This window comes from Orbicella faveolata, unplaced genomic scaffold, assembly GCF_042242905.1.
Source record: "Orbicella faveolata isolate gen_17 unplaced genomic scaffold, um_ofav_v1 contig_4, whole genome shotgun sequence".
NCBI classification, from domain to species: domain Eukaryota; kingdom Metazoa; phylum Cnidaria; class Anthozoa; order Scleractinia; family Merulinidae; genus Orbicella; species Orbicella faveolata.
The window spans coordinates 6,007,989-6,140,000 of NW_028301569.1; the positions used below are offsets into that span (position 1 = coordinate 6,007,989).

Here is a 132,012-nt window from a genome sequence, read left to right on the forward strand (position 1 = left end):
TTCTGTGGCAACCTCTGTCTTCTCCTACTCGATGATTCATGTCAATCTTCGACAACATGAACGTAAAGTGTCCCCATCAACACAAGGACAACCGAACGGAAGGCAAGCCCCTCTGAATATTGCTCGATACAAGAAGTCAGTCTTCAGCGCAATATGGGTGCAGGTGACATAGGCTTATTTGTTATATTCCGTTTTCCGTTGTGGTAATTCTCGCGGAATAAGGCCAAACACCCGGAACCCAAATTGAAGTTGCTCTCTACGTTAAAGTAACTTTGTTCTATGCTAATTCTTCTCTAAACCCGATTCATTACTGTTGGAAGATCAGAAGCAGTGTACAACAAGCAGCCAAGGACACTATCAAACAATTGAACTGCTGTAAATCAGCCTAGATCTTGGGGTGTAGTGAAGAAGATTCGGTGAAGAACGGAACTGGTTATAAGCAGTCTATTTTGTTAAATAGAGTATAGAGCACAGAGATGGCATTTTGCATGTTAACCTTTTTGCTTAAACGTACCTATAGTACAAACCCTACTAAACTTATTCATGAACTTATTTTAATCTGTTGAATTGGTATCGATAAGACTCATCTTCGTCACCACAGTCCTCTTCTTTGCCATTCATCCAAGACTAAACGTGGCTATAAATCTAGAGCTAGAGGTCTTAGCTACACTAAGCTAAGAGAATTAGTTATTGAGGCCTTTAGAGGCATTGTGCCAGATACATCGCGTATCGGAACGCACAGCGTTAGGTGTGGCGGGGGCTATGGCAGCCGCTATTGTCGGTGTTCCGGTTCGTCTTTTTTTGCGTCACGGCCGCTGGTCTAGAGTTTCCGCCAAAGATGGCCATGTTAGAGATTCTCTTTCTTCACGTTTGTCTGTTTCTAAGGCGTCAGACATTTAGTTTTTTCGTTTGATAGTAGGTGTTTTTGTTCTAGCTGGTCTTGCCCGGGAGACCGTCTGATTTGGGGTACAGCTGGCCTGGGGTTTTCCTCCTAAGAGCAAGTGGACGTACGGAGAGGTTTTTCACCCAGCTGTTGTTCCACTACCCCAATTCAGTTAGCTTTTGCTAGTTTTGACGCGTGTACCGTTAGTTCGCATTTGTGGATTTTGCTGGCAGGAGTATTTTTCCTTTTCATAGTGCAATAAACGAACGTAAAAAGCAAATGACCGTTAGAAATTGTTGAAAACTATTTATATCGTTATTATTAGAGGTCTGGAAGCTAAACTGGGAAAAATGATCTGCAGCAGTAATCTAACCTGTTTAGACATCCATGTCCAACATGAGAAGTAACCGTAAAGCAACGGCTTCTCACTATTTACGTTGACATTTGGAGAAGGCTTTAATCTTGAAATATGAACCGAGTCTTCTTAATTCTATAATTAATGAAAGTCAGTTTTGCCAGACGCTTAAGTGTCAAAATGACGGCCATTTTATGTTGTGACCCTTGGTTCTCACATGATCAACAATGGCTGATGGACCTGGTGAATGATCGCTTTTAGCGAGGGCCTTAAAATGTTTTGCTTTTTTGTCATGGAGTCTTAATTCGTTTTGTTTTGCCAACGTAAAATTCATTACATTCCCAGCAACTGGCTTTGTAGGTCTTTATAGATTACTTTGGACCTCTGACAGCGGATCAGACGATCTTTGCTGACGATCTTTGTGACAGCCTCTACTCACCGAGCAAGCACGAACGCATGCTCTGTATGTCTCTACTTGATCCGGGTTACATGGCGAAGAAGTGGCTTGCCCTCCGAGGTCCCCGGGGCAAGGTCGCTCTGTCACCCTAACTCCGACCCTAACTAAAGATTTCCTTTTCATAAACGGTTAACTGCCATCGACAGAGAATTGCATGAAAAACGATAACTTCGCTCACCCTAGAGTGCGAAAAATTTTCTCCATCCGTCGAAACATTTTCATGCCTTTAGCCTGCACGTCAACTCACAGTCACGCGTGCACGTCACGTTATTAACATCGCTCGCATAATTGCACGTTATCTTTCTTGGGTCCCTCACGCAACTATTTCCGCCATCCTAACACAGGACGTTTTGTCAGGGCGTCTCATTTTTACCGTAATTTTAGCTAAATTAATCGTGCAATTGCGACAAAAAAAACAACGTACTTTACGTATTACATGAATTTTATTACCCGTTTTTCCCGATGTCACGCAATGTCAAACATTTTTTCGTATTTTTCAAATAAACCAAAAAATAACCTCCATGGTTCAATTTATCATGACGAATTTATAGAATTCTACGAGGTTTCATTAGAATCCGTTGCAAACTCATAAAAATATATGGGAGCCCAATCTCTTACAAAGAAACGGCCGCCAGTATGGCAAGCGTTGCCCACTGAAGAACATTTCTTTGTCACCTGAAAATTTGCGAGTTAGGGGTACCATATTTTTATGGTTTTGCAACGGATGTTAATGAAACTTCACAATTTGCTAAATTCGGCATGATAAATCGAGCAGTGAGGGTTTTTTTTTTGTCTAAATGAAAAAAAAAAAAAATCAGAAAAGCGTGACTTCAGTAAAACGATATTTAGCAGCACTTCAATCAAGCGATTTTGAGTAAATTCTGGGACACAAGTCACGGATTTGCGCAATTTCGCGAACTGAAACTGGCGCGAACATATTTGCTCAAGATTTACTCTAACAATAGAACCTTTGTTTGATGAAATTCCCAAGAATGATGATCTCTGGAGTCTCTAAAAGATCATTGAAGATGTCAATCATTTACACTCCATCAAGATAAACTTGTGTCCAAAATGTGTAGATAAGAAAGACGACAACGTTCAGCAAAACTCAAATTCGTTCTTGCACTCGGCACCCTGAGCAGACTAAACCTCACTAAATCACAACCAAAACCACGCTTCCTTTTTGAAAGGACCCTTTTAGAAGACCTTTGAGGCCGAGATAAACCTAACTTTAGAATCGTGCTAAGGAACACACCAAAGTTGAGAGTTTATTTTGGTAACTTTTTCTTGACAGGACACTAAAAATATTGCTGGTAAAATGTTTCAAGGTGAGTCTTTGTAGTCCAATAATTACATGCTTTCCGCCGAAGATATTTGCACATGACGATGAACTTTATTGCTGGGAATGTATGATTCATTGTTTAAAAAGTTGAACATCTTTGGTCACGTACAAATTGATTCTTTGAAGATAGCATATCAGAATACCTTGAAAAAGTTTATATTTATTTCAGACTCAAAAAGTGAGAGATCCCGTGCAGGGCCAGTGCTTAACTTGCAAGCTCTCACCCGCGCAAGGCAAACTCGTGAGAGGTCGTGCGAGAGGCCATACATTCGTTTTGACGCATGTTAGGACAGAGTGTTAAAAAAAAAAAAAAAAAAATTGTAAATGGATGCCTTTTTAACATCATTTAATATATAATCCTTTCTCTTTTTATGAAGCCATTTCTTTGTTTCTTAGGATTTATCGCATTGCATGTATTTTTTTTTTAACGCTCTTTTGATTGTAGCTTCAAAAGGGTGTTTTGAATTGTATTTTTTTTGTAATACAAAGAACAATACGACAACAAGAATAATTATAATAATAATATAAACTAAGAACAATCGGCCCCAGTTCTTAAATTATACTTTCGTTTCCGAATAAACAAAAAGAGTGGATATGGACCATCAATCTAAGAATAGGTTTAAACGAAGCAAATGAAACTGCAACTAAGTGTTTTCATCTCAGCTTGCATGTTAAACAACACTGATCAAGCCCATTTTCTCCTAACCCTTGATGACGTATTTCCTTCATTCGAGGCAGGCCGTATACTAACACGCAATGTCAATTGTTTTGAGTACCTACACCTCCTCACGTTAATTTCGCGACGGCAAAATTTAGCCAATCTCAACTTTGGTCCAATGTTATTTAGCAATTTTGGAAAAATCGTCCAATTTGCTACATGAACTTGTCGCCAAATTTTATGCAAAACGTTGTTAAATGATTCAAATTGCTGTACGTGACCAAACTTGTGCATAATTGACAAGTCAGTACTCCAAACGTCAAAATATAATTTAATACGCACGTGCGCTTCAAACAGATTAAATTAAAACACAGACGGTCGCAGGAAAGTTGGTTAGTTCTCGAGCGAGGGGTACGGTAATAAAACGCGATGACGAAGCGATCCCGTCCTGCGAAAAAAGATCGCACTTACGATACCGAAGGATATACCAAGCGAGCGGGTTGTTTATGTTTCAAGACAGACCGCGAAGAGGAGGTGAGTGGCATTTTAAATACAAAGATTCAAAAGACACTTAAACGCGAGTAAAATGCTTACCGTGATGAAACAAGTTATGTAAACATGAACATCAACAGAAGTTAGTCTTTGGGAACTTACACGTAATTGTAGCATAAATAAATCAGGGTTTTAATGCATGAAAGTAAAAACAAGATCCCTATTAAATCGATGCTCCTATCTGCAGCTGTCTAAATGCTCCAAATTGGATTACGTAACTGAACTTTTTGTAACTAGTTGTAATTGTTAGAGCTGTTTATTCAAACTAAGTTGATTACTGGTTAAACTTATGCTTTGCACAAACTGCCTTCTTTTTCACGTACTCAAACTTATTTCATTATTGCAATTTCTACATCGAACCGAGCTATTTCTTTTTAGCTGCCTGCTCATATTGATTGCATGATGCACAACACCGAAGCTGAGCAGGGTTCAGCTCCGTTGTCGAATTATCATCAAGCATTGATTAAGATTCATGCTAAGTTAAAACAAAGTTCTATTTTTTTCTGCTTTTACACAAAAGCTGATCTCGTGCACTGAACGGTGGCAAATATGGGTAACCCTATTTTACTTTTTCGACGACTTTTTAAATAGAAACTTCAACTCCTATTAGCATGGACGAAGTCAACGCGTGTTTCCAAAAGATGAGGGTTTATACCCAGCCTGAAGTAATTGACAAGGGTTGGAAGTATAGCTGTTTTCCTGGTATAATTAACGTTTCCAGAAGGTTGACGGAGGAAGGGTTACCTGTTGCGGTGATTATATTCAGTCCGTATTCATGCAGGATTCATGAGAAGTAACTCCGGGGTTTTGCAATTCAAGAGGCCCTTACCCAATTAGCGATTCTGCATTTAGGTAACACCATCTATATGGGAATACCAATAAATTGTTGTTGTTGTTGTTGTTAATTAGTTGCAGGCATTGAATTCACGTGGCGTGACGGCAGTTTTTATGCATCACGACACAGCTAATTTCTGTTTAGTTTGGCATTATGCCTACTCCAAGGAAATTACTATTACCGATAGCTTTCATTGTATCGTTTCGTAGTATATCGTTTTCTTCCTTTATTTTACCAAAGGAAAAAAAAAAAGAGAATATTTCAACAGATGTATATTATGAAAATTTCAGTGACGCTTGACTAATGGTCGTGAAAGTTAGCTTTTAAGACTAGCAAGAAATAATGTGATATTTCTATATAGTTGTATTGTATTGTTGATAAGACATTTGATAACAAGTTATTGTCATGAAATTTTGTTGCGTAATAATACTAAAATGTTAATCCGTTTAGTTTCGCAATTTCTCGAAGATATATTTATCTAAATAAGTTCTCGGATTCGCTTAATTTTAATTTTCCGGCGCATCGATGCATCTGGAAAAAGGGATGTTGGAATTTCGTCGCGTTTGTCGTTTTATTGGGACAGAACAACTTTACGATGCTGTTTCAAGTTTGCAAAAGATAAAATGCGCTTTTGTATCCGAGGACCGAATTAAATTTAAATTCGGCACCACTCCTAAAACAATTATTTAGAATCATGATCATAGACACTTTTGTGCCTTACGACCTCAACTAAAGCAAGATGTCAAGACCCGCATTTTTCGCTCTCAGAATAAAATGCCAAAGTGTGTAATGTGGAACGGTGATAACTGACCTTGTTGAAAACACTAGCTTCGAATTCATCTTCTCTGCATACTGAGTTCTTGAAATTCTATATTCGCGACAAAAACTTGGACACAACAAGTGGATTTGGCGCTTTCAAAGTTCATCCGAGTCGATAGTTTGATATGACAACAATGATACAATGTGGGTTAGATGACCCTATATATTCATAGTTCACTGAAAGTTGCGAAATCTAATTATGCACGGTATTGCAACATTTTAGCGAACTGCAAAAGATAATACATATGTACAAATTGGTTAAAATGAGAGCACAGCAACATCTCGAAAACGTGATCAATATATTGCAATACTTGGACATTGTACTCTCGTCACATTTCGAAAAAATGCGTGACGATCACAAAGCACGTACACTTTTTTATATAAAGGACCTTTTTTGAAAGAACGTCGAGGATGGAATTAGTGCAGGCAATCCAAATTTTAAGAACATCTAAGATAACATCTGCAACAATTTAAAAGAACAGTATGAGCTCTGGTAAAATGTAAAACTTGAGTTTACTTGTCCAATAACCAAAAGCATTGGAGGCCATCTTTGAACATAAACGGTAATTGCATTGGCTGAATAGGCCCTTTGCAGCTGGGGTCACGTGACCAAATTTTTCCTAAAAAATTTTTGTATTATGGGCTATAACTTAAAGAATGCCAGAAATGGAAAGAGCGCATCGAAAATACCAAAGAGGCCAAGTTTGAGGCCCCAGGAAAAAACGAGTAAGTTTATACCATAGTTTGAATTTTCGGAAAATTTAGAGGATTCGTATGGAAAATGTTGCTGGAGAGCAAGGCCTTGCTCTCCAGCAACATTTTCCCATACAAATCTTCTTATTCTTTCAAAAATTCAGACCATCATAAAATCTCATTCTCTGATGATGGGGGCCTCAAACTTGGCCATTTTGATATTTTCGACATGCTTTTTCCATTTCTGGCATTCGTTAAGTTATAGCCCATAATTTTATGAAAAGTAGGTCACGTGATGGCTTAGCTGCAAAGGGCCTATTGGATTGGAGAACACTTTCGGTAAAAATTATGATAACTCTATGGGGGGGGGGGGGATGTGAAATGGTTAGGGATGTACGTCGTCTTTTTAGGGATGTAAATTACTGATTTTGGTCTCCCTTAGGGTGTTCTGGAAGAAACATATATATTCGAATTCTTAGCCGTCAAGACATCTTTCTTTTTTTCTTTCAGTGTTGAACTCGAGGTAGTGTGAAGTGGGTCAAACAAGGTTCGAACCACGCCCAAATAAGTCTCCCTTAAGGGTTTAACTCAAATTTCAGAAGACCATCTCAACCTTTTCACATGGGAGTTAACCCCCCCCTCCCCCCCATCCCCTGCGCACGGTAATCAAATCGTTGAGCACAGTTCAGACAACGAAACAGTGCTCGGCAGTAGTCGGAAGCTGGGAGGAGCCGCTGGACATTTGATTGACGGTAGCAAAAAACGCATTTGTCGGTTGAGCTTTGAATTTTAGATTCCGCATGTCATTGAAAGGCGCAGTAAAAAGGTTAAATAACAGCTGTATGTTCTTCATTCATGAATCGCCGCATTACTGAGCCAATTTTCTTTTCTTTTCTTTTGTAATTGAAACAGGTTTTGTTGATAACAAGCAACCGCTCTCCTGATCAATGGATTGTCCCAGCTGGCGGAGTAGAGGTTGGAGAAGACAACCAGGATGCAGCTAACAGGGAGATATTAGAGGAAGTAAGTGACTTGCCCACCAATACTTGGCCATTAAGTAAAATTAACGTTTCGCATGGTAACCAGTTTTCTCTTGATTCTAAGATTACTTCAAAAGCTAGACATAAATCTTTGGATTTGTGAGAGGCGCATAGCTTCGAAAAAGCATTAGATGTAGAAAACTCTGCATGAGGTAATTGATGAGGTCCTTTGATGTACAAAGCGCAAGTACACAGACAAGTTTGTGCGCAAGTTTGCGTACAAGTATCGCGCAAGTACGCGCGCGAGTACGCGCCCAAGTGTGCGCACAAATGCGCGCGCAAATACGCACGCAAGTACGCGCGAGAGTACGCGCCCAAGAACGCACATAAATATGCGCGCACGTATGCGCGCACGTATGCGTGCAAGTACGACTCAAGTACGCGTCTCGAGCTTGCGAGGAAGTTACCTTACACCAGGAGATGGGAAATCCATGTCCGAAAACTGGAAGTGACGTACGCAGTACACAAATGTTTTAAAAAGGACTATTTGATTAAATTCCCAGAGGCTTCGGTAGTCGTGCCAGTACTACCTCCAGATACCTGCTGCATGAGATGAGCTCAGTCACCTGTTCAGAGACCTGCACAAAACTCTGTTCTTGACTGATATCATTTTCTCTCCATTCTCTTGCAGGCTGGGGTGTGTGGAAACATTGTTCGTTCTCTTGGAATGTTTCAGGTATGTATAAACCTACGCCGATACTTTTTAATTTGTTTTAATCTGTTTGGTGATTGTACTGAATATTAGTCAATGCAGCAGCACTCTACTGTCTAAACTGAATCACAAGGAAGCGAATTGTCGAACTCATTTGATATACCAGTAACTGTTGAGATATGCTAAGATTATCACAATTATATGCGAAAAGGAAATTAAAGAAATTTGTTCGCGGAAGGAAGGACTGATGATACATGTATCCAGATTTAGTTAAAACAATTTGTAGGCAAAATGTTGGATAGCGAATTTACCATAACTACACATGCGTTAGATGTTTTCTTAAGTACAAGATGATTTATTAAGTCGAACAGTTTTGCACTTGAAGATTTTTCAAGATTTTTCAAGACATTTTTCTTTGATCTTTTAGAACGACTCAAGTAATACAAGAACAATGATGTACGTTTTACATGTTAACAAAGTCCATGAAATGTGGCAAGATGCAGCCAGAGGTAACTTAACGAACACTTATTTATTTATTTATTTGTTTGTTTGTTACAATTTAATGACATCTAGCAATACAGAAATGCCATAAGGGTGGTCCGTAAAAGAGTCAAAGACCCCATACTCAGACAGGCCACGTAAAAAATATATTATAGACAGGTTAAAATAACGAGAATTTAAGGAGCCAAAGCAAAGGATAACTCTGAAATCGAATTGTGCATTATAAAGTTATATGGTAAAAATTAAAATAAAGATAAACTTTTTATAAGCCAACCAGTTCAGTTAGTATTCGCTAAGCCGGTTCCTTACATCACGCTTAAAACTTGAAATACTAGACGCTGATCTAACTAGAAATGGAAGCGAATTCCGCATGTCTACAATACGATTAAAAACATGTAAAGTTAAAAGTGTTTGTTCGAGCAAAGTTCTTCTTAAAGGAGAAGGTCACTCCTAAAAGCTTACCTTTTTGTTTTCACTTATAGCAAGGAAACATTCAGCTTTTCCACTCACCGAAGTTTCAGTCGCTAAAGTTCCTGCTATTCTGAAGAAATTCGTCTCGAAAAAGAAGCCCAGAATTCGACTGCAAAATGGCGGCAACTATGTCGAGTTGTTGGCCTTCTTTATAGACGAATTTCATAAGGAAAAGCTGCACTTTAGAGGCTAAAACGTCGGTGAGTGGCTAAACTTAGTGCGACGTTTTTATCAGTGTTGGCAAAAAAATATACATTTTTTGCAGTGGCCTTTAAAGTAAGTCTACATTTTTGTCTCAAAGGGTAATTAGCAGTATTAGAGTGAAAATTGAACACTGGAATTAAATAAAAGGTCTTATGAATGCCAACATCGATTGCCTTTCTTTCTTTCAGGTCGAAGAAGAAGATGGTTTTCAATCGATGAAGCCTGGGCCCGACTCTCTCACAGGCCTCACCAACAATCCTACTTGTGTGACGTCATGCAGTCAAAGTGGAGAACAAACCCCAGTTTTGTAGTGTGTATCGACTCACAAAGCAAAATAACAAAAGGTCCTGAAGAGATTTCCCTATAAATCTTTCTGATATGAATTCTAATATATATGCATGATTTAGATTTTTTTAAAATTGATTTACAAATACAATATACATAGGAAAAAAACTAAACAAATAAAAAGAGGAAATACTGTGCAAAATTTTTTATGTAGGTTTTGTTTTATATTTTTTGCTCAACTGTAGATAGTCTATATATTATACGTGTTACTTAGCTCTTACAAATTACTAATAAACAGAATAAATTGTTCAGCCAAATTTGTCTCGTTGTTGCGTCTCGTATTCACGAAATTAAAACCTTCATTTCATTATTCAAGACAATAATAATGATGATGATGATTAAGACAAAGGTTACCTTTATAACGCGCAGACTTCCATTTGATGCTTATAACGCGTAGAAAAATCACGTACAATTATAATACATTAAAAATTGCAATGTGAAGGATAAAATGACGCGCTGAAGAAATTATAGTAAGTGGGGAGAGGTGGGTGAGGGCCTGAGGGGGGGAGGGGAAGGATTAGGTCTGTCCCGATATTTTTATTTTGTACTTCACAATAATTGCCAACATTGGTCAAGAAGAATAGAAAATATGGGCGAAATGTAAGGATACTCTGAAGTCTAACGGAACAAAACGCATGGTTCATTTGACGTCTTGCCGAACGATGTCAAGTGACAGGTTATGCGTTCAAACTTCACAAAGTTTATTTATGCAAAGAAATTTGCATAGTTTGAAGTTTTCTATGAAATTGTTGACTTTTTCATGTTTGATATGCGCTATGAAACTATATTTTGCTCAAAAAGTTGCTCAGAATTTTAAGGCAAAAAGTTGCTTCAAAAGCCAACAGTTGCTCTAAGGTTGCCAAGCACAATCGGGACAGGCTTAACATCATTTCCCCCTTTCCCCCCTTTTTTTTCGTTTTCCCCCTTTTCCAGCGTTAATTCGGATTCAGTGGAACACCAAATCGAAAGACGACAGAAACCCATATACTATACTGAAAGGTAAAACAACGTTTTCCTCTAGGACAAGGACAGTGGGATACATGTGCAAAATGCCCTGGAGGTGATTTTCCTCGTGCAAGATTCCCGTGCAAGTTTATCACACTGTGCAGCGATTTCATGACACTTACGGCTTGGAATAAATTGGTATCTGAAATAATTGGGTAGGGGGGTTACTCCCAGAAAAATTGGGCGGAGATGTGCAAAACCCTTGCCCTCTATAGCACCAAAATCTGCCATTTCGCCCACGTTAGGTCCTATTGATGACCTGACCAAAACTTCGATACCTAAGCTAGTTCAGACCAATTTTTATATGCTTTACTAGCTTCTTCAATAGAACAGACCCAGTTCATCAGATTAGAGCGCAAAAACCATACCCTATATTTGAGACCAAATTAAAATGGCCAAAATTGACACCATATTTCTGACCAGAACGGCTAAAAAACCATATCTTTTGGGGGCGCACATACCCTTAAACATACATAAGGGAGTTACTAACCCAACTGCCCCCGGCTCGGGAGAATGGAAAGTACTTTCATCATCGGGCTTTCCATCAGTCGGACCAAAAATTCGTTCAATAATAGAGATGCTTACTGCTTAAAGATACCCAAATTATGGACTGAGGTCTGCAAACATGTGCACGAATGACACGAATCACGAAGTTTTGGCCCAAAATAGGGCCAAGATTTCGAGAACTGCCGCCAACATGTGCCTGTTGGCCTTATCAGAGTGAGTGCGCGTGACTTTAGGCATAATAGACCTGGTACCAAGTCACGTATACATGCGGTATAATCTGATAAATGGAGTCGTCCACGTGGATGAAACAGTCCGTGTTGTCTACAATGTAGATCACAGAAGCTGATCACAGACACTTGTTTATTTCGTGCAATGCAATGAAGGAGCGAAAACGTAAAGCGAAGAAGGATCGGACTTACGATTCCGAAGGCTATACAAGGAGAGCGGGTTGTTTATGTTTTAGGACAGACCGCGAAGAGGAGGTAAGAAAACTAGTGTGAGAGGATCAAAGGGTCTTTCAGTTTCACGATCCTCAGCTCAGAAGAGAGGGATATTGTACGAATTCAATACTACTTAATTATCTAATCTGTAATGTTATTGAAACCAACTGCAGCATAACTACATCAGGATTTCAAATTATCGAAGTGATACAACATGAAAGTTTCATTTGGATAACGCGACGTGACAGTAAGCACATGTATACACATTTCGTTTTTCCCGCCGCTTGATTTTCAAACACAATGCTTTATCAAAATAAAACCGGGTTATTAAAATTGTTTTGGCGCGAAGAACTGCGAAGAATTTTCGGTAGAAATAGCCTTCATTTTATGGTCTCCCAGTGCAGCACGCCAGGGAAGGCAATTAGAAAAAGAGAGAATTGAAGTATTCAACACAAAGCTGGTATTTACATTGAAAAATGTTGGCGACGTGAGGCAGAAACTTCACTAAGTTAGGCAGATTAAAAAAGTTTTCAAAAACTAGTGGATCGTGCTGTGAAAGAAGGTCACTATTCAATTAGGAGTAACAATATTTAGTAGACATCCTGTTGGTTTCGTTAAAAATAACTCGAAGGTCTGTTTACATTTTTGTTGGTTTACCTTTCGTTTTACACGTGATCTTTTCATTGAAACGTGACGACCGACAGAACGCGTGAGGGTCCTACAGAAACGAAACACAACAGCAGCTACTAGCTACAGAAATGCTACTAGGGAAAATTCTAGTGCAAAACAATTGCTGGTATAGGGGGTTAGAGCTATAATTTAACCTCAAAGTAATGGCTATACGTTTCTAATTAAAACTGATTATGCGTAACTGAACCAATTTGTTTAGACACCAGTATTTGCCTTTTGGCCAAGGGGTTTAGGGGTTCCAAAAGTCAATTTCTTACTTGAGTAACCAAAACGCATAATTGAGCCGATTTCTTTTTACTTTCTTTTGCAATTAAAAAACAGGTTTTATTGGTAACGAGTAACAACTCTCCCGATGAATGGATTGTACCAGCTGGTGGGGTAGAGGCTGGTGAAGAATTCCAAGATGCGGCTGTCCGAGAGGTTTTAGAGGAAGTAAGTGACTATTGCCCTGACTCTTTCCCCACCCCCACCTCAGCTTGATTTTTGCTTTAGTTTACAATGTAAATGTTGCTGAAGTGGTTAAAGACTTGAACATAATGGCAACAGTATGGAATTCTGGGGTGGATCTAGGGAAAGGGTGCAGGGGGTGCACACCCGCCCCCCCCCCCCACCCCTCTCAGATGAAGCCTTCTTCTTCATATTCGTTTTTAAAATTTGTTTACCTCACCAGTCAGTTATGCCATTTCTTAGTGGTGCACCCCCTCCTAAGAAAATCCTGGATCCTCCCCTGGAATTTCTCTAAATGTCAGTGAGTTATCTCTCCCAAGGATCTAAAGCTTCAGGTTGTAACAGCCTTCTAGCTTCTACCAATAAAACACTAGGTGGCCAGTTGTTATAAAGTTTTACTGCATGTTCTGATTGTAAAACTCTACCAAAGGTTAATCTAACAAGTCATTATCATTTTGCTGTCATCAAGCTAGCAAGCATGGCAGCACTCAAGAAAATGTGCTTGCACAGGTGAGGGGAAGCTCTTATCAGAAAACTGAAGAACAAAACTTCAATTCATTCCCAGAGAAGAAGTCATGTTGTGGTACTCCAGTGGCAGATCTAGGGGAGGGGCCCGGGGAGCCTGGGCCCCCCTTATTTTGGGTAAAAAAGATGAAATGACAGAAAGAAGAAAAGCCGGCAGGGCAAGTAAAACAAAACTGGCCCCACCCCCCCACCCCCTGCTTAGCTCAAGGTCTGGATCTGCCACTGTTCTCCCAGATACAATAAGATGTAGTGCAGTCTGTATTAATGAACTAATGGTCTTTTTTCTTCATTAACTTGCAGGCTGGGGTGTGTGGAAATGTTGTTCGTTCTCTTGGAATGTTTCAGGTATCAAATGTTGCTTCTTTTCTTGCTCAGTGTTTTACAAACTGCACTAAACCCCCCGTGGGGGTGGGGAACTCCCCTATAGAAAGGATGGGGATGCTTTGTTGTATCTTTTAGGGGTTAAAAAAAGCAGTTGTGGTACCTCTTAGGGTGTATAGCCTCAAAAGTGCCTTTTAGATATTGAGCGGAAAAAAAAAATGACGGGATATAAATTGTTACATATAAGAATTGGTACCTCTTTTGGGGGGGGGGGGGAATAAATTTCCAGCCACGCCCACAGTTTAACAGGATCTTGATACCTCTTAAGGGTTCTTTTCAATATTTTCGATGAACATCCCTGTCCTTTTTGTATAGGACTGCCCCTGCCCCCCTCTCTGGATATTGAACATCCTGCTCTCTCTCTGTCGAGAAATTCCCCAGTATTGTGGCTATTCAATTGAAACAGTATTGTTCTCACATACCAGTACTGTAAAACAGTACACTAGTTATTAAATGGAAACCAAAAGATGACAGATCAGATTGTGAAGATGGAAACAAAAAGTTACCAGTTGCAGGAGAAAGGTTGGAGTATTTACTTGGTCAGAGTTAAAACTCCAAATGGAACCTGGCAAGACTGGCAATATCGTCAATCTCATGTGATAGACTTTTTTTTCATTGTTACAGATTTTTAGATACAAAAGATTGTGATTAAACTTTTATTTATCTTTGTATTTAGAATGATTCCAGTAATTCAAGAACCATGGTGTATGTTCTCCTGGTAAACCAAGAGAATGAAACATGGCCAGATGCAGCTAAAGGTAACTTAAGACTTACATGTATCACTCGTCCATAGAATATTTTTAGAGTCAACAAAAGGGTTTTATGAATGTCTGCTTAACTGTCTTGTTTGCTTGCAGGTCGAAGAAGAAGATGGTTTTCAATCGATGAAGCCTGGGTGCGACTCTCTCACAGGCCTTCCCAGCAATCTTACCTGTGTGATGTCATGAAGTCAAAATGGAAAACGGAGCGATTTAACACAAGTTTTGCAGTGTTTGTTGACTCACAGAGCAAAATAACAAAAGATCTTGGAAAAAATTCCTACAAATCCTTTTAAGTTGAGGAATTATGAACAATTTAAATATATGATTTTGTACAAATGTAAATAATATGATTGTGGTATTGTATAATTTTTTCCACGAAATGACGTGAACTTTTAAGCCACATACTTTCACGGATTCCGGGAAAATATAGACAAATGTATGGAAAATTAAAAACGTGACTGGATGCTTCTTAGCACAGCTACGTTCTTCAAATTTGGTCAATACAATGTCTGCAAGTCTCTTAGCTTTGTTTGCTGTTGATAAATTTATCATAATTAGATTTTTAAGAAAATTATTTGCCATCCACGGTTCTCAGGATACAGATACTGTAATTTCTGATGCTTGTTGCATTTTATTGTATTTATATTGTATTGTTCACTGAAAAACCCATTTTTCAGGGAGTGTACAATAAAGTTTCATTCAATTTTTTTTTTAATTTTAAACTGTCAACTCATTCTGATTGCTTCCAAAACCATGAAAAGGTCTATTAAATAAGGATTTTTATAATTTTTTGTTCTGATGTAAATATTACACATACCCAATCAAATAAAGAACAGATAAACAAAGCTCAGATATCAAAATTATAAAAAACAAAATATAAGTTGAAATGTTCTTAATTTACGAACACTTCAGTCAGTAACCAAGGTATATTTGAAACCGGTAAAAAACATTCATTGTTATATCTAAAATTTTATACTTTATTGAGTATTATTTATCAATTTAAGGGGCTGATTGTAACATTTGTTTCTCGTAAACCAGAATTGCCCTGTTGGAAAATACAAATTAAAAATTAATTAACGAAACTGTAACATGCAGAAGAAAATTTGGACAGGAAGGATATGGTAAAAAGATGCATAATAATTGTAATTTTGTATTCTTAATGTCGTGTGCAAAAATGTTTCGTTAAACAGCACAATGAACTCACATGAACAAGGGAAAAACAACTCGAGTTCTTAAAGAATAACACTGGGTTGTTAGGAAATGTGCCTATTTTTCACATGAGCGAAGAAAAATTGCATTAGGGCCCATCAATAATGCAAGGCGATTTAACTGTGCAAATTTCAGAAGTGTTACAGTTATTCATTTGCCCCACACCAGCCCTACTCTCTTCGCCACCGATTTCGGTCAGCTTTGCCACGTAGGGCAGAAGTATCTCAGTACCTCTGATCTTTCATGACCTCAATCAATCATTTAAAGAGTGTTTGGGTAAGGGTGCTGAATTCTCGGTTCATTTTTGGTGAGCTAGCAGTTAAAATTTCAACTATTTACCAATCAATGCATCACTTGTATTTTTTGCCCTTATCACGTGCCACACAATAAACTTCGCTACCAGTCAATTCTCTGGCAACCAGCCTCTATTTTGTCTGGTAACAAGACAACCAAGACAACATAAACTGTTGTTCTGGCACCAACGGCCACATATTTTATACCACAGATTGTACACACGCTTATAACTGAGCTGGCCAGCAATTGTTTGTTACAACTCCTGGTCACCTGGATTGCCTCATGGTGTCGCCCACCCTGGCCATGAGGTAACCGGCCCCAGTGTGCACGGGACTTCCAGTCCCGTGGTCCAGACTGAAAGTCCAAAGAAAGATGTGCTAACTTTTCTTTCTTTACACTGTCAACTAAATGAGCGATAAGACAGACGAACTTGGGGTATAATGAAACAAAATTATACAGAAATATTTCTCGTTCTTTAATCAAATGACCATGGAGCTAACAGTCCGGGTGAACTGACTTACAATCCGGGCAAACTGGATTCAGGCGAAATGACTGCAATTCGGCCACCAGAGCAGCTCACCAGCCAATCTGACAGAGACTCGGCACCGGAAGCACATACATGTAGACCGCAAATAGGGATTATGAAGGCCACTAGAAACTTCTATCTGATGCAAGGTTCCATGGTCTCTGTGGCCTATTTCAACAATCTTGCAATAAGAGAAATTTTTCCCCCTTCCTCATTTCAACTGGTCAATGCTTATTTAAGGGTATTCCAATTTGACAGTTGACAGAAATCTGCCTCAGTTAAATGGTACATGATTTACCCTTTAATCCACAAAAACTGGATTCAATTTTAACTTGTTTATTTTGTCATACTGAATTTCCCTCCTAAATATACAAATACTGATTTTGTTTACTTCTACTTTTCACTTGTTACAACCATAAAATCCTATACAGCTTGGAAGTCAGTGGTCTTAAAGTAACACAAACACAACCTTTAAATATTAGTGCAGTACGTAAGTCAGTGCAGAGAACGAAAAGTACTCAGTTTCTACTTCCCCAATTTTTGTGGCTTGTAACTAAATGCCACTTGAGTTCACAACTTATTGCTTTGTTCTTGTGCTATAAAATTGCCAGAGTCTGCGAAAGAAGCAGTACATTATTGTGCTCTTTCCACCTCACAACTCCAGTACGCAATTTCGTCCCCAGAGCCTGCATGGTGTACATGTAGGTCAGCAACCAGGAAATCCTGGCTTGGGTTTGATTGGGCATACATGTTCAAGTTTAATAACTGTTTCTGAACTGCACAGAAACAGTAAACTGCTGTAGCTAATGCTGGCTCACAAAATTTATCCCAGAGGCAATTTCTTGGTGCAACCAAAAGGATTGCAACCTCCAGGAACAAAATTGCTCCAGTATGTCAATAATTTACCAATGGCTTTGGGCCTAAGAAAACCTGGGTTAATATCAAAATCAAATTTCTCCTTACAACATCAATATATTGCCAAGTAGACAGGTGGTGAGAAAAAGGAAAATCATCGACACATTGCCTTGATGTACTGCCAAATTCTTAGAACAGACATTAATTAAAGGATATCTAACAACTGGTAGAGAGAATTGAGGTTTTGAGCTCACCAAATGAAAGGGGATAAACGATGATTTAACAATTATTCTTTTCTCTATGTTCTCGAAATCAAAATCTTAGGTCGGTTTTTATGAGTCTAATACCAGTAACCAGTCTTAAATAATTATACATGCAAGTTTTAACTATTTCCGTTTGCAGCCATTGTTTAGGTTGTCACACAATGTTCTCTTCCACCAAGAAAACACATTGCATGGCAGCCAAAATAATGGTTGTAAAAGAGTCACACTACAAGAACCCAGAAGCTAGGCATTTTCAAATTAGTTCTTTTTCATTGAATTGAGGATTCTGAGGATTTCAATGAACAGGTTGATCATGTCCAGGTACAGGTTGATGGAAGCCAGGATGTACTCCTCGGGGGAGAGTTTGTGCATCAGCATGTGAGTGTCAAAGACAATGAAGGCCGAGAACAGCAGGGCACCGGCAATTGCATACAACAGCTCAAATGTCTCACTGTGGAAGAAAAACTGAAAGACAACAACAGAAAATAGTGTACTGAAAATTAATTTTCCCATTTTGCTCTTTATGCTACTAACAGTGGATAAAGCTGGATTTAACACCTTGAAACTCTTGTTCAGTGGCACAATAAAGCAATTTTTTCAATAATAAATTGTCAATTAATTAATTTTATTAAAAAAAATAATTACTTGATTAATGAAATTTTCACATAATCTACCACATAATTCTTGAGGAATAAAATTAATTAGCCCCAGGCTACAACGTCAGGACTAACTAAGATGCACATACCCACAGTTAAACCCTGCTATTTCAAACTCTCAGGGGAAACAAAAAATAGTTCCAAATAGCGGGAGTTCAAAATAGCCGATAGTAAAATCACTAAGAGGCAAATTCAAGAGAAATTGTTTGGAGTTCTAAATAACTGGGAATTCAAAATAACCAAGTTCAAATTAGCTGGGTCAAACTGTATGTAGCTGAGTATGGTGGCCAAAACAAAAACTTCCATTAATCAACTTTGTCAATATTCTATGCTTAAAAAATTAATTACAAATAGATTAGTTACTGGATGATACTGAAACAACTATCTTGTTTACTCTTGGCTTCTCAGTGAACTAAACAGAACTTGCAAAATTTTAGATTTTAATTAACACATGTAGTGTTGTTGACTCATGGACTAATACCCTTCACGAAATATCACGGGATAGTTCTATAAATTGTAGAAACTCAAACCAAGAGAAAATATTTTTGGTTTAATCAGTGTTTACCTGGAGAAACCCAGCTAAGATGAGGATCCACAGAAGGCTAAACAAGCTGTCAGAAAACAACACAAACACTGGTTACTCTTTGAATTCTCAAGAGATATCAACAATTTAATGACATCTACTGCATTGAAGGATGTGGAGGCGCAATGGCCTCATGTTTAGCGTGCTTATGTCCGGATCAAGCAGTCCAGGTTCGAGCCCTGGCCAGGGAAATTGTGTTGTGTTCTTGTGCGCACAAGGCACTGCACTCTCACAGTGCCTCTTTCCAGCCAGGTGTATAAATGGGTACCAGTGAATTTAATGCTGGGGGTAACCATGCAATTGACTAGCAACCCATCCAGGGGGGAGTAGAAATATTCCTAGTCACCTCATGCTACAGAAATCGGAGATAAGCACTGGCCTAATGGGCCATATGGCTTGTATGCAGACTTAACCTTTAACCTGTATAGCAAGGATACTATTGAAAAGACAATATGTATTGCTAAAGCCTTAAATCTGTACACCAAAATGACCTCAAAGTTCTATATGGAATAGCTCTAAATGTGATCTACATGTAGTTTAGTAGATACTTCAAGTCTAATTAATGAGCTTCATGGTTCATACAGTTTAATTATACTGAAGCAGTACTACATACTGTACACCTGAGTTCTGAACACTGGAGAGAGTAAACTTGCTGCGAGTCTACTTCTTCTTACTGTAGTGCACAAAATGAGTGAAGAAGTCTTCTCAAACTCATTAACAATTCATCAAGTTTAAACAAAGTAAGTCATGACCATTACGATGTTTGCAAATCTGATCTTTATTAGCATAGATTTTTATGCTCTTATTTCTCTGTTTTCTCTTTAATTTTAGTTTTGATTGAGAAGATATATCAAACACTCAAGACAGTGTTTGACCACATTTCCAAGCACCTTGAAGTTCGTCAAAAATACTCCACTGTGCGTCATATTTTCAACCCTCTTCTCAGTGTTTGGAAATGTGGTCAAACATTGTCTTTCATGTTCGATATATTACATGAAAGTGCATGACTGATTTCTGAGCAACAATGGAAAAATGAACTTTGAGTCCTCAAGACTATCATTAGACAGAGTGAGAGAAGCACCCTTTTGCAAATGGCATTTTAGGAACAACACATACCCAGCTCCCCATGAACTGTAGTCCTTTTTGCTTTGCAGTGTGTACATTGTCAGCGCCATGGTGGTTGCCACAGTCAGCACAAATGCTTCCAACACAAGTGCTTGGTCATAGAATGTCACTTTAACATAAAAAATCAAATCAAATCCACAGTTCAACCCCTCCAAAATGGCCACCCCTAGGAAAATGGATAGCGGCTGCCTAAAAGGAACTGACTGCTTAATACAGCTGTAGCTCTACAGCTAAAAACAACAGAAAAGCCCTCATCAAGACTTTGATTACTGGCTGCCTAATAGGGGTGGCTGTTTAATAGGTGGCCGCTTAATAGGGGTTGGACTGTGTATGCATTATTGATAAAATTACATTGTGCAGTGGAACCCAGTCTTATGGCACTTTACTAGTCTTGACTTTACCAGTTTTACCGCATAGAGATTAATTTATACACTAGTAACAGCAATGTACCAGGATTTACGGGACCAACCCTGCTCTGCATTGACAGTCCTTACATCCTCCTTCAGTTTGGCAGTACAGTATTTTGTACCAGTTAATGGGTAAACTAGTTTTTATGACGTGAAGAACCAGTACTTACCCAATGTACCCACAGTGTATGCTTCTGCTAATGTCTGAAATGAGACATACACTGAATTTATTTCATGTATTAAAATACAGTACCATGCAGTAGTTATGAAAGGGATCAACCCCAAGGCACATTACATAGAATATAGCAGGTAGGAAACCCAAACAACCTTCATTTTACTAGCTTGGTTAGTGGTGCCGAGAATTATTAACTGTTAGAAAAAAAATTGAAACATAACTGGGTTAAAAACCCCAACTGAACTAGGGAGCAAAGCACTTTGACAGTGTGGTGGTGAATGCATCTTGTATGTCCACTAAATACAAAGGCAAACATGACTAAAAGACTTTTTCTTTCGCTACGTACTGTAAATTATCAAGATTTCTGACATAAAAGTCACAGTTTTGTAACAGAACAAAGAGTTGCAGTGGCCTCATGGTTAGTGTGCTCGCCTCTGGAATGAGTGGTCTAGGTTCCAGCCTTGAGCGAAGAGGGAAAGACACTTTACTGTGACAGTGCTCCTCTCCACCCAGGTGTATAAATGGGTGCTTTGCGAACTTAATGTTGAGGGTAACCCTGCGATGGACTAGAATCCCATCCAAGGGGGAGTAGTAAAACTCCTAGTTGCTTCATGCTACTGAAATTGGGAGAAGCATTAGCCTAGTGGGCCACTTATTTCACATGCAAACTTTTATTTCACCTTGTAACTTTTATAACAGAACACAACAAAACTTCCCCAGGCAATAGGCTAGTCAAGTTTTCAAGCCCTGAAGACCCAAAAGAATTAGTCTGGACTAAGGTCTGACCATCAGACCCAGTATAGACTTTGTGCTTGGTTTATAAAATAGTTATACCATGAGAACTAGGTACTTGACTGACAAGATTCTAACTGTGCAGAATTGCTCAGCTGTAAAAGATTGCATATCAAATGCTAATTACCCAGTACTTCATATGATTACCGAAAAATAATGAAACTCACAAAAGCCAACAGCAGGTACATATTTGTTGGGTGTTCCTTGCGTTTAAACATCAGCCCAATCAACAGGCCAATAGAAAGAATGAAGGCCACCATCAAAAACTCTGGTCTACAAGAAAGATAAAGACTGTGTGGTAAACGAGGAAGTCCATGTCAATCCCACAGACTGGAGTTTATATGGAGCTATTTATAACTATTTTTCATTCGCCGAATTCCCATCCCTTGGGTTAGATTGGCCGCAAATACCCAGACTTGGGTGATCAAATGCCCTTATCTCCTGGATATACCTGACAAAAAGGAGAAATGGCAAAGAAAGAGAACTTCACCTTCAATCACCTGTTTTGAACTCCCACTGTGTCCCAACAATAGCAAGGATAAGCATGATGTTTAAAGCAAAAGGTTAGAGCAAAATGAAACTTTTGCTGTCTGTCTTCAGCTGTTTGACTATGTGTGATTTTTTGTGTGATGCGTTTGCGATAAATTTGATGCTTGACCTCTCTAATAATTGTGAACATTTTGATACATCAACAAATATTGACAAGCAAAATATTTTGCCTTTGGATGTCTTCTCACCTCACCACAATCTTGAGGCAGCCCCACCATATTGTCCAAATCTACCTCCCCAATAACAAACAGTGGCTTTTAATTCTCTTTCCCTGTGGCACATCAACTAGTTGAACGCCCATGGTATGTCTGGGATGTATGTGTGTACGTGTGTGTTTGGAGGGGGGGGGGGGGGGGGGAGGTGAAAGTTATGGTATGGTATTTGATCAATATTACCTTGCTTGTACAAAACCTTTGATGCTTTCTGTGTACATAAATATTCCCGCCACAATGATGGTAAGGGCAAGCTGGGCTGTGAGAATGCCATAAACCTTCCTTAGAAAACCTGTAATAGAACAAACAACCAAAACGAAAACAACTTAAATACATGTACCTTCCAAGATACTCTACACAAATATCATCTTTAATTTTAATAAAGTTCTAATGCAAGTCTGGACCTGTTTCTTTAGTTTCCAATTAAGTCTGCTCCATTTTTTCAGAAATTTTTTTAAAATGCTTATTCACAAGCTTCAAAGGCGATGTAGAGAAAGATACATCATTTAATGATGTGCGCCCGGAAATAGAGTTTCCATTATTTATATTCAGGATTCGACATCAGATAATGTAACATTTGCATTTTACACGCTACAAAACATTCGAAGATGTACAAATTCATTCCCTGACAGGACTTTTTAACCAGGTTCATATGGTAGAGGATCTAAAACGAGCTTTTACGAAACAACTCAATGAAAGAAAGCCAATTTCTAAAGTTGCTTTCGATTTAAAACTTCCCTAGCAGAGAGTGACCATATTTCCTGATTAACGTATGTATGGGCTTTTGTGGTTTAGAATACAGAACGAATACTCCAAAATACAAACCAAGCCGAATCTTGATATTAGTCTGGGCAACCGTGACTCCATAAGTGAAATCGTCCTCCAAACTCGACAATTTTGACCCTCCAAACATAGCATTTGAATCCGTTTTGCCAGTCGCCATCTTGAACGTCTGAAAATAAACCTCCGCAGCAAGAATTCACTGCGAAATAACGGAGCTATTGATTGGTTGGTTGAAGAGGAATAACCAATCGCCTCTCGCGTAAGAAATTTCCTCAGTTACCCATTCCAAATATGGTGAGCTAAGTGCTTATCTCCGGCTGGAATTATGACGTCAATTCCAATGGCGCCATTTTTGTTGTCGGCGATTCAGGCAGCGTTTTGAATATTTTAATTTTTTCGCTACATTTCTTGCGGTAATCTCAACCGAAAAGCTGTTTCGATGCTCATTCAAACGATGGAGAATAATGAGGAAATCCTTCAAGCGTTGCATGGTAAGTCTGACACACAAGATACGGCTTGTAAAAATAAAAATCCTGGCCGAATTTTCTAGACGAAGGTTTGTGATATTCGTGTTGCTTTTGTTACAGAATTCGAGAACATGACGAATGCAGACAAAGTCCTTACACAAGAACTAGAGGATATGCTTTCCTACATTGCAAAGACTGGCAGGGTCTTGTAAGTACGGATCTGTCAAATATTCCATCATTTTGCGTGATGTCAAAAGTGTATACGCTTACCTTGGTTTAGATTTTCACTGATTAAGTTTAAAGGTCGGGTTTAAATTGATGGCGATCAAACTAATAAACTGAATTCGTTATCAACCCGGTAAATTTTAGGATATTTAAGCGCGATTATGCAACACAAACAGGGGTGTTTATTTACACGTGGTCAAGTCGCCAGCACTATAATTTTACTAAATCAATTTTGGTCATTTGAGAGTCATTTTCCTTCAATTAAACGCCGGCCAGCGGTTGTCATCGATGGATTGCGCAATAATTGTTACTAATTTTCATTTTGGGGATCAGGTGTCAGTAGGTACAAACATACTGTTGCTGAGACTTGCAGGGCCTTGTGTTTTTGCCATATATCACTAAGCAACATGAAGTGCCATACCTAGACTGTGCCATGTGTATATGATTGCACCATTTTCTCGCAAGTGCTTGCCTGAGAAATCTTTGCATCGCATTGTGTCGCTGGGCTGTCATCAATAAGAGTACAGACGGATAAAATTTTAATTTATGCAAGCTTTCAAGTTCAAATTTCAGCTGTCAAACTGTCAACTTTTTAACCAATGAGATTTTATGGACTTTTGTAAGTAGCCAATCAAAAAGCGAGAAAAGCTATTGACGATATTCGCATCATTTTGAATAAAATTCACTTATCTTTGTTTATGGCAAGTTTATACGTCTTTTCCCCTCATTTATTCCTGGCATTTGACTAGCTTGGGGTCTTGTTATTGTAAAAAGCGAATTGACATCAGTTTTTTATGCGTGTGTCCTCTTGTTGATGATAAATTTCGTCACAACATTGTCAATGTTTACTGCGGAACCACTCGCCTGTGGTTCGTTGTTCCACAGCCACTTTGACAATGTTATGCTGCAATTTATCATCAATAAGAGGACAGACATATACAATTTGTTGACTAGACCACAATCAGATTGATTTCACATTCCTATTCCAGACTAGGCACCAAAAACCCCAATGCTATCCCAGACTAGCTATTTTCCATGCAGAAACTTTTCCCTTGAAAGTAGTTTCTGAATCATATTGTAGGAGAAAAACTAGCAATAAGAAACAATGTTGAAACCTCTCCGAGATCATCTTCAAGTTCAAGAAACTTTATTACTATCGTATTCCAGTAAAATTTAATGTTACATGTAGCTAAACCAACCTCTTACAAAGTCACCTCCAAGTTTCAGTTCCTATTATAGAACCCCAAGTGAAGAGCCCTATTCTAGACTAAGTTAGTTTTATGCTGGCGACTTTTCCAGTCAATTATATCCTATTCTAGTCCAAAACTGTCTGATTTCTATACCCTATATCAGACCATACCACCTGAAAACCATACCCTTCACAGCGGCACATACCTAAATAGCTTATATAAGGGAGTACCTCCCCCCCCCCCCCTCTCCCCCTACCTGCCACTCAGTGCTTGCGCAACAGTGCTGTGTAATCAGATAGTAGAATCAGACACTTTTTAAACATAGATGGTAAAGCTGGGCTGTGAGAGTCACTTAAACAAAGATAATAATCCATTATGGTGCTCTCTCGTGGTGTGAGCAAAGTCAACTTGTCTTAGTCATTTCAACTGGCAATGCTGTTAAAATGGATGGTTGCTCTCATGGATTTTCATGAATCATGGATTTATGATGTACCGGTAATGGGAATTTCAAAGAGCACTCAAGAAGCTGGAGTTGCTCTCAGCCATACTTTTCATTGAACAACTCTTACACTTCTTTCAAGCTCTTCAAATGTCTTGCATGTGTAACGACTTGGTGATGCATGCTAAAGCATTAATTAATAGAATTTGTTAATTTATAATACGTGGTTTAAGGCAAATTTGCCCTAAATGGGACTTGTTCCCTTGACTGATTTATTGTCAGTGGTGTCTTCATGTGTGTGCAAGAGTCTTCTAAAACTGTACAAACCAGAACAGAAGCTATTACTATAAACACTACAGGGCAATTTTTTGTTATTACAAGTTACACAGTCAGGCATTTGATTGATTACTGGGTATTTGATTTTCAATTGATAGAACCCAGTCAAATGAAAGTAAGTCTGGGTTGGATCAAATTTTCTTTATTCCTGTTTCCTTAGGTTTCCTTGGGATTCATTAAAACCTGTGTTTCTGTTCAAACTTGACAAGGTAAGACATGCAGTTATGATCATCAATTTGCAGTACCTTGATTCTCTGGGCTTACATCTCAGTATAGTTACCGGTAGTTAGAGCAGCGTTCGAGTGCTATGTTCTGAGCAGAGTCAACAAAGCATAGCCAATTTGGTTATTGTCGATTATGTCATTGTTTTTGTAGACACTAATACAATTTAGCATTCAATAATAATATTAGAAAGTAAAAAAAAAATATATTTTCCTTTCAAGTGTATTGATTGTTTGTTCATGGGCCATGAGTGAATGTATGCAATGATAAGGGATTTAATCCCATACAACTGCCAGGATGTACATGTACTAGCTGAACAGGCATTTTTCTTAGCACGAAAACCATTTTCCTACTAGTCCAATTGAGTTAATTAAAAATCCAAAATATTTAAAACTTTCTATGATACGATCTCAAATTTTATGCAAAAAAACCTCCACTTTCCCAATTGAGGTTGACCAAACGCAAAACCTATTAGGCCCAGGCCATCAGACCCTACTTTCTCTGCACGCTGCTCACAAATTTGCAATAGACCATTATGAGAGCCTAAATGTAATTAAGATCACAACCTTTGTTAAACTAACATAATCAGTAAAATATTGCTGAACAAACTACAGCTCTTAAGAATTTTCCAGTACATGTATAGCTTTTGTTTCAGGGGCCATGTAGTTGAGTTTTAGCCTCAGCATGTACTGCACAGTGTATTATTAATAGCTTAAATTTATTTCTGTCAATAACAGAAATCACAGACTTTAAAGTTGAATTGTAGAAAATTTGATAAATTATGTGTACCTGTTGCCTACACTGTACATGTAACTCCTCAAGTCAGAGTGGTACATAAGACCTCCACATTTGTTCTCTATCGGCTTTGTCTTGCACTGTGGCATGCACAACCCTTACCCCTGGACTGCCACCAACTCTGGGCCTCTCCCTGTTCACTGTATGTCACCATGTTGTTTTTGGCTGACCTCTCTTTCTCTTTCCCTTGGGAGAGTGGAGCATTTCAGGGCTGTGATACGGCAATTGTCAGTTACTAGTCTGAAGATGTGTTCAAGGAATCTTGATGAGCTGAGGGTAAAAGGTTTTGCACCAAGTAATTTTGCTTGGATTTCCTGTTTCAAAATAACACAGACTTGTTTGCAAACTTCACATCTTTTACCAGGTCATGAGGGAATTTTTTGAGAGTAGCCCATCCAGGAATGCATCGTCCTCTGAGCCAACCGTTACAGCAGATTTTGAGGTCATGAGGCAAAGACTGTTGGACTGTCTGGATTCATTCACAAGGTTTAATGCAAATTTACAACTATGTTTGTTGTGGTTCAATTCTTCCCTTGACACAATTTGGTAAAGTGTTCCTTTGTTTTGGTGTTTGGTAATACATGTACATTGTATACATTGCATGTATTATAATATAAATAAAACAAATGAAAATGCCGAATTTTACTAAGGGTAATATTGAACCACAACATATTTGTATGTGAAGGTGAATTAATCAACATGACACGAGCGTGGGACAAAGAAAAATTCTGAGTCCCCGACAGGAATCGAACCCATGACCTCCCGAACACCGGGTGGGCGCTCTATCCACTGAGCTACAAGAACTCATGGAGAGCAAGGTCATTTAACTGAGTTCATATATGATATGAGTAGTGATAAGTTGATAAGTTATGAGTTATGAGTTCTCGTAGCTCAGTGGATAGAGCGCCCACCCGGTGTTTGGGAGGTCATGGGTTCGATTCCTGTCGGGGACTCCGAATTTTTCTTTGTCCCACGCTCATGTCATGTTGATTAATTCACCTTCACATTTCATTATCGAGCATAAAATTCACCATCTTTATTAACTTATCACAACATATTTGTAAGTGATAATCAAGATGTGTAAATTCTAGAGCTCTGCAGATTTGGATGTCATTGGTTTTTGTGTTGGAAATCTGGACATATGCAGCTGTACATGCACTCAATTTTTTTTTTTTTCATCTAGGCTTACTATTATAATGTTTTCATGACACATGTAACTGGTGATGATGGATCATTAATAAATTATATGTATGTTAACTGTTATATCTTTATTTTATTTTTTTGTTATTATTATTACTTATTTTATGTATTATTTTTGTTCAGTGCACCATTCACCATTCAAAGACTTTGTGAGCTGATGATGGAACCACGAAAAAATTACAGCAACAGTGAAAAGTTTATGAGAGGAGTTGAAAAGGTGAGAGCCAGCTGAAATCCATGTTATTATTAGTGAAGAAATATATGTTATTTGCCAGTTAGGAGGTCTGTATAGTTAAAATCTGTGACCAAGGTCTGGGAAATGCTGCCCAAGGCTGTAGGCTAACGACAGCATTTTCAAGCCAGAGATCACAGATTTTCACGATACGGACTGACCGTAGCCAGCAAATAAGTTTTTCGTACAACTAGTCCCTGCAACTAGTCCTGTGAAGAGTTTACACAAAGGGACTTTGTCCCATGAACAGTTCACAGTTGAGGAACGAGGTACAGGGACTTGTCCTTAAAGCTGAAACAAGTTTGAATTTGTGGGACTAGTTGCAGGGACCAAATTTTAGTCCCTGCGACTAGATTTTGCGGCAAAAATGGCTATTTCACATGATGGGACTTGTCCATCCGACTTGCAGGGACTATTCGCAGGGACTAGCCCAACCTTTAATTTCTCAAACCACTTTAATTTACATAATTAATTGTTGACTTTTTCCACGCACACATCGTGTGTGCATTGCCATGACCATGGGCAGGGATAGGAAAATCCAAACTGCACTAAAAACCAATCAGACTGCAGGATTCATTGCTATACCCTCTTGGAAATAAATAAAATGTATTCTTTCAGCTGTGACACCAGATCTCACAAAATTGAGTTCAGACAAGAGTTCACAGATAAGTGTAAGATGAGAGCATTGAACAACTTTTCTTTGATTTTTAGAATGTTCTTGTGGTTAGTACTGTTGAGCTTGGCAGGGATGACATTACTACGTGAGTATTGTGCTAATCATTTAGCAATTTCTGTTTATTATTTCCATCCAGTGTCTCATGGCTACCTAAAGGGGAAGGGGCCAGGGTGCGACAAAAATGGTGTCCACTTACCCACTTGTCCCTTGGACAAGTAAATCTTCCAAAAATGATGTCAAATAATGTGTGAAACCTTCGGCAGAAAACACTGCTCAGGTGAATGTGAAAAAAAAAAAATGTGGCAACCCAATTATACGAGCTTGGAAGTACAACTTGAATTAACATGTAGGTGTGGACAAGTGGAGCAGCAATATACTGACACATGTAATGTCTTATACTGTGGGGATTACAGTTAGCATGAGAAATTAGGGTAACTTCACTGATCAAAACATTATTTCTCAAGCTGTCTCAGGGTGCAATGAAAACAAATTTTAGGGCTTGCCTTTGGACAAGCTCTCACTATGGTGTTTTTACCTAAAACTCATTCTCACTAGCCCCCAAAAAGTCCATTTGTTGCAGAACAAGCAGATAAGTGGAAGAGCAATACACGCCTGTTCAGGAGGCTAGTTCTTCTCTTGCAGAACTTCTGTACTTTGATTCCTCAAAAATTTTGTCAAGTTAAAATGAAGGTGGTATATGGGGTGACAGGACTTTTAATGCGGGATGCAGAATAAAAACATTTTGGTAGGAGAGGGATTTGCTCATTTTGACAGGCAGGATGCAGGACAGTTTTAAAATTGACGGCGACATGCGGGATGAAAAACAGAAAATCACAGGATACGGATGTTACCTGGAGAACTGCAACTCTATCCAGGCGGGATCAAGATAGACATTCTGACTGGGGTGGGATGGCGGGATTGAGGCAAAAATAGTGGTGTGATGCAGGATTGAAAAAAACCTTATTGTACTTTCCCTTTTCACCAGCTTTAACCTAACAAACAACATTGATGGACAACACATGTTGACAAATGTGCCAAATGGCCCAGTTACAAATGGAGTCATGACTTTAGCAGTGACTTCCGAAGGGGACTCACTCACTGACCATGGCTTTGACAAACGCCTGTCACCTCATGTCACGCCAGATAGTGTGACATCTAGTGTCACGCCAGACACAAATGGACCAACACCTTTAAACGCTTATGAAAATGGCCACGAAACCCAAGAACATTACAACGGTAGCAGTTCAACTGCGACGGGAGCTGCTGCTGAAGAAAAATCCATGGCACCAGAAGAAGCCCCTCCACCAATACAAGAACTAAGTGAAGAAAAAACTGTTACAAATAAGGAAAATGAAACTACTCAAGGAGAGGAAGCACCTGAAAGTGAAAGTGCGGATGGTGTGCCTGTGGATAAGGAGGCAGAGGCTGGCATCCCTGCAGAAGAAAAACAAGCCACAGACTCAAGTCGAGAAGAAGCGAAACAACCGCCAGATTCTGACGAAGGTGAGTGGACACATTTCTTATGCATACATGATGCAGTACAGAGGCCTCCCTTGTAAGTGGACACATGTTTTATTCAAACATGATGCCATGCAAACATGCGAGACATTGTCAGCATTGTGTACTTGACACCTAGACTGCAATACAGTCGTTTTCGGACGTTTTCGGAAGGCGTGAAGCACCGTAAGCGCGATCCTCGCGTGTGAAGCGCGCGAGGATCGCGTCTCTCTCCATTCTCTCTCGCCGTTTTTACACTCGCTCCAGACCTTTCGTTCGAATATTGACCGTCGCTCGCGTTCGCAAAAATACGACTGTTTTGCAGTCTACTTGACACCAAGCAGATGAAGGTTCCTCCTGTGAAACTTGTTCATCATCTGTACATGCATACTGTTTCATGGCATTGCAAATAGAGATTTCTTTGCAAATGCTTTTTTCCCTGATCAGCAACTGGTCGGTTTGAAATTTTTTGTACTACAGTAGAAGGCACCTCAGTGTTTCTATTTGCTGAGATAGAAAAAGCCATCTAACAGGCCTTATCACGGTTTTCGACGCCATCTTGACGGGTAGGCAAAGCAGACAGAAATTATGTTTGTATGGGAACCCGATGGTAAATAACGTTTGTTAAATTGAATTTGCACAACTTACGAATCGCAGCTTAACCAGGCTAGGTTTCAGATTGTATTCACTAAATTTGAAGGACGTAGCTGAGCTAGAAGACGCACAGTTAACTTTAATTTCCCATACATTTGTCTGTAATTTTTTCCCGCGAACCGCGTCTACCCAGCCAAATATACAGACAAATGTATGGAAAATTAGAAAAATTAACTGAGCGTCTTCTAGCCAAACTACATCCTTCAAACTTGGTGAATACAATCTTCTACCTAGTATTTTAACTTTGTGATTCACAAATTGTGTAAAATTGAGTAAAAGTTTTCTGCCATCGGATTCCCATACAAACACTGTAATTTCTGACTGCTTTGCCAACCCGTCAAGATGGCGTCAAAAACCGTGAATAGACCTACTGTTTTAGGACAACCCACAAATTGATCTAACAAACAGCAAAAACACAAAAAGAGTATTATTTCAGAAACTACGATATCTACAGACAAATGTACAGACAAATGCATGGAAAATTAGAAAAATTAACTGAACGTCCTCTAGCCGAACTACATCCTTCAAACTTGGTGAATACAATCTTCTACCTAGTATTTTAACTTTGTGATTCACAAATTGTGTAAAATTCAGTAAAAGTTTTGTGCCATCGGATTCCCATACAACCACTGTAATTTCTGACGGCTTTGCCAACCCGTCAAGATGGCGTCAAAAACCGTGAATAGACCTATTGTTTTAGGACAACCCACTAATTGATCTAACAAACAGCAAAAAAACAAAAAGAGTATTATTTCAGAAACTACGATATCTACAGACAAATGTACAGACAAATGCATGGAAAATTAGAAAAATTAACTGAACGTCCTCTAGCCGAACTACATCCTTCAAACTTGGTGAATACAATCTTCTACCTAGTATTTTAACTTTGTGATTCACAAATTGTGTAAAATTCAGTAAAAGTTTTGTGCCATCGGATTCCCATACAAACACTGTAATTTCTGACCGCTTTGCCAACCCGTCAAGATGGCGTCAAAAACCGTGAATAGACCTACTGTTTTAGGACAACCCACAAATTGATCTAACAAACAGCAAAAACACAAAAAGAGTATTATTTCAGAAACTACGACATCTACAGACAAATGTACAGACAAATGCATGGAAAATTAGAAAAATTAACTGAACGTCCTCTAGCCGAACTACATCCTTCAAACTTGGTGAATACAATCTTCTACCTAGTATTTTAACTTTGTGATTCACAAATTGTGTAAAATTCAGTAAAAGTTTTGTGCCATCGGATTCCCATACAACCACTGTAATTTCTGACGGCTTTGCCAACCCGTCAAGATGGCGTCAAAAACCGTTAATAGACCTATTGTTTTAGGACAACCCACTAATTGATCTAACAAACAGCAAAAAAACAAAAAAGAGGATTATTTCAGAAACTACGACAGCTAGCAACACTCACTCAGAGCTACTTGAGTCAGAGTTATTTACTCCATGTTTGTGTAAGATATCTGTGTGGAGATAATAGATTAAGTATGACATTTCATAGGAAAGAAAAGGGAAGTATGCAAATTTTCTTTTTTATTTCAGCTGCAGAATCTGCTCAGCAGGAGACGACAGAGGAATCTAAGAGCCACGAAACAAGTGAAACAAGCAAAGAGCAAGCAGAAGAACCTATGGATGAAAACTAACGCTATCCTGTTGTAATATTCCAGTTTCTCCATAAACCGTTGGCTCGGCAAGTCGCTACGCTATTTTCATTGGTTTCCATCCGTTCCGAATACAAGAACACACAAGAAGAGATTGCCACTTTTTTTTCAATTTTTCAAATCAAAGTGTTCAGAAAGTACATCGAAAGTGGAGCACTTGAGAATGTTCGGTTATTTATACTGTATTTTTTTGTTTTTCATTTCTTTTACATTTTCATTCGTTGTTTCAGTCGGAAGAGATGTTCTCGTACTCGTAAATCTTCGTAGCAGGCTCGGAAAAGTTACCGATTCTTACTATCCAATCAAAACAGCAAAAACATTGACGAGCTCACCGATAGTTGTTTCGTCATCATTTGCGTCACAAGACTACGTCACTTTGCTTAGCAACTGACAAAAGCTGTGGTCTCTCCATGTAACTCACATGACTACTCAACTGACATTTGATAATCTCACCTGGCTGTTTTTCTTTCCCCTCAAACATTAAAGGGGCTCAGTCACGGTTTGCGCATATTGAAAAGTTTAGTCTCAAGTTTTCAAATTCGTCGTTTGTAATCCGCGTCAATCTTCTCCATCCTTAGCCATCCTTGTTCCTTTATGGTTTATCATTATCTCTTTGGTGTTTTTCTATCTTGTTAAACTGTTATTTTCAGGTTTCCTACCATTTAAAGGTAATTTTGTGTGTGGCCAAAATAACTCAAAATACCGTGACGGAGCCCCTTTAACATCTTTTGTACATTACTTCTTTACTTTACTTTTGGAGTTGAATTCTCCAATAACTCTTCTTTACTCTTCTATGTTCATTATTCTTCTATTGTCAGCCCTCATTTAGTAAGTAGGGAAAAAGTGTAGCCGGCCGCGCGTGTCGCACGCGCGAAGGTCAAACGCACTAGGAAAGATCTACATTAAAAAACGCGCGAGCAAAAAAACCTGCTTTTTGCCTCGCAACTGAAATGTTTATACCCTTGAATTGCTGTTAGTCCTTTTTTACCTTGTCTGCCATTTACAGATGTGACTTTTAGTCCTCTTTACGTTGTATTGTTGCAATTTTTTTTTGCGTTTTCATGTGCTCTCTCATTTCTACTGATTAATTTTAAGAGAAGGTGACATTGGTCACTCATGGGACTAAAAATGTTTAATTGATGCAACCGTGAGCGAGGACGCTAAACTTTGTTTTAAGCCTCTTCAAAAAAATTGTTCAGCAATTTTAGTCGGTAGATAAGTCACAAAAAAGTGGAAATTCTTTCCCCAAGAGTTTATCGACGTATGTATAGAAATCGCAATAAAAGAATTAATCAAGTCGGTCAATTGTCATGACTTGTCTTGTGTGTCAGTGACCTCTCAGGAGTGTCAATTTTGTTCCCAGAGCCCGTGCGTTCCGGCTGTACGAAACGAGAAAACCCCTAGCGGAGTGGGGGGGAACTCCCATATTAAAAAGACAAGGGTGCTCGTAGTGCCTTTTAAGTGTTAAAAAGGGGGTTTTGGTATATCTTGTGTTCAGTTTCAAAAGGTCCACAGCGGGATATTTTGTGATACCTTTTGACAGGAGATAATGTGTTGTTTCAGTATTGGTACCTCTTAGGGGTGAAAAAAAAAAAAAAAAAAAAAAAAAAAAAAAAAAAAAAGAGAGAGAAAGAGAAAGAGAATTAAGCCACGCCCACAAAACAGGATTTTAGTACCTAGCCTCTTGGGCCCGTGGGGGTTCTTCTGGAAATGTCTCACGGGCACCCTCGTCCACGCCGGAACCAGATAATCGTGATTCCGGCCTGGGTGGCTCAATTTGACCGGTCGGAACCCCAGAGGCCGAAATTCGTTGTTTCATTTTGAAAAACTCCTCTGTTCGACAGTATTGAACAAGGATGCGTTGGCCTACTTCTCTTCAGCAGATTTTACTTTAACCTGAGTATCAGGCCTTTGTTAAAGTGCTTCCTCCTCCTACCCCGCGAGTAAGAAAAGCCTGCTACTCAGGCTGTGGGAGAATAGAAGGGAGCCTCGTTGCCGCGTTGGCAAGGCGTGACATTGCTAGAACCCATTCCTACTGGGCAGTTAATGGATGTCGAAGTGAGTGTCGACCAGGGGCGGGGGAGAACACTCTGCGACGCCTGGCACTTCTTGTGTATCTGAATCATCCAACAAAAAATGACGTCACATCCGGTAAAAAAGAACGCTGAACGGCAAAATCAAATTTGAACATGGCATGATCGTTCTCTCAGTAAGTAAAATGGTAATATTTTGCAATCGGCCGGATATTTTTAACGTTTTATTTGGCCACGATAAACAAAATTTTGTCTTCTTCCTCGTCATATCAGTTTGTTTGAAGGACAGGGTAATTATTTATTCAAAATCACGCTGTTTTGAAGGCGTGTTTTTTACGAAATGTCGCCATTTCTTCCTCGCTGAATTCCACAGGAGTCATCGTTTGTGTGGAAATAATGAATTCTAGGTAAGTTGCACTCAATTAAAATATCCTATTCTCTTAGGTAGGCATTACACTAAGAAAAATGCACAATGACAGGTTTCTAGACATGGGGGAACCTTATTAACAGAAGCGCCTTTTTTAAAATTTACTGTTGCCAAACACTCGAGAGTACTTGAGTGCTGTTAATCGTATCACTGCAAGAATAGACCCACACACATAACGCGCTTTGCAGAACTTTCTTGCCGATCGACACTAACACAAACTCGTGTGTTTGCTCATAACTCAAACTGATGCCATAAAATATGTTACGATTGGTTAAGAACCTTAAACAAGATATGTTTTCCCTAAGCAATCCCTTAATTGATAAACGCTTCGTTACAGGCAGGCCGTGAACCCCTTAAAAAAAAGCAAGAGGATTAGTTTTAACGGCGATGAAGTAATTTGGACATGTCGTGTTTTTTTCTCATTTATAATCAAATTTATTTTTCCGTTTCAACAGTGTTTGACGTCAGCAGCGCTAAGTTCCAATACCCCCCCCCCCAACTGAGGTCAAGCATGCACCTTTAATTTCTTCAAACCCTCTCATTTGCCCTGTTTGCAGACCAAGTTCCTCATCTATTAATCCCTGTCATATTGCCAACCCATTTTGAAAGGTTACTAAAAAATTGTGCATTATATTTCAGTGTGCTTTCTCTTTGTAATCTTACGTCAAGATATTTCAATCCCTAAGGAAACGAGAGAACACTAGCAATACTGACAATTTTCAGTAATTCATCACTTTCAATATGCCATCTAAACAAATTGTTCGTAAACAGTAGTGAAATTTCATGCCCCTACACCTAGCCATAAAAGGAAGTCTGGGAACAGGCAATAGCAACAGTGACACTGCCAGGCTGGTGAATTTTACAAGCTAATGAACTCATGTCTAACAATGATGGGTGATGATGAAGCATGGTGCAGTGAAACTGAAGAATCAGACTGTGAGTGACAGTGATAGAGTCAGTGTCGCGAGAGTGATGCTAGTGTCTGTGAACTTGGACCAGATCAGCAAAGAAAAGGTTTTGTACTAGAAATTGACAGAGAGCAACAAGTTTGTGCTAAAAAACTGAAGAAGCTGGCTCAGACCAGTCTTAAAGCCAGCATCTACTTACAGTACTTGTCAAGAGTTCCTGACTTGTGTATGTGGGAAGGCTCTCTGTAATGACCTATATGGGGAGGCTCAGCTCACGATGAGTACCTTTTTCAGGCTTCAGGTATAAACTTAATGATAGGGATTTCACAAGTTGAGGTGTATGAAAGGGTAGGAAAATCTGTCATTTAGGGATTCCATTCTTCTGGTTCTAAAATGTTGTTGAAAAGCTCTCATTTACTCTCCTCAGCCAGAATGAAGAGATTCTATAATATTATTTATTAACTTCTTCCCAAGGGAATAGAAAAGGGATGCAGTATTCTTAAATAGGTTTGTTAAAGGGGTACATTTACCTTTTTGCAATGTAAGGTCGACAAAAGAGGTACCATTTCTATCAAAATGGTACAAATGTATACAAAAGGGTAAGGGGTAATGGACCTTGAGATAAGGCCTTTCCATTTAAAACTTTGTAGAATACCCCTCCCCCCCCCCCCTCCCAGCTTGTGAAACAAAGATGTTCAAATTATTGTTTTGTGAAAAAAGGCAACTATTAAAAAACAAAACAGTGCCAAGAGATTAAGTGATTGTCAATGCAAGTTTCCATTTGTATTTTGAATTAAAATGGGTATAACATGATCCTCAAGTATACTATGCAGCTTCACAGAGAGGCCCAAACTGATGATGAAAACATATGTTTTAACACTTAAAATTCTATTTTTGCTTCATCCCTTGTACCTTGTGATCTTTGTAGGGAAATTCTGAAAAGGTCCCCACCCCCCCCCCCCCCCAAATTCAAATTTTATGTACAAATCACTTTTTTATCCTGAAAATGGTCTCAGAGACAACAAAACATTTTTATGGCTAGCTAAACTACTTATTAGGAAAATAAAAATGTTCAAGGAAAAAATGAACAGGAAGAAACAACAACAAATTAACTTTTTTTTTTTCAGAAGAGCTACTACTTGTATATTTTTTTAACTTACATGTAGGTCAACATAATTTGTTTTCGCAATTTACCACAAAAGAAAACACCACAGAAAGGAGAACTATAGTTGTGGCATCTGAGCTACATTTTTAAATGGAAACATTTCCCATAAAAAATTTCCAAATTATATTCTTACCAGTACAACAAAATACCAACTATATTTTGCAAAGAAGTATTCTTAATTAATAAAATTGATGTAGTGAAATTTTCTATTTAATTTTTGTACACCTGATCTTACAGAGTGCAACCTTTGGTTTAACTGGTTCACTTTACCGTTAAGGAATAATTAAATAAATCACACCAGAGTGGCTTTGTATCTTTATTATAATTCTCATTATCAGTAGAGAAATCACACTTGTACACTGGTCCACTGATCAATACTCTTACGTGTATGTTAAACATGGGAAAGCAGGTTGCATCATCTAATCATAACATTGTATGCCTGTGTGGGGTGTATATGCCAGGAGGTAACCACCTAAGAAAAGACAAACATAAATTATGTCATTGTTTCAATGACTCACCCTAAGTGGGTATTATGCTCATTACCACCTTAATAAACAAGATATATTAAAGTATAATTTTTAACTCCACTTTAAACTTTTCAAACCTACAGTTTGTTTTCACTTTCAGAGAGGTTCTTAAATTCACAAGCACACCACCCACCCCCCTCAGCCCCAATTCCTACTCTCCCATAGCCAGGATCCCATTTCAACCCTCCAATAAATCAGTAATTTTTTTTCTAATTTTGGTCTGACTTAGATTCATCTCCACTCAGCCATGAAAGCAATGGTGGTAGATTTCTGTATATTTGTTGGTCTAGTTCACTATTGTTCTCAGATTCCCACCTCCCTTTTGACAGAATTAAATTCCATTAAAAAATAAATTACAGTAGTTTAATCAAATTAATGCAAAGACAAACATTGAACCAGAAAATACTATAATTTTGGTATGAACGATACCAAAGTATAACTTACATAATTAACATCACATCTTTTCTATTGTAATTTAAGATAGTGCAGCTACTAATAGATTGACCACAAAAACCTAAAAACATGACTTTAGAAACACGGGTAAGTGAGAATATTGCCAGTTTTGCTTTTGCCACCAACCACTCTGCTTTAAAAAAAAATACATGGAAGATAATGACAAAGCAATAACAAAACCAGCCAACCAACCTCTGGCAATTCAATAAACACACCAAATTCCCCTGCAAAATTCTCTTCAACACCTTACAGTACATGTAAATGTCAGCAGCATAAATTCAACTCAATGATTTGGCATGCTACTATCATCAAATGTTTACCCCTTGATTCAGAATTTTTAGGAGTATCAAATAGAATTCCACTATAGATTACAAAAATTTAATGCTGTTTACCTTAACAAATATTTGCATTAATTCTGGAGATATTTAAGTTTAAAATGTGTAAAATATATGCAAATGAGAGGACTGATGATGTCATACACCAAACCCAATATTACATCAAGTGCAGACCATATATACAGCAGAGATCATTGAAACTTGATAGCCTTATAGTTCTACAGGCAACACACTAATATGGCTATAAAAATATGTTCCCAATTGGCAACTCAATCTTTTCCAGTCCGCTCTAAACCAATTTCAATAATGCAGTGATTTTCAGCTTGAAAAGCATTAATCAAGGCCATGAGGTGGCCAGAAAAGCCTAGAATATCAGGGAAGGTCTGAAATGCAGTCTGTTGCCATGGCAACAAAACTGTTAAGCTCATATTATGTAGCACATCTGCAAATTGCATCATAATAGCACTGTCCCAACTGGAGCCCATGGTTCAGTAGTTTACTTGGACAATAAATTTCATAACTTTCCTGGGGGACTGGATGATCTAAATGGTATGTGGGAGACTTCCAGAATATTTGCAAGAATGTATGACTATCTCTTCACAGGTATTCATTAATAAATAAATAAATAAATAAATAAATAGCCACTAACACTACTAACATGATTGAGTTTGGAAAATATATATATTTTTAGTTTATGATATTTTGAAAAATTCCCCTCTCCCATCTAACATGCTGATCTTCTTTAATTTGGTACTTGAAATTGATAACAAGGAAGCTACACCTTGGCAACTCATTGACCAGGACATATTGCACAGTCTTCACATCAGATAATGGGTCTGTACATATTATTTATGTATTTATTAAACAGAGATCTCCCCATCCCATCCCTATGGAAATTCCAATTTTTATTAATACTTTTCTTTAAAAAGTTTGGCTTTTGAGACCCTCCCCATCCCTGGAATTTCCAATAATCTCCTTGGGGTGGGTATGGACATTTTCTAGAACCACACAATAAAACAAATAAACAAACTTTAAGATAAAATGTTGAAGTATAAGTCAGTGGGACATATATACATTGATCAACTTATAAAGACAGGATTGATCATTGCAACATACTATACACAACTTAAGCAAAGGTGAAATTATAGCCTGAAAAAAAAATTAGGTGTGAACTGGATTCTAACCCATGACCTCTGTGACACCGGTGTGATAACTTAATTAATTAAAGTTCTATGCTACAACATACCAAACTGCTAATTTATTATGAAGTGACACAGCTAAAGGAGAGTTGTCAAGAAATCAACTTTTTTGTGAATTCTAAGATCAATATGAGTCTTCTAAATTTAAGATTATTATACCTAACAAAAGACATACAGTAGGGCACTGCACTGTGTGCTCTCTCTACACACTCTTCCAGGCAGGATAGTAATACATATACATGTACCTTTTTTTTGTTTGGAATATACTGTTACTGCATGGTCATACAAGAGGTACTAGTTGCTGCTGAGTAGTCTTAAAATAAGTGAACTAAGTTTGACAAAATATAATGTATATTAAATCTGCACCAGTTCAGTACAATTTAATACCAAATTTTAATCAGCCGCCAAAAAAAATTGTTAGCACCAGATATTACATGTACTTTGTGAAGGCTTCTGGAGGGGTTATACTTTTATAAAGTACCTGGCAGCAAGTACTATTTTGATTTACTAAAGCAAGACTGTAGTAACTGCTAAGAAAATGTGTTTTGTACATCCCAGAAAAATTGGGTGGGGGTCAGTGCAGCCCTCTTCACAAAAGTTAAACTCTTAACCTATTTATGACCAAAATCTGTGATTTTCCCTACCCCATTTATGACTGTTGCAACTGCTACAGTTGCCCTAAACATAAGTTTTGAAGGACTTTTGTTGATGGTCTTATCAATAATGATGAAAATTGAGGTAGCTTATTCTAAAAAACATAACAAATTAAAGACTAGAGGGCAAAAGCCTTACCCTAGAGTATTTCTGACCAAAACGGCTGAATAACCATACCCTTTGGGGCTGCACAGCTGTATATAGCACATGGAGGAGAGTTCCTCCCCCCCCCCCCCCCCCCCTACCGCTGAGGCAGGAATCAAACTATTATTGCCTTGATAACATAATAAAGATAAAATCTCAAAATAATCAAGAGTTACATATATGCATGGGACTTCACTAATAAAATGATGCCTGTTGCTTGCTGTAAATTGTATATAAATTACTCCTACAATGTGCCAGAATTCTGTTAATCTGGTCACCAACAGGTCACAAAAATCTGACTGTATAATTAATAAATAAGAAAATGACCGACTGAGCTTTTGTTTGAGCCAGAATAGAGTGGCCATAATAACTAGGTGGCTGTGTTAACGGGGGTGGCTCTATGGTGAGGTACATTCCACAGTAGTGATAAAGATGACACTCTCAAACACCAGCACCCATAAAGAGTTTGGACAGTATATTTCGCATAATCAGTTGGAAGAGGAAGAGGGAAAATGGAAATAAAATAGAATGGCTCTTGTGTACCAGAGACAACCCTTTCCCTGAGTTACCCTGGTGGAGCTAACTTTTCACTTATTTCTTTGCAAAATTCAACCAACCGTTTACACAAGGATGACGAACCAGACTTGGGGGTGAGACAATTCAGGTGGGCAAGTTGACTCGCCTTGGCAGCTAAAGTAACCAACAACTTTTCTTTGAGTATACATAAACACTTTGGCTTGCCTAACTGGAACGACTCTCGGCATGGCGAGTGTCACGTAATGCCTAGATTTAAGATTTAAAGCAGCAATTTGTATCAAAGAAGAGAAAATTAACTCAGCAAAACCCACTCTGATCAAATGAGTGAGGGAAACTTAAACAAAGAGGGATAGTTGCACATTTGATTATTCAATAAGAGTTACGAATAACCATGCAGGGTCAACTTTTACTCGGCCTACATGTGCTACATTTTCTCATACAAGCACTTGATAAAGTTGCCTCAGGGGGAGGGTTATCCCGGGTAACCGGGACCATACAAATGGGACCTGTGTTGCCTCAAAGAACACCCCCACGATTTTCAAAGGGGAAGGTCCATAAACAGGACCTTAACTTAGGGCAGCTTCAATGGCAGATTCCCTCTGATGGCTTGGATTTGAATAATTGATTTAATTACTTTTAAAGAGGACTAGAACTTAAAAATCTTGCTCGAATTTCGATCCAGCGAGGCATAAGTTTCCATGCCGTGAATCAAGTTTTTACTGGGCGTTTTAAAAGCACTCACCAAAGAGAAAGAGACTGATGACCCCAAACTACCGATACATATGTACTGTATCTTACTGAAAACAACAATCTTCAACGAGAGATGTAGGAATGTGGGATACTGACCTTCAGCATGCGATCCAGCTTGTCTCTTCTACCAATACACGTGAGCTAAGAGCAACAAAAGCTCTGGTGGCAGCGACTTTCGGAGCTAAACGGCTTCTGTTAATTATGTTCCCGTAGTACACAGTGCAAACTAAGGCCAGCAATACTTCATCCAGGTTGTTGTTAACATTATAGGCTATTGCACTTATTGTTATCACTAAATCACGAACAACAAGAACCAAAAGTCGGAACAACACCAGTTTTGCAAATGTGTAAAATTCGCCCGAAGATGACGGAAGGCTCTCCGTTATTTTGCTTCAAAACAATAATAAACTTTTCTCTTTTCCCGAAATTTTTGCTTCAAAAGTCGAAGTAATGTGTCTGCAACATCCTTCCATACTCAATATAAAATGAAACGAAACTGATGGTTTACAAATAGAGGGAAATCATGAGTAATCGAAACGCCATTTTCTCGCTTTGTGAAGCGAGCCGCGAAGCGCAGTTTAAACCGGATGTGACGTCATTTTTTGTTGGATGATACCTATACGAAAATTTCAGGAGTCTTCTGCCCCGCCTATGGCAAGCCGTTTGTAGCAAAATTAAATCCTTGCAATATATGTTTAATCCTTTAAATAACGGTTTTATTTAAAGATAGAAAAAGGCATTCAATCCAATGGTAAATAAAATTTTTGGTTCAATTCAGTCTTTTAATTTTCACGATTCAATCCAATACCTGGAATATTGATTCAATCCAATACCTAAAATATTGATTCAATCCAATACCTAAAATATTGATTCAATCCAATACCTGGAATATTGATTCAATCCAATACCTAAAATATTGATTCAATCCAATACCTGGAATATTGATTCAATCCAATACCTCGAATATTGATGCAATCCAATACCTGAAATATTGATTCAATCCAATACCTCAAATATTGATTCAATCCAATACCTCAAATATTGATGCAATCTTCCTGGGCCGAGTGCGGCCAACAGGAACGAGAGTAACTGAGCACTAGAGAGCACTGAAAACATGGCGGGCGAAGGAGAACTAGATTTAGAAGTTGAGTTTCCTAAGTTTCTTGCAGACATCTTGGATAAAACGGAAATAATTTTTGAGAATTTTGACTCAGAAGTTGGAGTCATGGAAGACCATTTCTTAAAATTCCTGTTGAGGTGCTCGAGGAACTTTGAGGACTAGGATTCATCTGGACAACGATAACAAAGATGATTGGAGTTTGGAGATGGACAATTCACAGAAGATTGACAGAGTATGGCTGAGAAGATATGAGGGGTTTCAACAGCTTACCTGATAAGGAACCGAAATCATTCAAGAGTATGGATATAATTTCATTGCAGGTTTCTTTAAGTCCATTGGGTTACGGGTTCAACGGAGAAGAATAAGAGAAAGGTTAGCAAAATTAGATCCCCAAAATACTGTCTTGAGATGGGGTGCGTAAATTCGCTTTGGCATCTGGATGGACATCACTCTCTGATCCGATGGAAAATACTAATTCGGCTGTATAGACGGATTTTCTCGGAGAATAATGTTTTTGAAATGTAGTGCCAACAATAAAGCAGCAACAGGTCTTGAATTGTTTCTGGATGCCGTTAAGAGAGACGGAGAATTTTGGCCTTCGAGAGTACAAGTAGATCATGGTGTTGAAAACGTTGGTGTGTGCGATACAATGGAGCAGGTTAGAAGAGAGGAGAGGGGCAGCTTCACTGCAGGGCCATCAACACAACCAACGAATTGAAAGATTGTGGAGGGATGTTTCCGTTGTACTTCCCACTTGCACTTTTACACTTTTTGTAGTATGGAATTGTCAGGCATCCTGGACACTGATAATTCAGTGCATCTTTCCACCTCACACTTAGTTTTTCAACCAAGGATAAACCTTGCTCTTTGCCAGTTCACTGAAGCTTTCAACCACCAAAATGTAAGAACAGAAAAAAAACTGGTTGCCATACCAAATGTGGCTTAATCATATGATGCATCCTGAAAACCCCCTTTCAAATGGAAAGTCATATGATTTTGAATACTATGGTGATGATCCTGATGGTCCAACTCCATTGGGCAGTGATAACAATGTTGTAGTTGAAGAAATTGACCTGGTACAACATGATTCAGTGCAGTCATTTGTATTGGAAAGGCTAGATCCCTTAAGATAATCAAGTCAAATGGGAGTAGACATCTTCCAGGAGGCTCTAGAACTAGTGACAGTTAAACGTGGGCAACTGACAATTGCATAATACTACATGTGTGTGGGCTGGGTAAAGGAGATTATGGCCCTTAAAGTATTTTTGCAACTCAATTCACAACAGAAAACCTCACCCTGCATCAAATAAATTATTTTCTCATCTTCCTTTTCATTGATATACAAAACTCAGAAACTGCTTGAATTACAGAATGCCTAACTTCTAGCAACACAACTAAACTGAAGAGAAATCAGGGCATTTGATAACTGCCATGTGCACTACTCTGCCTTGTAGATTTTTCAGGTGCTTATCAAAACAGATGTTAAAATGTTGCAAGGTTAATTTGTTATCTTATTTTCAAAAGTACCCAGGACACAAGACTAACCTCTTGGTGCACTGGCATAATGGCCACTAACAGGACTCATGTCACTAGCCAAAACTAACTTTGCACCAGCCAGCCTTTTTCATACACAGCTTCACTGACTTTTTTATAAGAGTGGTCAATCTTGAACATTTCTTGTTGCATCAAAAATGTTAATAATAATCACTAAGAAAATTTCACTCCCACAAACACGAATCCTGCTTTTCTTGAATATGCTTATGTTCAAACTCTGATGTACTTTTATCAGTGTTGCCATTTTCTTTTGTCTCCCTTTAATAGTTAAATATTTATCATATGCTTATTAAGGCAATTATTTCCATGAAATCCACTCATAGTTTCCCTGTTTTCATTAGTTTCTATTCTCTTCAGTTTTACTTTGTCAGGATAATTCTCACTTTTGTTTTCATCCAGTAGACCAGTACTCCATTCCATCATGATTGTCACAATGGCTAGTGAAAGTGCAAAATCTACTATTCAAAACTTAAATGTGTGGCTAGTTGGCAGTAGTGTTAGCCTTGAGCCCTGGGTACCCGATAATATTCACAACAAATTGGTGCCATGCTTGTCATAGAATATCAAGAAAAACATCGTTTTTAGGAAAGAAGTACCACATGTGGGTTAAATAATGCAAAACATGAGACAACAACATTGAAAAACTTAAAACACATCCCAATGTTCAATGATTGCTGTCTTGTAAAATGTAAAGGTTCTTATTTCAAAAATAACTTAAAGCCAGGTTTTCACAAACAGTTTTTGTGAGAAACATGTTTGACTGTGCACACGGCACAGCAAAAATTTTGTTTACAGTTCAAAGTTTAGTGTGCCAGTAATGATTGGACAGCAGAAATATGCACAATACCAAAGACCAATGTGGTAGCAAAATTTGCCACAGTTTATGTTATTTGCCACAAAAAGCTAGCACACACAGCTTTTAATAAACAAATATGTTTATCACATAAAAATTGGTTAACTTACATCTACAAAAGCGGCAGTAATGGAATCTAAATTTTCCGTGTCCCTTGTGTCTCGGTTGTAGCAATGTCTCATTTACCTAAGCAGACTAATGGTTTGATCAAGAACTTCGGCGTGTGCTTCTGCAAATTGAGTCAAAATTCTCAAAAATTATTTCCGTTTTATCCAAGATGTCTGCAAGAAACTTAGGAAACTCAACTTCTAAATCTAGTTCTCCTTCGCCCGCCATGTTTTCAGTGCGCTCTAGTGCTCAGTTACTCTCATTCCTGTTGGCCGCACTCGGCCCAGGAAGATTGCATCAATATTTGAGGTATTGGATTGAATCAATATTTGAGGTATTGGATTGAATCAATATTTCAGGTATTGGATTGCATCAATATTCGAGGTATTGGATTGAATCAATATTCCAGGTATTGGATTGAATCAATATTTTAGGTATTGGATTGAATCAATATTCCAGGTATTGGATTGAATCAATATTTTAGGTATTGGATTGAATCAATATTTTAGGCATTGGATTGAATCAATATTCCAGGTATTGGATTGAATTGTGAAAATTAAAAGATTGAATTGAACCAAAATTTTATTTACCACTGCATTGAATGCCTTTTTCTATCTTTAAATAAAACCGTTATTTAAAGGATTAAACATATATTGCAAGGACTTAATTTTGCTACAAACGGCTTGCCATAATTGCATCAATATTCGAGGTATTGGATTGAATCAATATTCCAGGTATTGGATTGAATCAATATTTTAGGTATTGGATTGAATCAATATTCCAGGTATTGGATTGAATCAATATTTTAGGTATTGGATTGAATCAATATTTTAGGTATTGGATTGAATCAATATTCCAGGTATTGGATTGAATCGTGAAAATTAAAAGACTGAATTGAACCAAAAATTTTATTTACCATTGGATTGAATGCCTTTTTCTATCTTTAAATAAAACCGTTATTTAAAGGATTAAACATATATTGCAAGGATTTAATTTTGCTACAAACGGCTTGCCATACCCGCCCCTGGTGTCGACAAGTAACGCCATCTTAACTTTGCCAACTTGGGATTGAATTCCTAGCTGTGGGAAGCTTGCAGGTTTGTTTTCTGTCACCGTTAACCTTCGTTTTCCGTCGCTAGTCAAGAAATCGCATCAGCTCAATCATATGCTCTTGAGTCAATCACAGCAGTGCGAATCGAAGAATTTGCATGCATCGCTAGGCTAAGGGGAGTGTTTCAAACTTTTTACGAGTCAGTTTAAATACTTAATTCAGATCTTCATAGAGCTTCAATGTTGCTTTGCGTTGTGTTTACTCTGGAAAATTGAGGAAGATTGCTAGCGTTCATAATTCATTACGTAATAAGTACTTAAGTTCGATACGAAGGGCTATTAGAAATTTTCATGTAAATTAAGGTTACTGGTCAGCATATCAATCAGCATAAAATCAGGTTATACGATATGTAGCTGATCACTAAACATGCGGCTAATATGACCATTTTGTTAACTTAAAAAAACGTTCAAAGTAAACCAGATGTGATTTAGATCAAACTTCATAAGTTACGTGAGCAAAGTGCACTGTCTGTTACAAATTTGATCTTCCTAGCGCCAGTTTATTTGTCAGATCCACTTCAATCCATTTTAGCTCCACGACAACAAAGACAAAACAATTTAAGTTTGGATGATTGCACTTAAGTGCAATACCAGTTACAAATATCAGTGTTGGAAAGAGGGGCTCCTAAGCCATAGAATTAATCAATAAAAATGTTCTAATAATTTATCTTTTATGTTACTTTGGGCAGTTCCAGAAAATAGTATATCCATACTCCCCCCACTACAGAAGGGATTGGAATTTTCTGGGGGTTTGGGTTCTGTAAGACCAAGGAATTTAAAGAAATATATGAAGATTTTATATTATTAGAATTTCCAGAGTGGAAGGGGGGTCTTAAATAAAATCCCTTCTGTGGGAGAGGTATGGATATTTTCTGGAACTACACATTTCTGATACATTGCTAATATATACGTTTGTTCTATCTACAGAAATGGGTGGAAATCAATCAAATTTACCCCCTCGACCGCTGGGTTTTGAATATTTTTGTATAGCCCTCCGTACGACAGATAGGATGCGAGTCGTACTTGGTACAGATCATGAGATTAGCATTATTCGCCAGGCTATCATAGAATCATGGCCTAAGGGTATACAGGAAGAAGAATTCAAAATGAATGGGGTACATCAATTCAAGCTTAAAGGGAATCCATTTTCCGTGGCTTCTTCGTCAACTGATGCGGCAGATTCCAGGAAATTGGGAGGGAACGTCCTGCATAGGCTTTACCGAGATGGATGGAGGCTCCAGGTTGCTGGAGACTTCACGCAGACAACGGATCTTACTACCTGGATCTTCAAGAAAGACCCAAATGCTGTATGTCCATCTGTGCCGTTTCTTATCGTGGGCCTTAGCAGCTGGGACAGTTTGATGGTACTCAATGGACCAATGGAGCTCCATCAGGTCATTAAAGATGCAGTAGAGAAGTCATGGCCAAGTGGAATACAAAAATGGACATATGAAAATGATGTTTTGAAGGTCAAGATGAAAGGCTATCCTTGGCATACGAATGGAGAAGACACAGTGCATGCGAGAGTGATACTGCATACACTTGTGAGTGAGCTACTCATTCGAGGGTGGAAGTTGTATGGAAATTCCAACCTTAGAAGCAGTGCTAACACCCTTTTTTTCGAACGTGACACAAACATCTCACCTGGGATACAGCCCTCTCCAGTGTACTGCACAATAAGCTTCAACAGCGAGGACCTGCTCCGGTTGATTGGCTTTCCAGAGGGCATGGTATCTGCTGTCCGAAACACCATCCAGACCTTCTGGGCGAGAGGTATCCAAGGAGAATCACGCTATGCTGAGAGTTGGCAGTTCAAGCTACGTGGAACCCCATGGTGGGCATCAGGTACCGAGGCAGTGGACTCAAGATTTCTGGTACTGAAGCTGATAGAAGCTATCCAAACATACGGCTGGAGTGTGGTCACTGCTATTGATTGCTCAAGGAAAGATTCTGATAAAAGCAGTCTACTGTTCACACAGTCCCAACCAAGACAGTCTCCATTCTTTTGCATAAGCTTGAATGAGTCTGACAAATTGCGGCTGATAAACGCACCAGACAATATCACACAGGTAAGTGGTAATGATTACATTGAAATTTCCATGTCAGTTCTTAATTCCAAAATTAACAGAAACCTATCTGAGAAGACATAATATTTGTGCTTTGAAAGGAATGCTATTTTGAGATAACTTTTGTTTACTAGCACTTTGAACCTAACTTGTCTCGCGATTACCTTTTTGGCTGTTATCAGTCATAATAAATATATTTATTATGTGCAGCACTTACCAACAAACCTTGAAAAAAAGAAACCAACAAAGGGTCAAAATCTACCAATTGCAACCCACAGGACATGGCTTTTTGAACCCATCAATCAGAAGTTAACTACTCTTTCTTGAGAGGTTGACACTAGTGAAACATGAAAATATCAAAACATTAAATAGCTTAGAAAAACAACATTACATTTATATCATAATACAAATGTATGTGCACTAGGTGGAATTTTTTGCCCAATAGCCCTCCAAAAGTTTCTGAGAGGGAAATTTGACAAAATCTATGACATCAGAGGGTAAGCTTGCATTGTTACCCATGAACATTGGCCAATGACCGCTGTTTTCACACTGATCTAAAAAACTGTCTGTCCATGTGACAGATCATTTCAATCAGTGACCTGGTGCTAAAGGGAAACAGTTGTCAAATGATTTTATTCCATGAGAATTTGTAATGTTTCCCAGTTTCTCTTGGGACCAGTCACTACAGAGTGTGTTCTGTTTCTGTTCTGTTCTGTTTGTTTATTTTGCCTTTTTGCTTAATGTACAGTATTTATAAATATTTTAATGCGAGGTAAGGTGACCTTTAGAAACCATCAGGCTTTTAGTTGAGGCCGCCTCATACGTAACAATACAGTTACATAAATAATGCAACAGTGTGCAGCTTTGCCAGTTCAGTAATTATTTTACTAAAAACTCTAGCAGTTTTTTCTTAAAATTGGGGAAACTTTGTGTAAATGTTCTCCACAATACCATGTACAGTAAGCTTAATATCTGGCTTTCATTCACTCATGAAATCATACAGATTTTGCTACCACTATTTTTGTGTCCAATCCTTCTCCCCCCCCCCCCCCCCCAAAAAAAATGTGGTGTCAGGTGCGAATGCACTTGTAAAATATTTTATGACTCTACTATTTCCGACTTAGTGTACCAATCCCTCTATTACAACATTAAACACTTGATAGCTGGTCCTGAGAGAAACAGCTTAAGCAAAATTGCTGTAAATGTCTTTGTTGCGATATACATGTATGAAACAAATCACTAAAAAAAAGAGTTTGTGTGTAGTGGCAGTTATGGTCAACATTGACAGGTAGCAGACTGCATTGTTATATAGCTGGCGTTTTTCCCGCTACAGCACACCCATTTATTGGCTAGTTCATGGTCACATGACATCTAACAATGATACTGTTACCTGCCAAAATTAATGCCATGAGCGGGCAACATTGTGAAAACTGTGACCTCAAATGGGAAACAGTTGACTGTTACCAGCGAAATGTTGACCACTGTTGCACATCACTTGTCAATAAAGTGCTTATAAAAACTTGTTTTCCACCGGTTTGACCCATTTGTTTTGCTATATAACAAATCAGTTAATGACTGGTCCCTTGGGGAACAGTGAATTTTGTTTCCCGAGAATCTCAATGTTTCCAGAGATGAAGTCGAGGGAGACATTGAGATTCTCAGGAAACAAAATTCACTGTTCCCCTCAGGACAGGTCAAGAAGTGTTAACTGTTAACCTGTGACATCATGGATTTTGCAATGTTGCTTGCTCAGAGACAGCAAAAAAGAGTTTTATTGTACAGTTATGCATGTCATGTTACCTCAAAGTAACAACTGAAAGCACATGCTATTGGAGAAAACATTCCTGCTATCATAACAATTTTAAAAAGATGATTCCCAGTCCATACTGTGCAGTCTCAGCACCCTAATGTTTATAAGTCTCACTCAATGGAATGGAAATCAATGTTACTCATTATGAACCACATACCTCATCTTTGAGGCCTTTCACATTCTTTTCCAACAGCTTCATCGATTTTTACAGCCGCAAAGTTGTTTCATCAAATTATATGAGAAAGAACAAAGCATCAGGCTTTACATCCATAATGGCGGTTGACGTGAAACTTTGAATTTATTTCATGTAAGTAGTGGCAAAATGTTACACTTTGTGATGTCTTGAATGACGCAAAACAAAAACTTAAATATGTAAATGAACTCTCAATAGTGCACAGTACTAACAGGAAATCGTCTTTAATGCGCTATTCAGTAACACGCAGACTCTAAAATTCAAAGCTCGCCGGCTCCTCCCAGTTTCCAACTACTGCCAAGCTCTGTTTCATTGTCTGAACTGTGCTCAAGGATTTGATTACCGTGTGCTTGGCACTAGTCAGAAGCTGGGAGGAGCCGCCAAACATTTGATTGACGGTAACAAAAAACGCATTTGTTGGTTGAGCTTTGAATTTTGGAGTCTGCATGTTCTTGAAAGGTGCAGTAAATATGACTCAGTTCTTTTGTCTTGTGATATTCAGATTTGCCGAGAAGTCATTCAATCCCAGTATGTCCTTGGTGTGCAAAGAGAACAGCTTTACGGCACAAGTTATGAGTTCAAATTTAATGGCTACCCCTGGAGTTGTGGAATTAATGGTCATGATGGACTCCATGGCAGAAACATGGTATGTCATTTGATTGCCACCCTGGCCAGAAATAACTGGAGGCTGGTCATGGCAGCAGATGTATCTGCCAAGTATATTCACCAGGACAAAGGCGAAGACTATCCACTGGACGTGGACAGTATATTCTTCACATATGATCCAATGGCAACTCAAGCGACAGCACCGCCCTATGTCCAGCCTCCATCTTATGGGCTGCTACCACAAGGTCAACCTCCACCACCATTTTCTCCTGCACCATATGCTCCTGCACCATACCATTCAGCACCGTACGCTCCTGCACCCTCCACTGAACCCCCACCATTTGCTCCTCCAGCCTATGCGATGTATCCTCCTCCTCAGTGAAGAGGGCTGAGAACAGCACCTGGCCCAAAAGGGCCTTGTATGTACATGTAGTATTAAAACAAGGTCCCAAGTGTGTACACACCTAACCAAACATGGTCCATAGTATACATATATCTAATAAGAACCTTGTAAATGAAAACTGTATTTATTTAATAATTGAAAATTTTGTATAGGGGAACTGTTTACAATATTATTTGCATCATTATCATATTAGTACTTCAGTCTCTGAACGAGCTAGAAAAGTATCAGTTCTAATAAGGGCATGGTGCAATTGAATGTGCCACAAATTTTGAGCATGTGTGATCCCTAAGGGATCAGGAAATATATAAACTTCAAAATTTCATACAAAATGTTCGGGTACAGCCTTTTTTTGACACCCAGAAATTTTGCAGTTCTCAAAGTCAATCTTGATTTTGCACCCAGAGTTAGGATTTCACCAATTATTAGGCTTCACAAGCACTGTAATTGTTTGGAGTCAATTTGTATCTAGCACGATGCATCAAATTCATATCTATGCATAGGTTTATGCTACTGAGGCAAAGTGTACACGGAATGCAGTCATAGAGATTCCCCTGCACATTGTAGACCAAATATGCAAACGAAACATGGTGTAAGAATGGTATACAATTTTTGCTTTGAATGAACAGATCCTAGATAGGGTAAATGGGCTATATATGAGGTAGTGTTTACATGTCAAAACTCATGCTGGTGTGAGTTCTGTAGCAATATATGACTAGGTGACTTCATAATGTGTACCTGTTTTCTTCATTTCATATCCAACCCTGTTGGGGAGGGGAGTTACTCTACAAAGTTCTACACTGGGAAGCTCAGCCCGAGGTTCAACCCCTCACTCTTTTGTATACTGTTTTGACAGTAAAGGTACATTTGTACCCCTTTCGAATACCTTCAATTGAAAAAAGGTATCCCTTCACATACGTTCATAACTGGCATGTATTTTGAATATATTGTCAAGAAAGGAAGACTGCTTGTTATTTTCATGTGGTGTTTAATAAAGTGAAATGATACAGTCATGGGGTGCGTCTGGTCACAGTATTTTATTTGAAGGCCCTTTAAAATACATGTAACTAAATGAAATATTTTAATTAAAGGCCTTTAATTAAAATACATGTAACTAACTGACAGATTTCCCTACCCTTTCATGTGCCTCAACTTGCAAAATCCCTACCCTTTTACCAAAGCTAGACAAAGGTACCCCTTTTGGTTTAAGCCTCCCCATATAGGTCATTATGAGGAGCACTCCCGTGGGAATCTGACATTGTTTATGTGACAACATCTTGAGGTGAGTAATTCCAGAACCAACACCTGCAAATATTAAAATTTAAAGTCTACCAAAAGACTGACTTTCCCCCAAGGGGGAATTCCCATATGAAAAGGTCAGGGGTGCTTTTGAGAAAATTTGAATTTAACCCCGAAGGGAGATCAATCTGGGTGTGGCTCAAGATTTAATTGATCCCCATAAAATAGCATGTACCACTTCAAAGGGACATGAAGTGTTTTTTTGTTGTTGTTGTTTTTTTGCCTTTTCTTCCAGTGTAACCCTGATACCCTAGTGCATGAACCTTGACACCACTTCGTCCTGAATACCCTAAGTGAAACCAAAACCGTGATTTACACCCCTGAGGGAGGGGACCAGCATCCTCAACCTTTCCAAATGGGAATAGTCTCCCCGCCCCCCCCCCCCCCCCCTTCCCAGGCTGATTTCATCCAGAAAACAAGGGGTCATTTGTTGTTTTGACAAGTTACTGATGCTAGATTTTGTATGGGAATAAAAATTTAAAGCGGGTACTGTGACTGAATGAACATGACTGAGCACGACTCAAAAGGGTGTGACACATGCTGATATCATGTAAACAAAAACAGAGCTATAAGAGGAGGGAGCTCAGGGTGGACTCCCATATAGAGGGGCATGAAGGGGTAAAATGGGAACTGGGATTTGCCTGTTTTTGGGCTGGGAAAATGGGATTTACTTCACTGGGACTGGGATTCAACTACTGGGAATGGGATGAACAGTTTCGAAAATGGGTGAAGGATTTTTAGTTTTAGTGCTCTCTGACCCTAGTTTTTGACACCACTGCTTAATTGAGCCTATTCTTTTATGTAAAAAATTAAAATTCAGCATCATTAGACCTCAGTAGACACATAAAATCATTACATTTTTCGTTTCCGCGTTCTAGCTACCAGGCTCCATATGACACCGCGGAAATACGTTTTTTGGGGTGCGATACAGTATTTTGCTGGTCAGCGGTACACCTTAACAAAACTACAAAATGCCTGCAACTTTTACATTGTTTTCGCAGCGAGTCTTATCGACAGTCAAAAAGGTACAAAACTTAGAGCGCACACTGTAAACTTAGCTTTTAAACTCCGCTCATTTGTTGGATAGTTCTCAGTTAATATTATATATTGTGCCAAAGCCAAACTGAACTTGCACACGGTGTGAAATTGTTGTTGTTTCGTGAGAGTTCGTGCTCGCAAGCGGCGAGCCAGTGGCAATTTACGTTACGATGTGTGCTAAGGCTAAGACTAGGCAGCTTTTGTGTTGCTGTAGCGGTGTTCTGAGGACATCAACTTCTCAAGTTTGTTGAATTGATGGGCTTGAACCGTATGAATCGGTATGTCAACGGCATTTCGATCAAATTCGTCGGGAAGACATGCTCGTGTTCGTCCACTTGTTCGATTGGGGGCACTCACGTAAGTAATCACGGTCATCCTGTCCTCACTCGGTATCACCGAATTATAGACCAAGTTGGCCGAATTCGAAGCAGTGCTTCGTATAAATCTCGGACACGTTGGTGTAACAAGTGTAGGACTGAATCCCCAAAAGGGTTCAAAATCTGGCCTCAACTCGAGGAAGAATTCACCGAGGTATGTTTTCTCATAAAATACCCAATTTTAATTATACTGTACTTCAGGAAGCTTGAGGCTGGCGAAAATAAAATTTTAAATTTTCATGGTTATTATTGTTTCTTTGTTTCTTGTCATAATTTCGAATTGTTGCAGTTCTGTATTTTGCTTTTAGCGCCTCTAAAGTGTGAAAATTATTTTAAACTAGTTGCATAGCTGTTAGAGTTTAGAAAAAAAAGCTATTTAGCTATTAAAAAAACCACAAGAAGTACATGACATCTGATTATCTTTAGATGGCAGAAGACATGGAATACAAAGCTGTTAAAAGGGTAATTAAAAATACATGCATATTAGACAATAAAATTACCATAAAATCTGGGTAATAACAACTTCCAGTTAAAACTCGATAAATGAATTTCATTTTTAGTTATAAAGAGGCTATCCCCCTTTTATTCACACAACAATCTTCTGATTATAAGGCCACACAGATAATTTCTGACCACATTACCTTAGAGCCCGAGACTCTATAATTTGTAACATTAATACTTGTTTACATATTACTATTATCTGGATTTCCCAATAGAAAACTTCTTCTATTGTACATTTTTTTCTATTTTGGCTCAGCAAAAATCCTTTTAGATACTGTCCATGGATGATTTCCACAACATCAATGCTGTAAAAACACCAGCTGAGAGAACACTGACCAATGCTCTCCATATGGCAACTCCTCTCCTGAACATTCAGCCATCTGTTGATGGTGGGGAGAGGCAGGGGGCAGGAGCCCGGGAGAATAGGGTGTAGGAATCTGGGGAGAAATGCAAAATGCTAATTTTTGTCCTTCATTAAGGCTTCAAATACTTTCAAAAACAAGAACTGAAAATGTTACTTGACTTTCATTTAGTGTCTTTAAAGACTTCTAGGCCAACAGGCAAAGAAAAATTCACCCTTGGGCTCAAAATGAGGCTCAAAATGAAACCCTTTGACAGTGGCTATGTCATAGCTCACTCACTTGAAAGACGTGGGTAAGAGTAGCAAGGCTGAAAACAAAGGAAAAAAGGAAAAGGAAATGCCTAAGGACTGTGCAGCTAAATGGCTAGGATGTGTTTTGAGTCTCTTAATTTACAGGGGACAAGAGCAGGATGAACAAGGGTGGGAGTCAAGAGATAGAGGTATGGGAAGTGGGAGATTCTGACTCTGCTGTCCCTCTCCCCACTTGATGCAGTACCTTGTCCCTAAGTAAAAGGTAAAGTCTGCATAGAGCCAAGTGGCCCATCAGGCCAGGCTTATCTCAGTTTCTGTAGCATGAACCGACTAGGAGTATTTCTACTACCCCCTGGATAGGATGCTAGTCGATCACAGAGTTACCCCCAGCATTAAATTCACCAGTACCCATATGTACACCTTTGTGGAGAGAGGCACCGTGAGAGTAAAAGTGTCGTGCCCAAAAACACAACACAATGTCCTTGACCAGGGCTCGAACACAGACCACTCGATCCATTGCTGAGCGCACTAACCACAAGGCCACCGCACGTCCCACCTTGTCCCTTAGGCCTAACCTTAACCCTAAACCTAAAAAAAAGGAGTCTGTAGATTTCAGTCAAGTTTACCTCTTTTGTATTGAGACAATTTCTAATTTCCTCGCTTTGCCATTCCGTTTACAGCACCAAAGCCTGATTTTAAGTGATTCGCAACTACTGACGGAACTTGTTTTTGCAACTTACAACTTCAGACTTTGCACAAAATTTCTCACTGGAGAAAAGCAATGTTGTAGAACTTAAGTGATGAACTAAATGCAATAAATATTAATTTGTAAGAAATGTATCTGTTCTTTAATACATACTTTTGTATCTAGTATCTGAGTTAGATGTAGCCAAGATATATTACTAATGGTTTGTAGATGACAGTAAGCCAATTCAGAGACACAGTGGCATAAACAAACCCACTTGTTAGCCAATTTATCACAGGAAAAAAAAATACATATAATATTATACATATATAATTTATTGCCATCAGGTGCTATAATGTCTTGTAATAAAGTGGTTACAAGTTAAGTAAGAATCTTACAGAAGGGAGGATGATACAATACTATTACTAAGGCGATCATAATTAATTTCATATTGATTCAAAGCACGTGATATGTACGTGTATGATTACAATGTAAAAATTATTTTGTAGTGATTGAGCAAAGCTCATCTGAATTAAATTAAATGAAAGGAAAAACAACAACAGTCAATTATTTATGAAAGTTGATACAATGCACATGTAAGATAGGGAAATAGAAATCGAAAAGCTTCAAATGACTGAGTAAACAAAATAAACTAGTGGGTTTCATTGAGTTGATTACTGCCTCTCTGAAATGTTGAATGTCTTTTCAGCATCAAAAGAAGTGAAACTTGACCACATCCCATAAGTGGAAGCGGTTTCGTGTAAACAAATACAGGTGTTTAGGCATTTTAAAATATTTAGTTACATGTGCATACATGTACAGGGAAACGGTCTTGAAAATTTCCATGTGCTATCAACATTTAATTGATGGAAACAAAAAAGACCTCAAAAAAGGAAAAAATTGTCAATGAACCGAAGATATTGAGCGGTCTTAAATGTTTTCAGTATTTCCAGCGTTCGCTGCGGCCAACAAATCATAATATTTTCGATTTCTACTCCCTTCGCAAACGCCACCATTATATAAATGTAGGCTTAAACAATCTTTAATGATAGAGAAATATCTTGTGAATGAAATGAACAAATGTTTTATTCTTACAGCAAACGGCAGGTACAAAAATATATTTCACCCGTTCCAAAAGGCGCAGCAAGTGAGAAAGGTGATAGAAACGCCTAAACGCCAGTCTTTAAAGACAAATTCTTATCAAAGTTTCTTTGACGCGTTGCGAAATATAATCTCATTGAACAAGCACCACATGTCGGCGCAAAGTGAGTGTGAATAAAACGGTCCCGACTTACATGTACCTTAACCATTTCGTGCAAATTACACTTTAAATCCAACCAGTCTTCAAAATCCTTGCAAAAGCTGCACACAGGACAAATTTTCTGCTTTGCTGGATACCCATCGTTGATTTTCACAATTCTGAGGCGAGGGCGGCTGAAGCAACACGATCCACGCTTGATCCGCTCGAGCTGGCTCGAGTCAGCAAACTACACATTACTCCACACAAAATGACTCCCCTGTACCGCTATTCTTTACGAACATTGCTTGAGTATTAAAAACCTATTTAAGGACGTCAAACTCACCAATAACGAGAACTATCAAGGATATTTTCGACCTTAAAACGAAGCAAAATACCGATCTCAGAGACTGCTCGATCGAAGGACAGCACAGCCCGATGGTGATGACCACTGACCAGTTACGGTGTCGCTCCATATGGTTTTATTGTTAAGTTCTGTCTGTTTTCCTGGTCAGCGGTTTGTTGTTGATGGAATGATATGCGCATGTTTGCACGTGGCGGGAAAGATAAAAATGGCGTCCAATTCGCGGACTATGATAGTCAAAATCAAGTATATCAACGCAAAAAAATGCTGTAATACACACAGAAAATTGTAAACTTATGTCTTGGAAATGGTGGCATGTTAATTGGTGCATCCAACTCTACAAAGGGTATTTACTCGATCACAACTGATTTTGACGGAGTAGGTGTCCTTGGAGCAGTGAATGTTATGTGCAGCTATGCAGGCAGTTGGACAAATGTTAGTTCTTTGGCACCCTCAGTGGATGAACTAGCTGTTTGTGCGGATGGTGTTCTTCATGTCTTTGTTCAATCACAGGGTGTAACAAGGATCGTTAGAGGGAGTGATGGCCTACCCATATCATCACGAGCAGTGAATGTTGCTTGGTTAATTTTGGTAAAGATATTTTGTTCTGCGAAGAGCACTCCGTTGAGCTCTTTAAATCTGGGGTTCTTGTTGTCATTGCAGGACACAGTAAAGGTGATAGTGATGGTTCACAATCGCACTCGAAACTTTGTCAACCAATTGGAACCTGCGTTGAATTTGATCGTGACATTTACGTTACAGACTCTGGTTCTGGCGCGGTCAAACTAATCAACAGACCGTTGACAGGGATTGCAGAGTTCCTTGGGAAGTTACAAGTCCTGGTAAAGGCTTTTAACATTCATTCCAAAAAACGCACGGTTAGAGAACCACGGAAGTCGGTTAATAAAGCACTTGCTATGGTGGATGAGGTGCTGGAGTACGTGAAGTATTGCTCACGGAAGGCAAGAGAGCTACAGTCCGTGGCAAAAGAAACCACTGATTGTCCAGAGGGTACTTTATCAAACAAGTGTTTGAAGTCATTGGAACTGATCGCACAATCACTTCGCAGGGTAGAGAACAACATCAAAGATCTGTCTTCATATCCAGGTTTCGAGGTGAACTTGAATTTAAAATCACTCCTGACGTTAAATGTTGAGAACCAACACGCAGTAACTCATTTTAAGAAGGAAACAGCTACTCTCGAGAATACGCACAGATTTTTGGTTCATCAGTTGAAGAAGGAGTAAAGAGAGTGACACCATGGTCTTCACATTATTACACACATCCTAACTCATACTACCCTGTTGAACTTTCTGTTACTGGCCAGTTAGTCCTTGTTGAAATTCCCAAACCGGTCGGAGAAAGATTGTCCAGAAATGATGAAGCAGAGATGGGAGTGTGGGCAAAACGATACGGCAAGTGTGTAAGGCAGCGAAATGTACGAAAAGACAACACCATGGACAGAGCTGGGACACTGCCTCTGAATTTGTATGAAACACAGACATTGCTTAATCCACTAGATTTGCGGTTTGTACTTCCTCGTGCGCAAAGTTCAGTGCCGGGGAAAGAGCAGAACGTCCAGAAGGTGACTCTGATGAACAGCCTGCTTCTCGCATGCACATATCAAAGTGAGGAGTACAGCAGCAGCGAAAGGGGAGACAGTGAGTCTGTGAAGATGATACAAGTGGTTTCAATATGGTTATGCCATCAAGGGCTGGAAGACAAAGACTGATCACCAGAAGAATGAGAGATTTTCCTCAGTCCAGCTGGAGGTATGTGTGTATCCAAACGAGGTCAGTCTGCGCTTTTAATTAATTTTACACATTAGACTGCAAACAATCACTGGCAATGGGATTTTAGATTTGGTAACTAGGATTTGGACCAAATTTAAGCTGAGAACTGGGATTTGGCAAAAATTTGGGCTGGGAACTGGGATTTGGTACCCCCCTTCATGACCCTCCATATAAAATAGGATGGGGGTGCTTGTGGTACCTTTTAGAGGTTAACAAGGCTTGATATGATTTAGGTAAACTCTAACCCCCCCCCCCCCCCCTCCCCCTGCACCTTATTTCCAATAGTGCATTTTAACGAAAAACATAAAGGACGCCATTTGAATTCACAATTTATCCGTTATGTGAATAAATGACATATTTGAATTAAGTGTTAATTTGAGTGGCAGGGCATTCTGCAGTTAAACCGAAATGTATAATAATATGAAATATCGTGGGAGATTACATGGTATACAACTCGCAGGCGTTGCGTGATTAGTTACGATCACGTAGCGTAACGCAATCATGAACCAGTCTATCAACATGTTTTGGGACGGATTTGTTCACCCATTTCCCCCCCTCTACAGCGGGGGCAAATTACATCATGAGCGCTTCGTTTTCGCTGTCACGCAATAAAAATTAAATCGAAAACCATCCAGTGGAAAAAAACTAAGAAATTGTGATGTTGTAGAAGATGACTAAATAAAACACTTCTCCAAGTTTTAGGCCTGTGCGTCGCTCCAAACTTCAGGTATTCGTCGAAATATTTCGCCAAAATTTACCGGAGCCCAGTATGAAAACGCGATGTTGGTGTACATCCGTGGTACACCAACATTCACTATTCACCAATGTCTTAATGTTTATTTCACAATTAAATATATAGCACGCGCTTAAAACAAATGGACCTTCATACCGATTTCACGCATTATAATCCATCAAATATTTTCGCTCGCGCACGATTGGTCTAAACGCGTCACGCGACTGAACAGGGCCCGGCTAAAACTGAGGATTCCGAGAGATAATAATTTCCTAGTTTTCAAATTTGCGCGCGTTATGAAAAATATTTGAAGGATATTAAAAAAACACAGTAGCCTTGATTTGGCGCGTAAACTTGCTCGGGTACTTGCATATCATTTGTTCCTCGAAGCTCACAGTTTTCCTCGAGCTACGCTCTCGGAAAACTCTTCGATTCTCGGAACAGATAATGTTTTCGGACAAATATTCGAGCATATTTACCCGCCAAATGGAGGTTACTGTTGATTTTTAATCATGGAATATTTTCGCCTACGCACAATTGGTCTAAGCGCGTCCGTGACTGAATATGCCCCAGCTAAAACTGGCCAATATCCGAGTGATATTCCCCAAATTTCAAAACTGCGAAAAATATTTGAAGGATAATAAACACGCGATAGCCTCTCAGAGAAGATAATATCTGCGGACAAATATCCGAGCATATTTGCGCGCCAAATGCAGGCTATTGTTAATATATCAACAATTTTTCGTCATTTTTAACTAAACAAAAAATCGTCTCCGTAGATCGATCATGCCTAATTTAGTAAATCTTCGATGCTTCATAAGAATCCCTTGCAAATTCATAAAAAAATATGGGATCCCAAAGTTAGAAAGAAATGTACGCCAGGGGAAAATGGATGCCCCTTGGCATACATTTCTTGGTAAAATGTGGCAAGTTCGGAGTCCCATATTGTTATGCATTTGAGTTCGTCACGAACAATTAAAGTAATTGCTGATTTTTTCGTCAAGTATCCTTCACTAATTTAGAAATTTATCATGTAATTAAGAAAACGAAAAGACTTCAAATCATCACGGTGTACATGTCGGTCCTTTGAATAGAATCCTCAACTTCGTTCCCAGAGGCTTCTCACTTTTCCCTCTCATCTTTAAGGAAAAAGCCCTGGAGCAAGGTTATAAAATCCTTTGCACTGCATGCTAAAGACGACCACCCTCTGCACGCGTAATCTCAAGTTGAAAATCAAAAGAACAATTAAAAGCAAAAAACAAACTGTGTGAAGGGAAAATATGGAATTCATGTAGTGAGGGTCAAGTGAGAGTTTGTAAGAAATGTAATTCCCTGCAACCTGCTTTTTGTTTTCTGCCTGTTTCCTTTCAAAACGTTTTACAGAGAAGAAAAAAGATATACATTATTCATGTACAACTCAACAAGAAATGATCTCGGAGATAGTTCTGCGTGCACTCCGAACAAGTTTGGCGACGAGCACTGATGTAGGGCAGGAGTAGAATCGCACTGGAGCGGTGAGGGGAGGCCCTTTCTTTAAGATTCTGCAATACCAAGAGGAACTTATAGGACTTTTTTTGCGGTTCAGTTTATAGCTGGCCACTTATTCTGCGTTTCAGGGAACACCGAATGAACCTTTATGAAGCCTACAGAAGCAGACGGCAGGCAAAAATGGCTACGAACCGTGCTATATATAGACTCGATATAGTGTAACACTGAGCAAATTAAAAAGAACAATCGATTTTATGTGGCACATAAAGAGACTTTATTAACTTTGTTTAATTCAGTATTTGCTTTTAAATTGTAATTATCTAATTAAGACACCTACAATTAACTTATCACAACTTTGCTAAAGCTATTAGTTGCTATTCCATATCGACAAGCTCACTTAAACATGTTTAGTCACGTTAAAACAAATTGAAAGAGTTGTCATTTCAAAAAACTGAAATAAAATCTTACTTTAAGTTTCTCGACCAAACAATGAAAATAAATCTTTGTAGTGCGACTTACATGTAAAATGTATTGACCTGTTTGCTTGACTGCAAAGATTTTATGAGCAAAACTGTAAACTGAACTCGATGATCATATAACGCCTAATTTCTACTAATTTTAATCCCTCAAGAACCACTTGTTCAAAAGAGAAAGACCGAAAAAAAAAGCTGGTTAAAGAAGAAAAGCCGGCAGGGCAAGCCGGCTTTTCTTCCCTCTGCCATTTTTGTTTTCTTTTTTACCCGCAAACTTTTGAGCATTGTATTACAGTAACTAACCAGCAGCGATACTTAGAATTGACAATCCTACAAATGCTCTTGAGAACAGGTTTACACTTCAGCGGGCAATCTGGTAAGAGACCTAGAACAACAATCAAAAGCTCAGTTAATTCGGAATGAGAGGGGAAAGGTAGTGAGTACATCACTGAATGAACTTGTATTTTTTTCTGTTGCATATTCTTTTCGTATTGTGCTCAAAATCTGCTGCAATCATTTCTGCTTTCTGCTCATTTAGTCAATTGATGCACAAAAACCGAAGACAAGTCTGACCCTTATGCGTATATGCGAGACCGATGACAATCGCCTTTTGCTAATCTATGAAAGAGATAGATATCAAGTTCAGTGGGGATTTATGACGCGTGCAATGTGAGGCGATGGTGAAAAACAGGGCGAACTCCAAAAGAAAATACAGATCAGATGTGAGGTCAGTGCGTTAAACGACAACGGCTACCATAGCTACTAATTTTTAAATTAATGTCAACCTAATGATGCACAGCATACTGATACCGGCTTTAAAAACTATGTAATCTTAGCGTCGCTGATAATTTCCTTAACAGAGAAGGAAGATAGAGTTCAAAAACATGTACGCGTGTTTCACTTACCTCTTGCGGCTATTTTGCCCGTGGTTAAGCTTCTCGGTGCCCTATCTACCTTGACAACAAGATAAATGGGTAGCTCTGCACACAGATCCTTCATTTCGTCAATCAGATTGCCACGTGCATTGTCATCAAGAGTCCCCACAGCCTCCAATTTCACTACAGGTGGACTTTTGTTCATCGTAAATCCCGCGTCGTTCTCCTAGTGGGATTAAATTAAAAAACTGACCCTCTGAACTACTGTACAGTCATGATAGTTATTACTGAAATTTCTAAAGACGACGCGGAACGTTTTGTGCAGAATCTCTAATCTGTAGGCATGACAAAGGAAACAAGACTAGGTCTAGTTTAAATACACTATACGTATAAGGAAGCTGTTTTGCCAGTTCTATATTAAACCATGCTACTGTGTTAATACTATTGCACAACAGTGGATGTTTGCCTCATTGCCAAAGCTTCTGTTTAGAAATTGTTTCCAGTTCTCCCGCTAATATATTTTACCATGCGCGTTGCAGTAGATGTTTTTTTTGTTTGTTTGTTTGTTTGTTTTGTTCGATGATGTAAGCGGGATAAGCAATAACAAGTATTTCAGTTAATTTTCAATCATATTTCGAGTACCTTCAGTGTTAACAATTCAGCACAACGAAACATGGGATACAAACTTACCAGAAGGCGCGCCAAGTCGGCCGGTTTAGGAACATTTTCAGTTGATGGACTCAGATAGCACGATTTGGCCTCTGGCATACGGATCATCATAAAATTCTGCAAAGTTCGAATGCATTAGTTATGTGCAAGTGCTGTCTGTATAAACGTAACGCTCCTATACTAAGATAGCATGTCGCACACTCAGGTCATATGAATTTTGCCTTGAAGTTGAAGTAAAGTTATTTATCAAGGACCCATTTTGCACACCACTCAAAATGGCTTTAACTCCACATTTACTAGTCAACTGCTTCTTCCTTTACATGTAGTGTATACGAAGAGAACTCCTTGCTAAGCGAGGTGTTGTGCCTTGGATGTCGCCGAAAATAATCTTTGGAAATAAGAACGAATGATAATAATAATAATGAATGAATCATATCTTTATACTAGCCCCGTACCCTCCCCTCTCCCTGAACAGGTCTTCCTACTTCTGATATTCGCCTCGACCCCGATAGCAAGTTATAAATTAGTGAATCGAACATGCAGTGCTGTAAAGTTACTAACCTTTTTAAAGTCAATGACCACGTCTGCCTCTTCTTTATCAGGCGAAATCTTTGGCACATGGAAAGTCTCTGTTTCCTTCTTTGTGTCAATTTCAACCTCTCCCTCTTCCTCTTTTCCATCTTCTGTCTTCAATTTTAATCTGTATTTCTTCACCGGATCACTAGCAGGTGAATCCTGCAAAGCCTGAAGAACGAAAAGGTATACCTGCATTTCAACTCATCTGATTATACTGAGAGAGGATCAGGATAGCTTGGGTCCGAATTCGGTCGTCTTGAAAGTTCCATGAAAGTAAGCAATATTAGAAAGCAGGGAATTTCCTCTCAACTAATATTACACTGACACACATCGCTAAGCAAGTTTTAACCTGTAAGTCACGTGCTCTTGGATACGAACAAATACATCAAATGAAAACGCATGCGGCAGAGAAAGCAAATATCTGTTGTTATACTTCAACCGTTACCTTTTCCTCAGGTGAACCGCATTTGCAGATTGACGAGGCAGACACAGCGACAATCGACAGAGCAAGGCACAAAATGAACAATTTGAAACCCTAAAGAGGAAAATTAGGTAAATGAACTTTTTTAAGTATCCTCTCTTATCAACTGAATTAGCGACTAAACGTTTTACAGCGAGGATCCCGCGGCATGCAGCACAAGTGTGACCTCTTTTGGTCAATTCCCATTGTTTCGTGCAGATCATCCAATTAGAAGACAGGTTGCTTGAAGAAAAACAATTCAAAACCGCAAGTGATCGTGCGGGAAAGATTAAGTTCAAACTTTACAGTTTTAATTGTTAAATCGTACTCAAACCTAATTTGCAGCTCCAAAATGTGAAATGTTTACCACAAAATCAAATAAACAGGCATCTGCTTGACAGCCTATTTGCCCGGCAACAACTTAAAACTCAAGAAGTGATGAGAAATAATTTCTAGCGCCAGTATAAATGCATTCTTGCGTACTTTAACTCGAAAATACGACAAAATTTCTGGGTATATTTTGTTGTCTTGCTTTTGTGTATGGATCTAGCAGCAGACAAATGGCAAAATGAAAATAGACTTACCATTTTTCTTTTGTGAAAAAGCGTCAAGTCTTCTTTCCTCTTGTAGCTGATGCAAAGTAGTATGGATGCAGGTTCATATGAGCGAACCCTTTTTATATCATCTGAAGGTTGTACAATGCCACCTCACTCCGGCTTAATCGGCTGATATCTGAAAATGTTACACCTAAATTTGACCTGACCTGGTTTCAGCACATTGGTGGCATAGTTGCTTCGCTATTTCTATGAAATTACAGGAAGTAGCGCTGAAACGGTGTGGCTATTTTCGACCAAAGCTCGTATGCCAGGTGCCCTCGTTTCAGCACTTCCTTGAGACATGAATGGATAAAGCCTACCATGAATGCAAAAAGGCAAAAATAAAGATATCGTATATCATAATAAGGATAAAGATAAATTGCCAGAGCCTTCAGCCGGTGAAACGTGTTGAAAGTCTCACTGAGAATTATCGCTGATTCAGTGTGAGAGGTCATGTATGTTTGCGGTAAGCAAAAGATTTAGTTAAAATTACTAGGACTGACGGTTGCAAAGAGCTAAAAGGAGGACATATTAAAAAGAATGATACAGCAGTCTGAATATGAAAAATGCTCTGCTAGCAACTGTCCCAATGATCGTTCCTCCCTGTTTCCGTCATGATTTGAATACACTATTTAATATATGGGGAGTCACCGCAATCTAGGCGGCGTACTGGTAGAATATCGGCCCGAGGTCTTGACAGTGCGGACCGAATGCATGGAGGTCGATACAAAAAAAAAAAAGGAAAAAAAAACGGAAGGTCAATATTGTCCCAGTACGGTCCCGAGTATTATAGGTTAAGTAATAAGAGATTACAAGACTAAATATGTTTATATCAGTATATAAAAAAGTGCCACTATCAGGGACTGTAAAAAAACGCGCAATTCTGATTGGGAGCCGACTAGGTGAAGGGAAAGAGAGTTGGAAGAAAAAGAAAAGGATTCTTTTTGTTTTTTTCAGGAACGTAAGCCATAAAACAAACAGCTTCAAGAGTGATCGCGTGGGCTTCAAGAGTGGTCACGCGGGATCATTCGGGACAGTGCCCGGTCCATTTACTGAGAGATCATTAGACCGGCGATAGAGCAATAGATTTTAGTTATTGGTCCTCTGAACTAATTTAGTCGTGTTACAAACTCATAAACAAATGACTGACAAGAATTTGTGTTGTTGTTCCTTTGTTTTTTCCTGCTGATAGCGTGACATTTCAGATAAACAAGAAATCAGGTTAAAATACATAGGAAACAAAGAGGGAAATTCTAAACTTTTAAAACAGGTTTTCATTCAATTTTTAAGTCGCTAGATTTTTGGTATCTCTTGCTTATGATAAAGCTGACCTCTCACATTTTATGCATCAGAGACACTTTACATATTTCATTCTTGAACGCTCCTTCTCAATATCATGATATAAGATATCTTTAGTTTTGCCCTTTTCGCGCTTCCTTTAGTTATGGTGCTACTGCGCATCGCACAAACCTGAACTGAACACGTGTAGTCCAGTTCCTGAACCTCCACACTACCAGAGAACTTCCGGAGTAATAAAAATTGCAAAAAAAAAAATCTTCCCATAGGTCCTCTATTTTATGTCTCAAGTAAGGAGGGAACTGGGGAGAGTTAGCAGAGACGAGGTCTGATAGAGGAGAGCGAAACCGTTCCTGTAATTCTCTAGGAAATATCGAAGCAATTTTGCAAGTAATGCGCTGAAACAAGGTCAGGTCAAATTATAAGGAGTAACATTTCGTGATATCCGGTTAATAATGTCTCTACTAGTGTACAGTGAACTTAGAGATTTAGGAACTTGACTATCAGCTCAAGTTTGTGCCATGCGCAGTAGTTCTACAACTGAAAAAAGTTCAAAAAGGGCAAAAAAAGACATCTCATATAATAACCAAAAAGAGGATATATTTAATACGGAAGCCATGAAGAGTCTGAAACGTGTCGTGGAAGTGTCTCCGATGCAGTGTGAGAGGTCAGGTTTATTATAAGCAAAAGATACCAAAAACTAAGGTCAACTGACTTAAAAAATCACGATATAAAAGATTTCAAAGCTAACAAGCTTGTGGGGTCGTGTACTTCAAAACTGCTAGAACTGCAGAAAGTGCTAATGCGAGGACATATTAAAAAGAATGGTACAGCAGTGAACATGAACAATACTCTGCTAGCATGGCGAAGTTCCTTCCTCTCCCCGGTTAAATTCACTATTTGATATATTTATTTACAAATGACTCAAGAGACATTTTCTTTCAACTCCTGACTGCGTGACATTTCAGATAGACAAAACGACAATGTGGCCAAATTAATCAGTGAACCCTTCGAGGCTGGAAGAAAAGATAAAAAGTTAAGACGAGTGAAATTCAAAACTTTTGAAGCAGTTTTTTATTCCGTGGGATGACTCCGGCGTAAAAAGGACCAGGGAGCTCGTCGGAAATTTTGAAAAGAACCCCTAGGAGGTACCAAGATCCTGTTTTGCGAGCGTGGCTTGAAAAATTTTTTCACCCCTGAAGAGGTCACAGTTCCAAAACAACAAACTATTCGGCTAGTCACTGTTTTCGGCTCAATGCCTTGAAAGGTACTGTCAGAGGCTCCCGCTGTGGAGCTTTTGAAAATACTGACCACTCTAAGAGGTGCCGAAACAGCTTTTTACGTGTTACAAAGCACGACGAGTCCCACTGTTTTATTTTGTTTCAACTGTGTAGTCAACTGATCTGGGTTTTTGGTATCATTTAGCTTATAAGGAATAAACCTGACCTCACACACTGCATCAGAGACCCTCCCATGACATGTTTCACTCTCGAAGGTCCCGGAAATTTATCCTCCTTCGCATTATAATGATATAGGAGATCTTTGTCTTTGCCCTTTGTGCACTTCCTTCAGTTATGGTTCTACTGCGCATCGCAAAAACCTGAGCTGAACACGTGTAGTCCAGTTCCTAAAGCGCCGCCACGGGGAAAAGAATGTCTAAGTCCAGGATTTTAACGGGAGCCGGAACTGGTTGTGTTATTCGCAGAACTACTATAACTGACGGAAGTGCTAATGCGAGGGCGTATTAAAAAAAAAAAAAAAAAAAAAAAAAATGGTACAGCAGTGAATATAAGCAATACTCTGCCAGTAGAGTCGCCGTGATCGTTCCGTGCTCTTTCCGGTCTTTCTATAGAAGATCGAAGTGGTACCGGCTGTTGTTCAGACTAGTTGAAAAGTGTTCTGGGGGAGTCCAAGTGAAAAGTTAGGTTATACAACGGACATGGAAATGGATATGGAGATGTGGCTAAGATCTACTGATCTCCGGAGACCAGTAATAAACATTGCCAAAATTTCACCTTTCTATTTTTGTTGCTGTTTTTGTAGCGTCACAATCAATCTGGCTGAATTAGTTAGGTCACCTCGTTCTTTCCCCCTTCTCTTGCCCCGGTTACCCAAATACCCCGGGGTCCGGGAAATCGTCTACTGTAAAGTAACCCTGCCGCAACAACTATCTCTTCTGAGACATGGAAATAAACCCAAAAAATGATGAATTCATTGCTAACTGAGCAAGCGTTTGTCACTTTAAAAATCACATAAATTTTCCCCTAAAACAATTCTTAATCCAGTACTGAAATTTTGGTTCTGACGTTTCCTGGTTTAGAATTTCTTTACAGTACGGTAGGCTTTGTGCATTTATGTAAGGAAGAAGTGCTGAAACGAGGACAGTATGCAGACAACCTTCGATCGACAAAAACGAAAGCAACTCTGCCAGCAATGCACTGAAACAAGGTCAGGTCAAATTATAAAGATTAACATTTCCTGATATCAGGTTAATAATGAAAAAACATTGTGCAACCTTCAGGTGATATAAAAAGGGTTCGCTCACATGAACCTGCATTTATACTACTCATTTGCACAGCTACAAGAAGAAAGAAGACTTAACGCTTTTTCACGAGAGAAAAGTGGTAAGTTTAATTGTATTGGAAGATATTTTTATTTTTATGTGCTATTTGTGTGCTGGTAGATTCATAAACAATGTCGGTGTAAAAGTTCCAGGCGGCCTGTGTTTTGCTTTGGATAGAACAAAGTGTACTGATCGATCACATGCTTTGATTTTGAAGAGGAGAAAGGCCGGTTCCTATTTGTTTAAAATGTTTTTTCAAGATAGACGCACAAGTTTCCTCAATTTAAATTGTTACCAAATGTACTTGCGTGACAGAAGTTTCCGAAACGTTTCTTTCGCGTTTCTAAGACTGACAATGTCCGTGAATGTATTCTGATTTCACCTTTTAACATTTTGGATTTGCGAAATTAGTTTAGGCCAAAAACTGTAAATTTGGCTTGAAAGATTCAGTCACTATTAAGAGGGGTTGAATATAAGTAAGAATATCCACAAGAATATTTTCAGCCTAAAATAGGAAAAAAAATAAGCCTTGGCCGGAAAAACAATATTCTTACAATAAAAAAGAGTGTAACTGGTTCAGGCTATAAAAAGGGCCCCGTCGGTGGTTCCCAATCGGCCATCAGCTCTCATCATGAACACAATTTTATAGCAAATTTTTAACTGAGCTTCTGTTTGTTGTTCTAGGTATCAAACGGGGCTGTTACAAGGTGTGCACAACTAGGATGAAAACATGTTCTGCTGGCGCCATTCCGTAACAACGTGCTCAGAGAAATGCGAGAAATAAGCATCGTGTTTCCAACCAAGTGGTACTTGAGGGAATTAATAAGTACAAAGTGCTATATGATCGAGTCCAGTTTACAGTTTCCATTGATAATAACAGTTTGAAGTCAAGTAAAGTGATCAATATATTTCAAGTCGAGTTACAAAGCTTTATTTTATTATTATCATTTGTTGTTTTGTTTCAGCAAAGTAAGATTTTGTTACAATTTCAGTTATTTTTAAATTACAACTCTTACAGTTTATTCCAACGTGACTAAGCATGTCAAAGTAAACTTGTCGATATTGGAATAGCAATAGCAAAGTTGTGATAAATTGTATGTGGCTTAATTACATGATTACAATTTTAAATGTAAATTTAATAAAGTCTTTTAATGCAGAATGCTTCTTGTGTTTATCATGTGCGCTGTGCTGAAGTGTTTCGGAACGCGTTTTGGGGGCCCTCTTTCTGTGGGTTCAGAAAGGTTCATTCTGTTACTAAACCAAGAATAAGCGCCTGTAAACTGAACAAAACAAGTCATATAAGTTCCTCTTGGTAGTGTAGAATCCCAGAAGAAAGGACCTTTCCCCCTCCCCCCCCCCCCCCTTTATATTCTGCCCCTATCCTACACCTGTTCCCTTAGCCAGTCCTGTTTGGCGTGGATGCAGACCTTTCTCCGATATGTATAATAATGTGTATTTTTTCTTCTTTTCTTTTTCTTGTTTCTTTGAAGAAGCAGATCTTAGATAAGGTAGATTAGGGGGGTGTTTACTCATGCTGGTGTGGGTTCCATAGCAAAAATGACGGTGATTTCATACTGCATGTAAATGATTTCTTTCGTTTCACATGCAACTTGCTCATGAACTCATGTCACACCATCTTGAATTGAATTATCAAAAACTACACATACCCTAAACATCGAAGTTTTCCGAGAGCCTAATTTCAAACCGCAATAGGTGATCGTTCGTTGTTTTAACATGGTACTACTGCTAGTTTTTGTATGGTAATGAAAATCTCAGTAAAGCAGTTACAGACGCTACAGTGGCAGAACTCGGGCAGGGAAATCACACGCAGGCATAACGCAAGTAGGCATAACGCAAAGAGGCATAACGCAAAGAGGTATCACGCAAAGAGGCATAATGCAAAGAGGCATAACGCAAAGAGGCATATAACGCAATGCAAGTAGGCAGAACGCAGTGACAGAACTCGGGCAGGGAAATCACACGTAAGCATGACGCAAGTGGGCATAACGCAAAGACGGGCATAACGCAAGTAGGTAGAACGTTGTGACAGAACTCGGGCAAGAAAATCACACGATTATTACAACGTCATTGATTTCGAAAAGCACCGTCCAGATTAAAATGCACAGCCAGTGTTTTCAATTTCCTCCGGTTTGAAGAGCGTTTTCGAAATGCTCCATTCTCGTGAAGGATTAATGTGTACGGAGCCGTAGAGGAGGACGGGGCGTTATTGATCCTTGCTGAGAAACTTAATAAACTGTAAAGCCGTGAACGAAGATCCTGCTTGATTTCGACGTTGGATCTCACAGGAGATCTCATCAGCCAAACTTGAAAAGTATAACGATGAGAAATCAGCCTTCCTTTTACTGGCAGCAACACCTCTTGAAATCTCAAGGGCAATTAATGATACCATTTTGCTGCTCAGATCACTGGGGTTTACGATCCATGGCACAAAATCTGTCACCACGCCTACCCAAGTAATCAACTTTCTGGGATTTACCCTAAATTCTCAGAACATGACCATTTCTATGGTCACCGGGAAAGCAGACACTGATCAAATCCAAGTGTCACGTTTTTTGTCATGAGCGCCTTGCTCGGGAGATTGGGTAACCACTCCCTACGTTTACGACTTAAAATAAAGTTACCTTACCTTACCTTACATGCAAGAGCCAGTTTCAGTTAAAGAGGTGGCCTCTGTAGAGGGCCTCATGGTATGAGCTTTCTCAGGTGTGCAGTATGCACCTCTGTTCTATAGGTCTCTGGAAAATGACAAAACTGATGCCTTGAAATGCAATGGTTGGGACCCTGAAGGGCATATGACCCTTTTACCTCCGTCCAAACAGGACCTGCTATGGTGGATTTCTAATGTTGACCAATACCCAAAAGCTATTACTCCACAACCCCCTGATATAACACTCATGACAGACAGCTTACTGAAAGGCTGGGGAGGGGTGATAGAGGGTCATACCAGGAATCTAAATTCCACATTAATTACTTGGAGACAAAGGAAATTCTGTTAGCCCTGCAGTCCCTTTGCGACCATGTGCAACGTTGCCAAATAAAAGTGATTTGTGAAAATACAACTGCCGTACTCCTTTATCCGCAATATAGGTGGTACGAAATCTATAGTTTGCAATGACATGACTAGAGAAATACGGTCGAACCTTCGGTTGCGACCACCGTTCGTAATCGACCACTTCTCCTCAGCGACCAGTATTCCAAAAGACCAAAAGTTTCCAAGTCAACTCACTATATTTGAACCTCTTGTAAGCGACCACCTCTCGTAAGCGACCGCGACCACTTTTAGAGCTAAAAGTTTTGTTTTTGCTCATGGATGACGTAGTCTTCCATGAGCTTAGAAGGCAGTCGAATGGCACTCACTCACTCACTCACTCACTCACTCACTCACTCACTCACTCACTCACTCGATTCTGATTAATTTATTCATTAAACCTGGATTAAACAATTATCTACTACTTCCCCTACTAAGTAATGTTTTTGTCCAAGAGTGTTCGGTCGTCTTGAAGAAGGTTTTTTGACGAAATAGAAGACGAGGGGAAGACGCGGGGGACTAGAAAGGCGTACATTTTTGCCCAAGAAATCGAGAGCCTGGGTGCGAGTTTCTCGGGCACCCTGAAGTCGGCCATTTTGGCTTCATGTGATTTTCTTTCGTAAATATGTTGTTTTTTGCCTATCGGCTTTTGCTCACACGTGGATGAAAGCTGGTAGAGGTATTTATGACTGTGGTCATGTATCGGTCACAACAACGCGGTTGGCGAGGTCAAAGAATTGATACGAGAGACCCTGTAAGACAAAGTCAGAAAGTGGGATCGTGTTAACTTAGCATATGGGGCAAATTAAGCTCGTAGCTTTTTTTCTTGGCAAGAGAATTTGATGGTTTCCACTCGCTTTCTCTCCTTGTGGAGTCCAAGGTAAGCTTAAGTTCTTTTTGAGTTTTAGTTTCATTGTTTCTTTATTGTTTTATTTTGTAATAATAATAATAGTAATAATAAAGATCTTTCAACAGGGAGCCCACTTCACATACATGTGGTTTTCAGTGGGGCCCTGCAAAAATAAAATTGCAAAAGCTAAAGAAATAGTAGATTAAAAATAATAATAAAATTTAACCATTGTACTAATAGAAATATAGAAAACAGAAAAAAAAATGGTAATTAAAAATTAAAAATTAAGAAATACCCCTAATTCGACGGAAGTTCGAAATTTGTACGTAGTAAGCTTATTTTAAAATACTTCAAGTAAGAAATTCGATTTGCCTCATCGTTTCGTTCTGTTGTCGTTCACACTACATTTCTTTTGTATTCCATGCAGTTTGACCAGAGTGGAAATTTCTTCACAGATGGTATGCGCGTCAACCTACATGTACGATCGAGTAAATACGAGCTATGTTGAAATATTTTAGCGATGGACGGACAAATTAAAGCAATTAAGTCCAAGAGACTGTGTAGATCTATTTTTTACAAGGGAGATATATGCTGTCCAATTGCATCAGGATGGGGGTGCTCGTCGTAACAGATAAATTGTGAGGGGTGGGTGACGGGTGGAGGGGTAGTGTTTACCTGAATCATACCAGGATCATTGACTTTCACACCCGTATGAGTTCATCCTAGTTCCCTCCCCGGGGGTACTTTGATATAAAAGGGACGTGGGTGTTCTTCGGAAATTTTTGAAAAGAATTCCCAAGAGGTACCAAGATCCAATTTTGTGGGCGTGGGTTGAAATTTTTTCTTTCCTAAGAGGTACCAAATATTCTTAAACAACACATTAACTGACGATTGCTTCGAATACCCTCTATTCGTAAAGTTGATTATCAAATATTTCCTCATATTTTTTGGGGCTTAATACCCTGCTCCTGCTGTGGACCTTTTGAAGCCGAACACCATAAGAGGTTACGTGAATGAATTACATAGTTCAACTTGAATTAAGAAGTTTCCGCGTAGCCGGCTACAAAGAACTTAATTTGAGTGGCAGGGTACTCTGCAGTTGAACCGAAAGGTATAATAATATGAAATATCGTGGGATATTAAATGGTATAGAACTCGCAGGCGTTGCGTAACTAGTTGCGTTCAGAGCTTGTAAGAAGTATAATTCCCCGCAATCTGCTTTTGGTTTTCTGTCTGTTTCCACTCAAAACTTTTTACAGAGAAGAAAAAAGATACACATTATTTTACAACTAAGCAAGAAATGATCTCGAAGAAAGGTCTGCGTGCACACCGAACAAGTTTGGCGACGAGCAATGATGTAGGGAAGGGGTAGAATCATACTGGAGAGAGGAGGGGGGAGGCCCTTTCTTCTGGGATTCTACAATACCAAGAGAAACTTAAAGGACTTGTTTTGCTCAGTTTATAGTTGGCCACTTATTCTGGGTTTTAGGGAACACCGAATTAACCTTTATGAACCTACAGAAGGAGACGGCAGGAAAAAATGGCTCCGAAACAGTCCTATATATAGACTCGATATATAGTGTAACACTTGGACACATTAGACATAGTAAGCAAAAAAAAGCAATCGATTTGATGTGGCACAAAAAGAGGCTTTATTAACTTTGTTTAATTCAGTATTTGCTTTTAAATGGTAACTATCTAATTAAGACACTGACATACAATTAATTTATCACAACTTTGCTAAAGCTATTAGTTGCTATTGCATATCGACAAGCTCACTTAAACAAGTTTAGTTACGTTGAAATAATTTGAAAGAGTTGTCATTATAGAAAACTGAAATAAAATCTTACTTTTTTAAACCAAAAAAATTAAAACAAATCTTTGTAGCGCGACTTAAAATGTATTGATCTGTTTGCTTGACTCCAAAGTTTTTATTAATAGCAAAACTGTAAACTGAACTCGATCATATAACGCCTAATTTCTACTGATTTTAGTCGCTCAAAAACCACTTGGTTAAAAAAGAAAAGCCGAAAAAAAAAAAAAAAAGCTGGTTAAAGAAGAAAAGCCGGCTTGCCCTGCCGGCATTTCTTCTTTCTGCCCTTTCTTTTTTTAACCCGGCATAAATTAGGGCGGGCCCCGCACTTAATCGCATTCGTTTGTGCATATTGTTTCGGTAACGGTATACTTGATTATCCAAAGTATAACAACAGTTTTCGTAACAGTTCTACACACTTCCTTACAGTGTCGTCTGATACCTAGAACAACAATCAAAAGCTCAGTTAATTCGGAATGAGAGGGCAAAGTGAGCGCATAGCTGATTGAACTTGTATTTTTTCGAATTGTGCTCAAAATCTGCTGCAATCATTTCTGCTCTTTCTGCTCATTTAGTCGATTGATGCACAAAAACAGAAGAAAACACTGACCCTTCTGCGTATATGTGAGACCGATGACTATCGCCTTTTCCTAATCTATGAAAAAGATAGATATCAAGTGCAGCGGGGATTTATGAGGCGTGCAATGTGAGGCGATGGTGAAAAACAGGACGAAATCCAAAAGAAAATACAAATCAGACATGAGGTCAACGACTGCCATAGCTATTAATTTTTAAATTAATGTCAATCTAATGATGCACAGCATACTGATGCCGGCTTTAAAAACTATGTAATTTTAGCGTCGCTGATAATTTCCTTAACAGAGAAGGAAGATAGAGTTCAAAAACATGTACGCGTGTTTCACTTACGTTTTGCGGCTGCTTTGCCCGTGGTCAAGCTTCTCGGTTCCCTATCTACCTTGGCAACAAGATAAATGGGTAGCTCTGCACACAGATCCTTCATTTCATCAATCAGATTGCCACGTGCATTGTCATCAAGAGTCCCCACAGCCTCCAATTTCACTACAGGTGGACTTTTGTTCATCGTAAATCCCGCGTCGTTGTCCTAGTGGGATTAAATGAAAAAACTGACGCTCTGAACTACTGTACAGTCATGATAGTTATTACTGAAATTTCTAAAGACGACGCGGAACGTTTTGTGCAGAATCTCTAATCTGTAGGCATGACAAAGGAAACAAGACTAGATCTAGTTTAAATACACTGTACGTATAAGGAAGCTGTTTTGCCAGTTCTACATTAAACCATGCTACTGTGTTAATACTATTGCACAACAGTGGATGTTTGCCTCATTGCCAAAGCTTCTGTTTAGAAGTTGTTTCCAGTTCTCCCGCTAATATATTTTACCACGCACGTTGCCTAGAGATATTTTCTTCGATGATGTAAGAAGGATAAGTAATAACAGGTATTTCAGTTAATTTTCAATCTTATTTTGAGTACCTTGAATTTCAACAATTGATCACAATGAAACATGGGATATAAACTTACCAGAAGGCGCGCCAAGTCGGCCGGTTTAGGAACATTTTCAGTTGATAGACTGAGATAGCACGATTTGGCCTCTGGCATACGGATCATCATAAAATTCTGCAAAGTTCGAATACATTAGTTATTTGAAAGCGTTGTATAAAGGTAACGCTTCTACACTAAGATAACATGTCACACAGGTCATATGAATTTTGCCTTGAAATTGACCCATTTTGCACACCACTCAAAATGGCCTTAACCCATAAGCTAGTTAACTGCTTGTTCCTTTACACGTAGTGTACACGTCTTATTTCAATGTATATACGAAGAGAACTCCTTGCTAAGCGAAATGTTGTGCCTTGGATATCGCCGAAAATCTTTGGAAGTAATAACGAATGAATGAATCATATCTTTATACTAGCCTCGTACCCTCCCCTCTCCCTGAACAGGTCTTCCTACTTCTGATATTCGCCTCGACCTCGATAGCAAGTTATAAATTAGTGAATCGAACATGCAGTGCTCTAAAGTCACTAACCTTTTTAAAGTCAATGACCACGTCTGCCTCTTCTTTATCAGGCGAAATCTTTGGCACATGAAATGTCTCTGTTTCCTTCTTTCTGTCAATTTCAACCTCTTCCTCTTCCTCTTTTCCATCTTCTGTCCTCAATTTTAATCTATATTTCTTCACCGGATCACTAGCAGGTGAATCCTGCAAAGCCTGAAGAACGAAAAGGTATACATGCATTTCAACTCATCTGATTATACTGGGACGGGATCAGGATAGCTTGGGTCCGAATTTGGTCGTCTTGAAAGTTCCATGAAAGTAAGCAATATTAGAAAGCAGGGAATCTCCTCTCAACTAATATTACACTGACACACATCGCTAAGCAAGTTTTAACCTGTAAGTCACGTGCTCTTGGATACGAACAAATACATCAAATGAAAACGCATGCGGCAGAGAAAGCAAATATCTGTTGTTATACTTCAACCGTTACCTTTTCCTCAGGTGAACCGCATTTGCAGATTGACGAGGCAGACACAGCGACAATCAACAGAGCAAGGTACAAAATGAACAATTTGAAACCCTAAAGAGGAAAATTAGGTAAATGAACTTTTTTAAGTATCCTCTCTTATCAACTGAATTAGCGACTAAACGTTTTACAGCGAGGATCCCGCGGCATGCAGCACAAGTGTGACCTCTTTTGGTCAATTCCCATTGTTTCGTGCAGATCATCCAATTAGAAGACAGGTTGCTTGAAGAAAAACAATTCAAAACCGCAAGTGATCGTGCGGGAAAGATTAAGTTCAAACTTTACAGTTTTAATTGTTAAATCGTACTCAAACCTAATTTGCAGCTCCAAAATGTGAAATGTTTACCACAAAATCAAATAAACAGGCATCTGCTTGACAGCCTATTTGCCCGGCAGCAACTTAAAACTCAAGAAGTGATGAGAAATAATTTCTAGCGCCAGTATAAATGCATTCTTGCGTACTTTAACTCAAAAATACGACAAAATTTTTGGGTATATTTTGCTGTCTTGCTTTTGTATATGGATCTAGCAACAGACAAATGGCAAAATGAAAATAGAGACTTACCATTTTTCTCAGTTTTGTGAAAAAGCGTCAAGTCTTCTTTCTTCTTGTAGCTGATGCAAAGTATATGGATGCCGGTTGATATGAGCGAACCCTTTTTATATCATCTGAAGGTTGCACAATGTCACCTCAATCCGGCTTAATCGGCTGATATCTGAAAATGTTACACCTAAATTTGACCTGACCTGGTTTCAGTGCATTAGTGGCATAGCTGCTTCGATATTTCTAGAAATTACAGGAAGTAGCGTTGAAACGATGTCGCTATTTTCGACCAAAGCTCGTATGCCAAGTGCCCCCGTTTCAGCACTTCCTTAAGACATGAATGCATAAAGCCTGCCAGGAATGCCAAAAAAATGAAAAAAAGATATCCTATATCATAATAAGCATAAAGATAAATTGCAAGAGTCTTGAGGAGTGAAACGTGTTGAAAGTCTCACTGAGAATTATCGCTGATTCAGTGTTAGAGGTCATGTACTTTTGCAGTAAGCAAAAGATCGCAAAAACTAAGATTTATTTAAAGTTACTAGATCTGACGGTTCCAAAGAGCTAAAACGAGTACATATTAAAAAGAATGGTACAGCAGTCTGAATATGAAAAATGCTTTGCTAGCAACTGTCCCAATGATCGTTCCTCCGTGTTTCCATCATGATTTAAATACACTATTTGATTTATGGGGAGTCACTGCGATCTAGGCCGAGTACTGATAGAATATCGGCCGAGGTCTTGACAGTACGGACCGAATGCATCGAGGTCCGTTCAAAAAAATGGAGGGTCAATATTCTCCCAGTACGGTCCCGAGTTTGATAGGTTAATAAGAGATTACACGACCGAAATGTTTGTATTAAAAGAAAAAAAATTCCACGATCACGGACTGGAAAAAAGCGCGCAATTCAGATTGGGAGCCGTCTGATGTTAAAGAAACCAGAAGGCAAAGAGGGTTAGAAGAAAAAGGAAAGGATTCTTTTTGTTTTTTCAGGAACGTAAGCCATAAAACAAACAGCTTTAAAGTGATCGCGCTGGCTTCACGAGTGATCACGCGGGATCATTCGGGACAGTGCCCGGTCTATTTACTGAGAGAACATTAGACCGGCAATAGAGCAATAGATTTTATTTATTGGTCCTCTGAAACAACGTAGTCGTGTTACAAACTTATTAACAAATGACTCACAAGATTTTGTTTTGTTTTTCCTTTGTTTTGTTTTTTTTTTTTGTTCCTGCTGATAGCGTGACTTTTCAGATAAACAACAAATCAAGTTAAAATACATCAGAGAAGTGGGAAATTCTAAACTTTTGAAACAGGTTTTGTTTCAATTTTTAAGTCGATAGATCTTAATGTTTGGTATCTTTAGCTTAAAATAAATCTGACCTCTCACATTTTAACCACTAGAGACACTTTACATGTTTCATTCTTGAACGCTCCTTCTCAATATCATGATATAAGATATCTTTAGTTTTGCCCTTTTTGCACTTCCTTCAGTTATGGTGCTACTGCGCATCGCACAAACCTGAACTGAACACGTGTAGTCCAGTTCCTGAACCTCCACACTACCAGAGAACTTCCGGAGTAATAAAAATTGCAAAAAAAAAAATCTTCTTCCCATAGGTCCGCTATTTTATGTCTCAAGTAAGAAGGGAACTGGGGAGAGCTAGCAGAGACGAGGTCTGATAGAGGAGAGCGAAACCGTTCCTGCAATTGTCTAGGAAATATCGAAGCAATTTTGCAAGTAATGCGCTGAAACAAGGTCAGGTCAAATTATAAGGAGTAACATTTCGTGATATTCGGTTAATAATGTCTCTACTAGTGTACAGTGAACTTAGAGATTTAGGAACTTGACTATCAGCTCAAGTTTGTGCCATGCGCAGTAGTTCTACAACTGAAAAAAGTTCAAAAAGGGCAAAAAAAGACATCTCATATAATAACCAAAAAGAGGATATATTTAATACGGAAGCCATGAAGAGTCTGAAACGTGTCGTGGAAGTGTCTCCGATGCAGCGTGAGAGGTCAGGTTTATTATAAGCAAAAGATACCAAAAACTAAGGTCAACTGACTTAAAAAATCACGATATAAAAGATTTCAAAGCTAACAAGCTTGTGGGGTCGTGTACTTCAAAACTGCTAGAACTGCAGAAAGTGCTAATGCGAGGACATATTAAAAAGAATGGTACAGCAGTGAACATGAACAATACTCTGCTAGCATGGCGAAGTTCCTTCCTCTCCCCGGTTAAATTCACTATTTGATATATTTACTTACAAATGACTCAAGAGACATTTTCTTTCAACTCCTGACTGCGTGACATTTCAGATAGACAAAACGACAATGTGGCCAAATTAATGAGTGAACCCTTCGAGGCTGGAAGAAAAGATAAAAAGTTAAGACGAGTGAAATTCAAAACTTTTGAAGCAGTTTTTTATTCCGTGGGATGGCTCCGGCGTAAAAAGGACCAGGGAGCTCGTCGGAAATTTTGAAAAGAACCCCTAGGAGGTACCAAGATCCTGTTTTGCGAGCGTGGCTTGAAAAATTTTTTCACCCCTGAAGAGGTCACAGTTCCAAAACAACAAACTATTCGGCTAGTCACTGTTTTCGGCTCAATGCCTTGAAAGGTACTGTCAGAGGCTCCCGCTGTGGAGCTTTTGAAAATACTGACCACTCTAAGAGGTGCCGAAACAGCTTTTTACGTGTTACAAAGCACGACGAGTCCCACTGTTTTATTTTGTTTCAACTGTGTAGTCAACTGATCTGGGTTTTTGGTATCATTTAGCTTATAAGGAATAAACCTGACCTCACACACTGCATCAGAGACCCTCCCATGACATGTTTCACTCTCGACGGTCCCGGAAATTTATCCTCCTTCGCATTATAATGATATAGGAGATTTTTGTCTTTGTCCTTTTTGCACTTCCTTCAGTTATGGTTCTACTGCGCATCGCAGAAACCTGAGCTGAACACGTGTAGTCTAGTTCCTAAAGCGCCGCCACGGGGAAAAGAATGCCTAAGTCCAGGATTTGAACGGGAGCCGGAACTGGTTGTGTTATTCGCAGAACTACTATAACGGACGGAAGTGCTAATGCGAGGGCATATTAAAAAAAAAAAAAAAATGGCACAGCAGTGAATATAAACAATACTCTGCCAGTAGATTCGCCGTGATCGTTCCGTGCTCTTTCCGGTCTTTCTATAGAAGATCGAAGTGGTACCGCCTATTGTTCAGACTAGTTGAAAAGTGTTCTGGGGGAGTCCAAGTGAAAAGTTAGGTTATACAGCGGACATGGAAATAGATATGGAGATGTGAATAAGATCTACTGATCTCCGGAGACCAGTAATAAAAATTGCCCAAATTTCACCTTTCTATTTTTGTTGCTGTTTTTGTAGCGTCACAATCATTCCGGCTGAATTAGAATTAGGTCACCTCGTTCTTTCCCCCTTCTCTTGCCCCGGTTATCCAAATACCCCAGGGTACGGGAAATCGTCTACTCTAAAGTAACCCTGCCGCAACAACTATCTCTTCTGAGCCATGGAAATAAATCCAAAAAATGATGAATTCATTGCTAACTGAGCAAGTGTTTGTCACTTTAAAAATCAGCTAAATTTTCCCCTAAAACAATTCTTAATCCAGTACTGAAATTTTAGTTCTGACGCTTCCTGGTTTAGAATTTCTTTACAGTACGGTAGGCTTTGTACATTTATGTAAGGAAGAAGTGCTGAAACGAGGACAGTATGCAGACAATCTTCGATCGACAAAAACGAAAGCAACTCTGCCAGCAATGCACTGAAACAAGGTCAGGTCAAATTATAAAGAGTAACATTTCCTGATATCAGGTTAATAATAAAAAAAACATTGTGCAACCTTCAGGTGATATAAAAAGGGTTCGCTCACATGAACCTGCATTTATACTACTCATTTGCACAGCTACAAGAAGAAAGAAGACTTGACGCTTTTTCACGAGAGAAAAATGGTAAGTTTAATTGTATTGGAAGATATTTTTATTTTTATCTGTTATTTGTGTGCTGGTAGATTCATAAACAATGTTCAATAGTTCCAGGCGGCCTGTGGTTTGCTTTGGATAGAACAAAGTGTATTGATCGATCACATGCATTGATTTTGAAGAGGAGAAAGGCCGGTTCTTATTTGTTTAAAATGTTTTTTCAAGGTGGACGCACAAGTTTCCTCAATTTAAATTGTTACCAAATGTACTTGCGTGACAGAAGTTTCCGAAACGTTTCTTTCGCGTTTCTAAGACTGACAATGTCCGTGAATGTATTCTGATTTCACCTTTTAACATTTTGAATTTGCGAAATTAGTCTAGGCCAAAAACTGTAAATTTGACTTGAAAGATTCAGTCACTATTAAGAGGGGTTGAATATAAGTAAGAATATCCACAAGAATATTTTCAGCCTAAAATAGGAAAAAAAATAAGCCTTGGCCGGAAAAACAATATTCTTACAATAAAAAAGAGTGTAACCGGTTCAGGCTACAAAAAGGGCCCCGTCGGTGGCTCCCAATCGGCCATCAGCTCTCATCATGAACACAATTTTATAGAAAATTTTTAACTGAGCTTCTGTTTGTTGTTCTAGGTATCAAACGAGGCTGTTACAAGGTGTGCACAACTACGATGAAAACATGTTCTGCTGACGCCATTCCGTAACAACGTGCTCAGAGAAATGCGAGAAATAAGCATCGTGTTTCTGACCAAGTGGTACTTGAGGGAATTAATTAGTACAAAGTGTTATATTATGATCGAGTCAAGTTTACAGTTTCCATTGATAATAATAGTTTGAAATCAAGCAAAGTGATCAATATATTTCAAGCCGAATTACAAAGCTTTATTTTATTATTATCATTTGTTGTTTTGTTTCAGCAAAGTAAGATTTTGTTACAATTTCAGTTATTTTTAAATTACAACTCTTACAGTTTATTTCAACGTGACTAAGCATGTCAAAGTAAGCTTGTCGATACTGGAATAGCAATAGCAAAGTTGTGATAAATTGTATGTGGCTTAATTACATGATTACAATTTTAAATGTAAATTTAATAAAGTCTTTTAATGCAGAATGCTTCTTGTGGTTATCATGTTCACTGTGCTAAAGTGTTTCGGAACGTGTTTTGGGGGCCCTCTTTCTGTGGGTTCAGAAAGGTTCATTCTGTTCCTTAACCAAGAATAAGCGCCTGTAAACTGAACAAAACAAGTCCTGTAAGTTCCTCTTGGTAGTGTAGAATCCCAGAAGAAAGGGCCTTCCCCCCCCCCCCCGCCCTTTATATTCTGCCCCTACCCTACACCTGTCCCCGTAGCCAGTATTGTTTGGCGTGGAGGCAGAACTTTCTCCGATATCTATAATAATGTGTATTTTTTTCTTCTTTTCTTTTTCTTTTTGCTTTGAAGAAGCAGATCTTGGATAGGGTAGATTAGGGGGGTGTTTACTCATGCTGGTGTGGGTTCCATAGCAAAAATGACAGTGATTTCAGACTGCATGTAAATGATTTCTTCATTTCACTTCCAGCTTACTCATGAGCTCATGTCACATCATCTTGAATTGAATTATGAAAAACTATACATGCCCTAAACATCGAAGTTTTCCGAGAGCCTAATTTCAAACCGCAATAGGTGATCGTTCGTTGTTTTAACATGGTACTACTGCTAGTTTTTGTATGGTAATGAAAATCTCAGTAAAGCAGTTACAGACGTTACAATGGCAGAACTCGGGCAGGGAAATCACACGCAGGCATAACGCAAGTAGGCATAACGCAAACAGGCATAACGCAAAGAGGTATCACGCAAAGAGGCATAATGCAAAGAGGCGTAACGCAAAGAGGCATATAACGCAATGCAAGTAGGCACAACGCAGTGACAGAACTCGGGCAGTTAAATCACACGTAGGCATGACGCAAGTAGGCATAACGCAAAGACGGGCATAACGCAAGTAGGTAGAACGCTGTGACAGAACTCGGGCAAGAAAATCACACGATTATTACAACGTCATCGATTTCGAAAAGCACCGTCCAGATTAAAATGCACAGCCAGTGTTTTCAGTTTCCTCCGGTTTGAGGAGCGTTTTCGAAAAGCTCCATTCTCGTGAAGGATTAATGTGTACGGAGCCGTAGAGGGGGACGGGGCGTTATTGGTCCTTGTTGAGAAACTTAATAAACTGTAAAGCCGTGAACGAAGATCCTGCTTGATTTCGACGTTGGATCTCACAGGAGATCTCATCAGCCAAACTTGAAAAGTATAACGATGAGAAATCAGCCTTCCTTTTACTGGCAGCAACACCTCTTGAACTCTCAAGGGCAATTAATGATACCATTTTGCTGCTCAGATCACTGGGGTTTACGATTCATGACACAAAATCTGCCACCACGCCTACCCAAGTAGTCAACTTTCTGGGATTTACCCTAAATTCTCCGAACATGACCACTTCTATGGTCACCGGGAAAGCAGACACTGATAAAATCCAAGTGTCACGTTTTTGTCATGAGCGCCTTGCTCGGGAGATTGGGTAACCACTCCCTACGTTTACGACTTAAAATAAAGTTACCTTACCTTACCTTACAATCAAGAGCCAGTTTCAATTAAAGAGGTGGCCTCTGTAGAGGGCCTCATGGTATGAGCTTTCTCAGGTGTGCAGTATGCACCTCTGATCTATAGGTCTCTGGAAAATGACAAAACTGATGCCTTGAAGTGCGATGGTTGGGACCTTGAAGTGAAAATGACCCTTTCTCACCCCTGTCTAAACAGGACCTGCTATGGTGGATTTCTGATGTTGACCAATACCCAAAAGCTATTACTCCACAACCCCCTGATATAACACTCATGACAGACAGCTAACTGAAAGGCTGGGAAGGGGTGATAGAGGGTCATACCAGGAATCTAAATTCCACATTAATTATTTGGAGACAAAGGAAATTCTGTTAGCCCTGCAGTCTCTTTGCAACCATGTGCAACGTTGCCAAATAAAAGTGATTTGTGAAAATACAACTGCTGTCTCCTTCATCCGCAATATAGGTGATACGAAATCTATAGTTTGCGATGACATGACAAGAGAAATACAGTCGAACCTTCGGTTGCGACCACCGTTCGTAAGCGACCACTTCTCCTCAGCGACCAGTATTCCAAAATACCAAAAGTTTCCAAGTCAACTCACTATATTTGAACCTCTTGTAAGCGACCACCTCTCGTAAGCGACCGCGACCACTTTTAGAGCTAAAAGTTTGAGATTTTCATTTGTTTTTGCTCATGGATGACGTAGTCTTCCATGAGCTTAGAAGGCAGTCGAATGGCACTCACTCGCTCTCTCACTCACTCACTCATTCACTCGATTCTGATTAATTTATTCATTAAACCCGGATTAAACAATTGTCTGCTACTTCCCCTACTAAGTAATGTTTTTGTCCAAGAGTGTTCGGTCGTCTTGAAGAAGGTTTTTTGACGAAATAGAAGACGAGGGGAAGACGCGGGGGACTAGAAAGGCGTACATTTTTGCCCAAGAAATCGAGAGCCTGGGTACGAGTATGTCGGGCACCCTGAAGTCGGCCATTTTGGCTTCATGTGATTTTCTTTCGTAAATATGTTGTTTTTTGCCTATCGGCTTTTGCTCACACGTAAATGAAAGCTGGTAGAGGTATTTATGACTGTGGTCATGTATCGGTCACAACAACGCGGTCGGCGAGGTCAAAGAATTGATACAAGAAACCCTGGAAGACAAAGTCAGAAAGTGGGATCGTGTTAACTTAGCATATGGGCAAATTAAACTCGAAGCATTTTTTCTTGGCAAGAGAATTTGATGGTTTCCACTCGCTTTCTCTCCTTGTGGAGTCCAAGGTAAGCTTAAGTTTTTGTTAAGTTTTAGTTTCATTGTTTCTCTATTGTTTTATTTTGTATACACATATTGAAATTCTGCCCTGTTAGTATCCTACGGAAGTTCGAAATTTGTACTTAGTAAGCTTATTTTAAAATACTTCAAGTAAGAAATTCGATTTGCCTCATCGTTTCGTTCTGTTGTCGTTCACACTACATTTCTTTTGTATTCCATGCAGTTTGACCAGAGGGAAAATTTCTTCACAGATGGTATGCGAGTCAACCTACATGTACGATCGAGTAAATACAAGCTATGTTGAAATATTTTAGTGATGGACGGACAAATTAAAGCAATTAAGTCCAAGAGACTGTGTAGATCTATTTTTTGCAAGAGAGATATATGCTGTCCATCTGCATCAGATATAAGCCGGATGCATGGTGGCTGGTGATGTAGAGTGTTTTTTTTTTTTTTTTTACTTCTAGAAATGAGAGATTTAAGGGCCCATTAACCGATTTATGCGCGCGCTCGCGCGCGTTGCTAAGGAGGTGAAATTTCACTTCCGGTTACTTACGTCAGCCTGAGCGCGGAAAATAAAAACAACTCAATAACTTGCAAATTCGCTTACATTTTAGATGTTTTTCTTTGTGTTTCACAAAATGCAAAGTAAAAAAAGTACAAGCAGAGACAAAATAAGAAAAGGACAGAACAACGAGAGCAATAGCAAGAGAAAAACTCCGTGTGGCTTTGTTTGATTTTACCAAAGTGCGTTGGTAGTGTAAATTGCGCACGCGCTGATAGGTTGTAACTTCCAATATATATCGGGCGCACTTCCGGTTTCTTTAAATGCTAAAGGAAACGCGGTTTTTCATTAAATCCAGCCTTTTTCGACGGATTTCGATCAAAGCCAACGTTGAAAAGATAGCTATGCATTCCTTTTACAAAATCCTGCTTTTTTCAGAAAACAACGAATTTTTTAATATTTTGAAATTCTCTCAAGATCTGACCTTTTAGAAATGAAACAAAATCAATGCATAGCGTAATGAGGATTTAAATTAAAATATTAAATCAATGAAAAAAATCCCGATAAAATAACTTGCCTGGGAGCCTTTACGTTTTTTCAGTATTAGTCACATGACCATGGGCGTGGCCTGATGACGTCATCACTAGTGTTACTAATCATGAAAAAGTTGAAACACAGGAAATAACTCTGAACTAAGTAAAAATGATGAGGTTATATGAGAATAAATTTTCCTTAGAACGGCTCGAAAAGATCGGTTAATGGGCCCTTAAACAAATTGAAATCAAAACTTGAAATAATTATGGAGAAGAGATTGCTTGATACTTGTCAACATAAGTATGTTCTGTAATCATTGCAATAACCTATTAGAAGAGAGATATTTGCAATCCTTTTGAATATTACTGCATTGCTAGTGAGATTAGCACAAACAATTACCAAGATATATAGGAATAAAATGCTGTGATTTTTGTTTCCAAGAAATAAAATTATTGTTGGTTTACTTGCATACATACACTACAGTATTTAGCACCCTTATTATTGTATTGCACCGAGATGGCGGCCTTCTCCCTACAGTTGACTTAAGGTGCGCCTTTTTCAGGCTGGAGGTATTATAAGACTTAACAGGACGGGGATTGCAAACATTAACTGATTATTTATCCACGAAATAAGATCTAGTGGGGCCACATTAAGTATGTGAAAGGTGTTTCAAGCTAGAAGCTAAATGCAGTTGAAAGGGAAAAATTTCCTGTCAAAAACACTATGTAAAATGGATAGGGCTTTGACCTTCCTTGAATGAAACTTCGTTACTTCCCTTCCTCCTCCCCATGGACATAGTTATATAGTAAAATAAATAAGTGGTAAATAAAAGCATCCCCTTCACTTCAGGTTCAAGATTGAAACAAAACTGTCTGACATGATTCTTGTAATATTGAAGGAATTACTTTTCTTTCTATAGATTTTCCATTTACTAGCAAGCTAATATTAAATTGTTCATGTTTGACATAGCTTAAAGTAAACAACATTTTGCCAATATCCAAGTCTCACTTAAGTAAAATTGGGCAAAATACTCTTGAAAGTCTTGGCATTCTCAATTTGGTTGTCGAAAATAAATGTCAAAATCATGAATTATAATTTTTGCATAATTGTCATACAGCTGTTTCATAATGTTAACTGAACAAGGACCATAACCAGTTTACCTTGGCCCAAAATGCACTCCGACTCACTAATATTATACATATATTATAACCAACACCAGTAAACTTTGGACTGACTGGTAAATATGGTGAACTCTCATCCAATGATTTCATTTTACAACAGACTGTTGTTATTCTTTGACACTATATCATGTACAAGTTAATATAATAACAATGTTCAATGCACTACGCCATCTGCAGGTACATGCTTACAGGTGGATTTCAGTATAATGATTTCAGTATAATTTTCCACAGAAAACAGCTAGTTTTTCAGCTGGATGAAGTTAACAGTTAATGGTTAGCGATATGCTGCTATTTTGGTGTTCCTGGTTTAAATACGGGTTCATTAAACTTGATTTGGTCACAGTAGGCAAATTTTGCTTTCTTTCAGTCGTGTACTTGGTAGCGTGGTTGATTGCGTCAATGTCAACTTCAGCGCGCGCGTGGCGCTTAAACCATGCCTTGCGTGAGGCGCAGAAAGTATGCGTACTAACAAAAGTAGGCACCGTCCTAATATGTAGCCTGGAAACCAGATCCTGAGGCAATAGCCATTGATACTTTCACACTAGATTGGTCAAGGTATAAGCTCATATACTGTTTTCCGCCTTTCAGCCTCGTAGGCAAAGTTTTGCAATACATCCCGTCCAAGAAAGCATGGATAGTAAAGAGACCAGTCTCTTTACTATCCATGAAGAAAGCAATGCAACAGCAATACTAGAGATCCCCCATTGGCCAACCCAGTTCTGGTATCCACATCTCCTGCAGGTGCTGAAATCTCAACCACTGGAAATCAAGATGCTAAAATCAACACTTACGCTTCCGTATCAACCAGGGGAAGTCCACCCACTGTATCCCAAACTAACTTTATGGCTGTCTTGTGTCAGGGCTTCCTTAGCTACTCAAGGTGTTTAGGGAGAGCCTCTAAACATAATGTTGGACTCATGGCGTACAGGGACACGTAAGCAATACTGTGACTGTCTGGATTAAGTTCTGGATTACGTTCTACATACACCCAACACGACAACAAGTTAAGTTCTGGATTTCCTTACGCACTGTACGTGGGATACAGCGCTGTAGCAACTGCGCGAAGTGCTCTGTCGTCCTTTATCACAGCAGTCCGTGTAAAAGTGAGTGAACATCCCTAAGTATCAAGGTTTATGACTGGCCTATTCAATCAAATACCGACCTTACCACGCTACACCAAAACATGGAATCCCCAGATAATACTCAACTACCTCAAAACTTTTCCAGCTTTTAATAGCATGTCATTAAAACAGCTCACCCTTAAACTCATGCTGATGGGTTTTCTCTCAGCACAGAGAACTCAGACCTTCCAGAAACTCTCACTGGACGAAATGTACATATCACCTGGAAAATATACGTTCTACATATCATCTCTGTTGAAACAAACCAGTGCTAAAGGGGGCCAGAACAGACACTTACTTCCTGTTGTATTTCGGAGTTTCAACTTGGATAACAGACTTTACGGTTGCTGCGTTATAAGAAGCTTATCTCAAAGGACTGCCCCACTTTAGGAGGGGAACAAAGCAACTGCTGATTTGTTATAAAGCACCTTACGGTGAATTATTCCTTGGACGTACAAGCTAACTCATACCCCTACCGTGATACACGCGGCTGGGGGGGGGGGGGGGGGGTGGATGGAAAACCCCTCTGGATTTTCGTACTGATAAAGCACAGCGAAATACAATTGCTCTGATTAGATCGCCCTGAGCTTGCTCTACAAGATGATACCATTTTTGTTGGTTATGACGTCATTTGACCCGCCATCTTGGATTTCACTATTTTCTTAAAAAGTCAAGAAAAATCGGAAATTAACACAAAATCAAGAGAGAATGCTCATGAAATGTACATAGCCATGAATTACTGCAATTTGGTGAAGAAAACTGGAGAAAAGCTACAGAATTATCTCGAAAAAGTTGATTTTTGGCCAGACCTACATGAAATTTGATGGTTGCCATGGCAACGTCAAAAATGATGCACACACAATTGACATATCAAAATTTCCGCAGAAAATGAAGGAACAGCTGCTGAAAGTTTCAGCCCCCTAGGGTAAATTGTCTTTTCAAAACTTCGAAGAAAACCTTATAGGTGGGGGGGGGGTGAATGCCACCCACCCCCCCCCCATAAGGACCTTGTACGTCTGAGGGTTAGCACAACTATTTTTGACATGTCTCGTGCATGTCTCCCTTAAGGAAATGAAGGGAGGGGCGGTACCCCGGCTAACCGAACAACCCTGGGAGAGACAACTTTTCATATGCTTCTTTAGAAAACGCATTTTAGTGTTTACATGCTAGACAGGGTAACCTGCCTTCCAGGGGCACCTTTTCTATTTGCATCTTGCAACCTTCTAGGGGGGCTATCTTTTTGCCTTGTAAATGGTGCATGCCGACTTACCCGGCTAGCCGAGGTGTGAAGGCCGCGAAAGTAGCGTTACATTTCAAGGCAGCTTTTGACGTTACCTGCCTCTGGTCACTTCGCTTAATACATGCATGTATAATGCAAAGTAATAGCCTTAGTCAATGAAAAGCGGCCGCTAGTGAATTGAGTCATAAAATAAAATTAAGCTTGCCGCCGAGACGTTTCTTTGGTCCGCCATCTTGTTTGTTTTGCTTAGCGGCAGCTCAAAAGATAGTGCATTGATTATCCCGCTAAGGTCAGTCGCATGTAAAGGCGGGCTATGTTTTAACCATCCTAACTAAGTAGCCCGATTAGCCGGGGCACCCTGCCTAGAGAGTTATTTCTTCATAAGTGTCTTGCGGGTCCGCCCGCTCAGTAGTTTCATGTTCGTTGTCCAATGAGTCATTTCCTTGTCGTGTATCTTTCCGGCTAGTCCCACTTTGTGCTTGTTCAACATTAGCTATGACTCCAATCTGTCTCGTTCCAAAGATTTTCCTTTCAAGTTCCTCGGCTTGTACAACGGTTTTCCTCGACAGCAACTGAATGAAAGCTACGCGAAAATATCTTATTCTAACAGCGTAAATCAACAGGTTAAACAACGAATTCAGAACTGGCAATAAAGTAAAAAGATAAAAAGAAGTAAGTCTTATATTGGGAGGGATTGTTTCCTTAAAAGAGATCATTATAACAGCACAGGTATTTGATGGAATATAACGCAGTAAAATAACTAGCAGTACAATAACAGTCGTGTATAAAGCTTTCCTTTCCTGGAGCAACTTCTCCTTCACTTCTAAAGAAACCTGATTAGTAGCAATTTGTTTCTCGTTGCGGCGGACTTCCTTGTATACAGAGACATTGAAGTAAATAAGGAGAATGATAAGCACCGTTTCCTAAGATTTAGTGATCTGAATTTTTCTTTCTGTCATCTAGCCATTAACAGTGCCAATGTTTTCCATTTAGGAAATAATGCTGTTTAGTTGCATTTCATTGCATTTTAAAATTGTGTTACCTTTGAAGTTTTGCGTTCATCCCATATACGGAACTTGTTTAATAATGATGTTCAATAATGTTGCTCACTTTTCCTGGTGTGTGTTTTCTTTTCTGCTGCAGCCATCTTAACAGCTTGCAAGAAACTGGTCGTAAAATTTTATCTTCTCGCATAAGTTTTATGTTTTAGCATATTAATAAATCTTTGTGCCTTTAATTTTAGAATTAAAGTGACCGCTATTTCTAGTGTGTACCCCCTTAAGCGAGGCGCAGTTTTCAAAGAGAACAAGATCAATTTTAAGCCATCTTTAGCGGCTTAGCCTGGCCCATAAAAAAGCTTTTCTGAAAAGACTTTTTCTCGAGTGTCCGGTGAGTTTTGGCAGAATACTAATTACATCGGCAGTTACAAGAAATATCCAATGTTAGGACCGAAAATTCGAATTTTCTTTTTTGGAATGATAAAGACCTTTTTGGTCATTATTTTCAGAAGTATGCTTTAAACGTTCAAGCGAATTCACATTTTATTTCTGCTAAATTTCAAATGACTTGAGAGGGACATAGCTCTTCTTTTTTTATTTTTTTTTTATTTTTCGACAGTACAATAAAATACATTACTTAAAATACTACATACTTACACTAATAACAATACACTATATCCCCTATATGTACAAGATTACAGTTAAATAATAAATACGGAATTAAATATTAATTAATCATAAACATCAGCAGCATATAAAATTAAAGTAAAAAAGCCCACGTGCGATAAAATTTCGGAAGTGCTTTTTTTGCAGTCGCAATCTCTTCAAATTTTTCAAGTTTTCCGGGAATGAACGATAGAAAATTTTGAAAATCTAAAACATCTCCGCGAAGGCTTGTCCAGAAAATGCAATGTTTGGCCATCAGGAGACAATAATTTAGGACTTCCCAATGCTTTGTCCTATCATGCCAGCCGTAGAGTATATGGCTTATGGATAACGTTATTGTTTCATTTATTTTTTGGTACCACCAGTCTTGAAACAGAATCCAGAAATCGACTGTTAGCTATAGTGTGCAGTTTATTAGCAGGTGATGCAACGTTTGTTCTTCTGCGTTGCATAAGTTGCACTAAAGGGCTTTCTGAAATGCCGTCTCGATAAAGTGTAGCGCGGGTTTGAAGCACGTTATGAATAACTTTATACTAAAACATTATTATTTTTCCTTCATTTGTGACTGCAAATGGCATAAGATAAACCTTCTGGATGATATTTTCTGTAAATCCGTGGCGTAGAATTTTGGTTACGACAGTGGGAGGAACGAAGATGGTGTTTAAAGAGAGGAGTAAATAGAACTGGATCTTAGGGTGTTGACAGTGGTATCGTGTGTGACGTTCTGAATAGGTTTTTAAGATAAGCTTTCCAATTTTTTGGGATTGCGTTAACCAGGCCATAGTCTATAGTGAAAGGAACCTTCAAATCGAATTTTATTTCAAGTTCATACCACTTCAAAAAATCCTGATTTTGGTTTAATATGTCGCTTATCTTGGTAATGCCGGCGTCATACAAATTTTGATAAGAAAAAACAGGTTTTTTTTTCCTACAAGAATTTTCCTGTTATTCCACACTATTTCGCTTTTAGGAATCGATGCCCGTTGAGATTTTGAACTCGCACCAATGATCTAACATTTTTTTTAATAAAATGTGGGAAGCGTATCATCGAGTTCCAGTGTACTTGTTGCAAAGTTACATTTTGTTAGGTAGGCAAGACCACCATGTTTGTACAAGAGCTGGTTAGGAATTATTTTCCAGGAGGCTTGTGACTCATCTTGAATTCTGTTGCCCGGGTCATAGCTCTTCTAGCATACCAATATCTCGTGAAATAAGGGGTTCCAAAGAGAGCTATGCTTTGGGTACACCATATTTATCCATAACCATTTAGATATTGTATACCCACAGCACAGCTTTTTTTTCAGGAACCTCTTATTTGTCGAAATATTTGTTTACTAGAAGAGTCATAGCCCTAGCTCTCAAATCAGTTGCAATTTCGTATGTAAATTAAATTGTGGTAGTTGTATTTTTCAAGCAACCAAAAGGAAGGCAAAAAAAAAGTAGACCTACCCGCAGTCTTCAAACAGAACAAGATCAATTTTCAGCCATCTTTGGCTGCTAAGCCTGGTGCATAAAAAGCTTTACTGAAAAGATTTTTTGAGTGTCCGGTGAGTTTTGACAGAATACTTGTTACATCGGCAGTTACACGAGATACTATTTTTAACCCTCGTCTGTTCTGTGTTGGAAATGGAATCAATTGAAATAAAATACAATATAAGTGTAAGTTTTTTAATTCTGGTTATTTTTGGTCAAACAGCTTTGAGATTTTGAGTAAAAAATGTATTTTTTACGCCTTTTAGCGTAGAAAATGAACACAGTTTTAACCGCAATCATGTAGCAATCATGTTTCTTCAATTAGGTTAAAGCGCGACAGCTAACAAAGTTTTCCATCACATTTTTATATTATATATATATTTATAATTTTGTGTGTGTGTGTGCTGCTTTTCCCCTTACTGTTCAAGGATAGGGTTTTACCGACTTTGATTTTAAAATAGTTACTTTTGTGCTGTCAAGATTAAATGTAATTGTCGTGGTTAAAAAGCTAAAGAAAATAACCGTGGAATCCTGAATTTTCGAACCTGCAAGGGAAACAAAACTCGAGGTAAAATTACAAACTCAGATTGAAAATATTCATTTTTGTGTTCTAGGGTGTAGAAATAGATTCGTGTCTTCTCTTATGCTGCTCCAAGATAATAAATTTACAACTGTAACAACTTTTGTTCAGTAAAATTATTTTTTTTGTGCACGATAGAGCAATAGATACTGAATTATGGGGTTAAAAACTGACACTTTTTACATCCTTCTCAAGTGAGATGCTTGGCTATTTATTTGTCCTTTTTTGATTTTTTTTTTTCTCTCTCTGATTTCTTCTTTCTGGGAGGGCGGCTGTGTCACAGGCTATCTATTTTGTTGTGTACCCCGAATAAATATAAAAAGATCCCATGTCATACGAATTAAACAAGGACAACAAAATTAAAACATTTGAAAATGAAAAAACTTTGTTCCTTTTGAAGTTTTGCTTTCATCCGATTTACACAACTTGTTTGATATTATGTTCAATAATATTGCTTACTTTCGACAGAGATGTTTGTCGTTTAGGTTGGAGCCATTTTTGCAGTCATTCTAACAGCTTGCAAAAAAACTGGTGGTAAATTGTCTTTTCTCGGGCTTAATTCCAGCATTAGCTTTTTTTTCTGTCTTTAATTTTAAAATTAAAGTTTTCGCAGTTTTTGAGTGTACCGCTTAGCAATAAAACTCAAACAGTAGTTTGCACTGAGCTGTAATTCAAAGGTAAATGGTATTCAAGTAGTAGTTCGAAAAGCTTTGCTTAAAAGACTTTTGAGTGTCCGGTGAGTTTTGACAGAATACTAATTACATCTGCAGTTACACCGAAAATTATTTCTTAACCCTCGTCTGCTATACCTGGAGTTTTCCGCATTAACATTATCAGTAAGTTACTTATTTTACAAATATAAACATTCAAGTTTTAGATAAAATGAAAATAAACTCAACTGGAATAAAATATAATGAGTGTATCATTTTTCTTGTTATTCCGGTTATTTTCCGTCAAACAGCTGTGAGATATTTGTCTTAACTGCCGAGGGAACAAAATTATTTTATACGCCTTTTAGCACAGAAAAAAAAAACACGATTTTTACTGCAATCATGCAACAATGCTCCTTCAGGAAGGTTAAATCGCAACGGGTAACAGTTTTTTGCACGGTGACTGTACATTTGCATTATTTTGAAATAGGTCTAATCGCAGTTTTCGACGCCATCTTGACGGGTGGGCAAAGCGGTGAGAAATTACAGTGTTTGACTGGGAATCCGATGGCAAATAACTTTTCTTAAAATAGAATTTTACGCAATTTGTGAATCGCGACGTTGAAAATGCTAGGTAGAAGATTGTACTCACCAAGTTTGAAGAATGTTTTTTTTCCCGCGAACCGCGTCTACCCAGCCAAATTTACAGACAAATGTATGTAAAATTAAGAAAATTAACTGAGCGTCTTTTAGCCAATAAACATTCTTCAAACTTGGTGAGTACAATCTTCTACCTAGCATTTTCAACGTTGGTGTTTTACAAAGTTCACTGACTACAGCAATTTCTGAGGTCGACCAATGGGCAACAGCTAATAAACTTCCTCTCAATGAGAGCAAGACAAAAGTGCTTACCATTACTGGCAAGCGACTTTCTACCAGAATTAACCATGACCTTGCTGTAGTTGTTAATGGAAAACAACTGGAGAATGTTCGTTGTGCAAAGCTTTTGGGACTAGAAATCGATCAAGAACTAACATTTATCCCTCATGTGGAGAAATTGAGTAAAAAGCTCTCGCAGCGGATAGGTATTTTAAAGAGAATTAAATATTGTCTACCCCTAAAACATCGACTTATTTTCTATAACACTATGATAAGACCAGTAATTGATTATGTAAATGTGGTTTGCACGAGCTGTGATAAACATTGCCTTAAACGTGTTCTAAAGTTGCAGAAGAGGGCTGCTAGAGTTATTCTAGACGCCGATTGTCAAGCCTCCTCCGTCAAACTGTTCAATAAACTAAACTGGATACCATTTTTCGAACAGGCTAAACTAACTAAATGCTGTATTATATACAAGCGTTTACAGGGGCATGTACCAACCTATCTTAAAAGTTTACTTAAGCTTACTAGCGACACTCATTCACGGCAGACTAGGTATGCCAACTTCAATATTGCTCGCCCTGTTATCAAACGTAAAACTGAAGGAGGAAGAACATTTACTGTGACTGCCTGTCAAGCCTGGAACAGCTTACCGCTATCAATGCGGAAAATAGCGTCGCTTAATTCTTTTAGGAACTCTCTTTGGAAAAAAAAATTTTTGAAGAACAGCAGCTTTTAAATCATTTTATTCTGTGATTTAGTTATACTTTTTGTATTTTAAATTGATTTTATCTCTTATCTATTGTATTTTTATTCGTTATATTATCTCATAATTATGCCATAGTTTTAACATCCGTATTGTACATAATTTTTAGAGGGCCACTGGTTTGTTAGTATTTTTATACTGTTTTAGTGCTACCCTCTTTAAATAAAGTCTTTACTTACTTACTTACTTACTTACTTACTTACTTACTTACTTACTAGACATATATTCAACGGGACATAACATAGTAAAATAACCAGAGCTACAATGACAGTGGTGTAAAAAGCTTTTTTGTTTCTGAGTATCTTTTCCTTGGCTTCTGAAGAAACTTGGTTGGCAGCAATTTGTTTTTCGTTGCGACGGACTTCCTTGTATACAGAGACGTTAAAGTAAACGGGAAGAATTAAAAGAAAAATTTTAGAAACTGCTAGTATGGTCTTAGATAATTTTGTTGCGTTCAAGAAGTTATTGGTGGGAATTATGATGGCTGTAACCCAGGCCAGAGCAGAGGCTATGATGATGCGACCTTCGGTGACCTTGCTCTCGTATGTGAAGGGGTGTTTAATCGCAACAAAACGCTCTGCGCTCATCAAAACCAAATGATGGAATGAAGCCAGTAAACATTCCAACGTGACAGCTTTTGACACCTCAGTTATAGTACAAAACATGTTGTGTTCACCTTTGAGAAGCAAACTCTCCCTGGCAATATGAAGAGGTTGAAGAACTATTCCAACAACAAGGTCAGTTGTGGATAAACAAGCGAGTGCTATGTTGGATTTGGAACGAAGCTGTCGTTTGGTTTTCACTGACACCATCACCAGGACGTTGAGCAAAATGATGAGAGGACAGGTGAGAGTGTTCACGGTGATTGTAACCGTGAACACAGCGCGTACATCATGCGAAATATTCGCAGGATTTAGAGGAAAAGAGGAGAAACCACAACTAGATAAGGTGGTGTTGGATGTGGTGTCATTCATCTTTGCTCGATTCTGACTCGTGAAGGCTTCTTCACTTTGAGATTGTTTGCTTGCCTTTTGCAGTTTGCCACTTAGATGAGTTCATGATCAATCGTTTATTGAACGGTTTGTAGACAATTTACAGTGCTCCAAATTGTATCATTTCCCTTGATTTGGAATATTAATCACTTAATGACTATTTACCTTGTGGGCCGGTAAGTAACCCTACTTAGGATTGATTTATATGTAAATTGAAGTGGAAAAAATTATGAAAAGTAATGACTTCTGAAGACTAATTAATAATTTTTTTTTGAAGTGGCAAGGGAAAGCGGAACATATTAGTCGGGCATGATAAACACTGTTTGGCCTATTTGAATTCCATGTACTACACTGATTAGTTTCAAACGAGTGAAAACAATTGAGGTCTATGCGAAAATACCAGCTGTGAAAACAATTGTACACTTACAAATAAACCTCTCCGACTAGTACGTGGTTGAATGATAATTTCTGCGCTTGGGTTTGCATGAAAGATAATCTTTCCCAGTTTCTAAGTTGAAAAAATACTCACAACCACCAGCTTTTTTCCTTTATATAATGAGTCGAATGATTCTCGCATTTTGATTGGTTCTCACCTACGATCTATCAGAGGACAGACGCATAGATAACGTCAATATAATATCATTTTTCCTCTGTTTTTTTTTTTTAAATGGCGGAAGGTTTTAGGCCTTAAGATAATATTTTACGTGCCTGGGCGAAGGATCAGGTAGAGAAAAGTCTTGTCGAGGCTGTGAACAGGTACGAGAAGAAGTAATAAGAAAAAAAGGACTTTTCCGGCTCTTTTAAAAAATTGCTCGGAAAAAATACTCGAGCACAGTCTCCGTCGGCAGTCGAACGAGACTAAACGAAACACAAAATTGGTCTTGAAATTAGTTCAAGGAAAGAAGGCATTGTTTTGCCTCGAATTTAACAAACCCAATAAGCAAAATGTTTATGAGATTAATGTAATTAAAAAGTGCAACTTTTCTCAGTCTCAAAATAATTCTTTACTCAGATTGGTGTCAGGAAAGAAACATCACATAAAACACCAAACCTAGCTTTCCAGCGCGAATGTTCCAGTCAGTTTCAGGGCACAGGAGCGAGCGAATTATAGCACACTACAGCTCTCGGCCGTCTGTATCGCAGCTAACAATTGTCACCGACACTATATCAAATGCACTTGATAATTTCCAACCACAGAGGACAGAAATTTCCAACGTCACTAACTCTCCATTCATTTAACGCTCGAATCGAATGGCTTCCAACGCCTATGTCAATGTTGATCACAACCGCAATTCCGAGCGGATTTTTCAACTTTTTTCAAGGTAACGTCCAGGTTTTTTCGGCTCACGGTGGTGTTCTATGACAAAAACTGACTTGATTTTTCCAGCGTCTTGTATAAGATCAGTAGACTTCGCAGTTCAATTCTGCTTTCCCTGTAATTTCTCTTTTCCGGACAAGCGACTCTTGATTCAGGTGTGACAGTGATGTGATTTCCCTGAAGCAATCACAACTTTTTGCTACGTATAGCAACCAATCAGTTTGCTACATTTTGTACAGATAGTTTTCACTGTGACGCAATAAAAAAAATAAATCGAAAACCATCCAGCGGAAAAAGCTAAGAAATTGTGATGTAACAGAAGATAACTAAATAAGATACTTCTCCAAGTTTTAGGTCTGTGCGCTTCCCCAAATTTGGATATTCGTCGAAATGTTTCGCAGAAATTTACAGAGCCCAGTATGAAAACAGCATATTTTTACGGCAAATCGAGGATATTGTGTTTGTTATCCTTCAAATATTTTTCGCACCGCGCGCTGTTTTGAAAACTGGTGAATTATTATCTCTCTGAATCCCCAGTTATAGCCGGGGTATTAGGCCTTTGTACATTATGCTTTTAATTCCCTACTGAAATGCTCCACCTTAATGCTTCATTTTTTCGACTAAAATGCTCGGCTTCCCCCAAAAAAGAGTCACTAAAATGCTCGGTTAATGCTCATACATAGGGTTTTTTTACATTTTAATAATTTTAACGTTTCAACACAATTAACAGTTCAGAGTGGTAACAAAAATGTATACTCAGTATAACAAGTTAACAACAACGTATGTAATAGTTTTAAGACACCAAAAGATAATTCTCTAAATGATCTGTTGTTCTGTTAATCCTTTGTCCCCTTTCAGTGATAATTAAGGGAAGAGGCTAATCGCAACATAACGTTCGGCGGTCATCAACACCATGTGATGGAATGAAGCCAGTAAACATATTAATGAGAAAGTATTTGATAGGTCGGTTATGGTACAAAACAAGTTTTCGCCCTGAGAAGTGAACTTTCGCGTACAATATGTAGTGGTTTAAGAACTAGTCCAACTACATGGGCAGTTGTGGATAAACAGGCGAGTGCTATGTTGGCTTTGGTGCGAAGCTGTGGTTTGGTTTTCACTGCAACCATCACCAGGATGTTGAGTACAGTGGTGAGAGGAGAGGTGAGAGAGTTCACGACCGACGATTCTGACGATTAATACAGCATGAAGATCAGGAGAAATGTTTGCGGGATTTACAAGAAAAACAGGAAAACCACAACCAAAGGGTATAGTGTTGAATGTAGTGTGATTCATCTTTGCTCGATTCTGGCTCGACAAGGCTTCACTTTGCGTTTGCTGAACATGAATTCATCATACAAAGCTATTCATTGTCAAAGCAGCATGATGCGAGGGTTAATAGGTAGCTTATTGAACTGAAGTTTTTAATTATTCCAAAGCAGTTTGTTTATCTATCTGCAACTAACTTACATTTTGCGAAGCACGCGCTGGACAGCGTGGTCTCGAACGAAACCAAATTTGGTTTAATTCGTCTTTTTCTTTTGTCGCACAGTACTTCTTAGAACTTAACGAAATTTTCTCTAACAAATAAGCGATGGAAAAGACGCAATTAAAGTCAATTGTCGAAAATAATTTGAAATTTGACTGCGTTCAAACATTTTGAATGACAACGGCACGAGACTTGCGACATGCTAACGTAATTCAAGCTTGCACGACAGGAAATCAAACGGTTCGGAGCAGAGGTTCCCTCTCGACTCTTACCGAGCAGAAATAGGGCAAAATCTCTGTCTCGTGGGGAAGAGATTACACAACTTGCCATCAGATCTGGTTTGGATGTAGATACCTTTTCTTGATGCCTTGAAAGCGTGCCTGAGAAGGAGAGCAAAAGAGATGACAATCAGGGGTGTCCCAATTAACACACAGCTTCACGCCACTTTTAATGTTAAATGCTTCACAGAGGTGCTGCTATCATACTGTACCGTTTCCATCATAGCATCACGAAACTGAGGGGTTTAAGATGCTGTGCAGCTTAGGCGAGCAACCAGAGGAAGAGATTTAAAGAGAGCGTCTCTGCTTATCAAGTCAAACGCCTTAGTGAGGTCTATAAATGCCAGGTAAAGAGGTTGTCGCTGATCCCTGCACTTATCTTGTAGTTGCCGCAGGACAAAGATCATGTCCATGGTGGATCAATGTCTGTTAGACCTAAATCCACACTGAGATTCTGGGTGTACCGTTTCTGCCAACGTTTGAAGTCTACGAGCACTTTTTGGGCAAACAGCTCCCCGAGGATGACTACAAATAAAAGATTACCCAGTATTTGTTACATATGCCTTGATCGCCCTCGTTTTTGTGCAGAGTAACAATGGCTGAGTGTCACATGTCCTTTGGCACGGCACCTTCCTCCCAAAGCGGATTCAACAGTGTTGTATTGCCACACTTGATGACTTTTACAGGGATGGCGTCCTTACATCGCGAATTTACTGAGGGGAGTCTGTCGATAGCTATCTTTCGATCTTCCCTGGTTGGGGTCTTGTCAAGATAGGACAATAGTGGGTTCAGCTTGGGACCCTTGGTTCTCTCTGGCACAAGGGTCGGAGTAGTGGTCTACCCATCTGTCCATCTGTTTGGGTTTTCCTTCATGATTTCGCCAGATTTTGTCTTTATTGGAGCTGACTTGCTTTGTCTGAGACCAATGGCTTTCCTGAGACCAACGTAAATTTTTCTGATCACGCCGCCGACTAAACTTAAGAAATAATACTAAAAGTAACTAACTTTCCTGTTCATTCCAGTTGTACAAAAGAGAAAAGGAAAATACAAAGAGTGGTTGCGAAATATGTTAACAATAATCAAAATCATAATCATAGTAAAACAAAAATACAAGTAAAATAACGATCTCTTAAGCCCAATCTTGCATGAACAAGATTTTTTATTTTATGATTCATGAAAGAGATCAATGATAATTTGTAGTAAGTCCATCTCTATCTTAAAATTAAGGCACTCAGAAAGACCGTGAGAGCTCTGTCTGTACTAATCATCAGAACCAAAATTTTCGAGACCGTTTTTCACCGAATCTACTTCACTGCCCCACCAGATCTACGCTGATTTACAGCAGTTTAATTGTTTGATCATGTCCTTGGCTGCTTTTCGCACACTTCTGATCCTCCAGCAGTAAAGAATCGGGTTTAGAGTCGAATTTAGGTAGACAAACGTTATTGCAATGTGTCGAGCAATTTCAATTTGGCTAGCAGTTGTTTGGTTAGATGTCCCGAGCATCACCACAACTGAAATTGGAACATAACATATGATTAATGACACCTGTACCCATATTGCGCTAGAAACTGACTTCTTGTATCGTACTATATTCAGAGAGCCTGCTTTTCCCTTGGGTTGTCCTTGTGTTAATGGGTACACTGGAAACCGATGTTGTCGAAGCTTGACAAAAATCGTAGAGTAGGAGAAGACGGAGGTTATAACAGAAAATAATGTAAGCGCAAAGCCTACAGTAAAAGCAATACTAGCATTTAAAAAATATATCGATCCAACTGAAATCCCAATCAACCAAAAGCACGTGATAACTGCACGAGCTCGTGGTAATGTTACAACTTGTCTGTATCTCAGTCCAGATAACAGGGCTAGGAGTCTATCCACGCTTATTGCGCTGGGTGTAAAGATCGATATCTGACACAAAACAAAGCTTAAAGCGGTCCATAGTTTACCGATGTAGTAAATAAGTTGCCAGTTCATTCCAGTTGTTACAGGAGACAAAAGGAAAACGGCGTAGAGTGGCTGCGTAATAACGCCAACACAAAGATCAGTGATCGTCAGACATTGCAACAAAAGTTTCGTTGGAGGATGAAGGGCAGTCTCTTTATGAAGAGCAACAAGAATTAGAGTATTGCCCAGGGATGCAGTGATGGACAGCAAAATGTTTAAGGTTGAAAGAAATACTCCTATTCCTGTTAGTATTGACGATTTGCTTGCTTCGTTAACGTTCAGCTCGATTGTGGTGTTTTCGGTTACAGTGAAGTTCGCCATTCTTGTTCACTGGCTCTTGGTTATGGTAAGCGTGGTTATGTTCAAAGGACTTTTATAACGTGTTGTACACTAGCAGGTGAGACATTTCCTTTACGTGCATCTTGATTCAGAGTTTTAGAGTGAACACCATTAAGATGACAGCAAACAAATAGTTGTCGGAAGAACGTTTGACGGACGATCGTTAACGATTCTATAAAACGCCTCCTTTCAATTAAAACGATTCTTTTAACATGCTATTACGTACGTAAAATCTCTGTTGCGGAATTGACTTTTAAGTGGCGTTGCTTTTTTTTCTCAGTAAGTAGAGACGAATTTAACCAATCATAGTTCGCTCCGCAATCTCATTCTATAGACGGCACTTCACGATTCTTTCCTACACACGGTACGAAGTGCCATCCATATATTCAGATGCCATTTGTATTCAGTCCGGAATGACTTAAGTAGCAATTTTACGACATGTTTTATTCAAGGATATTATGAGTTTTTTCGCCTCCATTTTGAAACTTTTGAAAAATAGTGGCTCTAATACAGCCCAATATGACAGTAAATGGCTTATTCGCGTTTACTAGTTTGTTCCACTTTTTGTACTGAAATGAACCTTGAAATTTTCTTCGGCAAAGTAGACTTGTTCTACTTCAACACCTCAACAGGCCAGCAAGGGAAATATTGTAAGCACAAAGCACAATTCTAATCAAGGAAATACCAGCCAACCAAAATCGTTCTCCTTTTCTCGCCCTATATGTTTAAAAAGGAAACATCGTGAATGAAAATATAATGGCCGCAAGTGGAAAAAGGAAATTATCTATAATTTTCAGTTTTTTTGCCATACAAGTACATGTCTTTAAGGCAGAAATAGTATTTTGTTATGCGTGCGAAAAACATTTTAACCACCTCTTGCACTCACTTTCGGGTGAAAAATATTCTTCTTTTATGATTCATGAATAAGCTCACCAATCTTGGGCTCATGAAGAAAATTGCCTAATTATCAATGAGATGCAGTTTTTCGATTATGAATGACATTGTCTAATCAGAACTTTGGGTTTAGCTTGATTGATGGCAGTGATTAGCGCAAGGAAAATCTCAGGTTATAAAGAACCTCATTTCATAACGCCACTTGAAGAGAATGGCAGTGTTGGAAATCAGTGCTCGCCCACTCGCCAGTGGGAATGTGAAAAGCATTGGGCGAGTACAAATCATTATCACTGCCCGTTTGGCAGATACGATTTTCATTATAGAGAAATCATTTAACTGTTAACTATTGATAACAACCATTTTTTTATTTTCCATTTTGGCAAGAATATCTTTCAACGTAAACTTATCAGTGTTTCTTTACCTGTTTTTTTTTTTTGTTTGTTTTTTTAGTACACAACTTATGAAATATGGCTTCCTGGAAGTGATAACTTACATAACTGTTAAACTTGTATGAAGTGATACTGCTGGTCTGTTGTAGTGCAGATTATGCCGACAAGCAGTTTACTCCAATGTCTCGATTCAAGGGATGTATGCAAACTCGGCAGTGCCACCTGTTCGTTTAGCTTTTTTTCAGTTAAACCTCAGGAAATGTGGAAATTTTCCCAAGGAGTGTCAAAAGTTGGTGATAAAAACGAGGATAAAACAGTAAAATCGATCTGTGATCCTAAGGAGCCGACACGTTAATGGAATAGAACAAGAAAGCTTGACACGCAAGCTGGGCGTCCGTGATTACGAGATACCATAAAAACGTATGGTTTTTGCATCATTGCAGAATTTTTTTGTAGGAGGGGGGGGGGGGGGAGGGGGAAGGGGGAAGAGACCTTTTCTGAGCACGTGAAATTACACCTGGCGAGTGCATGCATTTTGAGAGTCTCTCGGCCTAATGGCGAATGGTGTCAAAATTTATTTTCCAACACATGAACGATAAGATTTATAGGCATACGTTAATTTAAGTTATATTTTTATTTTTGACACAAGTGGTCAATCCTAGCTTGATCTGTACTCTGTCATAGTGTCATTAGATATTGTTCCATTTCTGTAAATGTCGATTTGACGGAACTAGAAATGCAGCACTGAACCAAGTAGTACACATTTCACGTGAAATATAATGAGACTAAAGTATTACTAGAATCAAAGAATATTTTATTCTTTGCTTATCTACAAAATAATTAATGCTTTAAAATGAACACAAGACAGAATATCGATCAAAAAAATTTGGGACAAACTGTGAAATCAAACTGAGAGCAAATATACGCGAGTAATTTTGCCTCTTGTTTAACCTCAAAGACTAATATGATTCATTTCTGGTCTATTCTTATTGTCAAACTTTTTCAAAATGACGACTATCAATCCCAACAACCACAAAAGCAATCTATCAAGAGAAACTTAAAGACATTTTTGTCCCTGTGGACCATTTTTTGAGAATTTTACTTGTATGAGCCAATTTTCCGCAGAAGGGCTTGAGGAAGCCAGGTTAGAAAGTAATTATTATATGACGCGAAAAGAAAAAAAAATGAGCAGCTTGCGACCATTTCCATGGAAACGGTCCGTTTGGCAAAATTTCGACGACAGTTTATCGTTAAAAGGACATGAATTACCACATATGATAGGTACTTTACAGATTTTTAGGACTTATTTATCGTCGTCTTTGTATATAAAAAGACGAATTACAAAGAAAGTGTGTGGAAAAATAAGACAGTTCTCCCTTTTCAGGAACAATGCCTAGTTAGCTTATTTTAATACAGATTAAGGCTAAATCATCGATCTGTCAAAAATGCAGAGTTACCCGTATTTTTTACAATAGGTGTTATGAAGATATGCCTCGTTTGCATGGATGGCATTCATCACGTACATGGCCTTTGTATTTAGGAAGTACTGTATTTAATGAAATTCAAGCAGCAATAGCCAAACCTTTTAACCTGACGTAAAGACATTTGAAGTTCGGCAGTGCAATACTATGGATGCCGTCACGTCGACACTCATGCTAGATCCTTCGTCTTAAAGTTCATGGATTAGCACACTGTTACTTGGGTGCAGCGTTTGCTGTGGCTATATAGCGCAAATCAAGATTTTGGATTTTGATTTCTACCGTGATGGAGAGATTACCGGTATGCACACCATGACATAGTTAAGAGAGGGGAGTCTTATGAAAACCGACAAATTTCTTTGTTGTATGTTTTTGTTCTCTTTTTAGGCCTTGACTGTGCACAAAACACAATAGTTGTTTACTCCCCACTGAGGAACTAACCAATAGAAACGTGGTGGTTACGTAATTCATGCATAGAGTATGAGCGCAAAACAAAAGATTGTGCACGGTCGTGGACCTTCCAACATAAATCTTGCCATCTTTGTTTTCTCCTTTGATGTTTGCCGGGCTTCATAGCCATTTCCCTCTGTAAAACTACGACCATGTGAAGGAGATTCTTCTCTCTTTCTTCTAGATCTCGGAGAATGACGCCAGGGAACCTTGGCTCGCAACCGGTCGATAAAACATAAACATAAAACATTTATTTTAACACGATAAGAATTAAAGCTTTGATTTCGTCGATCGTGTGATCAATCGCCATCCACAACAAGGGAAGTAAGTTTTAATGTAGCTCACGCATGACAGATAGGTTTCAACACGCTGCCACTTTGCGCCACCGCGGACAATAATTGCTGCCCTGTGATTAGCCACTAATTTACTGGTGGGACATTGCACTCACATTTGCTCGTCACGTACGGGTCAAATTCAAAACTTTTCTCCGGTGACTAACTGGCAATATCTCGCACAGTTTCAGAAACCATTGCGGAGCATTACTTCATCCTAACAAGCTATTCATTGTCATAGGAGCATAATGTGAGGGCTAATAGGTAGGTTATTGAGCTTAAGTGTTTGATTATCTCAAAGCAGTTTGTTTATCTGCAACTAGCTTGCATTTTGCGAAGCACGCGCTGGACAGCGTAGTCTTGGATGAAACTATATCCCGGGGGGGGGGGCACTCCCTTTTATGGGCTATATAGGTATGTGCAGCCCCAAAGGGTATGGTTTTTCAGCCGTTTTGGTCATAAATAGGGTATCGATTTCAGCTGATTTCGGCCATTTTGGGCCATTTTGGCCATATCAAGATTAGGGTATAATTTTTGCACCCTAACCTTGATATGGGTATGTTTTTAAGAAGAAGCCACAATTTCATCATGTAATCAACGAAAGGCCTTCACAAATTATGTTTACGGTAATTTAACATTGGTCTGAACCAGGGAACTAATTATAACGCAGGTCTGAAACAGGGTTTTGATGTAAGGGTCAGGTAATAAATAGGGTTTCGAATTATTGGTCGGTCATAAATAGGGTAGGGAATATCGCATATTTTGGTCATAAATAGGGTAAGTGTTTTGGGAAGCGGGCCGCACATCCCACCCAATTTTTCTGAGAGTACCGCCCCCCCTCCCCCCCGAGCGACATTAACACTATACGAACTACAAAGATCAGTGATCGTTAGACATTGCAACAAAAGTTTCGTTGGAGGATGAAGGGAGCTCTCTTTGTGAAGAGCAACAAGGATGAGAGCATTGCCCACTGATGCAGTAATGGACAGCAAAATGTTTAAGATTGAAAGAAATACCCCTATTCCTGTTGGGATTGAGGATTTGCTTGCTTCGTTCAGCTCGATTGTCGTGTTTTCGGTTACAGTGAAGTTCGCCATTCTTGTTCACTGGCTCTTGGTTATTGTAAGCGTGTTGACGCTCAAAGGACCTTTATAATGTGTTTTACACCAGCAGGTGAGATACATCATTTTCGAGTATCTTGATTCAGAGTTTTAGAGTGATCACAATAAAGTTGACAGCTAAGAACAAATGGTTGCCGGAAGAATTTTTGGCGGACGATCGTTAACGATTCTATAAAACGCCTGCTTTCAATTAAAACGATTCTTTTAACATGCTATTAAGCTCGTAAAATCTCTGTTGTTGAATTGACTTTTAAGTGGAGTTTTTTTTTTTTTTTCTCAGTAATAAAAGACGCATTTAACTAATTATAGCTCGTTCCGCAATCTCGTTCTATAGACAGCACTTCACAATGCTTTCCTACATACTGTTCCAAGTCCCATTCATTTATTGATCCATTTGTATTCAGTCCGGAATGACTCGAGTAGCAATTCAGTAGGAAGCTTTACAACATATTTTATGCTCTTCAAGGAAATCATGAGTTGTTGTTGTTGTTGTTGTTGTTGTTGTTTTGCCTTCTTTTTGAAACTTTTGAAAGTATTTAGTTCCAATACGTACAACCCAATATGACAGTAAATGCCTGATACGTACGAATTTAGTAGTTTGATTCACTTTTTGCACTAAAGTGGACCTTGAAATTTCCCTCGGCAAAGCAGACTTTTTTCTACTTCAATATGCACCTCAAGAGACCGGGAGAGAAAATATTATAAGGAATATGAAATGTGGAAATTACATCAACTCCGAAAAAAAATCCGCGTTCCAGATGGGATTTGAATCCAGGACCCTGCTCAATCTAGCCGGACGCTCTAACCATTTAGCTACTGAAGACTCTATGTTGAGCAAGGGTGGTTAGAGCGTCCGGCTAGATCACGGAGGGTCGTGGGTTCAAATCTCATCTGGAACTCGGATTTTTTTCCGAGTTGATGTCATTTCTACTCACAGTTAACAGAGAAAATATTGAAAGTAGAAATCCTACAGTAAGGGATATTCTAATAATGATATACTAGTCAACCAAAATCGTTCTCCTTTTCTTGCCCTATACGTTTAAAAAGGAAGAAACTTGAATAAAAATATAATGAACAGGTGAAAAAAGGAAATTATATATAATTTTCATCTTTTTTGGGGGGGGCCGCGCACATGTCTTTTAATCTTTTTCTATGGGTGAGAAAAACATTTTAACTACCTCTTGCACCCGCTTTCGGCTGTACAATAGTCTTTTTCCTATCACTCATGAATAAGTTCACCATTCTTGAGTCATTAAAAATAAATGAAAAGAAAGTGCTTTTGTTTTGTACGTCACATTATCCATCCATACGAATCAAAACTTTGGGTTTAGCTTGATTGGCAGCAGTGATTAGGGCTAGGAAAATCTCTCGTTATAAAGAACCTCTTTTCCAGTAACGTCACTTGGAGAGAACGGTCCATTTTTTTCTTACTTACATCAGTTAGATTGATGGACATACGCTAATTAAAGGTTTAGTTTCATTTTGACACAAGTCGTCAATCCTAGCTTGATCTGTACTCAAACATTGCGTCATTAGATATTGTCCCATTTTTTCGAATACTGATTAGTAATTTATCAAAAGAAACTTGTAAACTTTTTTTTGTGGACCATTTTTTGAGAGTTTGACTTGTACAGGCCAATATTCCCCAGTGCGGCTCGAGCAAGCTAGATTAGAAAGTAGTTAATTATATAGCGCGAAAAGAAAAAAAATAAACGGCTTACTGCCAGTTTATGTGGAAATGGTCCGTATAGCAAAATCCCGACGAAACCTTTCCGTTAAAAGAACATACGTTAATACTTTTTAGGTAATTTATAGATTTTTAGGATTAATTTATCGTTGTTTTTGTATATCAAAAGGCAAATTACAAGGAAAGTACTGTATGTGGAAAAACAAAGATAAGACAGTTTTCACTTTTCAGGGACAATACCTAGTAAGCTTACTTTTTAACAGATTAAAGCATACTCATTGATCTGTCAGAAATGCGGGATTAAACGTATTTGTCTTTTTTTTTTATTTTTTGAAGTCCGGCGTTGCAGTGCTATGAAAGCCGTCATATTAACATTCATGCTACGTCTTAAAGTTCATGGATTAGCACACTGTTACTTGGGTGTAGCGTTTTCTTTGGCTAAATAGTGCAATTCTTGATTTTGAATTTTGATTTTAAGCGTGATTGAGAGGTTATATACCCCACAAGACAGCGATTCCTCTCTCTTTCTGCTCGGAGAAAGACAAGAGGGAACCTCTGCTCGCAACCGATCATGATTGATCGTTTGATCGGTCGCCGTCCGAGCCAAGGAACGAATGAATTAATGACTGTTATGAATTTTACACATAACAGATGGATTCACGCCAAACGCTGTCAGTTTGCGCGTCTGCCGACAATATCTGCTGCCCGGTGGGTGGCCACAAAATAGCAATTGGCAACACTGCACTGACATGGGTTCGTCCCGCATGTGTCAAATTCAAAACTCTTGTCTGATGTTTTGCTGCTCGCACAGTTCCGGAAACCATTGCTGTACATTAAAAAATCCTAATAAGTTATTCATTGTCATTCGCCGAAAATAAGTAGAAATTTGCAATTGATTGCGTAAAAACATCTTGCATAACAAAGCATAGCACATGCATGCGACTTAACAAATTGACGTCAGTTTTACATGCGTCTGTCCTGTTATTGATCATGAATTTCGTCATAACATTGTCAAGGTAGCTGTGGATCCGCCGACTACTTTGAAAATGTTTTGACGAAATTCATTGTCAATAACAGGACAGACGCATTAAAAACTGACATCAATTTGTTTTTTGCGATAACAAATTGTCAAATTGCCCGCTGTCGCTCGTTGACGCATCGCATAAATTGTAAATTCATGTGTCTGTCCGCTTATTGACAATAAAAATTAGCCAATGAGCGCGCGAGAATTTCTGCAGTTATCGTAAAAATGCCGATGTAGTTCGCACATGCGCGAAAGGAAATCGAACGGTTTGAAGCAGAGCTTCTTTCTCGTTTCTCACCGGGCAGAAGGACTGAGCGAGATCTCTTTCTCGCAGGGTAGAGATTGTACGACTTGCCATGAGATCTGGTATGGAGGTAGATACCTCTTCGTGATGACTTGAAGGCATACTTGAGCATTAGAAAAAAAAGGCGCCAATCAGAGTTGGTGTCAAAACACATCATGGCTGCACACCACTTTGTGTGCTAAATGCTTCGTAGAAGTGCTGTTATCATACTGTACCGATTCCATCATACCATCACGAAAGGCCTCTATGATGCTGCGCAGTTCATGTGGGCAACCAGAGGAAGCAATCTAAGGAGAGCGTCTCTGGTTACCAAGTCAAACGCCTTAGTGAGGTCTATAACTGCCAGGTAGAAAGGTTGTCGCTGATCCCTGCAGTTATCTTGTAGTTGCTGCAGGACAAAGATCATGTCGATGATGGATCGATTTCTGCCTTCAACAACAGCCTTGAATAAAAACGATTTTTTTTTCAAAATCCATTTGATTCTGTACAATCTCCCTTGTTGAATCGAATTTTGGTAGTTGTTTCACGACAATTAAAGACTTATTCCAAATGTCGTAGTGCTATCCCCCAATATCCTAATATAATTAGACAGCACTTCACGATGGTTTCCTATACTTAATGTGTAACATAATTTAATTATAATTAAGTTCAACGTCCATTAATATATTGATTCCATTTGAATTCAGTCCAAAATGATTTAAGTAGCAATTCAGTCCAAAGTTCTATGACAGATTTTATTCAAGAAAGTTATCAGAATTTTTGTCTTCTCTTTACAATTTTGGAAAAAAAAGTTAACAAAGCCTTACAGTCCTTCATCGGTAGTATCTGCTTGCGATGGTTCAGATTTAACCAGTAAACACTCGGATTAAACCAACGCACATTAAGGTGGCTCCCTACAGTATTAGAACGAACAGCCTCCGTATAGAGCGCGAGTTAGAAAGAAAAGAAAGGAATTTCTCTTACTGTTTTCCCTGTAGAGACTTACCAGTATGGGTACTGCTAAAATAAGGCTTATGTTTATGTTCTCTCGGAGCAGAAGGAAAAGAGACTCTCTGTATAATCTGTCGTTTACACTTAGAATTAAAATCCAAAATCGCAAATTGCACTATAATTTGCCACCGCTAACGCTTAACCCAGCCAACAGTGCTCTAATCCATGAAACCTAAGGTGAAGAACTGGCATGAGTGTCAACATGACGGTTTCCATAGTACTGTGCTTCTGGACTTCAAATGTCTTTACGTCAGGTCACAAAATTGAAAGGAAATTATCAAGAGAGCTCAGCGTTTTCTAAAACAGTCACAATAGCGGCAATCCCCTGACCCTCCTCCCCAACTACGCCAGGAATCGGTGGATCTTTCTTTTGCTAACAGCTCTCTTTTAAGGCAATTAGCAAACGTCATTAATTTCTGTTCGTCCCAAAGAAATATTCCTGCAGGAAAAATAATGTTAGTTATTGGGACTACCATTTAGAAATGTCATTTTTCTGGTCATTTTTCATTGGGATGAACCGAAATTTCCGGAATTCTCGACTAAATAGAAAGTGAGGCCATTTCGACCTGACGAGCGCCATCTTGGATTTGGAAAACAGGGGGGGGGGGGGGCTTTGGGAGGAAAGTGTCATAGGGAGTAGGAACGAGGCTTTATGATAAGTGAAGTGGGGAGGGTTGGGCTGGGAGCTAAAGAATTGGTTTTTAGTTCTTTTTAGATCTCTTCTTGTTATTCATTACGGAATGTAACTGACAAGCAATGGCCGTGATATCTATGAGTTTGTATGATTTGAGTTCCAGATGAATTGTTGAGAGTTCAGCCAATCCAATGCTGACCTGGTATTATGTGTTACTTTTCCATTTCTAAGCACACGCCGAAGCTATTAGCGCATTTTTAACATCATGTGAATTGAATTGAGAGAAGGTCGCCAGAAGGAAATGTATAGCGAAAAGTTGTTTAGAAGTACAAAAAAAAAAGGATTTTGGGGAAAGATCAACGCTTTTTCGCCGTTGTTTTGTCCCAAATGGATTGTGCAATGTTGATACGTGGAAAATGTAAGTTTTTGTTTGAATAACCGTGAAATGTGGGATAAAACCGACCGATAAAACTTCCTTGCTCGCATGAGGTTCATTGTGAAATTAAAGTGAAGGGAATATTTACAATTTTAAAACACACCTTATCTCGAGAGAATACCCGGAGTAAATGGTAGAAAAGACCCTCTGAAAAGTTAAATATAAAGACAGAAAAGAAGCTCCAAAACAGAAAATGAGACTGCACAAGAAACTTCTACCCTTTCTCACACAATTTCAACCGTCATTACCAAAATTTGAAAAGCACCATAAGAGACAAATGTTAGTTTTAAATGCAAAACCAACCAGTATTCAGAGAGATATTCAAGGAGTCACTATTGATTTCTTATAGAAAAGGAAAATCGCTTCAGACATGCTCGTAAAAGCAAAACTTTAGAGGCCAAACAGCATGAGTCGCGCGGTCTCTCTACTCATTTCAATCAACCCCCGCCACACAGCACAATGATCACCACCGGGCATATTTCAAATATTATTTGTATAACTGAGCTTCCAAATAAGCCAAGAGTAGCCTGTACAACACTTAAAAGGCTTTACTGGGTTAATTACTCTCAATTTATACCTAATTTTGGAATAATTTAAGACCATTACGCGATGTAAATTCACAATAAACCTCACACAAACAAGGGAGTTTATCGACTTGCAATGTTTGCCCCCTGGCGATCCCAGAGTTCTTTGCGCATAACACGGGTATCAGATTGCTGGCAACTCATTCATTTCTATAAGTTTATAATAGTTACACCCGACTGTTATCGGAACATTTACTGCTTTCCTGTTTTTCGCCCACGTTTGGAAAATTAAAATATCGTACCTTTTAAACTTTATTCTCGGTGAATACAGTTAAAACGTTTCCGTTTGATTCGGTGCGAGATTCACCATCTTGTTCATTCTATTTTTTTGACTTTATTCAGTAAAGTGAATTAATAAATTTAAAAAAAATCTGAAGATTTCAAAGAGCTCAGGTATAAGTTTGAGTCATATAGACTAACATGTTTAAAGAAAAAAATGCACTTTATCCGTCAATTTTTTTTTACCCGAAAAATACGAAACATCATTTAACTGTTATTGCTACAACAGCTATATAAAATACTAATTCGACTTTTTTTGCTTCCTTTCCAACCCATTGGCCAAACAGACTTGTAGGTAGTCGCAAGTAGGCGCAAATTTAACTCGCGTAGAGACTTGCGATGGGTGGCCAAACGGAATCGCAAGTTACCCAAGTCGCAAAAAAAAAAACATTTCAAGGCGAACATATCCTGTATTTCATTGGCTAATAAAAATTCTATGGACGTCACTGAACTTGGGTTGACCTGGGTTGGGTGGCCAAACGGTGAAAAACTTGCGTCGGCTTGCATGCAAATTTGATATCAACCAAAATGAGTGCTAGTCAACGCAAAAGCACGCCAGGCCTGGCCAAATGGAGTCACAAGCACACCCAAGTTTTCAACTTGCGTCTGCTTGCAAGTCTGTTTGTCCAGGGCTTTAGCCAAGACAGATTTCCACGTGAGCTTGTATTTTTTTTTCTCATTTTAAATATGAACATCAGGGAATAAAAGACAAACTAAAGAAAATGCAGTCTTTCTTTTCTCGTGGTTCGTGATTCGCTGACTGAGAAAGCGTGCAAACAAAATCCTTGTCATGTATTTGGCGCACTTGTCAGTGATTGGTTTGAGTTTCTAATCCATATTCATGACAAATTGTAGAATCTGCGTCAGACCATGTTGTCCGTTGGTGTGTGAAGACGTGTCGTCCTTGTGAAGGCGAGTTGGAACTCTGGAGGCAAGAAGATGCTTGAAGAAGAAGAACTGGAAGCTTGGAAAACGTCTTTAATTTTGTCCAACTGAAGGTAAGCTTTGCCTTTGGAGAATATTGCTTTAAGTTTGCCTGAAAAGTTATCAAGGTGACATTATGTTGCGTTGCTGAAGCGCCAACACGTGCGCTTTGAGATTGTTCACTGAATTGGGCGAGGAATATAATATTTTATTCTGCAATATTTGAGAGAAGTTACAAATTTGGAATTTGAAATTTAAAGTATCGAAAGTATACGGGGAAACCTTACAAGCTTTCGACGAGGACGGTTTTAGGTTTGTAGCAGAAATAAAACCGAGAGGGCGTGTTAAATTTTGAAAAATTGCATCTCTGAATGCAGACAGGGCTTATTATGTCAAAACAACTACGAAATTTTATCTTTTTCCACTGAGAAGCTTTATTTTGGAATTTTTTGCACTTCAACCTCTAAACCTAGTTTGGCCTCGACGGAGATTACTACTCTTGCCTTTGCTATGTTGCATTTGAGACTGTATTTTGGAGTATTCTCTAGTTATGTCTAACAATTTTTTTGAATTTGCTAATCATAACGTTTGTAAATCATTTTTCAGGAACCGTTAAGGAAACAATCTGACGAAAAGGACAAACTGGAATCACTGAATCGGAAGGAATACTACAAAGATAAGAAGTTTGAAATGTCAAATAATTTTAAGTGAAATGGTGGCTGATTAGTTGTTTAAGTTTGTAAAGGATGTGAACTCTTCAGCTATATTACTGACTGTCTTGCTGCAAGTCCAGAAAGATTACATCACATGGAAATAAGTACAACGATGTTCAAGAATCGGTTGATGTGAGTTTAGCTAAGCTTCAGCCACTATTTACAATCTCCGTTGATGTCACAGCCCAGTGATATTTCTAAAGGTGGCACTGTAAAACGCACGAGAGTTTTAAAAATACGTGAAGGGAAACACTGAATCAACTTGCTAAAGCAGCAAAATTGTTTACGGTTCTTAATACAAAACTTAACGTTTCCAAATTGACTATTTGTGCTCGTTCCATCAAAATCAAAGACAAATTGTCATTGTCATTGCCCTTGAAGACAAATGAACGAAATTAAATTGTCTTTTTCACAACTTTGGACGTTAAATCATTGATTATTAGACTAAGACCAACTGTATTTGGAAATTTAAATTTGCATTTCTGTCATAGATGGTTTTTCCCGTGCTGTCAAACAAAATCAAACACAAATTGTCATCGCGTTTAGAGACAACTGAGCAAGATTAATGTGTTTTTTCTACAACATTAGAGGAATAAAGTCATTGATTATTAGCCAAACGCCAGCTGCTTTTGGACATTAACGTTTATTTAGTAAAAAGTGCCACCTTGCAAATATTCACCAGTTTGTTTCATCAACCAATTAGTTACAACTGACAAGAGAACACTAGTTTTTCCAATGTAAAGCGGGACAAATTTCCTCTTGCAAATCATTGTGAATCGATTTTAATGTTGCAAATCATAACAAGTTTATTTTTTTCAAGAATTGGCTCACGTTATCTCACAACGCGTACGGAAAACGCAGGTCTCTATGTTCTCTTGTCATCTAATTTAATAGTTTGTATACTAAACTCTCCTGTCTGGTTCATAGGATGTTACAATGTAGTTTCGATTCAGGATCAGCCGTTATACAGACCACAAAATCAAACATTTTGAACTCCCGTTGTTTCTTCTCGCGCCATGTTTTTTTACAAATATCAAAAATTAAATCGACAATTATAAAGTCCGGCGACGTTTTTACACTGCAATTGTCTTGCTTTTGCAAAGTTATTCTTGTATGTTATCATCAATGTTTTTTTTTTTTTTCATGCAACCTCTGTTATCGTCCTCGAGTCAAACAGCTCTTTCATTTGGCGAGAAAGAAAATTAGCTTTCTAAATTATCAACATTGTTTAAATTTTGATTTTTTCACTTCTTTCGCAAGTGCTAAATCATTCTACCAGAAAACGAACGTCAGACAAAACTTTGTTCAAGATATTTTTTTCTCAATTAACAGTCGTATGGAAACATTCGTTTGGTTAACGTAATCTTTAGTCATGAATACTTCTGATTAAATTCTTATTTCTTTTTGCAATTTGTTGTTACCTCTTAGTCCAATGCAAGACTCGAAGGAAAGAAATTATTGATACCACTGTTTAAAATGTTTTTTTGGAATATACAGCAATCTCCATTTTGAATTATCTTCTCGCTTTTTTTGCAACGAACAAAAGACAGTTGATTTTTCTCCAATTGTCTTGCTCAATCAAAACCATTTTATTTATTGTTGTGAACAAGTTTGGCACCTCTTGCCTCAAACAAACAAGAAAAAGAACTTGCTACTTTTTTAGAATGAAAAGTCTCGTGAAATTTTGTGTTTTTATCAGCTTTCATAAGCTTTTTTTTACAAAAGACAGTTGCGGCCCGGATTGTCTCGCTGGCACAAAATTATTGTGTGTCGTCTTAAATTGGTGTTTACTTCTGCTCAGAACACAAGAAAATCAAGGAAAGCAATTTATTATAAGCCTCGTGAAAATGTTAATATTCTTTATTAGTTTTTTGAACAAGAGAGCTTCGTTTATCTAACAATACATGAATGCATTGAGAACTGATTTAACTGTTTATCACAATTCAAATAGCTGTGGCAAAAAGTCTTTGGACAATTGTTTTCCAAAATTAATTCAAGACAAAGTTGTTCAAGATAGGAAAAATGAACGAAAAAGATTTCACAGCGACTTTTTTTTCTTTTTTTTTTTTCATTTATCTTTATTGTGGTCTGTATAAGTATGATTCGGTTAAGTTTTGCATGTCAGTTGATTAGCAAAGGTTCGTGTGAAGGGGAGGGGGCTGAACTCGGAGTAGCGCTTGTTTTCCTTGGACCAGACACTGGGTTTTGTTTAATATTTACATCTACATTAGAGGAAGATCTTTTTCTCCCGACATTAGATGAAGCACAGGACAAACCAATACAAATTGTATCAAGTAAAACCGAGTTTTAAATTTTGAAATATATTGTTAAGAATAAGACTGAACGCTGTTAGAGAGTAATTTCAAAACGAGGAGCTAAGCAATTAAATTGTTATTGTACGGCTAAAACAAAAGTTGAATTGCTCCAGAGTATTTTGAAACCTTGTCTTTTCTTAGGTCAGGTAATTTATATATTGGATTGTTTTTTCTTCGTTTTCTCGTGCAATGTTAGCAACACTAACTTAATTGTCACAAGATTTAACAAAGAATATGGAGCCAATGAATTAAATTGTTATACTGTGTGTCTAAATTAGGAGATGAATTTGCTCCAAAAAAGTTTTAGACTTTGATAAGCTCATGTATTTCAGTTGTCGGATTGACTTTGATTCATTTTTCTCGTTTAGTTTTGACGCCTTTGTCTAATCACAAGATTGAATGAAAAACGTGGAGCCAAGCAATTTAATTGTTATATTCTTTGGCTAAAACAGCAGTTGAAATTGCTCCGGAAAAATTTTAAAACCTTAAGTTACGGGTTTTTCTATCTCTTGTCGTTAAAAGTCTACACTAGTATGTCAAAACGTTAATAAACGGACTTGAACCAAACAAATTAAATTGTTTTATTCTTTGGCCAAATTAACAGTTGAGTTTGCTCCAGACATTTTTAGTTTGACTTTGCTTAGACCACATTGATTGAAGTGTCTCTTTTTTTTTAATTTGTCCTGTGCCACAAATGATTATTGTCGGGGGAAAAAGTCTTTTATCGGAGGCAACATGGCAGGTTATACGAATTTTTAAAAACGAAGGCCGATTGGAAATATTGCCTGATTAAACAGATGAAGTTTCGCGGCATCACTACCGATTTCATCATGGTGGAACCGGTTATGGCGCCGTGAAACTTCATTTGTTTCGTTTTGGTTTTTGGTAAAGAGAAAATTTAGAAACTGGGTCAACTTTTCATCACTTGCCATGTTGCTTCACTATATAGTTGACATGAAAACAATATCTCGAGCACAAAAAGTTGAAAGATCAACTTTTCGGAGAGGAAATTCGGTTCAAACTTTGATTTGGAAAGGAAGTTTTAAACTTAAATATCGTGTCCGTTTTTAAGAGTCGAGGACCCAATTGGCGTTTTACTTTCAATTTTTTTGCACGAGACATTGTTTGCATGTTTTTTGGCGGGAAAATTTCAAGGGTAGCCATTTTTTTGCCCAAAATGTTGCGAGGGGAAACGCTGTGCAAATTTTTTCCAATTTTCCCGCCAAAAGTCTTAGTATATAGAGGGAACATTTTTTCGTCACACCTTTTTTATTAATTAATTGATTTTTCATTAACTAATTAACTTATAATCAAAGAGTATTTGAAGTGAATAAAGTTTTGAAACACAAAACACTTGTTTTTATTTATTGTTTAAAACATTTATTGAAGATAATAAAAGAGATTACAAAGAAGTAAAGGTTGACTTTATAGACTCTTATTCATTGCAATATTAATGTAATAAAGAGAACAGACACATGAACTGAATACAATTTATTGAAACTTATTACTATTTTTTTTTTTAAAAAAAATTGGCGCATGCGTATTTTGGGCGCCGTATTTTTCTAAGTCTTTTGGCGGGAAAATTAAAAATTTTCAAACAGATGTTAACAAGAAGTAATTTTTTTTAAAAAATTGGCGCATGCGTATTTTGGGCGCCGTATTTTTTCTAAGTCTTTTGGCGGGAAAATAAGAATTGTTTAAACCGAAGGTAATGACAAAACCACCGTCACGAAAAATTGGTGTAAAACTAAATGACCAATTCGAAGGTAATTTTAACTCAAATGGCACAATAATTTTGTTTTACTGGGCTGATCGATATCCTTAACTTGAAAATACCACAAACTCTGAGCGAGTGCTTCTCGACCCACAAGAAACTCGGGTGCAATTTTTTTTTTATCGAATGATATCTTGAAAAAAATCTAGTTAACTTTGTTTTTCTACCTCTGTTAACTTTTGCTTCGATATCTGTATTTCTTGCTTGATTTTTGCTTGATCCTATTTCATTCTGGGTCTCTGAGGCACCCAGAGACCTGAAACAAGAAGAAAAATAATCAGCAAATGCAATCATAAATTCTTTATAGTAAACAGTTTCCTATAATCATATCAGATTTTTTACTTTCCCCGACTTCCAGGGAAAATTAAAATATTCGAGGCGATGTTATCTGCAAGCATTTTAAACGAAAATTATTAACATTAAATCACCCAAAAATTCTGAAGCTAATTCTAGCCCAAAGTAATAAGTTCACAAACTTCAACGCCACATGTCGCTGACATCGCTAAACTAATCAGGATACATTCAACACTCGAATGCATTAAGGCCTGCTTCTTCTTTCATTTATTGTTTACACTAAGGAACAGTGCAAAATAAATGTACAAAAAGTTGCAAGTTAAATTCCTAATTTCATTTGCTTTAACGAGCGGAAATCAAATAAATTCTGTTGAACGTTTTGACTGCCAGTTTAAATGTAACTTTGATAGTTTATCAGATGCATGAGAGATTGCCGTTCACACATTCTAGAAAATAGGTGTGATCAACTTTGAATAAAAGTCATTGTGGACTTTTGGTTGTTTTGGTAAAGTCGGTTTGACTGAATTTCTACTGATACAGAATTTTTATCCACAGACACAAGCCATGGATGTATTTTTGTATATATTATACACCCGTAGAATCAGTTAAATTTTCGTCGCTGACACATAACAAGTAGCTTATAAAGCTCAAACCCACCTGTGCGTTACAGTTTTAGCTTTGCCTTCTTCGAAGCGTTTGGTTATAACTTTGTCCTGTAGTAAACAGCCTTATATAAAATCCAAAAACTAATCGACCAAAATACAATGGGTACCGCCTTACTCTCCTTTAAGATATAAGCTTCGTCGAAAATAGGAAATAATTAAAAAACAACTCTCTCAGATCAATGAATACGGCTTTCCAGCGAAATAAAAATTCAAACTAATCGTGATCTTATTTAGCACGTGACCTCGAATGAATTATTGCTATTGTTTCGTGTGAATGATATAAACAAAGTGCTGACGTCACGTGAAAACGATCTAAAAAGCTTGAACAAAGCAGTTAAATGTTAAAACACCGCGTTAAAGTTTTAACTTTGCCTTCTTCCAAGCCTTTGTTTATAACTTTGTTTTGTAGTAAGAAACCTGATTCAAAATCCAAACACTAATCGAACAAAAACAGTGAGTACGGCCTTACTCTCCAGGTACATTTTCGTTTATGATATAAGCTTCGTCGAAAATAGGAAATAATTAAAAAATTTCTCTCTCAGATTAATACATACGGCTTTCCAGCGAAATAAAAATTCAAACTAATCGTGATCTTATTTAACACGTGGCCTCGAATGAATTATTGTTGTTGTTTCGTGTGAATGATGTAATGATTTTGCAAGTCTAAACAAATTTGTGTTTTGTAGCGTGAATATTCAGTGCTCTGTTCGAGCCAAACTCTGACATAACAACAAAGAAAATATATGTCACCTTGTAAAGGGCAAACCATCGGTAGAATTTGCAAAACATCAATAAATTAATAGCTCTTGAGGATTACACATCAAAAATCACGTGATTTAGAATGTGGCCGAGGAGGCACGGGTCTGGTCACCGACCACTCTCGGTTACAGGTCGCGCGGTTAAAAATTATGTATCAGTCATTTCTGGTATTTCAGAAAATTTCCGTTAAATAAATATAACGAACATCGAATCAGACCTTAATTTGCGATCCAGTCGTAATATGGGGTCAAATTACAACTGAAAAATCCCTTTCTCTTTTGTTCCTAGTGATATTACTTCGCAAAAAGTGTGTAGTCACAGTGCAGTATTAAGACAACAAACAAACCCCATTTATATTCCTGATATAAACCATTCAGTAATTTTGAAAAAACATATGATATTTTTTAATATCTACCTCTGATCTGATGGCTTATTGTTTTCGCCTCCATTTTCTCTTTCAGTCTTTTGTGTTTCTTCCATTCTTTCTTGGTTTTCTCCTTTGTCTCAAATCCTGCATTAATCGTAAACACAACCATGAATAAATACAATCACAATTAATTCTCAAATTAGCTACATGTCGCATGCGGAGGTTAATTTCCAGTTAAAACGATAGTACTCTGTTGTATAAGCATGCAAGTATTAAATCGAAATTAGAAAAAAATTCGTATAAAAATTGTCATTATTTATGGAAAAATGAACAAAAAATAAATACAGTTTATATTAATTTTACAGCAATTTCTGACAAATTCTGAAGACTCCGAACATTCCCGTAAATTTGTCTAAATGGCCGAAGATTTAAAAATTTCACGGTTATATAATAAAGACCAAAACAATTAACTTTAATTGATCGTTAGAGGAAGAAAACTTGTTTAACCCTCGGACGAACAAAGGGTGAGGGGGATGCTTCCCTTCCATAAGGTTTTGTCAAGATTTTTTAAAATTTTGAAATAATGATTTTCCCTAAGGGGCTGAAACTTTCAGTAGCTGTTCATTTTCATCCTCCACGAAAATTTTGATATGTCAGTTGTGTGTCCATTATTTTTTCACGCTGCCATGGCAACCACAAATTTTGTGTAGGTCTGGCCAAAAATCAATTTTTCACATAATTTTGTATTTTTCAGTTTTCTTCATCAAATTACAGAAATTCAAGAATTTTATGTTCCATAGACATCTTGGTTTAATTTCCGTTATTCTTGACTTCTTAAGGAAGTAGTGAAATCCAAGATGGCAGATACAAGATGGCGGGTCAAATGACGTCATTTGACGTCATATAACGTCATCACCAGCAAAAATGGTATCATCTTGTAGAGCGGGCTCAGGGCTATCTAATCAATGTAAATAAATTTTGCTGTTCCTTAACGAAAGGAAAACCCACGGGAGGGGGTTCCGTCTAACCCTCCCCTCTTATACCACGGTGGAGGTACGTATCAAAAGGGTTAAAAAAGTGAAAAGTTTTGTGCCTCGCATAAATTTATCGCTATTCAACCACACCGATGAAAACTCCTAGTAATTCGTTAGCAAAACTCTTCTCGGCTTTGTTTTACCATCTAGATTTTATCGTGTAAAACCAAAATTCAAAACAAAAAAACAAAAAAATGTTCATAATCTGCCTATGTTATTTTGGATCATCTCTATTCAAATAATACAGTGAAACGAACCAAGCATCACACCGTTTCTAATAAAGACGGTCTGAATACAGTAAAAAGACGACTCGCCAACTGTCCCTTTCTCAATCCGGCCCCAGCTCTCCTCGAAAATTTAAAAGAGAAAAGACTTCAGCATTCCAAAAACTAAGAAGCAGCCTACATTTTAACTGATTACCAACAAAACTCCCCAGCACTTACCATAATCTGCCCTTTATATTCCCCTATCCAGATCTTTAAAAAATCATGAAAAACAATTATTATGAGTCTTACCTATTGATGTTTTTTCGTTCTTTCTTCTGACCCCCTCTTCTTTCTTTACCAGTCTCTCTTGCTTCCTGTTTTCTTTCTCGGCTGTCCCCGAAATTTTTAACATACTCAGGATCATGCATAAAAAAAGATACATCAGTAAATGTTGTGATACTTAAATGCTCACCAGTAAGCTAGCAAAGTAGTTTTCAGATATTTTTTGGCCTAGTGATTAGCGCGCTGGACTCCGAAGATTTTGGAAATTGTCAGAGGTTAGGACAAAAGTGCGCAAAGTTGTTCTGCCTACAGCGTTTGGATTTTAAGTAATATATCAAACACGAGAGACAGTGTTTCATCGGGATTTCCAAACACCGAGAAGAGAGATGAAAATACGACGCACAGCGGAGTGTTTCTGAAGAAATTCGAGGTGTTTGGATGGCGGATGAAACACTGTCTCGAGTGTTTGATATATCTTCTCAATCGAAACAAAAAGTAAGAAATAAACGGGAAGTAAAATCGTCAAAATCTATGCTAATTAAGAAGAGGTATCCAAAACTCCTTCGCGGTTGTGATTTTCTTTGCTTTTACTTGACGAACTATTAAGGAATTTGAGAAGAATAATGTTAAAATCTGAAAATCAGAGTTAGCGTTTTTCGATCCTTTTTTAACACTTTAGCCATCGGTAATCCTTCTTTCATCTCAATGTTTTTAACCTGTCTTTCTTCTTTTGTTTTTTTTTTTTCCCGTATCGTGCATTAACTACTTACGAAAAACAAGTTAACTTCAGTGGTATCGAGCGACCGACCGACTGACAGACAGACGAATGGCTGAATTCATCCTTGTTTACCATATCATATCACTGAGGTTCTATAACCTTTTGGGTGTACTTAATCCACAACTAAATGAGATGAAAGTAATCAACTTACCTCTTAATCTCAAGTTACTCTTCTTTCCTGTCCTTTCTTTCCTTGCTTTGCCATTCATTGGTTGACATTTGACCGCAGGGAAATAAAAGAAGCAAACATGTTTAAAAGAGTGGAATATTTATACCTCATATAAATTAGACGTTATTTATCTACGCGGGCAAAACATCCCTGTAAAACGTCAATAAAAAGCAGTTAAGATTTTTTGACTGTCTGGATTTTATTATGTGAAACCAATTTTTAAAACAAGAAAACAAAACAGACCAACCCCATTCAAATTACACAGTGAAACGAATAAGGCACCACATTTTTTCTAAAAACACGGTGTGGATACAATTAAAACACAACTGATCAGTTGTGCCTCTCGTCATCCCCTCCCCCACCCCCAAATTTGAAAACATAAGAAATTGACTTGACTTGGCCTCAGCATCGGTATTCCAACAACTAAGAAGCAGCCTACATTTTAACTGGTAACCAACACTTGTCATTGTCTGCCTTTCATATCCCCCTATCCAGATCTTTAAGTTATCTTTACGAAAAACAATAATTAGGCTTCTTACCGCTCGATGGTATTCTTTTCTTTTCGTTCCTTCTTGCGACCTCTTTTTCTCTGCCAGTCTCTCTTTCTGTTTTCTTTTCTTTCTCTGTTGCTGCCGATATCGTAACCACACCAGGCATCCTGCACGAAAAAAAAAAAAAAAACGATACATCAATGAATGTAGTGGTACTTAAAATACTTACAGTAAGCTAGCAATGCAGTTCTCAGATGTTTCTTAGGAGATGCGGTGGCCTAGTGGTTAGCGAAGATTGCGGACTTCGAAAATTTCGGAAATTGCCAGAGGTTATGACAAAACTGCGCAAACTTGTTTTGACTTCAGAGTTTGGATTTTAAGAATAATTATAAAATCTGAAAGTGGGATTTAGCGTTTTGTAATTTTTTTCTTTCATGTTCCTTTTATCTTTCTTTCAACCTATCTTTCCTCTTCTGTTTTAGCAACCCGTCATCCTTCTTTTATCTCTGTTTTTTGAAGCTTCCTTTTTCTCCTCTTGTTGCTCCCTTATCATGCATAAACTACGTACGAAACAACAGTAACCGAAGTAGTGCCGACCGACCGACAGACAGTCGGACAGACGAACGAACGAATGACGAATGGTTGGATAGATTCATACATACATAAACTTATTCTTTCCTTCCTTCCTTTCTTTTTTTGTTTTGCCATTCAGTGCTTGAAATTTGCCTGGAGGGAAAGAAGTATTGTGTAAATACAAGAAAAGTAGCATGCTGTTTAACAAAAAGAAAACAATCTGCCGTAAGAGAAAACAGCTTGTGCTTGAGAACTATTATTTAATGATTTCAAATTCTATGCGTCACTACACGTAACTATATGCGTCACTCCGTCTTTTCACACTGCAAGAATTGTATTCTAATTATAATATTATCACCCAAATAGAATGTAAACAGTGTTTCACAATTAACAAAACTGACCTGTAGTTATACTATCATCGTACTGTCTGTGTGTCCATGTCAATCACAACAGCTTTTCTCCAGGTGCCTGTGACTTAGTGAGTGGTTTGCCTAATTGAGAAAATAAACAAGACGGTTACAGAAGCGAACATTTACTAATATTTTAACAGCGATACTGCCAATCTCCCCTCAAGAATTTGACGAGAAAAAGGACAGAGTATTGTCCCCTCCCCGCTTAACCTAAGATTGTCCTAAACTGCAAAAATAGCTGTAGCTCGGGTGTACAACTATTTTTGCAGTTTAGGACAAGCGGGGCGCGAAATAGAACATTAGCAGATACCGTACGTTCAGTTAACAAGACCCTTTTACGGAAATAAGACCCACGCTTAACTTGTAGAGCCAAAAAGCCTTCCGATTGCAACAAGAACAACCACTGACACCATCCGCCGCTCAAAAAAAAGTCCATATGCGCAGCACTAAAGAACGATATCCGTAGTAATTTCCGACCTCTGACACGGGCGTACAAGAATTGAGGCGGAGTGCCACCCATTTGAGGTTTTTTCAGAATTCTGAAAATAATATTTAATTTTTAATATTTTATATCTCTCAGATGTTTCATTATGTCACTTGACGTTGCCATAGCAACTACACTATCACATGCAGGTTGAGACAAATTGCGTGTTTTAATGGAATTGTTTGTTATTTCTAGTTTTCTTGGTCAGCTTTGCAGATGAGATTTTTTTTTTTTACAATGTGGATTAATTTGCCATCAATTTACCTGACATTGAAACTTGAGATCCAAGAGGCCTAACCACCCCCCACCCCCCGACCTTGTACAAAGTTGGGGATGTTTGTTTGATTGTTCATACGTTAAGGAAACTTTTAATGTTTACCTCACAGCGGTAAAGCTTATTTGCATTTTACCATCCAATATTCTTTGCACCTAAAACTTCTTCATAAAACATTTTGAAGCACAGAATTCCTTCCCATCGGAAGCGCCAGCATCGAAAATTCCTTCCCACGGAACCAAAGTAACTCCAGAAATGAGAGTTTGTTATCGGGAATTTCAAGGTTTCTCAACTATTCATGCTCACAAACGTTAAGGCTCAAGAAATCATTTACTGCAGAATCTGTTCTAGAAAGCTAAGAAGAGTTTTTTTCACGCGCGCCATGCTCAAACCTATCACCCATGATCCCTTGCAAGCATAAAATTGTCTGTTTGTTGGCCACTGGCGAAAACTAATTTAAATTTTCTACAACTTAAATTCTGTGTAAAATAGATTGTGTTACACCAACATAAGTATCAAAGGCAGTTATAAATGTCATAAATAGAAAGTTTGGCTAATTACCTCTCAAGAAGACCCTTCCAAAATGGAGAAAGAAATCCGCAACTCCTTCGATGTTGACTGCTCGCTAATTGCGGCCATCGTTTGAAAACAAAGTTCTTGTAAATCAAAGCTCCACACTGTCTTGTGCTCCTTGTACAATAAGACATCTACCATGACCATTTCTGACTGCAGTGTTATCGACTTGCAGGTTCCTTTGCCGCAGAAGAACCATAGAACGACGCTAAAATTAGCTTCGTTCGCCATCTCTTTCCTCGTGTGGTGGCAAAGTCGTAACTTGAATATTAATTTGACGAATGTATCTGCAATTCTAATGAATTTTCTTTTGTTCTCAAATGCCCTTTTTATTTTTAAATGGAACTTGACACAACCATGTGTTAACCTCCCCATTAACCGTGGATACAAAGTCTTAAAGCGAAGATAGTTGGGGTTTAGTTACGTTATTCGTTATTACTACTGCAATAAAAACTGTGAAAATCTTAGGTGTAATCTTCATACTCAACCCCTGAATTTGATCTTCCTTTGGAGAGGGGAAGGGGAGGGGGGGGGGGGGGGGAGTGGCTGCGGCAACATGGCGGACGTTCAGGCTGGGTCTTGCCATCGGAAAAGTCAGTAAAATCTGGACGCAGGTTAAGTCGGTTTAATCCAGTTTAAGTAAAATTCTTGGGATTTTGCATTCAGGGGACGATTATACCAAATTCCTCAGGTTAAGTCTTACTTATTCCTAAATAGGTTTGAAAATGCCTCGTATTATTTGTTGGAGAGCACTTGGAAGAATGCGAAAAAATTTGCGGAAACGCCGGCCTGCGGCTCGCTTACCCACTGCATCTCTCGTTTCTCAAAAGAAACACGGAAAATGTTTTCTGTTTAATACTCTAGGATAAAAACTAAATAACACGAGACAGAGGTTGTTTACCATTTACATGGAGAAACCGGTTCCTCAACGCTTTCTGTTTGTGCAAATGGTAAGCAAAAATGCCTGATGGTAAAGTCCGTCCGGATTAGCCATTTACTATTGAATCAAAAACCTCCAAAAGTTTAGCCTGATTATAATTCGAAGATGGCGGTAAAGAATTGCTAATCGCAAGCACATTTTGCCACTGGGATATTTCGGTGGGAAATTTTGGACAACCTTTCAAGACGTGCCTTTTATTTCTAAAATTTTCCGGTCGGTCGAGCTTAAATTGTCTTCCCATTTACATTCTGACCGAATTTTCCGGAATTTGGGGGGAAATGGTAAACAACCAGAGTTTCAACCAGAGTTAACGCACACTCTCGCTGGTAGGCTCAATTTCCACCGCTCTTTCGAGTCCAGTCTGATTAAACAGTCGTTTTGAATAAGGCATATTGCTGGTTTGGAAAGGATTCGAAAATGTGTCAACCCCAGCTGCAAGCGTGATAATACAGATTGGACTGTGCCCTTTTGTTGGTTAAGACGGCTTTTATCTGCTTCTAAGTCAGATTATTTTTCTAGCTTGTATGGTGTAGAAATGCGTACCCGCCGATATAATGCTGGGGTTAGCCCTGCAGGTTGCCTGGTCCTAGCCGGGGTAGTGGTGGCGGAGACGGGGGGGGGGGGGTAGGGGGAAGGGGGGCTGGGTAGAAATACACTTAGCCGGCCTGATGGGCCACTAGGTTCGCTAAAACGTTGGCTTACGGAAATATGCTCTCCGTCCCACAGAGTGATATCTAACTTTTTTGGACGTTCGTATGTCTACGTCACTCAGGGATCGACAGTGTGATGTAGTTAATTGTAATCAATAGTTCAGTAGCTCCGGTAACTCATGTAGTTCCTGCCATCATTAGTTTGCAAGGTGTGTTCTGTATTCCCTCCTTTTGGACAGCAGGTATACACTTTTTGCTCCAACGCCCGTTGGTTTGATTTTGATATTGATGGGAAATACATCATAACCCGAAGGGAAATCAGACCTTTTTACAGTTGTCTGCTCAGTGACCTGGCCTCTGAATGGCAGCGAGGCTGGAGGTGACCTTGTTTTGATAAAGACCTCACTGATTTTGTTGTGTAAATCAAGTTGTTCCAATGCTAGTTTGCATTAAATGAGGAGAGCTTAGAGGTTTGTATCAGAGCGAGATCACCTCCAACCTCGCTTGCATTCATAGGCCAGGTAACCAAGCACACAACTGTCAAATGGCTTATTCTAGGTCAGGCACACGATATTTTCAAACTGAAGTTTCAGGGTCATCAATACACAAAGTCCGGCCATTTTAGTACAGGCACTCTTGATTAGTTGCATTACACGTCTCATTCATAATTGCTGATCAATCAAACTTTTCCAGAGTAATTTTTGCCACCGTGTACCCATGGGAAAGACAATGAATCTGTACCGCAAGTCGCCCCCAACTACACATATATATAAAATATCTGTAGACAAAGTTAGCTTTTAGTTTAAGTTTTTATTCAAGCTGTTATATAGAGTGTTTTACAAGAATTACTTAATGATGATGTGTGCAGATCAATACACCTCTTCAGACTCTACTGCCCCTCAACTCATAGGTTATTTCGGGTAGCCAGCACCCCTGTCATGTTTGCTCTCATATAAAACCATTGTAAATTCTTCCTCCCTTTTAACTCTGAGGTGAAATAAAATTTTGTTGTTCTTGTTGCTGCTGTAGACCCCTCTCACGTGGTTAAGTTGTTATGTGCTCCCTAAACAGGAGTTTTTCTTCTGCACACTAAAAACGTTACGAAAAATAGCTATTTTAGCTTAAATAACACTCTATAAAGAGTTATTCCTCTGTTTAAGAAAAAGCAGTTAACATTAATCGTTATTGAATTACAGCAAAATGGTTAATAAGTCTTAATATCAGAAACAAAGCACCTTAATGCGCGGCAAACGAGTAATGGCATACTTATACCAATAAAAACATCATGATCAAACAAGTCAGATACGGATGGTATTATTAAATAACAACGTGCAAATACTGGAAACTGTATGAAATATTCTCCTGAGTAATCCTGAATTGTGTGGCCATGAGAAATAATTACACCCGCTTTCAGTGTTACGTGCATAGGCCACATCTTTCGACATGCCATCTTTCGACCTGCTATGTAACCTGGCCTACTTAAAAAATGTAAGTACAACGGACTTCTTTACGGTCGAACTCGAATTGTAATGATGAAAGATTGATTTATTGCATCGAATGATAAGTATTTTTATTTTATACGAAGAAGAGTTAGGATGTTTGTCTGTTCGAACAAATAGACTTTAAACTTTGGACTTCAAGAAAATATAACCCTTGAGAAGATATCTGTGCACGCCTTCTGCAAGCCACATACACACTTAATGTTCCAGTACTCATAAGCGTACACATACATTTGAAATTTCGTAGTATTAGAATAGATGTTAAACTGTTCAAGTCAAAATCACCACACAACGTTTTAATTTAGAAAACATGCTTTTCATCGTCAACGTTAAAGACGTTTACGACTTTGTAATCTTGAATACTGAAACTCAAACGTTGTGTCTTGCTTTTGTAATGTTTATCATATGTTTAAATATAAAATTAATATTACGACCTCTCAACAAAAAACTCTGTACTGAGTGACTTGTTTTTGGTCTGCGCTTTATTGACAACGGTTTTTATTTCCTTCTTAGTTATGAGTCTCGGCTCTTTTTAAGAGACGCCAATACTGAAAAATGGGGATATCACTTAGACAATAATATCACAAAACAAGCATGACGTAAAAAGGTCAATTATATTTGTGCAAGAATCTTGTCCGAAAAAAAAAATTGATACCTAACAAGGTGCAACGGTCGTGTTGGTCATATTGTGTTGGTCAAGTTCAAGTCTGATTAATAATAGTAATTGGACCGAGTGGAGTACAATTCAGGAAGTAATCGCGCGAGTAATTTCAAAATCGGACGAGCGAGAAGCGCGAGGCCGATTTGAAATTACTAGCATGATTACTCCCTGAATTGTACGACACGCGGTCCAATTGCTAATTAATCGTATCTATTACAAAATTTGGAGTTAAAATGTCTTTTGAGAACTTCTTTTGAGTGAAAACGTCTGTAACGCGTTTCATAAGTTTGGAAAACTGTAGGAAACAGTGCGTAGGAAACCATTAAAGCGCGCGTAATCAAATCACGTGGGTTTCCAATTACACGATTACGTGACAAATAAGCTCGCGGAGAACCAATCACGATCGAGAATTTTGTTATAGATACAATTACTACTACACTAGGCAGCCTCTGTAAATACGAAATTCACTTTTACCATTATCAACAGAATAAGGCAAGTTTTCGCCCGCAGTGCCAGAAAAGAAGTAGAAAGAACCCTGCTACCAGTCAAGTCCACTTTGGTTGTGAAACCCAACGGCGCATTTGCGTTTCACGTTAGCGAGAACATTTAGGACGTCTTTCAACAGATCGATTGTAAGCTCGGCACCTTCAATAACAGTTCCTGCAGCAACTGAAATTAAATAAGCAAATTAGTAGGATCTTAACAAGACCTTTGTACGGTTTGCATCAATCGAAATCTTGTTAAAAACCTTCCCAAAAGTGGTACCGATCTAGGGAAGCATACTAAAGACTTGAATAAAAGCAAAATTAAGACTTGTTAAAATTCTTGTTACTCGTAAGCCCACATAACGTTATCCAGTGGTTAAGTGTGAAGAAAAAAAACCACGCTATCCACTGAATAGTGGTAATTTATTCGGGGATAGCGTTATCTATCTGTCGAACGACCCGTGCCTTGCTCTTTCTCAGTCGCGCAACGTCAAGTTCTCTCGTTACGGTCTTTCCCATTGCGTGGCAGAGAGAGGGCTAGCTACTCATGTAATGAGAAACACGGCAAGCCGAGGGGGGGGGGGGGGGGCACTCCATAACAACTATATGGGTATGGTTTGCAGGCAGTTTAGCTTTGGATGAGTATAGACATCAGACAGTTTTTGTCTAGAATAGGGTATGATTTACAGGACAGGTGATCAGTGTATAAATAATTTAGCGTAGAACAGGGTTTGTTGCCCGGGTTCCATAATAGAAATTGAAAATCGAAAGTGACTTTGTAAGATATTGGTTTAATTAACGTAAGTTGGACTGTGATAGTGATGAAGTTTCTGCATGGAAAATAGCTCGTCTGGGATAGGGTAGGGGTTTTTAGTGCCTAGTCTGATCATGGTCTAGCATAGAGTGAAAAGGGTTTCAATGTTCCAGGAGCACACCCCTACCCAATGACTTACACAATACTCACCCCGGGCAAATCAGCTAGTGTCAGACTACTTCCTAAACTATCAGCTCATGACTTTCACGAGTCGCCGCAAACCTTTGCCATCTTTAGAGGACAACTTCTGGAAAGTTTTAGTCTTTTTTCGTACAGTATTGTTGCGTGTGTATTCGTTTTTTCTGAGACCGATTCTAATTCGGTTTATAACTATGGAGACAATTCATTTCATGTGCTAGGCCTTTAATTACCATTACTAAAGATCATTTACCTTTGCGCTTGAACTTTTCGCTGTCTTGGTCTTCCAAGTCCTTCGGCCCCTGCAGTTTAGCTTCAGCGTTGTGAGATCGCTTCAAAAAGGCTCCCCGTTCC

At 38.5% G+C, this 132,012-nt stretch overlaps 10 protein-coding genes, 5 long non-coding RNA genes and 1 pseudogene across 15 annotated transcripts in view; 7 read left to right on the top strand and 9 right to left on the bottom strand.

Annotated features, from left to right (window-relative positions):
• The first annotated feature begins 4,045 nt into the window (after positions 1-4,045).
• On the top strand, positions 4,046-10,064 carry LOC149101242 (diphosphoinositol polyphosphate phosphohydrolase 1-like). Its single transcript, XM_020746395.2, has 5 exons — positions 4,046-4,229; positions 7,507-7,617; positions 8,266-8,310; positions 8,714-8,795; positions 9,651-10,064. The coding sequence occupies exons 1-5, from the start codon at positions 4,125-4,127 to the stop codon at positions 9,827-9,829; spliced, it is 522 nt and encodes a 173-aa protein (XP_020602054.2). The 5' UTR covers positions 4,046-4,124; the 3' UTR covers positions 9,830-10,064.
• Positions 10,065-11,581: 1,517 nt separating this feature from the next.
• On the top strand, positions 11,582-15,651 carry LOC110041120 (diphosphoinositol polyphosphate phosphohydrolase 1-like). Its single transcript, XM_020746394.2, has 5 exons — positions 11,582-11,801; positions 12,771-12,881; positions 13,722-13,766; positions 14,479-14,560; positions 14,660-15,651. Exons 1-5 carry the CDS (start codon positions 11,697-11,699, stop codon positions 14,854-14,856), a joined length of 540 nt encoding a protein of 179 aa, XP_020602053.1. The 5' UTR covers positions 11,582-11,696; the 3' UTR covers positions 14,857-15,651.
• Positions 15,652-16,912: 1,261 nt separating this feature from the next.
• Positions 16,913-23,190, bottom strand: LOC110041119 (protein lifeguard 4-like). The gene is made up of 7 exons (XM_020746392.2): positions 23,035-23,190; positions 22,393-22,501; positions 21,616-21,721; positions 20,652-20,685; positions 20,066-20,183; positions 18,932-18,977; positions 16,913-18,175 (listed from the first exon to the last, which is right to left on the bottom strand). The coding sequence occupies exons 1-7, from the start codon at positions 23,150-23,152 to the stop codon at positions 17,969-17,971; spliced, it is 738 nt and encodes a 245-aa protein (XP_020602051.1). The 5' UTR covers positions 23,153-23,190; the 3' UTR covers positions 16,913-17,968.
• A 126-nt stretch (positions 23,191-23,316) lies between these two features.
• LOC110041118 (serine/threonine-protein phosphatase 4 regulatory subunit 2-like) lies at positions 23,317-33,903 on the top strand. The gene is made up of 8 exons (XM_020746391.2): positions 23,317-23,483; positions 23,580-23,667; positions 25,810-25,858; positions 27,031-27,152; positions 27,990-28,083; positions 28,810-28,859; positions 29,760-30,277; positions 32,480-33,903. The coding sequence occupies exons 1-8, from the start codon at positions 23,432-23,434 to the stop codon at positions 32,578-32,580; spliced, it is 1,074 nt and encodes a 357-aa protein (XP_020602050.2). The 5' UTR covers positions 23,317-23,431; the 3' UTR covers positions 32,581-33,903.
• Positions 33,904-46,044: 12,141 nt separating this feature from the next.
• Positions 46,045-52,281, top strand: LOC110041204 (uncharacterized). Its single transcript, XM_089276539.1, has 3 exons — positions 46,045-46,462; positions 47,403-48,544; positions 51,047-52,281. The coding sequence occupies exons 2-3, from the start codon at positions 47,405-47,407 to the stop codon at positions 51,530-51,532; spliced, it is 1,626 nt and encodes a 541-aa protein (XP_089132665.1). The 5' UTR covers positions 46,045-46,462; positions 47,403-47,404; the 3' UTR covers positions 51,533-52,281.
• Positions 52,282-57,979: 5,698 nt separating this feature from the next.
• LOC149101243 (uncharacterized) lies at positions 57,980-59,703 on the top strand (annotated as a pseudogene).
• Positions 59,704-62,399: 2,696 nt separating this feature from the next.
• LOC110041144 (uncharacterized) lies at positions 62,400-65,486 on the bottom strand. Its single transcript, XM_089276552.1, has 6 exons — positions 65,316-65,486; positions 64,717-64,806; positions 64,257-64,439; positions 63,717-63,812; positions 63,057-63,252; positions 62,400-62,536 (listed from the first exon to the last, which is right to left on the bottom strand). The coding sequence occupies exons 1-6, from the start codon at positions 65,316-65,318 to the stop codon at positions 62,415-62,417; spliced, it is 690 nt and encodes a 229-aa protein (XP_089132678.1). The 5' UTR covers positions 65,319-65,486; the 3' UTR covers positions 62,400-62,414.
• A 9,227-nt stretch (positions 65,487-74,713) lies between these two features.
• On the bottom strand, positions 74,714-78,124 carry LOC149101244 (uncharacterized). The gene is made up of 6 exons (XM_089276460.1): positions 78,034-78,124; positions 77,433-77,522; positions 76,973-77,155; positions 76,462-76,557; positions 75,826-76,021; positions 74,714-75,340 (listed from the first exon to the last, which is right to left on the bottom strand). Exons 1-6 carry the CDS (start codon positions 78,034-78,036, stop codon positions 75,228-75,230), a joined length of 681 nt encoding a protein of 226 aa, XP_089132586.1. The 5' UTR covers positions 78,037-78,124; the 3' UTR covers positions 74,714-75,227.
• Positions 78,125-81,932: 3,808 nt separating this feature from the next.
• LOC149101245 (uncharacterized) lies at positions 81,933-83,078 on the top strand. The gene is made up of 2 exons (XR_016203132.1): positions 81,933-81,981; positions 82,601-83,078. It is a non-coding gene; the product is annotated as an uncharacterized LOC149101245 (long non-coding RNA).
• Positions 83,079-90,658: 7,580 nt separating this feature from the next.
• On the bottom strand, positions 90,659-97,398 carry LOC149101246 (beta-1 adrenergic receptor-like). Its single transcript, XM_089276479.1, has 2 exons — positions 96,647-97,398; positions 90,659-91,141 (listed from the first exon to the last, which is right to left on the bottom strand). Exons 1-2 carry the CDS (start codon positions 97,396-97,398, stop codon positions 90,775-90,777), a joined length of 1,119 nt encoding a protein of 372 aa, XP_089132605.1. The 3' UTR covers positions 90,659-90,774.
• Positions 97,399-100,623: 3,225 nt separating this feature from the next.
• On the bottom strand, positions 100,624-103,217 carry LOC149101247 (histamine H2 receptor-like). The gene has a single exon (XM_089276288.1). It carries the CDS (start codon positions 102,764-102,766, stop codon positions 101,825-101,827), a length of 942 nt encoding a protein of 313 aa, XP_089132414.1. The 5' UTR covers positions 102,767-103,217; the 3' UTR covers positions 100,624-101,824.
• A 2,448-nt stretch (positions 103,218-105,665) lies between these two features.
• On the top strand, positions 105,666-115,300 carry LOC149101248 (uncharacterized). Its single transcript, XR_016203186.1, has 3 exons — positions 105,666-105,846; positions 114,242-114,384; positions 114,917-115,300. It is a non-coding gene; the product is annotated as an uncharacterized LOC149101248 (long non-coding RNA).
• A 3,567-nt stretch (positions 115,301-118,867) lies between these two features.
• LOC149101249 (uncharacterized) lies at positions 118,868-122,889 on the bottom strand. Its single transcript, XR_016202991.1, has 3 exons — positions 122,747-122,889; positions 121,246-121,341; positions 118,868-119,368 (listed from the first exon to the last, which is right to left on the bottom strand). It is a non-coding gene; the product is annotated as an uncharacterized LOC149101249 (long non-coding RNA).
• Positions 122,890-123,440: 551 nt separating this feature from the next.
• LOC149101250 (uncharacterized) lies at positions 123,441-124,341 on the bottom strand. Its single transcript, XR_016203184.1, has 2 exons — positions 124,206-124,341; positions 123,441-123,693 (listed from the first exon to the last, which is right to left on the bottom strand). It is a non-coding gene; the product is annotated as an uncharacterized LOC149101250 (long non-coding RNA).
• Positions 124,342-124,824: 483 nt separating this feature from the next.
• LOC149101251 (uncharacterized) lies at positions 124,825-126,733 on the bottom strand. Its single transcript, XR_016203177.1, has 3 exons — positions 126,460-126,733; positions 125,132-125,221; positions 124,825-124,883 (listed from the first exon to the last, which is right to left on the bottom strand). It is a non-coding gene; the product is annotated as an uncharacterized LOC149101251 (long non-coding RNA).
• A 2,129-nt stretch (positions 126,734-128,862) lies between these two features.
• Positions 128,863-132,012, bottom strand: part of LOC110041142 (DELTA-actitoxin-Aeq1a-like) — a 4,624-nt gene continuing 1,474 nt past the window's right edge. Inside the window, exons 2-3 of the mRNA XM_020746418.2 lie at positions 131,912-132,011; positions 128,863-130,890 (exon numbers count right to left, since the gene is read on the bottom strand). Of these exons, the coding sequence (XP_020602077.1) occupies positions 130,760-130,890; positions 131,912-132,011 (231 nt within the window). The 3' untranslated portion in view covers positions 128,863-130,759. The remainder of the gene's footprint in view (positions 130,891-131,911; position 132,012) is intronic.

Coding starts and splice junctions, on each gene's coding strand:
- LOC149101242 (XM_020746395.2), top strand. CDS start 4,125: ATGACGAAGCGATCCCGTCCTGCGAAAAAAGATCGCACTTACGATACC. Junction 7,618..8,265: donor ACAGGGAGATATTAGAGGAA/GTAAGTGACTTG, acceptor ATTCTCTTGCAG/GCTGGGGTGTGTGGAAACAT. Junction 8,311..8,713: donor GTTCTCTTGGAATGTTTCAG/GTATGTATAAAC, acceptor TTGATCTTTTAG/AACGACTCAAGTAATACAAG.
- LOC110041120 (XM_020746394.2), top strand. CDS start 11,697: ATGAAGGAGCGAAAACGTAAAGCGAAGAAGGATCGGACTTACGATTCC. Junction 12,882..13,721: donor TCCGAGAGGTTTTAGAGGAA/GTAAGTGACTAT, acceptor ATTAACTTGCAG/GCTGGGGTGTGTGGAAATGT. Junction 14,561..14,659: donor ATGGCCAGATGCAGCTAAAG/GTAACTTAAGAC, acceptor GTTTGCTTGCAG/GTCGAAGAAGAAGATGGTTT.
- LOC110041119 (XM_020746392.2), bottom strand. CDS start 23,152: ATGGCGACTGGCAAAACGGATTCAAATGCTATGTTTGGAGGGTCAAAA. Junction 20,686..21,615: donor TGTACCTGCTGTTGGCTTTT/GTGAGTTTCATT, acceptor GTCTCATTTCAG/ACATTAGCAGAAGCATACAC. Junction 18,978..20,065: donor TACAGTTCATGGGGAGCTGG/GTATGTGTTGTT, acceptor GTTTTCTGACAG/CTTGTTTAGCCTTCTGTGGA.
- LOC110041118 (XM_020746391.2), top strand. CDS start 23,432: ATGCTCATTCAAACGATGGAGAATAATGAGGAAATCCTTCAAGCGTTG. Junction 25,859..27,030: donor TTCTGTTCAAACTTGACAAG/GTAAGACATGCA, acceptor ATCTTTTACCAG/GTCATGAGGGAATTTTTTGA. Junction 28,860..29,759: donor GGCAGGGATGACATTACTAC/GTGAGTATTGTG, acceptor CCTTTTCACCAG/CTTTAACCTAACAAACAACA.
- LOC110041204 (XM_089276539.1), top strand. CDS start 47,405: ATGGGTGGAAATCAATCAAATTTACCCCCTCGACCGCTGGGTTTTGAA. Junction 48,545..51,046: donor CACCAGACAATATCACACAG/GTAAGTGGTAAT, acceptor TGTGATATTCAG/ATTTGCCGAGAAGTCATTCA.
- LOC110041144 (XM_089276552.1), bottom strand. Junction 64,440..64,716: donor GCGGTTCACCTGAGGAAAAG/GTAACGGTTGAA, acceptor TTCGTTCTTCAG/GCTTTGCAGGATTCACCTGC. Junction 62,537..63,056: donor GGGCAAAATAGCCGCAAGAG/GTAAGTGAAACA, acceptor TTGTTGTTCTAG/GTCTCTTACCAGATTGCCCG.
- LOC149101244 (XM_089276460.1), bottom strand. Junction 76,558..76,972: donor TGGTCATTGACTTTAAAAAG/GTTAGTGACTTT, acceptor CGAACTTTGCAG/AATTTTATGATGATCCGTAT. Junction 75,341..75,825: donor GGGCAAAGCAGCCGCAAAAC/GTAAGTGAAACA, acceptor TTGTTGTTCTAG/GTATCAGACGACACTGTAAG.
- LOC149101246 (XM_089276479.1), bottom strand. CDS start 97,398: ATGAATGACACCACATCCAACACCACCTTATCTAGTTGTGGTTTCTCC. Junction 91,142..96,646: donor TGTTATGTCCCGTTGAATAT/ATGTCTAGTAAG, acceptor TCCATCAAATAC/CTGTGCTGTTATAATGATCT.
- LOC149101247 (XM_089276288.1), bottom strand. CDS start 102,766: ATGGCGAACTTCACTGTAACCGAAAACACCACAATCGAGCTGAACGTT.